Raw genomic sequence first — 144,179 nt, forward strand, 5'->3', positions numbered from 1 at the left:
TCTAAATAGCCGGAAGCTTCAAGCGACTGACTATTAAGGGTTTTTAACCTAGATACCGGGGAATCAGTATGGAATGTGCATGCTTATATTAGGACCCAATTTGTTGAATCAGTTGACCATCTGATGTTCGTGATGTTACAAACGATGGTGCAATGTGGCACACTGGTTAAGGTTAGTGCGAGTTGTCCCTGGTTTTAAAAAAATCAAGCCGTTCTCCTTGTGACTTATCTGGAAAAGGCGGTGCAGATTACCCATAATAAAAAGACCTCGTTACAGTCGGTTGAGATTAGCGTAATACGGCAACCCATTCACAAGGAAGGTCACTTTGGTCGATGTTTCGTAAACGGTATCTACCAGATTCCAGCTGTTAATGTTTAGATATGTTTGACATAAGAAAAGAAGTCCTTGACGTTAACGCTACAAATTAATAAGATGATCAAAATATTCCTATGATTAAGTTTGGGAAGCACGGTGGTCCAATGGTTAGGGCGCGAGCTTCATAATCGAAAGGTTGTGGGTTCGAGCCCCACCGCGGCCAGTGTGTTCCGTCCTTGGGCAAGACGGCTTAATTTCCAATTGCTTCATTCTACCCTGTTGGTGCAATGTTACATTAAGGTTACTGTTGGTCAATGTTACATTAAGGCTACTATTTGTCGAAATTTGAAATTTTGAGAACAAAATACAAAATATAATCAAGCATGCATCAGTTACGTAACCACTCTAATTATTTCGGATTATTCCCTTTTACTTGTATCATTATCATTTATTCTTATGCAAAGATTGGTGAATAAATATGTTTAAATGCATGCCGAACCATATTTTGTACTTTTTGTATTGATGATATGGCAACATCAACTTTGATGTATAGTATATTATTCGAAAAACGAAAAAATAAAATCTCAGATGACATTTTAAAGATATTTTATGTCATATGTCACACTGATGCGGCCAGACAAACTTAAAAGACAAACTATTTACGTCCGTCCTTCCTGGAAAAATATTTTTGTAAAATAGAGTATGTAGGCGGTTACAAATTGTTTGCCATTTGCACGCAATTTGACTAATGGTCAAGTTGTGAAAGAGTGGGAAAACGAAAATCAGCTGACATGCTAATAAATGGCGGGAAACCGAATTCATTTAAATTTACAAATAAATAATGAAGTTTGATGCATGAAGATACTTGTGTATGTTAAGTCTCCAGTTATTTTTTAAACATATTATCCACAAATTACACAATCCTCAACTGCTCAGGTTATACTTAAAAAAAGGCAACTAACTTGCAAGATGCTTTTTCCTCTAGTTGAGTAGTTCTGCTAATAGAGTCTAGAAGCTGTTGTAGATTCCTTGTAATTTGCACAATTGCTTGAAGTCAATTGTTTTATAGAACGAGTTGAAAAGTGCTAAAATTATTCCATCAAAGAGCGGGAAACCGAAGTCGCATAAAATTGGTGTTTTAACACCTTCACGCATGATTGGGTTTGACGATATATCCCCGTGTCAATTTTATTCATCAATTGAAGTCGGCATGATGCAGGCTGTTTCATCTCTACATCAGTTGATGACGCCCCGAATCATTCATCTCAGGCAATGAGATTTTTGACACGCACATCACGATTGAAGCGTTCTTGTTTTTGCCTGTAGCGATACAGACGATCCCGCTGGAATATGATGTTCAATGTGAATTGCTTATACAAATCAAATAGAGAACAAACTTATAATATATTCCAGTGTAATGATAAATAAAACTGAATCATAGTGGCTTGAATGGTATATAGTAATGTTTACTGTGGACTATTAATCCTGATTTTCATATCTGAACCAATAATGATTTAATAATCAATATAGATAGCCGGAAGTATAGAGCGACTAGCAATTTAAGGTTTTTAACCTACATACTTGCTAATCAGCGTGCACTAAATGCTCATAAATGCTTTATCATGCTCATGATTATATCATTAGGACCCAATTCGGTTGAAGCGGTTGGCCTTCTGATGCTCGTGATAATGCCAACGAGGGAGAGGTATCATTGATGTTACATTAATCATTCCTATCAGTGATTATACACAATTTAAAGGAAGTGTCCGGCAATCACAACATTAGGTCTTATATGTTAGAAAAATAATTATCAAGCACAAATCACATGGTTTTATTTCAATCAACCTCATATTAATTATAAAAACGAATAAAAACAGCCGCCTCTCAACACGCGATATTCAAAATTCCCGCGCCGAAATGTTCTAGAGCAGTGACGTCATGGTTATTTGTGCTCATTTGTCGACAGGCTTCATTGAACTATTGGGACGTCACTGCTCTACACAATTTCGGCGCAGGAATTTTGAATATCGCGTGTTGAGAGATGGCTGTTTTTATTCGTTTTTATGGTTAATATGAGTTTGTTTGAAATAAAACCATGTGATTAGTGCTTGATAATTATTTTTCTAACATATAAGGCTTAATGTTGTGATTACCGGACACTTCCTTTAATAAGATGATCAAAATATTCTTTTGATCAAGTGCGCGTTATTCTTCACTCTTTTCTCTTTCATTTGACACCAATTGCATAGTGCATCAAAAATGGTGAGTACCAAATTGGTTTAAAATTGTTTTTAAAAACAAACTGAGGGTGTGAGTTTTGGCTTGAAACAGTTTTTTTTTACTTTTTGCATGTTTATTAGTCCCATTCAACTTCTCGTGTTATATTTCAACTGAATTAATTTTGTCAATGAATAAATGTAGACGATATAACAACATCAGAGATTTAGTGCTTATTACTAAACAAATACTTCGAACGAACATGTAATCTAATATATTTCAAGTAAAAGCCATTTAGGGCGAGCGAGATGGTAGGAGCCGTTTAAACTTAACTTCAAATCACAGAGGAGAAAGAAAACAGAGAGCGTACCACCAGTCAAAGTCTCATCCGATAATGAGGGCCGATTGTTCCATGAAATGCGACAGGCGAGACTGCTACGCAATTAACGCGTATTTTCACGGTCTATTGCGTAATCGCGAAAGGACGCAACGCTCTATCGCGTATACGCGAAGGCACGCAGCGCTGGCGTGATTGTTAGACATGACACGATCGAACAATCGGCCTTCATGAATATGCGAAAACTTACATCATATAATACACGGGGACTTGACTGGTTGTACGCTCTCTGTTTTCTTTCTCATCTGTGCTTAAAATCTACAGTCTACCATTTAATGTGAATCCATTGATCTTATTTATATCCATTGAGCTTATATAGTAAATGATTCAAGGAAGCCACTAACCCTAAGCCACTAACCCTAATGCCCCCAGCATACCAATGACAAGCCTTGATTGTGTCCGTTTGTCTGCAATGCGCGGGCGCCACGCCGCTCAGCGGCAAGCGGCAGGGTAGTATGAAACCAGCTTAACCCTAACCACTAACCTGGAACCCTGTCCCTAACCCAACCCATATTTTTTGCTATCGGAAGAAAAAAAAACAGAATCGAAAAAGGAGGAAGATGAACAGAGAGGTCACTTGGTACCCCCGGGATTTGAACATCCGTCTCCTCTCTTACCCCTCAGCAGATCACCGATCTTATAGCTATGGGGATTTCGCTGGCCCGGTCAGTGATTCCCTGGGTATGACTTAGGCTGATTGCGTCATCGCATCACGTGGAATGCATGCATGCGCAGTGGTTTTCATAGTGAGCTTTAGTGAGTTTCAGTCGAGTAAGGGTTAAGAAAGCCTACATCTAGGAAAACATGTTAACTTATCGCATTTCTATTCTGTAAGTCTGGTCGTTCTTCAATAATACCAATAATATATAAAAACGAAAGTTTCGTGCGTTTCCCCTCGCTAAAACATAATGTACATGGGACGGAAATGTTTTCCCTTATATCAAGTCTTGTGATGCCCTTTATTATAAACCATGCCATTCCTCTTGTGTGTAAGCTTTATTTGTCTCAATATTTAAATGCAAAGACCGGTAAGGCGCAACATCTTTTTATCGTACCCTGAATATTTGTACAGTGCATTTGTTTTTTATTTAAATGAAAAACAATAACACTATGCAACTCATAATTATTATGCTTGATACAATTTATTATATCTCCAAGTAGCGATGTTAAGAGTCATCGGTACCTAACCGGGCACCGATAGTTCTATAGGACCAAATTGAACGTGATGCCTAAGTCTTCTCCCCTCCGACCCATCTTAAGATTATATAAACACTAGTCCTTGTCAGTTGTTCGACAGGGTCTCATCGATTTCTGGGTCTGTTGCAATAACACTTGTTTTTCCCGATTACGTTATATTTAACAAATTCAGTCTTATATTATTATTCATGTTATTCGTCTTCGTAAGAGCATAGAAGTGCCTTAGTTACATTCGCTGTTTTATTAACCCTAATCAATAGAAAACTAGTTTTTAGGCCTCACAACTGCTTTTGTGGACGGAGCATTGACTTCAAGAAGCCTTCGATTCTATCAAAAGAACAGTAATGTTCTCAATATTGCGTCATTACGGCATTCCAAGGAGTTTGGTAAGTTGCCATAAAGGTATTGTACAGTAATTCCAGAAGTGCAGTATGATTGACAGAGGCATCTCTGAACCCTTCGATGTAACAACAGTAGTCCTGCAAGGTGATGTTTTTCCTTTTGGGAAAGGCGTCTGGACCAGACTCTGGATTTGTGACCTGTCCTCGTAGATCAAGAAGATATCCGGCCAGATTGCTAAATGACCTGGACTTTGCTGATCATATCGCTCTCCTAGAGTCTTCCACCTCACGGGCCGCAGTAGACCTTGGACTTATTATCAGCGCACCAAAACAGAGTATATGATCATCAACTGTCAATAACAGCCTCCTTTCCAAGTGTACAGAAATCAAGTGACCGGCGGCTCCAAATGGGGTCCAGTGCTAGTGACCTGAAGAGACGGAAAGCTTTTGCTTGGACAGCCTTCTGGAAGTTAGAGCACATGTGGAAAAGTCCTAATATCCCACTTCCACCCAGGTTAAAGAGTTTCACACAACCTGCGTCACAGTTTTACTATACGGCTGTAAGCCGTATTTTATCTCTAAGGACATGGGAAATAAAATCAACTCATCTGAACATCAGAAGAGTAGACAGAGTACGGAATACTACCATCTCACGGTTGTCTGATGGGATCATTTATTAGATTTTCAAACAAAACATCATGTATAACCAAATTTTAGGCTTAAACAGCTAAAAGTGATATCGTGCTAATGTATACAGATGCTTCTGAGTCGTTCTCAACTTTAATTTCCCCTCTTTTACAAAATTCGTCACTTTTATAGTATTTTTTTAACGCTTTTTCGGATATAAAATGTATCTATTAATGCCAAAATTGGTGGCGCTATTTAGTTACTTGAAATTACTTTTTCAAGCTTTTAATACAAATAATTCCTTTTATTGTTTGATAAAATATGTATATTAAATTACCTTGTTGCTTGTTTTACCTATTCCAGCTGTTTTAATGGCGGTATTCATCACCTAACCCTTGCAAATAAAGAAATATGATTTAGGATAAATAGCGCCATCTATAGTTTGCATTTAGTTAATAATTAAGCCAATTCTATATACATCAAACAGCCGTGTATATCTACAATCTGACAGAGACATCACCACTTGTTGCATGCGAAAGCCAAAAAGTAGGTGCAGAGAAAGTCAGTATCTGAAAGTCTGCGTGGCATATCCCGTATAAAATTTTTCGAAGAGCCCCCGGGCATTCTTTGCACTTATATCAGCGAAAAAATAACCTTCTACCTTACATGAAGACCCACCTTACCTTAGGGCCGTAAGGGTGGCCCTCGGCCCAAGTTGGTGGCGGTGCAACCTCACCGTAATTTGTGCTGCTCTTGTGAAAATATTCTGTGCGGTTGATTTCAAATTTGGAATTTAGACTAGGGATTTTCTTCCATATTATTTTAGACAAAGATTTGGGGAAAATTGCAACTATTAGGAAAGCCACACTTCGTGTCTTTAAATTTATTTATTTACAAATAAGGCTTGATAAAGTCTGCTCAATTTATTATGAGAATGTCACACGCATTATAAACTCTGATAAAACTCAATCAGTGTTCTTCTAGTGATTAAAGAGCTCGTTTAAGCTTGAAGCTTTTAATGATTTATAACGCAATAAATGTATTGACAGTTGCGTGACAAAATGTGACAAATTGCAAAGCGACCGGTAAACGTACGGGCCAATCCTTAATCATGTTCTGCCGCATGAAGTACGAAGCCTAACGTGTGACGTACGCGTGATTACCAACTCATGATCTCACAATTGACCTTTTTGGTAAATCCCATAAGTCTTTGCGAGTACACCTGAGACGTCACGCCGACTTGCAATGCGCAGTAACGATGTTCGATAAACGATGTTCGCATCAGGTGTACCCGCAAAGGCTTATGGGATTTACCTGTTATTCCATTTCAAATGTTGCACAACCATTTTATAGCATGAATTAAAGTTTTAACTTCAACACTACACTATTTTTTCACTCACCTGGAACGTTTTCACTAGTCCGACTAGCGTCTTCAGCAGATGGTGATGCTTTGTTGATATGTTGTCTACAATCGGGATATCTCTCACTGATGACGTCGTATGATTGACAGTGAGAGATATCCCGATTGTAGACAAGATATCAACACAGCATCACCATCTGCTGAAGATGCTAGTCGGACTAGTGAAAACGTTCCAGGTGAGCGAAACAATAGTGTAGTGTTGAAGTTAAAACTTTAATTCATTTTATCTACCACTACGTATGAACAAAGTATTCTAGGTATGAATATCCACACGTACATTTTATAGCAGTTTATTTGATAGTAGCTAGAAGGTTTTAGAATGTCATACATTTGTAGGATCATGATCTTCATCACTGTTTTAACAAAATGACAATTTTCTTGTTTTTTCAGCCACTTTTTGACAATTTAGGCCGAATACCCCATCCTTACATTTCAAGACGGATTGACGCTAAAGGACCAACAAGTAAGTGAAAGCACTGGCCTGTTTTAGAACTAGTTCTAGTTCCTCGGGGGGGGCTGCGCGCGCGAAGCGGCCAACGAGGCGCCGAAGGACTGGTGGATTTTGTAATGTCAGAGAGGGGTTGTCATGGTCCCATACAGGCACTGAACAAGTGCTAGCCTGTTTCAGTTCAGTTTATAAGCGATAAAGATAACTGGAGTCACCTGGGGCGGATCGGAGGGGAGCAAGTTTGCACTCAAATATTGAGACAAATTAAGTTGACACACAAGAGGAATGATATGGTTCCTCTATAAAGGAAAACCCAAGGCCTGATAATTATAAGGGGTGTAATTTCTGCCCGATGTGCAAGATTCCAAAACTTTCGTTTTGATTATAATTATAATAATTGTCTTACCTCAAGAACTCAAATATTGACACAAATTAAGTTGACACACAAGAGGAATGATATGGTTCCTCTATAACGGAAAACCAAAGGCCTGATAAGTATAAGGGGTGTAATTTCTGCCCTATGTGCAAGATTCCAAAACTTTCGTTTTGATAATTATAATAATTGTCTTACCTCAAGAACTCAAATATTGACACAAATTAAGTTGACACACAAGAGGAATGATATGGTTTCTCAAACCCAAAGAATGATAATTATAAGGGGAGTAATTTCTGCCTGATGTGCAAGATTCCAAAACTTTCGTTTGGATAATTATTTTATTTGTCTTATCTCAAGAAATGCAAGATTTTGAAAATATATGTGCGATTATTGGCTTACTCGTTTGTCATACGATCAATGTATCAATATTATTAAGAATTACACTGCAATTTCATGGGTAAAATGGCTAAAACTGAAAAATATGGTTCCTGACATCCCACTCGCACTTTATTAGCAAATCGAAGCCCAAATTCAGACAAAACGGAAGAGGATTGTATAAATTGGCTTCATTATTAACTAAATGCAAACTATAGATGGCGCTATTTATCCTAAATCATATTTTCTTAATTTGCAAGGGGTAGGTGATCAATACTGCGTTTAAAACAGATGGAATAGGTGAAACAAGCAGCAAAGAAATTTTTATAAACATATTTCATCACAAAATAAAAAAAATTGGTTGTATTAAAAGCTTGAAAGAGTAATTTTCAGTAACTAAATAGCGCCACCAATTTGGTCATAAATAGATACATTTTATATCCGAAAAGCTTTAAAAAAATGCTGTAAAAGTGAATAATTTTTGTAAAAAGGAGAAATTTAAAGTTGAAAATGACTCAAAACCATCTGTATACATTAGCATGATATCGCTTTTAGCTGTTTAAGCCTAAAATTGGGTTGTACATGATGTTTTGTTTGAAAAACTAATAAATGATCACGTCAAACAGTCGCATAGACAATCCATAGGATGTCATTTCTACCATTTTGCACAATTCGGCACTTACAACATCTTCTTCACTCATAAGGTTAAACGTTTTCTATTATTAATATTTCTGCGCGCTATATAAAAGACTTTATTAAAAATTCCTTTTGCAAGGTCATTCACTAATAGACGAACGTTTTTTTTTCATCACCCTAAAAGGCTAGCATGATCATTCTTTACATGAAGTTCATAGAGCTTGCTAATGAAAAAGCCCGCTGTAAATTTGACACACAACATTCGGTCATGTACATGACAGTAACATATTGCTCTCATCTATAAGAGGAAATGCGTTATTTTGCAATGCCAATGTAAATGTATTTAGCTGTTAATGCACAAGCAGTCTCGACATGATTCTTATAACTACTGTGTTCAGCTCAAATGCTGCGTCGAATGATCAGATGAAAAATCCTTAAACACAACTTGGGTTGAGAGCCAGAAAGCCTTAACTCACAAAGGATTCGTTAAAGGCTGTCTGGTTCTCAACCCTCGACATGAAGGGTGGAAATATTAAGCTATTCCAGCATGTCCAGTTGAAATCCACACTCCCCCTGTGGAAGATTTTGGAAATATCTTCCACAGGGGGAGTAAGTTTGTCAAAGGTAAATGGTTACTCATTTTAAAACCCATACTCCCCGCTTTATATATGTATCAATATTATCAAGACTACGTATTTGAAGTTACACAGTTGTCTATCTACTCAAAACTTATACTCTCTCTGTGGAAGACTTTAGCTAAATCTTCCACAGGGCACAGTGTCATCGCCCCGATATCTTCATGGCAGAAATCGCCATGGTAGGTTAATTTTGTTCCGACCTTTGAGACGCATAATGAACCGAGGGACATCCGACTAAGGCTACTGATAATAGCCTGTTAATTGACCTCTCTGTGTGTGAGTGAGCATGTATACGCCATTACGAGGTCAATGGTCATATGCTTTTAGACTGCTTGCACGAGTGAGTGCAGCTAGCCTACGCTGCACTATAGTTCGGCACATATAAAATCAGAATATTTTGGTCAGACGCAATGGTTCTTTCTCAAGACCAAAGCTAACGACTGTCATATCATATCATATCATATCATATCATATCCGTTGAACACTTATATTCAAGTGCAAGGAACAAAATCTGGCTTCTGTAAACTAAATCAATTACGGGAGATATTCATCATTTTCTACCCCGGTATCCAAAGATTTATCGTCTGAATATCAAATCGTGCATAGCACATTCACGTGTACGATCCCGGGTATTCATTTCAGTGTCTCTGCTGTATAATGTAATTATTAACCGGGCGATGTCGGTGTGCAGGGTAGTGTGGATTTTAAATGGAATAGCCCATTACACATCGATTTCAAAATATAAACTATCAAACATAAAGCCACTGCTAAAATATTGCTACAAGTACAAACTTTGTTTGAAAAATTATAATTATTTGCAAGAATTTGTATCCTTTATGATGCTTTATGTCAACTTGTCAATTTAAAAAGCGTAAAATTGCAAGCAAATGGTTTCAAAATGTCTATTTAAATCATCAATCTGTGACCAAGTACTCTCAAACAGTTGTCATGAATAATCGTACACACGTAGTCTTCATAATATTGATGGAATAATTCATATGATCTCAATTATTTTGATACGTTGACATGGTTGTGTGTCACTGTCCAAAACAAATATATAATTAAAACACAAACTGAGACGATAGACTAAAAATAAATAGATTCCAAGCAATGACGACGATGATTATCCTCAATTGCTCTCTGTCATGATTTACCCATTAAAGATAACAGATTGGTGTCAGTGGCTCCTCTATTAACCTGTATAAAGGGCAAAATTAAAATCACGTGACCAGGGCTAATGAATAACATGATTTGAAAATCACTTTCTATGATCTATGATTACCCTGATCCCGTGTTGCAACTACTATACTGGAAGGCAGAGATAAAAAGACTAGTTTGCGTCTGACGTCATCTGTCAATCAAACACGAGCACGGTTTGTTTACAAATGTCGTGATGATATGAATTGCTGAACGCGGCGGTAAATCCGGGCGCCTTATTGACAATTTTGCACATTCAAACATACAAATCGTCTCAAAAGTTAGGTCTTTATAGTAGGAAACTTTCTTTCGCGAAGGCACCATGTAAACAATGCCTAGTAAAGTTACTTTTTGTCTTGTAAAAGTACCAAATTTTTCGCCATGTTCTGCTATTCCTTTTCTCCGATCGGCACCAGATAAATTGACCTTCCTTTTACGCGCTATTAACCAATCAAGGATCATAGGGAATTTTATTGATAGTAGGGCCTAACGTCAGACGCAAACTAGTCTTTTTATCTCTGTCTTCAATTATAAATGCAAGTAGTTGACAGTAATGTACATGGTGACCGCCACTCATGTGATAAATATAACCATGACAATGACCATGCAATGACAGAGTATGCTCGCGGACGGCACTCTATGCAGAATAAACGACCTTGTGTCTTAGAAGGGGATGCTGTACACCTGAGTACAGAACATGATTTAGTGTCTCTTTATTTGGCGGTGCCAAAACAAGTTCATGAGGTTGTAGATCTAGTAAACTTTCAGAAGTATTTGTAAGATAATTTATGATTCCATTGTGTTTATCGAACAATGTTATAATATTTTATTATAGGTACGGTAGACCTCTAAAGATTTAAGCCTCATCCTGTTAAAATCAACATTTGAGATTTCATGCTTTTAGTGCCTTATCATTGTGTATAGCTTGTATTTTGTTTTAATTAATAACTATTTAAAATAATAGAAGTCACGCATACTTTCAGATGCTGACTTTCTCTATATCTACTTTTACATGTTTTTGCCACACATCAGTATCCCAATTTTTCACATAAAACACACAAATAGCACCTAAATTTGCCCTAATTGGGCGCTTTTTAGGGGCACATTTGACCAAATGCGCATTGGTCTCCAATGAAATCCCACCCGTCGATATACCGGAATCGCTGAAAAGTTACCCGAAAACTGTGAAAGTTATCTGTTAAGATAAAAATTTATAAAGACATGTGTCTTAATGCTCTGCGTAGATCTTAAGATCTACTATACCAATACTAGGCTTGTTTGTACTCATTTTAATGCATTTGTCATGCTGATTCTAAATATGGTCATGAAAAGTTACATTTCTGAAATTTTTGAATTTTAAATTTTTTTTAAACATGTCGTCTGCAGTCGACACCCGCGTGAAGAGAGTTAACTGTCTTAAAGCCATTTCTGTAAAAATAGATTCGTATTTATTTTCCATAAAATGTTAGCTTTTACTGTCAGATATGCCCCCTTTTAATTTTGAGCCGAACAAGTGAGGTAAAGCATAGAAAATTGGAATTTACTACTAGCGCCAATGCGTGTTACTCCAGCGGTTGTAATACGGTACGATCCTCTGGGGTGTGTGTATGTGTATCACGCACGCCGTGTACGTACTGTGCATACGTGTTCGACAAATATTTCCATCGTAATAATAAAACGACGGTTCTGGCGTTTTATTCAAAATCTCTGGATTTTGACAAAACTACAGCACCTAAAGTCTTGATTTTTGCAGAATATCTTTATTGACTAAAGTACATTACAATCGTGTAAAAACTAGAATATAAAAAAAAGCAAATGTTATAATATGGCTTTAATCTGTATTCACTAATATACATTCTTAGGAGATTTTCAAAATGCACGTTTTTGTCTGTCATATCGGAATAGATAAAACCAACATAAACCTCTGCGGAGTTGCAAACAGTTCGTTTAGATATTCCCCAATGTTAATGATTTGTTTAAACATTACCCTGGCTACATTTTGCTTTCAATATATGTGCAAGTGCTGAGAACTGTTAACGTAATGAAAAATGAAATATGACGCATGGGTGTAACATGACTAGATGTTGGAAATGTCGACGATAAATATCACACGGCACCTGGCGGTTTTTATACTTGTATCTATATCAGTACATATAACAGTCAGGTGTCTTATATCATCAAATATTGCATTACGACTAATGACACAATTAAAATTCTTTTTTGTAATTTAGTTAATTTTTTGCTACAGCTATAACTATTCAACCCATCCCAAATCTGTATCTGTGATTAGCATTATATACAAAATGATGATTGAAAAGGATTTATGTAAAGTTTTGTTTGAAATATAATATTGGCCTTACAAACTACGGTAGATCAACTCCAAAGTGATGCTAATTCCGAGATATGGTGTTCTTTTGAAATGTTACTCTATAGAAAAATACGAATCATGAAATAAAATTCGTTCGTTTTGTCTGTCTGTTTGCTTCAGCACCACATGAGATTCTCTTTAAATGTACAAAAGCACACATTTCCCCAAACATGCTAAATGTCCTTTTCTTTAGGTAACTGTATTTCAACATTTATTCCACATTGACTGACTGGTACGATCATTGGAGTCAGTGCCGTCAGGCTGTTAATATAAATTAGTTTACATGCCTAGCCTGTTGTAGACGCAGTGGTGTAGCCCGGGGGGAGTTGCCCCCTGTGAAAAGTCTTGCCCCCTCTTGCCCCCCTGTGGGATGATGGCCGCCTTGATATGTAAGATTTTTGAGGGCACGGTGGCTCAGTGGTTACGGCCTTGGACTCATAATCTGAGAGCTTGCTCGACGTGCGTGGGTTCGATTCCCAGTCCCACCACTGTGCTGCGCCCCTGGGCAAGGCGCTTTGCCTCGCTTGCCTCACCCCACCCAGGTGCAATGGGAAGCTGTTAGGGGTAGTCACAGGCGTTGTACTGATGAACCTGCGCCACTTGTAGGCTGCAAACGTGGTACCGACATATTCTAATGACGGCGGAATAAATGTAAAGCGCTTTGAGGCTGTTTATGGCATAAAGCGCTATATAATTATCTACATTTTTTCATTTTTTAGTCATTTTTTGTACTTTTTGCCCCCCCCCTCCTTAAAAGTTGGCTTGCCTTTGCACACCCTCTGAAAAAGTGCTGACTACGCTACTGTGTAGACATTGGAATATAGGACTGTCAATCAACGGTTAATCACGATGACTATGTTTCCCCCTTCTTAGCAAGTTGTGTTATATATACATTCGATATCATATTTCCACTAATTGTTAAAGTCACCTGACATTAAAGGCTAATGTCAATTCACATGCTAAGTCTAGGCTAACGTCATCCAATAGTCATTTTCGTACCCTGGAATCCAGGGCCTGGATACGAATATACCCAGGTTCCACACCATTACATTATGTCATAATACTATTAGAAACAACCTTACATAGTTTAAGGGGTTGTGAAGTAATTATGAAGCCTGGGAGGGCAATGATTTTTTAGCAGCCCGAGAGGGGGAGGCAAGCCCGGGAGGCAAGCAGTTTTTTGCACCGTACGGGGCACCTTTTAAATAAGACGCTCTAAAAAAGCTTTAATAGGAAAATAGTACAGAAACTTCCAAATATGCAAAAATTCCTGCTCGCTACGCTCGCATCATATATCTATAGACCATTTAAGGTTTACAAATTGCGAACCCAAAATGTTCACATGTGCAGGGGAGGGGGGGGAAACAATTTTGCCAGGCCGAGGGGGGGGAGCAATTTTGGCATGCCATTTGGAAATAATTATTGCGCAGCCCCTAAGAAAGGCATAAATGGTTTTATTTGCTTCTAGTGACCTCCTAGCTTTGTTTTTTTTCTTTTTTAATTGATGTTTTATTATTATCTACTTATATTTCCAAAAACGTTGTTGCTGCATTCTATAGATTGAATATCATTAATTAAAGGAGGTACTACACCCGTGGCCAATTTTGTGCCTATTTTTGCATTTTTCTCAAAAATTAAAGCACATTGGTGACAAGTAAGATTGTTGTCTTTGCTGAAATAAAATTTCCAGTGCAGTAGTTGTAGTCCTTGCCCCTATAATATACATATCTTACTTGTCCCCAATGCGCAGTAATTTTTGAGAAAAATGCAAAAATAGGCACAAAATTGCGCCCAAGCAATACTATTCATACATGATATACCTTATCTAACCGTATGCCACTTTTCACGCAGTGACGTATTTTTGATCAAACTTCAAAAATACTTAGTTACGTAGAGCAAAAGCAAATTAATCTACTTGGTTGTTTAATTGGAATAACCTGTACCTACTTTCAGTAAGTTAATTCTCTTCACGCGGGTGTCGACTGCAGACGACATGTTTAAAAAAAAAATATCAAAATTCAAAAATGTCAGAAATGTAACTTTTCATTACCATATTTGGAATCAGCATGAAAAATACATTAAAATGAGTACAAACAAGCATAGTATTGGTTCAGTGGTTCTTTAGATAGCTCTTAATATTTTGAGAAAATATCTCAAAACTTTTGAAGGCTATGGTTAGCACGCATAGCTTTAAAGCAATTCCCTTTACATTTTCCTATTTTTCCAATCTGTTGCTTACCAATTACCACGTAGGTGCTTGAGTGTGCTTTGCATTTAGTAGGGCGATGCATTAACCTTAATACTGACATTTCCACATAATTTACCTGGAGGGAACATGGCATATTAATCAACAGTATATTGTCTTAATAAAATGGGAGTTGCGCCCTTTACATCATACTAGATTGTGCGTGAGGTGAAGACAGATTCATTAATAGATGTGTGTTAGCATCGGTTAATGTAACAACTGGGCATTTATATCAAACCAAAAAGAAATAAAGTAACAACTTGTTACTTTAAATTAATAAATCATCTTATTTATTGAAAAATATATACTATCTTTAAAAATGCTATCTTTAAGGGGCGGCACGTAAACGAATCTGATACGATATCCGTTTTCGGCAGTTTAAAATCTGCAGTCACTGCAGATATGAAGCTCCTGCACTGCAGATTTTGAAGACAATTTTGTTACTGCAATATCATAAAATCGGATAGCAAGTCACAATTACATTGTCTGTTTATTTATTTATTTTTTGTAAAATAAGAACCTTTAATTCAATGAGGCCGGTCGAGTGCAGATCCGTCGGCAACCCTAACCCTAACCCTAACCCTTGAAATAAATGCTAACCTCATCGCGACATCATCCAAGCAGCAAAGTTCATTTCCCATTGAAAAAGCGTTATCTGACGGATCTGCAGTCGACCATTCTGCAATAACATATTACAGAATTGTTTTATCTTGACGTGTTTTTACTGTTTACACTGCATTATACAATCGACAATTGGCGATACACTTATTAGAAGACTAATTGATGGGCGTTAGTTGATAAGTGTTTGTGGATGGCATAATTTGTAGTATCAGTGCAATATGTTGTTCGTTAAGTTGCTGCTATTTGTTTATTATTCTTGCTAATTGTTCAGCAATGATGAGGTTATTGTTTAGTATCTCTTACGTTTAGTGAAAACAGGTGCAAGTGTCTTAGTTGTAAATGGTTTTTTTTATTAATATACCTGGAGTCAGTCAAAAAAGAAAAGAAAAAGCGCAGTGATTTATAGTGCGCTACGCCCAGGCACAACGCCTAGACGTTGACCCACAAGCCTCAGCATACTTTACAGGTTGTCGCTGACCACTATGGCCCCACATCATTTCATAAACCATTAAACAACAATTCTGGGACTTTGCTGCTTCAAGAGCGCACACCCTAGACATTCCACAAATAACCATCGCAACTAGGATCAGCTCCCCGAGTTTCGTACGGGTTACAACGAGACAAATTAGCTTTGAGTTCCTTGTTCAGGGGAATTTCAAGCTAACTCAATTTTTCCACGAGAGCGTACTATACACCGCCAGGGTTCGAACCCGCAACCTCTCACACCATAGTCGAACGCCTTAACGATTGAGCTAACTACGACGTGATGATAAAATGGCTGTAAAATTGTTATTACTGAAAGCGTCTGCGAAGTAAAAACAAAAACAAAACAAAACAAACCCCACTCCCCCTAAAACAAAACAAAAAACAAACTTAAAAAAAAAAATGTTTTAGAGTAAACTATTCCCCCCCAAAATCCCCAATGTTCTTGTAATCCATGCATGTTTGACATTTCAGTTTACTATTTTCTCATACTTTTGAGATTATTGACTTAATTTCAAATATTAACCATTCAATACACTTTTCATATGAGTTCAGATGATTTCAGAGATCTTATTAATATTGATCATGTTTAATTCATAACTGAAAACTGATGTAAGCCAATTTAATATCACCATTTATCATATTTTGTAAGTTTGTTTTTCAATCGCACCTTACGTTGTGAAAATTCACAAAATATTTGCATATACAATACATGATATAGATGGAAAGAAGAAAAGAAGAAGATAGGGAAATGTTAATCGGTGGCATATCACGATTGTGGTAGTCTTGTTTTAGCATATAAAGCTCCAGACGATCCCGCTGGAATCACGGCACACCAAAATATGATGTAACCATGATGTAACCCCATGAGAACTACGTGCCGATTGGCCAAAAAGAAGTTTTCATTATCAATAGGCCCAATCAGCAACATTGTTAGAATAATTTCACCACGCAAAAAAAAATGGGGGTGAATTATTTGGAAAGCTCCATTCTGATTGGTGATTTAAGTGAAGATATCATGTAATTGACCAATCAGAGGTAATGTTAGATCGGCAGGTAGTGCTCAGGGGGATGCGAATTGCTTGTACGACTCAAATAGAGAACGAACCGAAAATATCGTCCACATGGTCCAGTGTAATGCTTTAAATATAGCAGAAAATAGTGAATTGATTGGTATTATACTGATTTTTGCTATGGACTATTAATCGTGATTTTCATATTTGGGCATAGATTTTAAATCTATGCTTTGGGTCAATGCATGAAGGTAGTCAATGGTGATTTAATAATCAGTCTAAATAGCCGGAAGCTGACTGTCTATTAAGGGTTTTTAATCTAGATATCCGGGCATCAGTTTAATATGCAGTGTGCTGCATTTGGACTCAATTTGTTGATTCACCTGACCTTCTGATATGATGCTGGTGATGTAATACAAACGAGATATGATAAAGGCATTGATATTCTTCAAAGCTTAAAAAGGCCTACAATGCAGTTTTAACAAAGTAAAGTTTTGTCATTTCTTGAGATTTCCTGTTGTTAAAAAGATTATGCGATGCATGATTCATGAATGAATGTTCTCTTATATAGAATTTAAAAACTTAAAAAACAATTACATAACATTTGCTGTAAGTGTTTGTTTCAAAGGCAAAAGAGAAGACATGTTGCAGTAGTCTAATCTCGAAGTGACAAATGGGTGTACAAGACGCCCAGTTGATTTACCATTAAGGTACTTGTAGATCCTACCAACGTTATAGATAGCTAAAGAGGCCGATCTTGTCAAAGCTTTCACCAGTTTGCTTCGACTATATTCATAAATACGTATTTATAAATACGCACGTGACAACCTCCGCACTGCCATAACTACTTGTAGACAGTAAGTCTCGAAGTGACCATAACGGGTGGTCCTCAAGTTCAAGTTCCTGTACATTTTAATGCAAAGGCGGTAACTAACGCGAGACTATGTAGCATAAATGCAAAATTGTCTAATTTGTAATTACAAACGTTTCCGGTGGCAAATACTTTCAAAAATGTTGTTTTTGATAACATATTAGAAATTCGGAATCCTCCCCCATGTGTAATAATTGTGCCATTCAATTAATATTTAAATTTGATGATATTTATCTAAAGTTCCCATCCTTTTCAATGGCATGAGGATTTGGTCACGCTTGCTGGTCTTGGTATGTAAATAGAGTCGAAGAACGGCTATGGTGTCATGCTCACATTTGGTTGAAAATAATAAAGAATGTGTAGATGGGTGAGAAAAACTCACCTGCCAATTTTTAATTTTTTCCAAAAGAGCGTTTTTGACTTTTTTGTGATTGAAAAACTCCACTTTGCACATGGTGTGTTTTTGGCATGTTGCCAAGTTAATCAAATCAGCTTAATTTATGAAAACAGATAATTTGTAAGAGCCCTTTAATATGGATACTTGCCAGTTGTTCACCAGAACTTATATTATTATATAGAGGTGTTTTGTATTTGCAAGTGTAAAGAAATGCCTTAGGGATGAATACAAAACTCGACCGGCGGTTAACGGGCAGTTACCGACGGTTGCTCCAACCGGACGGAACCGTCCAGAACCGCCGGTTGAGTTTTGATTTCATCCCTTACCTAACTATTTTCATTCACTGTGTTATTAATGCGGCAAGTCACAAGAATCGGTTTACATAGCAACTTTAATATTTCCACTATTAGTGAAGCCACACCTCGTGTTTTTAAATTGATTTATGTACAAATGGCTTGATAAATTCTGCTCAATTTATGATGAGAATACTTCACGCACTATGTACTTTGATCAATATTAAATTATCAATCAATGTTCTTCGACTGATTAAAGAGTTCGTCTAAGCTTGAAGCTTATAATGATTAACGCAATAAATGCATTGACAGTTGCGTGACAAACTGTGACATACTGCAATGTGATCGCTAAACGTACAGGCCAACCCTTAATCACGTTCTGCCATATGAAGTGCGAAACGTAATGTACCAAGTTCACTTAATCACCATCAAGCATCCATCTGTGTCGATTAAAGTAAGTTTATTTAGTAGTTACAGGCGCTGTTTTTTTAATCGAATTATGAGCTATTATTTTAGTTCATTTATAGTGAAAATGAATCACTCTAAATTATACGCTAGATGACAAATCACTTTTTTGTGTTTCTAAAATCTTTCGATGCAAGTCCATTACAATTGTTTTATCCGAGAAAACCATATTACATTATTGCCCAACACCAAACCTATGGGTAAGCAAAGCAGGCTCTCGAAATATTCGTATAGATAGTAGCGTATACCAAACGCGCCAAGAGAAGACCAAACTAACTATTTACCTGTAAAATCTTCGTAAGACATAAATTCGGGATTAACTGGGATATTTCCGATAAAGGATGCACAACCATTAATTTATGCATTTAGATCAGCTAGAGGGTTTCGGAATGCTATTTATTTTTCAAGGTCATCAACACTGAAAATCCAGGGTTTGAAAACTGATCATATGTACCAGTGGCGTGCCTATTTGGGCCCCCGCCCCCTAGTGCAAGGAAAAAAGAGGAAAAAGGAGGGAGAGAGAGGAAAAAAGAGAGAGAGAGAGGGAGAGGAGGGGCAGAGAGATGGGGAATCCATACGATATGCAATACCATATGATTATTATCAATAAGCCTGGCAAAATTGTCTATTTGGGCCCCCCCCCCCCCCTCCCCCAAGTGCAGGGAAATTTGGTGGATTTGGGCCCCCGCCCCATACAGGCTTGACCCCCTGGATAAAATCCCAGCTACGCCGCTGATATGTACCAAAAACCTGGATTTGACGTGATTTGGTAGAGAATTACATACTCTTTTTAAATATATTTTGATAGTATTTCCAAGCTTGCCAAAAGTACAAGTCTAAATGTTCGATCTGTTAGTCGAGTATTTTATCAGTTTCCTTTTTCACCGTGGTATTGGTAGTTTATTTTTGCCTCATTTACCTCAACGCTGACCTCAGCAGATTATCCTTTATTTCACTCGCATTGTCAGTTTGAGTAATAAAACTACGAGTATCTCAAATTCACATCATGGAAAATATCAAATATCCTGTGTAGCACCACTCTGATCAAGATTCTTTGAAGCATATTGTTTTCGGTTGTCGAAGCCAAAAGCACTATCTGTTTAATGCCATTTGATGCACAGCTACTGCGTGTACCTTGGGAACAAACCTATCCAAAACAATAAGTGTAATATCTTTGACCTCCCCAGACAATTTCAAAGTATCTGTTATGTTATTTACTTGTAGATACCGCATTTTATTATATTATTTTTGAACTAAGCTATCTCCACGCGGGTGTCGACACAAGTTTCAATTTAAAAAAAATCATAAAATTCAGAAAGGTAAATAGTTTTGACCATATTTTGAATCAGCAGGAAAAATGCATTAAAATGAGTACAAACAAGCCTAGTATTGGTTCAGAGGTTCTTAAGATAAATTTTAATATTTTGAGAAAATATTTCAAAACTTGGACTTTTTCTGTTGAAGCCTTAGGCTAGCTCACATGCATTATGATTTTGCTTGGGAGAATGGAGCCTTGACAATTTCAACATCAACAACAAATCCAAACACTGGCCCGTTTCAGTAATATACGAGTTAAATATTATTATTAAAGCCACTTTAACGTGAAGTGTTATCAAATCGATGTTCCACATCAGCCAAAACGGATTGAAGACATCCACGCGTTGTCATTTTGCATAATTTGGCACTTACATCATCTTCTTCAATCACAAGGTTAATATAGCAAACGTTTTCTATTATTGACATTTCTACACGTTATAGAAAATATTTTTTCAAAAAGTCCCTATGCAAGGTCATCAGACACACAACATTCGGTCATGGACAGTAAGTGGCTTGCATCTATATATAACAGGAAATGTGCTATTTTGCAACGACAATGTAAATGTATTTAGCTGTTAATGCACAGGCAGTCTCGACATGATTTATTGTTACAAAAACTACTGTGTTCAGCTCAGATGAACTACATGATTGAACTACATGATTGATGAAAATATTTACCTTACACGTCTACATCAAGAAAGTGTAAAATTATAATGAAAGATAGAGATAAAAAAAAAGACTAGTTCGCGTGTGAAATTCTGACAACTAGACAGAAAATGCCGTACTGCGCAGGTCGGCAACCAATCACGACGCGCCTTTGCCCTGACGTCAGACGCGATTTAGTCTTTTTATCTCTGTCTTTCATTATAAAAAAAGTACAGACAGGATTTGCAAGCAAAGAGTTTGAAAATGTCGACTTAAATCTTCAATCTGTCACAAGGTACTTTTAAACAGCTGTCCTGAATAATCGTAGCCATTATAGTCTTGATAATATTCGTATGGAATAATTCATATGTTCTTACTTCGTTTGTGTCAGCTAGTGTCTAACACAAAATACATTATTAAAGCACAAAACGATGTAAAGATTATTAGATTTCAGGCAATCACATTATTGATAAGTTGGCATTGGTAGTTTACTAATATTTTTGTCTCTTTTATCTTAATGCTGACCTCAGCCGATTATCCTATCCTCTATTTTCCTCGCATTGCCATTTTGAGATAAAATTAATACCGGTCGACTGCTCAGTGCCAAAAGTGGGTAAGTGCAATGCCCTGTGAACATTTATTACCTTAATGGCAAACCTATCCAATACAATAAAATATATCTGTCTCCTCCGACAATAACACAGTATTTGTTTTTAGGGGCACACCATAATTTTACATTCCGAGAGAGTAGCATGGAAAATTTTGAAAAACAATCGACCCACTGATATGTAAAAAAGAACATATTCCCCACCGACCCTATAAAGCTATAGTTAAAATTGTAAATAAATCAAAATCACCGCCTTCAGCGGCATCAGCATCTGCCCGACCCAAACATCAATGGCCCCTAAGGCCTTATATCCATAGGCTGTTCCCTTGTGGCGTGTGCCTTGTTCCGTGTTACTTTGCCATGTGACCTGCCACACAGACAACGAACCGTAGCGGCCACTAAGCAAAACAAAGGTTCGTTGTCTGTGTGGCAGGTCACATGGGAAAAAGTAAACACGGAACAAGGGCACACGACACAAGGGAACAGCCTATGGATACGAGGCCTAAAATACAATGGTGCAACTCAGCTATGCTGCGTTTACCTTGGGAGTAAACCCAAGACCTAAGACATTAAGCTAACATGTTATGGAATATAAATACTAATCTATTTTTACAGAAATTTTATTATATGGCTTTAATTAATAAAAAAAAAACGTCTACATTAAAAAAAATAAGAATTAAATATAAAGTCACTGCTAAAATATTGACAGGATTTGCAAGCAAAGAGTTTGAAAATGTCGACTTAAATCTTCAATCTGTCACAAGGTACTTTTAAACAGCTGTCCTGAATAATCGTGGCCACATAGTCTTCATAATATTCATACGGAATAATTCATATGTTCTTAATTCGTTTTGATTCGCTGTGAATATATAAGTTTTGTGTCAGCTAGTGTCTAACGCAAATACATTATTAAAGCACAAAAACGATGTGAAGATTATTAGATTTCAGGCAATCACATCATTGATAAGTTGGCATTTGTAGTTCACTAATATTTTTGTCTCTTTTATCTTAATGCTGACCTCAGCCGATTATTCTCTATTTTCCTCACATTGTCATTTTAAGATAAAACTACCGGTCGACTGCTCAGTGCCAAAAGTGGGTAAGTACAAAAGATGCCATGTGAACATTTATTACCTTCATGGCAAACCTATCCAATACAATAAAATATATCTGTCTCCCCGACAATAACACAGTATTTGTTTTTAGGGGCACATCATAATTTTACATTCCGAGAGAGGAGCATTGAAAATTTTGAAAAACAATCGGCCCACTGATAGGTAAAAAAGAACATATTCCCCAACCGACCATATAAAGCTATAGTTAAAATGGGAAATAAATCAAAATCACCGCCCGACCGAAATATCAATGGCCCCTAAGATACAATGGTGCAACTCAGCTATACGGCGTTTACCTTGGGAGTAACGTCTACATTAAAAAAACTAAGAATTAAATATAAAGTCACTGCTAAAATATTGACAGGATTTGCAAGCAAAGAGTTTGAAAATGTCGACTTAAATCTTCAATCTGTCACAAGGTACTTTTAAACAGCTGTCCTGAATAATCGTAGCCATATAGTCTTGATAATATTGATATGGAATAATTCATATGTTCTTAATTCCTTTTGAATATAATTATAAGTTTTGTGTCCGCGATGTAAAGATTATTAGATTTCAGGCAATCACATTATTGATAAGTTGATTATTTTTGTCTCATTTATCTTAATGCTGACCTCAGCCGATTATCCTCTATTTTCCTCGCATTGTCATTTTGAAATAAAACTACCGGTCGACTGCTCAGTGCCAAAAGTGGGTAAGTGCAATAGATGCCCTGTAAACATTTATTATAGTATAACCTCTATATAGTATAACTAGTTCACCCGTAGCTGTGAGAGCAACTGGTTCATGTTATATTGAGGATATTTTTAAACCATTTTTAAGCCCGATTGGGCATACTCTACCATTTGACCCCATATGACCTTTGACCTCAAGTGACCTCGATTTTATTTTATTCATGTTCCCGTCTAATCGGGCCAAGTTTAAAATGCGTTTGTTTACCTTGGGAACAAACCTAAAACCTAAGGCATTAAAAAATATCTGCATTTACTTTTTATTTTTATTTTACTTTTGAAACAGACTAGCTCAAGTAAAAAACAAACAATTGTCTTGAAAAGAGTATAGTCTTGAAACTGACGAATCAATAAATCCAGGCACTGGTATGTTACAGTACGTGTATAAGAGTTACAGATTACTAAAGCCACTTTAACCATGTTAACGCTCTCCACGCAGGTGTTGACTGCAGACGACAAGTTCCAAATTTTTAGAAATTCAAAAATTTCATAATTGTGAATTTTCATGACCATATTTGGAATCAGCATGTAAAATGCATTAAAATGAGTACAAACAAGCCTAGTATTGGTTCAGTAGTTCTTAAGATAGCCTTGATATTTTGAGAAAATATCTCAAACCTTGTGACTTTTTCTGTTGAAGCCTATTTGCTAGCACGTAAAACATTAATGTAAAATGTCATCTGATTGAAGTTTGGCATTACCCCAAACCGGAGAGGATTGACGACAATCTATTGGTTGTCATTTGTGTCATTTTGTACAACAAAATACGTGCAACATCTTCCTCAATCACAAGGTTAGCAAACGTTTTCTATTATTGATATTTCTACACATAGAAAATACTTTATTGGAAAATCCCTATGCAAGATCATTCACTAATAGAAGAACGATTTTTTCCATCATCCTCAATGTTTTAAATTATCATTCTTTACATGAGCTTCATAAAACTAGCTCGTTGTACATTGGACATATAACATTCAGTTAACATAAACATGACAGTAAAATATTACTCTCATCTATAACAGGAAAGACGTTATTTTGCAATGCCAATATAAATATGTTTAGCTGTAATGCAGACAGACGCGAGATGATTTTATCATAGAAACAGTGCTCCGTTCAGCTCAAACGTTGCGTCGATTGAGCAGATGAAACATCCTTAACCACATGAATAATGAAAATATGTAATACACATTGAGCTCAAAAAATTAACAATCAAACATAAAGTCGCTGCTAAAATATTGCTATAAGTATGTAAAAAATATCAATTAAAAATGTGTCATTTATGATGCTCAGTTCAATGTGAATTTCGGGAAAGGGGAAATTTAAAAAAAAAAGAGACACAATTGCAAACAAATGGTTTCATTATGTCTACTTGAATCTTCCATTTGTATCAAGGTACTCTCAAACAACTGCCCTGTGTATTAAATCTTAATTTGTTTTGATACACTGTGAATCTAGGTTTTGTGCCAAGATTCAACACAAATACAGAATTAAAACACAAAAATTAAGTAAAGAATTAGATTTCAAGCAATGGGCTATTCCAGATAAAATCCACACTACCCCTGTGGAAGATTTTGGAAATATCCTCCACAGGGGGAGTATGTTTTTCAAATGTAGTTGGTCAGGGTTAATCATTTTAAAGCCCATACTCCCCCTGTATTATGGCTTCTTTAACTGGATTGAGTATTTCAAATGGAAGTTACCCAATTTGTCTAATCTGATCGAAACTCATACTCCCTCTGGTGAAGGCTTCAGCTAAATGATCCACAGGGGTAGTGTGGATTTTAAATGGAATAGCCCAATAACGAACGTCAGCTGTTGTAAGGTGTGGTAGGATACCTTACGTGGAATGCTATTTTAAGGGAGGGTGAACTCATCCGATCAAATGAGATGCCATGCTTATTTAAAGTACCTGGTTATTGTGGATAATGTATGTTGTTCTGATTAAAGCATTTAAAATAAATAGAACTGAAAAAGTTTGATATGATAAAATTATAATAATGACCCACCTACTACTAATTTTTGTCTGTCATATTGAGAGAGACAAAACCAACATAAACCTCTGCGGAGTTGCAAACAGTTCGTTTAGATATTCCCCAATGTTAATGATTTGTTTAAACATTACCCTGGCTACAGTTTGCTTTTTGATATATGTGCAAGTGCTGAGAACTGTTAACGTAATGAAAAATGAAATATGACGCATGGGTGTAACATGACCAGATGTTGCAAATGTCGACGATAAATATCACACGGCACCTGGCGGTTTTGCTTGTATCTATATCAGTACATAACAGTCAGGCGCCTCATATTATCATCAGTTACGTTAAAGCCTAATGACACAATTAAAATTCTTTCTTATAATTTATGTAATTGCTTGCTTACTTGCTTATTTCGGGTGGTTTTCCCGAACCACGACAGCTTTCCATACCCTCCTGTCCCGCATCGCCGTTCCCATGGTTCCCAGGTCAGATGCTTCTAGTCCAGTGTCCTGCTTAAGTACACCTACATAATGTAAAGGGTGGTTTACCAGGGTTTCTTATTCCATTTGTGGGTGTCCAGGTTATGAGATTGGCGACAGGTTCGCACTTATGTAATTATAATTATTTAACCCACCCAAATCTGTATTTGAGATTAGCAGTGTTTATGATATAAAAGGATTTTTGAAAATTTAAAGTATTCAAGAGTTATGGTGTTCTTGATTGGTTTCATTGATTGATCGATTGATTGATTGATTGATTGATTGATTGATTGATTGATTGATTGATTGATTCTTTTAAAGTTAGCAACTATTTTAAACTATGGTGATTTGGTAGTTCACAGCATCTTGCGAATGGTAGTGCGCTTTGGCAAAAATTGCACTGATCATTATTTTCATAGCGAGTGTGTAGAAGAATTCAAATATCACATTATACTTTTGTAGGTCCTGTGGTTCTTGAGTTATGTTGAGGGCTGAAACGACAACACTTTTGTAAAACGTACATAACTCATTAACAACAATAAATCAAGCAACTTTTGCAAAACATCAAAGGGTTATTTTTCAATAATATAATACCTAGTCTACCCTTTAACTGTTACTCTATATAAGATTACTGACTGTTACTGTTTTACTTGCTTGCTTGTTTGTTTGTAATTATTTACATATTTTGTCTTTCGGCCCACCTCAGTCCCTAAATTTCCTTGTCTTTTGGTTGCTGCAGTTCATTAGTTACACCACATTGGCTTACTGGTACGTCTGTTGGCTCACCTATAATAACATGGAATTCGGAATTTAATAGACCAGGGAAAAGGGGGTTGTAAACTGTTTTCTATGAGAGTCAATGGTTAACCATTTGATTTGACCCCTTCTTAAACAGGTTGTGCTACACCTTAATTCAATATCATATTTCCACTGTTTGTTAATGTCAATTAATCACGTGTCAAGTATATCATCATCCAAGCCATAGTACCCTGGATACGCATATATACCCAGGTCGATAGTCAAATGCAGCAAACCTTTGACGAGCGCGACTACCGTAATGTTGCAAATTCGGAGCTAACAACGCGTACGGCGCACAGTTCATTCATAAGTTTCCACTCGGTAACAGCAGATTGCCTCGGCAGCCAATCAGAAACATGTGCGTCCAACGCAGTAAATACGCGATGTATACTTAAAATACGCGCTCGTCAAAGGGTTACTGCATTTTATTATAGTCCATTACAATATGCCAAAAAAAAAACGGATACATGTCATGATGTGGGGCAGTTTTAGCTGAAAATAAATTTCATTCATTCATTCATTCTTTCTTTCATTCATTCATTCTTTCATTCATTCATTCATTTTTCTTAAATAAAATGTTTTATCAAGTATATAGATATAACAAATAGGTTTGTTGCAATAATGGCGGTGAAGTGGGCCATCCCACGTGAAATGTGAAATGATGCAGGTTTTGCGGGAATTTTAAACTGTGTTCCATCACCCGTGTGACAAAATGATGCTAAAAGTAATACAATGCAATACAATATAAGATTGATTTTGAAGCAGCGCTTGTCCAACCAATTGGGCAGTTACAACACCAGTTTGGTGCGGATGGCCCGAGTAATGGCGGAATGAATTCTGACCATCACTTGACTCGTCGGATTAGTATATAGTGCAAAAAAGTAAAAATAATCGCACACCTATTTTGTTAATTGGAATAACACGTACCTACTACTAGTGTATTACATATTGAAAGTCGCCCTTTATATTTTCTTATTTGTCAATATTATGTTGCCTACGTATTACCAAGTAGGTGCCTGAGTGTGCTTTGTGTTTAGTAGGGCGATGCATTAACCTTAATACTGACATTTACACATAATTTACCTGGAGGCAGCTTGACATATTAATTAATGTAACATTGTCTTACCAGATGAGAGTTGCGCCCTTTACATCACAGCAAATTATGCGTGAGATAAAGAGAGACTTACGAACACTAGTAGATGATGTGTGTAAGCGTGAACTGGTCATTTATATTTTATATAATCAAACGAGAAAGAGAGAAAGAATGAAACAAAGAAAGAATTAAAGAAAGAGAGAATGAAGAAAGAAAGAAAGAAAGAAAGAAAGAAAGAAAGAAAGAAAGAAAGAAAGAAAGAAAGAAAGAAAGAAAGAAAGACAGAAAGACAGAATCACAAGTATCAACTTGTTTCTTGCCCTTTTATTTCGAGTCACTTTCCGTGGGTAAAGGAAATATTAATAATTCAATACACCAATATTAAATGCTATCTTTAATTCAATAGCATATTACACAATTGTGTATTTACCATAAATGATAATAAATTTAATCTGGAATTGTTTTTAAACTGTACACTATTACTTCATCTTTATACATGTAGTTGTTGTTACACTTTTGCTATTTGAAATGCTTGATCTACAGTACATATTAATTCACCTTGCAGTCACTTTTAAGTATCGTTCATAAAAGAAACACAATACTCTGCTATCCACGCCAGTAGATCTCCACAACCTTGCGTTACGATAGCACGAATACTATGAACACTCTCCATTTGCACACGAAGCCACGGGTTCAAATCCTTGTCGTGGGGAATCCAACCATCGTTAACTGATGAGTGTTAAGCATATTTAGTGATAAGTGACATATTCGCCAAGTAATAAGTGTTTTGACATAACTCGTCGCATCAATCGTTTTTTCGATAGCTGCTAATAATTAGTTCAACAAAATAATGAAGTCTTTGTTTAATAACTCTAACTTGAGCGAAAGCAGTTAGGAGAAAATAATATTTTAAGACAATGCATCTGGAAGTGAGATTCCTCTCGGAATTCACTATGTGATGATAGAATTGCTATTAAAAAAGCGTCTGCGAAGTAACAAAAAAAGTTTCTTGTTAGAATTATAACCCATGTTTTAGAGGGAACCTTTTCCTCAAATGTTACCTGCATTCTTTGACCTGTTACAGGTGCTTCTGACATATTGGTACCAGATTTCCTTTAGGTTCTTTTTATGCCTTGCAAGGATTAAATATCCACATCGAAACTCAGAAACACAAAGTAGGTTTTTTTTAATCAATAGTGTCCTTTATAAATCATCAAATTAATTTAGGTTGTTAGGATATACAGCGATTTTTCCACAATCCATAACTAACGTCGTGTATGAGGGATACCCATTAAGTTTCACTACCTGAAGAGAATTGATGAAAAATTGAATTCCCTCCTGAGGTTGGTATCTGTCAATTAGCTGACCACGTCACCAAGCTGTCATTATAGCTAGAAGCAGTATATGACACACATGGGTCAATGAGTTGCATAAAAATGATCTTGTGTGGTATTTGGTTCCCAGGATGTGAGTTTGCCTGAGGCAATTTGTGGTTAAATGTTAATCCCTCACTACAAGAGTTATTACCATCGATTTGATTGAAAAAGGAGGTGAGACATGGTCACATCTCTCCAGGTAACAAAACGTAATGCGATCTTTCAGAAAGACCTTGTAAGTTGTATGTCAGCATGTCGGTTTTCTATGTCTCGAACAGCTTACTACGCTGTTAAGTATTTTAATTCCTTGACACTATTTAAAAGATTAAAAGTTCAATGTACTTTCCATATGATTTCAGAGATTCATAATATAAACTATTTTTATATTTCATAGAGTTGCTTTAAAACCCCGGGGTTAAAAATAATTGTTGTTGACAAATTGACATGTTGAATTCATAACTGAAAATATCCAATATATATCATCGTGATCATTAATTAAAAGAGCATTTTGTGATCCACAGCATCATCCCCTACTTTTCTCCAAAAAGTTGAGATTTTCTATACTACTCGAAACCTCTGGCTACATAATGTGTATGTACAAAAAAAATTCTTGCAGATTAATTCGTTTAACAAAAATATTGTGAAAAAAAACCAACACACTGTCTATGCAGCAGTGTAATATTCGCAAAACTCGCAAACGCAAAATAAGAATCAACTGAAATTTTGGGAATAAGATTTTTGTGTGGATATCTACTGAAAATTTACATAAAAAGATTATGCTAGGATCACGAAATACTCCTTTAACACATTTAAAATCAACCTTTTATACTTGTAGGTAGAGGTTGTTTTTGGATTGCATCTTAACTCGTAAAAAAATCAAAAAAATTGAAAGGAAGAATGTAAGACATTGTAATCTGGTAGCACATCGTGCTCATCGACTTAGTGCCTCGTATTCTGTTCTGTGCCTCATCCTCATCATATTTGATATTCGATATGTCCACAAGGTATACAATGCGATGCAGCTTTTTAAGCTCTCCATGCAGGTGTAGACTGCAGGCGACAAGTTTCAAATACTTTTTAGAAATTCAAAAATTTTAGAATTGTAAATTGGCATGACCATTATCATGATTATTTGGAATCAGCATGAAAAATGCATTAAAATGAGTACAAACAAGCCTAGTATTGGTTCAGTGGTTCTTAAGGTAGCTCTTGATATTTTGAGAAAAGATCTCAAAACTTGGACTTTATATGCTTAAGTCTATGGCTAGCACGCAGAGCATTAAATGTATTTACCATTTTCAACATGAACTCTAATAACAGCACAAAATATTGCATATGGAGAATCGAAATGTTTGAGTTCGTAATTCAAAATTGTATGTCTTTAAAATATGCAAGTACGTTTACTAGCAAATAATTTAGTTTTATCATGTTCAAGAGACAATAATTATTACCAGCAAAACTGCTTACAGATATTTTCGTATAATTATGTTGTCTATGAATTCCGTCCGTTTTTATTAAAACAAAGTGTCGTCCAATCTGTGTGACATGCAACCATGGCGTTTATACAAACATGTCTACAGCAAAACCATCGTCAATGGATATAGATAGTCCTTAAGTTAAGTGACCCATAGAAGGTATAATGTCAATTGTAAGTACTGATGGCTTTGAAAACCGACATTGATGGATCAGTTGGTGTAAGTGATACCACAATCGCCGGTAATTTCGACCGATTCATTTCCGTTGTCCTCGTTTCACTAATAAATTGAAGAAATTGGCGGGAAACGTGAAACGACGACGTATTTTTTTTGTATGTGTAGCATTTCCACAATAACTTAGACAGACTGCCATGCAAATTTGAGAGTAAAACGATTTAAGGGTAAAAATGAAAAAATTAATGTACTTATTAACCAGGCCTTTAAAATGGCAAATATAACCAACCCATTTTTAGCAGAATAAAAAACAATCAATTCGAGAAAGCTTCACTTGTTGATGGTTTATGAAAAACGAAAGCATTTATGTATGTAAATTGAAAAATATTGCATATTTTTAGCTGAAAATGAATAAAATAAGGATTTATGACCTACTTTGCGTTTCGCCGGAAGGCATTATAACAAACATATGTTTTACCCATATTCTATATATTCACGATATTTATGCCATAATTTATGAAGCGACAAGTTGTTAAAATACAAAAAATGCGATAAAACGAGCGATAGTTATAAAAATAGATGCAGCAAATAGCCAGATCCAGACATCAGATACTCTTTGGCATTTATGATGTTGACCAGATTGAAAATATATCAGACAGAATAAAGAAAATATCGACAAAAGACAATTCTGATATTTTTTACAAACCTTTAAAAATCTTTGACATCGCTTAACCTTTAACAAACGTTTGGCGAATTAGCTGTGTAATCCCATATAAATGATTTTCTCCTAAATTGGTCGTTTGGATATACAATAGCCATACACTTAATGTTAATTTGCGAGAATGGTTATTTAAACTAAAATATAATTAAAAAGCAATGATTACACTAATTCATGAAATGATATACAGATGTATCGTACCAAACATTATACATAACATTTTAGTCAAAATCTTATCCAATTTTTTAAAATTGAAGTATTTAGATTGTAAAGAAAAAATGGCGATTTCTTCGACATTTTATTTACAGAGTTGAATGTTTTAGTTTTATACTTCGTTATGGTTTCTTGCGTAAACAAAAGAACATTAAAAAGATCCCTCATCAGTGGTTACCAGTACTACCAGCTACGGTTTTGGAATTTGCCTGCCACACAGCGGCCTACACTTAACTGTCCTGTAAGTCGGTGATAATATATAGCTGTATTATGACGTAATATACACGCCATATTAGCCAATTTAGTCACTAGAGATCTTTTTTGGAGATCAAATATACCGTGATAAGCAAGATAGCAAATTAACGTGACTTAAATATCAGTAAACAAATAAATAAATTAATGGACAATACCTAGAGACACTTATTTACTGCTTTAGCGTGGCCCGTATGACATGTAGCGTTAAAGTTTTATTACTTGCTCGAATTGTGTGTTACTGAATACTAAAAAGTCAGGGTTTATTCAAAGTTTAAATATCAAAATGTTGATAAAATGATTAAATAGTGTACTTAACAATATATACTGCGCCAATAAAGTATCCTTACAGTTGGAAAAATAATCACAATTTTAAAACTGAACAATATCGGGGTAAATTTGTTTTTTTAATAGATGTACTATCTAATCCTGCACATTATGACACCACATTGAATCCAATGTGACCTCAAGAAGTAAAGTTACAAGCATTTGAATAGATGAAGGTCCAGTTTTAAAAGTGACAAACTGGCCTATACAAGGCGCAAAAAGATTCCAACAAGAGAAACAAAGAGACAACACACTTTCTCCAATGAAGCAGTTTTTATTTCAGTTTTTACTTCTCTGTACTTTTCAAAGCTTTTCATTTTATTTGTCAGTTCTTTTGTCTCATTTTTCTTTTGTTCCTTTTGTTTTAAATTAAAGCCAAACGCATAAATTAGCCATTCACCGCTCTCAAACCAGATGTCTATGTCTAGTCTGTGGAGTTTTGAATAGGCTAGTTTGTCACTTTAAAAACTGGATCTTCGTCAAATCAAATGCTAGTAACTTTGCTTTTTGAAGTCACATTGGATTCAATGTGGTGTCATAATGTGCAGGATTAGCTAGTGCATCTATTTAAAAAACAAATTTCCCCAAATATTGTTCAGTTCGGAAATTGTGATTAATTTTCCAACTGTAAGGATACTTTATTGGCGCAGTATATATAGCATACTGTACTTGACTGAATACAGAGAAGAACAGGTTAAGAGAATTTATTTATTTAATTGTTTACAAATTTTCAAGATACATACATACATATATATATACATACATATACGATTTTTTTATTCAATAATGAGCAAATACATTTGGGCCACCAAAGCGGCATTATAAATCATTACATGAATAAATTACAAACAACATGAAAATGAACAAGAAGAATTAATTGACTTTGGTGAGCCTGTTTCGCAGTCTCCAGATGATGTTGGTTCCAATCATGGAACTGACAGAAGCATACTTGGCAACAGCCTTAGCAACACGTTTGGGAAAGCCAAGTTTCTTCAACCCACTTCGGACATCGGTGATGAACATGGCCGAGTGACCCAATCACGAAGACAAGGATTTAGCAATCAAATCCGCATAATGTGAGCAAGTCACAAAGAGGAGTATACTTTTGGAACTTTGTGTTATAACTTTCCTCAATGAAAGCATCAAAAGGACAAGTTACTTCCAAGATGAAACACTTCATGTTTTCGTGATCAATGAGAAATAAGTCTGGTTTTCTTGCTTGAATGTCCTGAAAGATGTTTGCGAATTCAATTTCATCATCGTCATTCGTGATCAGGGCACTCGAGATGATCTTTTCACGGTAGATATCACACCTGTTGTATTTTTTAATTTCCTTTTCAAGGATATTGATGATCTGGTTGTGTCATTGTAACGAAATGCAGCCGTTTACTACATGTGAAATTGTATCATATGGATTTCAGGGCACGACTTGCTGACATGAGGAAACATTACATGGAGCAATGAATTTGATTCAGCGTGTTGGAAAGCAAAAGAAGAACATGAAGAAAAAATAAATGAGAACTGCCTGTGAAAGGCTACAAAATCTATGAGACAAATATGACTTTAGAACCCTCTTGAAAATACCCACTGATTGTGATTCCCTGATTATTCCAAGTGCGAGGCGCAACATAGGAGAAGGTGCTGCGTTCAGCTGACATAAGGATCTTGATGTGCTCAGTCAGCATGGTCAGGAGGGTGGTATCAGCAGCAGAATGAAGGCCAGCACGTGCAGGGCAGTGCAGGGAACACAATCAGACCGGTACTCAGGAACACTCTTGGTGAGGCATTTAAACACAGTGACTAAAACTTTGAAATTAATACGCTCTTCAACAGGGAGCCAGTGCAATTGCTTTAAATGCGGCGTGGCATGATCATATTTGAGGGCTTTACATATCAGCTTCGCAGCCCAATTCTGGATCCATTGTAGTCTTTGAATATCTGAGGCAGCCCATTGCCATAATCGATATTGGAAAGGACAAGGGCTCTTATGACCAGATGACAAGTGTCATAATCCAAGTACCGACGTATCCGGGAAGATATTTATGCGCTAGTTTGTAATGTTTGAATGTTTCCATGTTCCAGTGTTTCCTTGTTCATTTATTTTACTTATCACGGTTTATTTAATGTCTCTGGTGATTAAATTGACTAATATGACGTGTAAATGACGTCATATACAGTTATTATATTATCAACGACTTACAGGACAGGAGATTTTTTGATGGCGGCCGCAAACCCTCCTTATTTGAGCAAGATTATGCTGCAGAGGTTGAAATCTATAAAAATTAAATGCTCGTTCAAATATACAGCTTTATGGTAAAAACACGCTGTGTGCAAATGTCTAAGGTTCGCTATGTTGAAAATAAGTTCGTTATGTCGAATATGAAATAAGGTTATAATCCTAACCCTAAACCTAGCCATAACCCTGAACTTTGCTAACTTTATATCATATTCGACATAACGTACCTTTGATGTAGCGAATCTTCAACGTAGCGTGCAGACACCGTTCAATATGGCAGCCGAAAAGAACTAACTACTACACAAATGCTATATAGTTCACATATTGTAGATATGGTTGATAATGTTAACATTCAATCCATTTTCGTCAGCTGTTCACATCATGTATTATTTACCATTCACTTAGAAATTTATCATCGCAAAAAGCTGAGTTAGTTGCAAAAATCTGGGTCAAGTATGGATTTATTTCTAAAAACATCTCATATTTTCTGAACTTCACCCTGAATATTAATTGATTTTGATGAAGAAAGAAAAAAAAAGTGCGCTACGTGCAGTCATAACCCCTGTTTAACGAATAATATTATTTTGGATAACAACTCTTTGAACATACAATAAAAAAATAACAGACTGGTCATTTTTCATATCGCTATTGTTTAATTCACGCAACAAGTAATAATTAGACGTACACAGAAAACAAAATGAACGGAATGTACTAAATCTGTGTGCGATTACTTAAGTATATTTTAGTGACTGTGTTTGTTTTTTCATTATTATTATTATTATTATTATTATTATTATCATTATCATTATTATTATTATTATTATTATCATTATCATTATTATTATTATTATTATTATCATTATTATTATTATTATTATTATTATTATTATTATTATTATTATTATTATTATTATTATTATTATTATTATTATTATTATTATTATTATTTTGCTTGTGTACTTTATAAAGATACTTTTATCAGCTTGATGAAAACGTAGTAAATAAGGTAATATGCTTTTGTGTATAGGTCACTATAGACTAGCGCTCTTATATAATCTTATTAAACCACGTACGTTACTTGTAGCTTGCTCACCCTTGTCTTATTGGCAGGCGGCCATTTTGAGTGATAGAGTTCTTTTTTTAGTGTTTCGATATAGCGATTTGTGTATTTACTCAAAGTTACGGGGGCAGGCATGGTGGCTTAGCCGATATACATCTTGCAAAATGTTTAGTGTGAAATATCAGTTCGGAACTGAAGCGGTTAAGTTCAGACATCAGTCCGTAGATAGCAATAAGGAATAATACAAGCGGTCTCGTAAATCGAGGTCATTCCGTGTTCCCGTCATAAGTCAACAAACATTCTCATGTTACTTCGAATGTATTGTAATGCCCCCGTCATACTTTCCTGCCGCTTGCCGCTGCGGCAAGCGGCGTGGCGTATCAGCCAATGACAAACCTTAATTGTGTTCGTTTGTCTGCAATGCGCGTGCGCCACGCCGGTCAGCGGCATGGTAGTATGAAACCAGCATAAGTATAAGCAAAAAGCGACATTCGCATAGAATGTGCCGCGAATATTGCATGTGATAAAAGTAAAATACAAAATGAAATCAAGCTTGTTGATCACATTCGTGTGCAGGGTGGCTCAAACATCACGCTCATTTGTATTGAAAGAGTGCTTTGAATTGAGCAGTAAAACTTTTAGCAGAATCTAAGGCAATACCATATACTTGTCGCCGTCAGAATCATATACATTGTACGCTGGCATGCAGGAATATTGAGGGGAACCAAACTCGAACTTACTGCTTTTAATCCATTCGGATATGTAACCTGTTCAACGGCTGTGTTGAAAAGCTATAGCATACAGAACTTGAGAGATCAAAGCTAAAAATGTTAGGCTGCAAGTGATTTGCCACTTTGCACAAATTACAACGGATTATTTTGAAATATATATAAACCACTATGTTTACTTGTTTACTAAATTTGTTTTTGCTGTGTCATAAATGCAATGAATTTGAGATAAGTATAACAGAGAAAACAGGGGCGCTACAATCATGTACAGTCGGCCAGCAGGGAGTATTTAGCTTTCTGGCATCCTTTTATCCGGTTGGTCAGTGTAAAGATACATAAACATCAGTAGAAACTACAATTTATATATTTGTGGGACGTATGTGTGTGCACATATTTTTGTTTTGCGAGGCGATCCTGTGCATGACAAATGCACAGTACCATCATGTTTGTACAATGACAATGAATAACGGGGTTTGTGAATACCACACGGTACTCTACCTATCCATCAAAGAAAAGGCCAGACTAAATTAGACTGGCAATTTATTTAATGGTCACAATGGTGTCTTGACATTCACGTTCTTTTTCATTCTCATAGTGTCTCGAGCATGCTTCCTTTCTTTATAAGCTACCGGCACATTCTCTGACCATCGTCTGTCAACCAAATCATATTGTCCTGCTTCAACCTGTTTAAAATTGCTTTTCTTTGTCAATTTTGACAATATCTGCATTCAATTTAATGCAAATATATATTAGTAGTTTATTGTAAAAGTAGTTATTCGGTTAACCCTGCACTACGATTGAGTGCAAATAATTAGAGAAAGGTTTTGTCTCTGGGAAGTGTCTTTAGGGACCTGCTACCAAAAGGCTACAACTAAATCCTATTTTGTTCTTGTTATACGTGCGGGGGATATAATCCTGGTGGATTGACTGTCAATCGTGTACAGACATCGTTGGCGGTAGGAGATGAACCTTTACTAAGCTGCCTTGTAGTAAAGTAAGTCACGGACATCACCTGTGACGTAATGTGGAACGTGTTGGTTTTCATGTCCTTCCTATTGTCTGTCCAATTAACTTAGACACCCAGTTTTTGTTACTTATTTGAAAAAATATCCACTTTTAAAGAAAGTCATAAAAGAAAAGTGTTAACATTCGCTGAGACCTAACGGGATTTTTGTGTTTCCAAAGCATTGAGTGAGAGTTTACCAGAAATTCTATTGAAATTGGAAGGTTTTTCTCAACACTTTAAAAATAATCCGGTAGAAGTTGGGTACCATTATTTTGGAAGGTCTCATTATACAGATTTGTAGGTATGGTGATTTTGGATAGTGAATGGATGAATAGTAAATTAATTATACTCAATTATGTTCAAACACCCCTTACTGTAAATAGATTATTCCATCAAAAGTTTCAAGTCATTAGGAATATTCGGCTGGACCCAGATATCTTGCTGTTAATCGGTCAAAATTGAATAAAAGTAGACAAGGAAGAATATTTTTTCATCGCTTTACTAATAATTTCTGTTAGGTCTGACCGTGTTTAGCAACTTTTCTTTCATGACTTTTTGCCAAAGTGAACACTTTTCGAAATATATCCTAAAAACCGGGTGTCTAAGTTATTTGGACAGACAATAATTGAAATTAAGTTCCTTAATTTGTTACATACGAACAAGTTCACAGCAAAGGTCAATTATAGAATGTAAACGAAAGTTACAACTTGTCTGTTTGTCTCAGGTCAGTAACGTCATATTAAGTCGACCATTTAAGCCATTCACATAGCTACAGTTATCAATGACCTTCTGAAGACGATGCAATCTTCTTCTCATTATTTTGACGCCAGAATGCATCAAACGGTTCCACCGAGCGTCGAAAGACGACAAATGGCACTAATTGATGCATCTAACTCCAAAGTTAGATTTTTGACTGCAATGCTAATGTTATCTTTTAACTCAAATGAAGAGGATTAATTGATTTTGCCAATATTAAAAATGCCATTAAAAGTCAGAGTCAATGGCATCAAGTAGCGTCCATGACAACGACATGGCGACAAATATGCCAATGGATGCCTGTGACGTTCTCTAACATCATTTGAAGTATTCTGATATCAAAGGTAGGAACACGACGCCAATTTTATTTCAGTTTTTCTGCAATAGATTGCGTCTTTTATGCAAACATTGATACCAAGCAAGCCTTCTTGAAATTTGACGCCGGAATGTGCTTATAATTTTTTCTCAAACAAAGAAAAGCATGAGTGTGAATCCAAATTTTGATGAGACGAAAAATAATCATAATCAGCTCCGACAATGATAACGCCGATAATATTGCTTACTGATTTACCCTTTACTGACGTTATGGACGTGGAGTAGTGTAAATGAACTCATTCCCTCATCACTTTAATATTATTGACCCGAAGAGATAAAGGACCTTTCAAGATATTTAATAGGCATTATTTCAAAGCCGATATATATCAAACTGTGATTCGAAAGTAGTATAATCGTAGAAAATCTACCACCATTTATTAATCTTACATATTAAAAGGGTATTTGAGGATCATTTTAAAGATATCACCAATTTTATTTATACATTGTAAGTTAATATGTAGCAGCTATTACAGCTATAATAAAAGACAGCGATAAAAAGACTAGTTCACGTCTGACGTCATGGCAAAGGCGCGGCGTGATTGGTTGCCGGCCTGCGCAGTACGGCATTTTCTGTCTAGTTGTCAGTATTTCTGACGCAAACTAGTCTTTTTATCTCTGTCTTTAATTATAGAGATTGGTTAGCCATTCTACAGACAAACGTCTTGAGTAATTATTGACGTGTCATCCATCAGCGGCTGTCATTCTGGCAACTTGCCTCACTGGTAAATGTCGGACTAAACATAATAATACAAGGAAGGTTAGGGCATGATTATGACAAATGTTGTTGATAGTTAAAGTAATAATGTGTGATTTGCATAAAGAATAGATTCTTATTTAAATGTTTGTCTTCACTGATCACATTATCCCCATTTAATTTCGAGCCAAACAAATGAGGTATAACGAAGAAAATTAGTGATTTCATCCAACGCCTACAATGCGTGTACTACGCTCGCCGATTGTATTACAGCTGACATCGACGGTACATGTTAGTAAGCACTCGATCGTTGAACTCTGAATAAAACCGGGTCGACCCGGTTTTAATACAAAATGTTAAATTTTACTGTTATTAAAGCATTTCAGGCTTAGTCTTTTACGAGGTATTTTACTATACCACTGGGCATTATAATTATGCCAAAAAAGTAGAAATCCGAGTAAAATTTAGGGCGTCGCTGTGAAGCAAATCACACATTATGGCTTTAAGATGGCGTTTGAAACAAAATGCTAAAATTTTTATCTCAATGTCAAATTTTAAAGTCTCAATTAGTAAATTTAATATGTCAGATAGTGTCACAATTTCTACGTGAAATTCTGGTACCAATATTGTGATTTAGACACTTTTAGACAAATAGCTTTTCAGACCAATGTGGCATGTTCAACATGTTCATATCTCTGCAATAAAATAGTGCAACATATGTTTGTGAATATTAAAGCTCTCTGTAACCATAGAAACTAACCACACGTGACAAAACAGCAAATATGGTATGGAATAACACTACCAAGCTTGTATAGCTTTGAGGCTTAAATTTTCAGCACAATAACTAAATCAAAGACGGGTTGTTTTGGCCACCCTGTTTCATATTGTACGACCATTGTTATAAAACATTGCTTCAACGTAATAAGAAAGTCAATGAAAAAACACTTCTGAATGTCAAATTGATGTACATGGTCATTTATTACGTCATTCAAGCATATGAATATAAACTTGTTCATAATTCAGTCGCTTAAAATAGACGAATCCTTGCCGGTCAATGTACTGGATTATTTCACTCACGCTTTGGTCTTGACGAGACTGTTCATTTGAATGTTAACCTTGACAACTGCTCTTCAACATGCTTCTGTCTGGAACACTTAGGTTGTCACAACATTGTATATGTCACTGTTAATGGAATAATGATGACAAATATTAACATTGCCAATGTGTCTTTTGGCTACCAATAACCTACCATGTATAAAAGATATTGCATTTGCAAGACATAAATATGAGCAGGAAATGAGCCCGTCGTATTGCAAAGTATACCAAACACTAATCGAAAATTGATGAAGTTCACAATCGAATACCATATGTGAGTCTACATTATGGGTTGCGATATCCGGAAATTTACATTGAATTTAAAATATACATCAATCTACATTGGACTGGCTTCTCCGTGCCTAGACATGTCAAGTGTAAGAGCGAGTATCACATCATAGAGGAGAGTGCGAAATCGTAGGAAACACTTTTTTCAATGGGATATGAACCTTGTCGCTAACGCTTGGATAGTGTTACAATGAGCTCAAGGTGTATTCGGTGTAAATATATTCTGAAGTTCAGGGTATTAAAAATAGACAAGACTGTCAAAAAAGAAATACATGTCTCGTTGGATATTTATAATGCTTGAATTTACATCGGGATTTACATTTGTTTTTGCAGAACCTTGCAGTATATCATTAATGATATATTCTCCTGTAACCTTGAATGTAATTGACACTTGTTATATAGTCATATTGTCAATGATATTACGTATTACGTATTTAAGTAAAATGTTAAAAATATTATAAACACACAATGACACAGTACTGAGCACAAAATAATTTACAAGTGATGATGACAAATGCACACATGATCCGACATAATCCTTTCATCATGTTCTCTAGTTTATCATGGATATGAAAGTATGAATCCAATTAATAGATAATATTCTTTCTCTCAATACTTTCTTACTGGTTATCGGCACGGTGCTTCTAAATCAATCTGCGTGTTTCTATTGGGGAACGGTTGGCGGGTAATGCGGTTTAGTTTAGAGTGTTACCGGTTAATGTGCTCAGTGGAAACAGATCGGTTCAGAGTGATGTGGTGTGGACACTCGGCAACCGTGATCCACCTCATGAGGTAGATCATGTGGTGTGACACCCGGTATTTCTGCCAGTGGAAACACAACGGTTAATGGTTGCTGGGTGTTGAACTTCTTTTACGTACATTTTATGTATCACATCGTGACCTTAAAAGCAGCTTGGAGGTCAGGAAAACAGTTTCAGTACTTCCGGTACACACCACCACATACCTTATTTTAAGCATCAGTAGAAACGTGCTGGTTGTTGCCTGAATCGGATTGTGTGTTACCAGGTAATACCGGGTAAAAATACAGAGTGCTCAGTATAAACACGCAGAATGTCATGATTGTGGAATCTGAGAATGAATATGGTAAAACATTCCTGTATTGTAAATAACCATGATAACTTTTAGATTTATAAAGCTTCATCAGTAATCAATAAAATCACGAAAATGTAAAGAAAAACGTTGTATCCTTTGAAAGTAACATACTAGCAATAAATCACTATTTGGTTCCCGAATCCAAGTTGCATTTCTATTGATTGTTCTCAAATTTGGGTCAAAGGTCATTATTTGTTATTTTAAACTATAGTAACAAACAAACAAACAAACAAACAAACAAACAAACAAACAAGAATGTTATAAGTCGAACGCCTTTTACTACTAGCTATGGCCAAATAGGTCAATAAGAGCAACAAAGGAAAGACAGAAAGGGAGGCAGAGTTTGAGAAGAGCAGATAGATAGATTAAAGCCTTAACCATAAATACACGCAATTTGTGAATGTTTTGGCATTTCTGTAAATGGTTTGAGAAAGAAACGGGCTATTCCAGTGGAAGATTTAGGAAATATGTTCCACACAGAGAGTATGTGTTTCAATTGTATTTGATCAGGGTAAATCATTTTGAAACTCACACTCCTTCTGTGTTATAGCTTTACCTTTATTTTCCACAAGTGGAGTGAGTATTTCAAATGGAAGGTACACAATTGTCTATTCTATTTGAAACGCACACTCCCTCCGTGAAAAACTTTAGCTAAATCTTCCACAGGAGTAGCGTGGAGTTTAAATGGAATGGCCCAAATATATGTACGAATTGGCCATATATCACAAGGACATACTTTCCAGATTGAGGTATACAAGTCGGTGTAGGATTTATAAAGTGAAGTGGTGTGACTTCGACACCAAAACCGGGTACCATGATGTCAAACTAAGGACGACATCGCACATTATTCTACTCACTACTGTAGAAGGCTGATATATTGGATGTTTAGAGAAGTCGTATTACCATTATTATGTAATAATGTGATTTTGTGAGAAGTGCGGGCGACTTTATAAAATCCACAAGCCAATGTGCAGGTCTACCTCATATATTAAATTATGTAAGCATTGTTATCTCACATCTCTAGCGCTCAGTAATTCAAATTTCAATACTTTCCAACAAATCTCCGGTTTTGATCTAGTGGTCTGAAATTATTCCGCTTGGAAAATCATTTTAATCAAAGAATAGTTTGCCATATCTCACATGTTTCGTTGCCTGAACCAGAAAGTCCTATTGACCTATTTTGAGATGTTAAACAGGTAACAAAATACCTGAGATATGGCAAACTATTCTTTGTTTAAAATGTTGTTCCCAAGCAGTACTATTTCAGACCAATATTTATCCAAATCGGAGCACTATAGATTTTTGTGGACAATGATGGAGACCAAAATGACATTTGACCTATATGCCTATAACTCAAAAACTGTTGATCGGAGATAGGTGAAACTATACCTTTTTCTCAAATTTGAGCCCAGCATAAGCAGCAAGTTAGCATTTTCCCTATTCCCTTTTTTGTACTTGTTTGATATGTTGTTGAGGATGTCTTTTAGAGATATTTACAACAAAAAGTATTTCAGTGAAGAGGATCTTTTATTTTTTTCATTATTGGTATATTTGTGTACTATAGCCTAGCACACTATACAGATATCTATTTTTTGAGATGATGCAAACGTGGTAATAACAGTTATGGGATTTTTTGTAGGTCACAATGTAGCACTCTTATATTATCTCAAACCATAAACGTTACTTGTAGGTTGCTCGCCACTCGTCTGTTGCTAGGCGGCCATTTAGAGTATTGAATTCTTTTTTTAGTGTTTCGATATAGCGATTTGTGTATTTACTCAAAGTAACGTGGGCATGCATGGTGGCTTAAGGGGGTACTACACCCATTGCATTTATTTTTGCATTTTTGTGCATTTTGTGAAGAAATGAGAAAAAGAAATTGGACAAAGTGGTATGCAAAATGAAGGGGCAAATCTTCTCGTTCAATTGGTGGCATCAGTATCAATGACGCGTACATGCTTCTAATGGTATAAGCCAAAAAGTGGTACATCACTGATGTTTTAAATTCACTTCATTTTGGAAAGCTTACTATCAACGGATTTCGTTAAAATTTTGGATAAGTGTTGCTAACACATTAGGGAAATAATGTTGATATGTAAAATGGGAATAAGTGGTCCCTGATTTCTTTTATGACTTCATGAACTTGGTGCTCCACAACTATCAAGAAACGAACCGGTTAAAATGCTTCTATTTTCAATGTTGAGCTATATTTTGTATTTTGAACTTGCGACACTATGTCACTGAAACTTAATTAAGCCATAGGTAACAGGTTACCACAACCACACTACAGCAATGTTGAAAAAGATTGTATTTTTTGTCACCTATACCACCATATTAGGTAGTTTTCCGTAAGCTTCATTTTTGTGATTTTGGTAACTATTTTATATTTATTTGCCCAATCCATCTCAACTAGGCAATCTAAATTGTACTCACCATTTACATCCCAAGGTATTTTAGTATATCCACCTCACACATTTCCATTATATATCCAGTAACAGACAAAATATCAAAATTGATGCCTCATTATGACATGTACGATATCACAGACTATCACATGTATTCAAAATTGATGCCTGAATTTGACCTGAACCAATTGACCTATAACCTGACCTTTGATGACCTTATAGCCTTTTTTTAATCTCTTTTCCTAACAACACATTATAGAAGATACATACATGGTGTAGTATTAAATTGTCTATGTGGAAGAGATTAGGCCTATTTAATTTATTCAGTGTTATAATCAGTGAGTACATTTCTATAGATAGTATAACAAAGGATTTAATGTATTCTATTCATGTATTCTACTTGGACATGTTCAATAGAATAAATTATGGTTTGTTATGAAACACACATCTCAGTTACCAGGATACAGTAAACAAAAAAATATATAGGGCTAAAATGATTTTCTAAAATGGTTTAAAACCACTTTTTATGTAGAGATATTTTATAAGTTCAGGACATGAGCTGATGAACATATTTATATACTTTATAAATTTGCAACAAAAAAAAGATGGGTACTGATGAAAATCAGGGTATTATATCGCCTTAACCGATACGCATCTTGCAAAATGTTTAGTGTGAAATATCAGTTCGGAACTGAAGTGGTTAAGTTCAGGCATCAGTCCGTATACATGTATTAGATAGCATTGAGGAAGAATACAGGCGATCTCGTAAAACGAGGTCATTCCGTGTTCCCGTCGTGTAAGTCAACAAACATGCTCATGTTACTTCGAATGCATTTAACAAAAAGCGTCATTCGCATAGAATGTGTTGCGCATATTGCATGAGATAAAAGTAAAATACAAAATAAAGCTAAGCTTGTTGATCACATTCGTGTGCAGGGTGGCTCAAACATTGTATTCATCTGTATAAAAAGTGTGCCTCGAATCGATCAGTAAAATCTTAAAGCAGAATCTAGGGCAATATTGTGGCAGTCAGAATTATATATATACATTGCAAACCCACATGCACTTAAGGAATATGAGCGGGATCGGGAGTAAAGTTGAATTGTTTTTAATCAGTGCGGATGGCGAAAGATGTAACCTGTTTAATGGTTGTTTTGAACCGCTGTAGCATACAAATCTCAGGAGGTCGTTATGAAAGCTAAAATCCATATTTTTATTTGGTTGTTTGGTTTTGTATTTTATTTCTAGGCTGCAAGTTATTTGTCACTTGGCTGAAATTTCGAACAGATTATTTTGAAAGATATATCATCCCTTTTTTTCACGTGTTTGCTAAATTAGTGTTTGTTTTGTCACAAATGGAATACAAATATTTATCATGAATAATTGTTGAGCCAATAACGTCATGAAATTAAGCTTGTAATACACTTTATATGAATAAAATATATTTAAGATTAGGCCATAGTCTAAAAACAGATAAAGCAAAGGAGCTATAATCATGCACAGTCGGCTCACGGGGATTATTTAGCTTTCTGACTTCCTGTTATCAGCATGGTCAATGTAAAGATACATAAACATAAACATGAATAAGCGAAACTACAGTAGCATTTTGTATATTTGTGGGACGTATGTGTGGGCATATATTTTTGTTTTGCGAGGCGACCCTGTGCATGACAAATGCACAGTACCATCATGTTTGTACAATAACAATGGATAACGGGGTTTGTGAATACCACACGGTACTCTACCTATCCATCAAAGAAAGACTAAAATTCTCGTTATTCGCAATAAGGGCGCCGCCAGCATGGATTTGCGATGTAATCGTGATGTATCATGTCAAAAAAAGGTCGACACGCAAGTCCGATACGCAATAATATTACCATGCTATTACATAGGACACGTGACAATATTTTTTTTAGTTTGTCAAAATAAAGGTGTTACGCGTTATATCGATACTCAATAATATTGTCAATGTGATTTGAAATAGCATGCACATATTAATTTTGCGCGGACTCTGTCGACCTTTGCGTGATAATCACGATTATATCGCTAAAAATCCAGCTGGCGGCGCCCTTATTGCGAATAGCGAGAATTGACTGCAACAATTTATTTAATGGTCACAATGGTGTCTTGACATTCACGTTCTTTCTCGTAGTGACTCGAGCATGCTTCCTTTCATTATAAGCTACCGGTATATTCCCTGAACATTGCATTTATAGTAACCACGCTAGCGACAAAATAAGGGCACGTTCTATTTATCGGTTACTCTGGTCATGTGACCTTTGTCCGTCAGCCATTGAACTACAATAAACCATGCATCGTATTGCAATAATTACAGAACGTCAGCTTCACAAAATTACTCTTCTTTCTACATTTTGACGATAACTGTATTCAAATCAAACGTTAGTAGTTCATTGTCAAAGAATCCTGTACTATATATTAAGGGTAAATAAAAAGATTTGTGAAACGTTTTGTCTCTGAGAGGTGGCTTTAGGGACTGCTACCAAACGGCTACAACTTAATTCTAATAATTTTGTTCTTGTTACACGTGCTAGCGTTAATTTGCTGGGGATATAATCCGGGTGGATTGCCTGTCAAGCTAAGAACAGACATCGTAGGCGGTAGGAGATAAACATTTATTAAGCTGCCTTGTAGTACACTAAGTCACGAACATCACCTGTGACGTAATATGCAACGTTGTTGGTTTTCTTCTTCAGGTTGAAATTACGCTTTCTACCTGCAATAAAATCCCTTATTTTGTTACATAAATACATGTTCACAGCAACAGCAACTTCACCATTTGAATTATTTTGATGCCAAAGTAGGACTAACAAGACGCCATTTTTAATATTTCCAGATCTCAATTTTCCTACTGCAGATTGCGTCTCTTATGCAAACCTTGATACCAAAGAAGCCTTCTTGAAATTTATGCAATAATTATTCTTAAACAAAGAAGGGCATGAATGTCCATCCATATTTCTGATGAGACGAACAATAATTAGATTTTGAGTCGACGTTATAATAATACGGCTCTGAATGTAATAATAGCGTCGACAGTATTACATAATAATTTACCCTTTCACTATGAAGTCGTACAATAGTGTAAATGAACTCATTCCCTCATCACTTAAATGTCATTGACTCGAGGAGATAGAATACCTTTCAAGATATTTAATAGGCATTATTATTATTATTACTGTGACTCGAAAGTTGCAAAATTAGTGTCGTAGACAAGTTACTACAATTGATCAATCTCACATTATCGTAAAACCTCGTCTACACGCATATATAGTGTTTTTGAAGAAAGCTAAATTAATACGATACATTCGTAAATATGCCAATAAAATAGATTGGTCTTACAATAATACTTGTTTGTATATGCTTGGATCTGTAATTTATTTGCTCAAACTCCATAATGGTGCCTGGATTAATTTAGCTTTTATCAGAAGCACTCTATATGCTTGTAGATGAGGTTTTACGGTATTGAAAGTGTATTTTAAGATCATTTGAAAGATGTTACCCATTTTAATTCTTTATGTGGCAGCTATTGCCCCTAGCATGCCTAGCGATTGGCTAGCTATTCTACAGACGAACGTCTTCTTTAATTATGGATGTGCTATCAATCAGAGGCTGTCATCCTGGAAACTTGCCCTGTAAATGTCGAGCTAAAACGCAAACAAGGTTGGGCCATGGATAGTATTGTCGATTGTTATACATGTAATGGCGCGGAGTTTTACACAAAGTGTTCAACTTCCATGGCGTCACAATTGCGAAGTGAAATGATGGTATTTGTTATAATTCATACAGTCACGTACTCTTTACCAGCTGAGTACTTTCGGAATAGCTTTTCAGACCAATTGTGCCATGATCATCATGTTCGCATCTCTGCAATGCATAGAAACAGTACAACATAAGTTTGTGGCGCTCTCTGTGACTAACCGCACGTGACAAATTAGCAAATATAGTATGGAATTAAAGCTTTTATAGTTTTGAGACTTAAATTTGTAACTCAACAACCAAATCAAAGAGAGGTTCTTTTAAGGGGGTACTACACCCATTGATTTTTTTTTTGCATTTTTTTGCATTTTGTGAAGAAATTACAAAAAAAAATTGGACAAAACCTGACCTTTGATGACCTTATAGCCTTTTTTAATCTCTTCTCCTAACAACATATTATAGAAGATACATACATGGTGTAGTAAAAATTGTCTATGTGGAAGAGATTATTTAGGCCTATTTAATTTATTCAGTGTTATAATCAGTGAGTATATTTCTATAGATACTATAACATATAATTTCACTCACGCTTTGCTCTTGAATAGAATGTTTATTTCAATGTTAACCTTGAAAACTGCGCCTCAGCATGCTGCTGTCTGTCTGTAGCACTGAAAAAATTTGTCACAACATATTAAAATTTATTATTTTGTACTAGTATTTGCCACTATGAAGGCAAAAAAAAACCATGTTTGTTTCCTGTAGCAGGTCCAAAAAGTCAAATGCGAAATGCGGTTCTTTTTTAATCCATGTCTTGAAATGGAAAAAAATACCCTTTTCGCTGCAAATTGGAATGGGAATTTACAGTGGGTTTCTCCAACAAACACAAAAAAAGTCATATTTCTTCATATTCAAGAATATTTATGACCCCTTTTCAACCTGCAGTAGTTTTTCACTATGCTCGTTTGTTATGTAATGTGTAAATGTTTTTTTTTTTTCTTTCTTTTTCTTTGTAAGTGAAAAAAATTCAAATGCGCACAATAAGCCGTCAAAAACGAAATGCCCGCGCTATTATAGGAAACAAACTTGGTTTTTATAAGTGGTCCCTGATTTCTTTTATGACTTCATGAACTTGGTGCTCCACAACTATCAAAAAACGAACCGGTTAAAATGCTTCTATTTTCAATGTCGAGCTATATTTTGTATTTTGAACTTGCAACACTATGTCACTGAAACTTAATTAAGCCATAGGTAACAGGTTACCACAACCACACTACAGCAATGTTGAAAAAGATTGTATTTTTGTCACCTATACCACCATATTAGGTAGTTTTCCGTAAGCTTCATTTTTGTGATTTTGGTAACTATTTTATATTTATTTGCCCAATCCAACTCAACTAGGCAATCTAAATTGTACTCACCATTTACATCCCAAGGTATTTTAGTATATCCACCTCACACATTTCCATTATATATCCAGTAACAGACAAAATATCAAAATTGATGCCTCATTATGACATGTATGATATCACAGACTATCACATGTATTCAAAATTGATGCCTGAATTTGACCTGAACCAATTGACCTATAACCTGACCTTTGATGAGCTTATAGCCTTTTTTAATCTCTTTTCCTAACAACATATTATAGAAGATACATACATGGTGTAGTATTAAATTGTCTATGTGGAAGAGATTATTTAGGCCTATTTAATTTATTCAGTGTTATAATCAGTGAGTATATTTCTATAGATAGTATAACAAAGGATTTAATGTATTCTATTCATGTATTCTACTTGGACATGTTCAATAGAATAAATTATGGTTTGTTATGAAACACACATCTCAGTTACCAGGATACAGTAAACAAAAAAAATATATAGGGCTAAAATGATTTTCTAAAATGGTTTAAAACCACTTTTTATGTAGAGATATTTTAAAAGTTCAGGACATGAGATGATGAACATATTTATATACTTTATAAATTTGCAACAAAAAAAAGAAGATGGGTACTGATGAAAATCAGGGTATTAAATCGCCTTAACAACCCTGATTCATATTGCACGACCATTGTTATAAAGCATTTTTTCATCATATTAAATAACAAAGGCAATGATAAAACACTTGGGAATGTCAAATTGATGCACATGGTCATTTATTTCGTCATTCAAGCATATTAATCTATTGTTCATAATTCAGTCGCTTAAAATAGGCGATCGCTTACGGGTCAATGCAGTGGATAATTTCACTCACGCTTTGCTCTTGAATAGAATGTTTATTTCAATGTTAACCTTGAAAACTGCGCCTCAGCATGCTGCTGTCTGTCTGTAACACTGAAAAAATTTGTCACAACATATTAAAATTTATTATTTTGTACTAGTATTTGCAAATTGCCACTATGAAGGCCAAAAAAAAACCACGTTTGTTTCCTGTAGCAGGTCCAAAAAGTCAAATGCGAAGTGCGGTCCATGTCTTGAAATGGAAAAAAAATACCCTTTTCGCTGCAAATTGGAATGGGAATTTACAGTGGGTTTCTCCAACACACACAAAAAAAGTCATATTTCTTCATATTCAAGAATATTTATGACCCCTTTCAACCTGCAGTAGTTTTTCACTATGCTCGTTTGTTATGTAATGTGTAAATGTTTTTTTTTCTTTCTTTCTTTTTCTTTGTAAGTGAAAAAAATTCAAATGCGCACAATAAGCCGTCAAAAACGAAATGCGCGCGCTATTATAGGAAACAAACTTGGTTTTTTTGGCCTAATAATAACAAAAAATTAACATTACGAATGTGTTTTCTGACTACCAATGTGCCATGTGTAAAAGGCATAAATGACAACAGGCAACGTAGACGTCGTATTGCAAAATATACCAAAACACTAATCGAAAATTAATGACGTTCATAATCGAAAATGTGATTTTGAATTATGTTTTGCGATATATCTTACAATAAAGATCCGGAAATTTACATTGAATTGTAAATATTATCATCTATTTACATTGGACTTGCTTCTTCGTGTCAAGGCATGTCCAATGTGCGAGCGAATAGCACATCATAGATAAAAGTGCGAAATCGCAGGGAACATCTTTTTCAATGGGATATGTACCTTGTCGCTTGGATGGTGTTGCAATGAGCTCAGGGTGTATTTTGTATATTCTTAAGTTCAGCGTATTAAAATAGACAAATCTCTCAAAAAGAATATTTTGTCTCGCAAGAAAATTATAATGCTTGAATTTTCATTTGTTTTTGCAGAACCTTGCATTGAAGCCATAATGTTTGATTTCCTTCAAATTTTAAATTTGTTATTCTATACTCAAAATGCTGAAATATTACTAGTAATGTCTGAAAGGGTCTGTCCATTTTGAGGGGAAATAACAAGGTAAAGTGAAAGAAATCTTATATGCATGATATACACACAAAATAACAAAAATGTAATGTTTGCCGGGAAGTAAAAGATCATTACCAATGATGGCCAAAGCACTTCTTATGGAAAGGGTGAAGTGACATCATGACATGTCATGGAACAATAAGTTCGAAGATCGATCACTCAAGGGGCACGAGGAAATTTTTTTATGAATTTTTAGAAAATGGTTCTCATTGGCAAATACTTTCTGGAAATAAATTTGCAAGTGTAGGAGATATGTTAAAAAACAACCAGAGGTCTTCCAAAGTCAAAGGTCATCAAGAGGTCAAATTATAAATGGCTTCTATTTGTCGGACTGACACCTGTTGGAACTTAGTCTGTGTTACAGACCGTGTACCTATATTATCCATAGGGAGAGAAACTACTGGGAACCACACACTCTCGGAAACCATAGTGGGCAACTCGCGAAGCGGCTCGTACTCGCCGCTTCGCCGCTCACCCCCCTTGATCGCGAGTCCAACGCTATCGCGAGTCAGTCTTTGACAAAGACTAGTTGGAAATGAACATAAAGATGATAAGTCAGTGACTGGCAATGTATAGGTTAACTTACAACAACTAGCACAATACAAAGTCATATTTTGCGCAAGCACGTTGCAACATGGATAAGCGCAACATACAGACCAGAGATAATCTAGATAAAGGGCAGCTCAAATGACTTGTTCAGAGCAAATTCACGCGAGCCTACAGCACCATAGGTACCCTTGTGAAGCAAATGTTTAAAACATTTACCTAAGTCGAACGCCTTTTACAACAAACCATGACATGACAATATGCTAACAGATTCAGCAAGAGAGAACGGGAGGTACGCAGACTCGCAGAGACAGTTAGAGAAGAGCAGATAGATAGACAGATAAACAACAGATAGAAAAGAGTGAAAGCGAAACAGTAATTTTTAACAAACAGCTAAAATGCCTTCATGATGGCGCACGTTGTAGAGTGTCTTCTGATGCATATTAGATCAGCATCAGTGGACGTCGCTTTTGATTTTAAAATTGTGTTTTTTCCAAGTTAAAGCCATATTTGATAATGAAAAACTAGTTGTGGCTGACACTCACTGTAAAAATAATACTGTATTGGTTAAACCTTGTAACATAACTACATTGTGTGGATGTTTTAATATATCTGTAAACGGCTTGAGAACTGGACCAAATACATATTGCCCATTACATCTTAAAGTCATAATGTACGATCTTTTTTCAGAATTACCTTTATTTTTTTCAAAACCGATTTTTTGGCATATTTGTAATACTTACACATGTTCTAACTTAAATCTATGAGCAAACTGTCAAATTCGTCCTATTTGTAGTAAAACGGGAAGATTTTCTGTTGGTCCGACATAAAGTCATATTATGACTTTTATGTCGGCCACGATCGCAAACCGTAGTCTCGTACAACACTAGCTTGGTTACGCTCCTTGCACATGTGGAGGGAGCGTAACCAAACTGGCCGCGTAGGAGACTAACTCTGAGGCCGCACTCGCTGTCCTAATTCCAAATAGTGCGAGATGTTTCGAGTGATAGAGGTGAAGTTTATGATGTTGTTTCTTTGCAAATTCCCAATGTTTTTCGCGTCCAAATGTATTGGGAACTTTCATAATGATTGCATATTATCATTTTAGAAGAAAAAAAGAAAAATCTAAAAATTTAAAAAGATCGTACATTAAGGCTTTAAGGACGTGAAGAATAATATATATGCCCCAGTATGATGTATCAAGTCGGATTTAAACGATGAATTGGTGTGACTTCGACACCATGATGTCAAACCAAGGATGACATCGCACATTATTCCACCCGCTACTGTGGAAGGCCGAAACACGGGTGCAAGTGCATTAGCATTCAGCTATGCATTGCCACCTATTTGAATGAGGAGATAGGTTATGATACGAATGCTCAGTGATACAATTTTTTAATACATTTCTACCAATACTGAAAAATGTTATATCCTGATCAGAATGATTGACTTAATGTAGGTTTGATGCATTAAAGAATCGTGGTGGCTCAAAACTTTTTTGTCAGACAGGTGGACAATATTTTAATTTGTTAAATGCATGCTTCTATTGTTTCAGATTATCACCAACTTAACTACATCAGCGTAGAGAGAGATGGTCTCGAAGCACTAACTTCAGGTAAGTTGTGGACGACATTTTGCATGGATCATGAATTGCATAGCAATATTATAGTAAGACTAGTATTAATATGCTTGAACGAGGATAGGAATATGAACGAGGTTAGCTAATCATGTAGATCATAGTAAATATTCTTCTGAAAATCAGCCATATTTAGTTGATTTTTTAGACCCCATTTCATTATGTAGAGATCATGATTTGCTATTAATTTTTATCCGATGGGCATTATTCGCAATAGGAGAAAAATACAAAACTGGACATTTAGAATTACAAACGAATAGTAATTTGAAGAGTGGAACGGAAATAGGTTTAGCAATTCGGCCGGAGATTTTTCACGTAATTAGTCAATCAATATGATCAATTGGCAATGTAGAAATCTACTTCTATTTTGGTCGACAGAGCTTTTTACAACCATTTTCAAAATGTCTGCCCACGAGTCATACAAAGGTGTTTATCATATCGTTGACTGCCGAATATTGATTCGTCTATTTGTTAAATTCATGTTGCGCAGCACCACGCGGCACCGCAACGTTAATTAACCCCTGTATACCACCGTGGTGCAGTGCCACGTGCGTGGACGATGGAAATGTTTCTATACAAAAACGAGTCTCTTATAAACCATCTAGTTTCCACCTCGATACACCTTAGCACACATTTTCGTCCAAGAGCTTCCAAGCAGAGAACAGCAAGCAGCAGTGAATTGTCTCCACCACAGTCTTTGATTACACTACACGGTTGAGTGCATAGCATCGTATGAGCTGTGGAGCTTCTAGCTGGAAAATGGGCCTCTGTAATTGGTTTTTATCGAAACCTCAAGTGTTCTTTTCATCCAATCAGATTTTTTTTTATATCAAACGCAATTCAATGTTGGTAAATCTGTTGAAAACTACCTATCCAAGCACACTTTTCAACTCAAGTGTTCCTTACAATATTTGTCAAATTTTATGTCATTGAATGAAAAAGCACACTTATATTGTCCATGCACTAGCGTCACTAGAATGAGCAATGGCCAATTCTCTTTAAATTGCAAATCTTGTGCAAAAAATTACTATTTTCGCCTGTTTTGTCATACGGTTGTAAATTCAATGAACTATGACTTAATTGCTAAAGAGCGCTTACAAATTGATATGCCCTGTTCGCCAATTCAAGAGAATTTATTCATAACATGAATTTAACAAGAGACTTATCGATATCCGGCAGTCTGCCAAACTCATAACCATAAGCTTGTCTTTTGGTCAGGACATCTCTACTCCAAACCTTTTTTTTGATATTCTATTGTCCCTGGTTTTACATAAACATTTTCATGTTTCGTACAGGCCTGTACCTTCTGCACATGACAAAATACCCATGATAACACTGACAACACGCCAAAGGCACTAATGTGCAATGTGTTACTTTATTTGGGCTATGCATAAAATAGATTTGCAAGCATATCTTCTTATTGTTAGCGGCTGATGTTGACACTTAGTCCAGAAATATAGAGTGTAAGCGTATTGTATAACAATTTATTTGAAAAGAGGATGACTTTCAATGGCTGCCTTTTTACCTACTTTGAGATGTTGAACACTGGCAAAATTAAGAATCAAAACCATATTTGGTAGAATTGTTTTCTGAGGTAGTCTCTTCTTCCTCCTCTTTCTCCTCCTCCTCCCCCTCTTCGTCTTCGTCTTCTTCTCCTTCCTCCTCCTTCGTCTTCTTCTTCTTCGTCTTTGTTTTGTTTACGTCTTCTTCTACTCCTCCTCCTTCTCCTTCTTTTCAGCTTTCTTTTTCTTCTTCTTCTTCTTCTTCTTCTGCTTCTTCTTCTTCTTCTTCTTCTTCACCATCATCATCATTCTTCTTTAATTTCTTCTTCTTCTTCTTCTTCCTTTTCAATATTTCTTCTTCTTCAAATTCTTTTTCAAATTCTTCTTCAAATTCATCTTCAAAATTCATCAGATTCTCTGCGTCTTTGTCTTCGTCTTCAAATTCTGCTCTTTTCTGCTTCTTCATATTCTTTAACAAACATTATTGAACATGTTGAAATCGTAAAAGGCAGCCGTCTTACTTGTCTATTAGTTTCTATTTTAGATTATCAAGTAAAAGCAGCGTTGATAATGGATTTAGGATTTATATTACTCTCACAAATATCAAGACTACTCCCTGAAGGTTTAAAATGTGGTTCAATATGGACCTCAATATTGTTATATTGCTAATTGATACAGATTCATTTTCTTTTGAATAAATTACATTAACAGTGAGTGCTTCTATAGGAGCACACTTTTAATTTGTAATTTGATGTTACATCGTCAAAATATAAAATTCAAGTCAATCTCATAAAAATGATTAAAAACGTGAGCACGTGAGAGGTGAGAAGTAATAGTAGGAGAGTGGGTGAGAGAGTGGGAGCGACAGAGATAAAATGCGTGTGTGACAGGAAGACAAATGGAAGACGAGAAGACAGACAGATTACAGACACAGTAGCTTGACGACTGTGACGTGATATGACAATAAGAGAAAACAGACGGACAGATTGATAACAAAACATGACAGAAAACCGGTAAAATACAGCGCAACAGAAGGGCGGTAAGACCGACAGAAATAGAATATCAAGTCATCACTATGGACCACAATGGCCTCATCCCAATGGCATAGTTCGATAACATCAATTAAACAATCATAGTGCAAAATTTGACCTCAAGTTTCAGAGTATCAGTTTTTGTACCCAAATTTGCAAAGGTCATTCAATGAATGTGCAACTGTATTGGGGTTAAAGAACTGTGCCTTGCTAGATGCGCATGTTGTGGATCCTAGTGCATGGTGATTTGAACTCGTAGTATTTATGTAAAAAGTGATGTTTTTCATACATTGATTTAGTCTCAAAATTTGTGTATGCAGAAAACCCTGCTAGCGAGCAGAACCAGACAAAACAACACAAACAACACATGGGGATACATAGACTAATAATCGTGACACAAATTTGCAAAAGTAAAGATGCCTAAAGTAACAATATATTGTAAGCACGTCCTAAATCCTTCTTATATCAAGGAATATCAATGTTTACATTTAACCTATCGATTTGTAGAGAAGAGAGAGAGAGAAAGAGATAATTTTAGCCGAACTCTCTATGAGGAGGAGGATCGTTGGCAAAATGTCTCCAGGTCAATATTACTTCGATGATATTTACCATGTAATACTAAACGGAGAACGCGACAATGAGCGATGAAAATAAAGTAAGATAATATTTTCTGAGGTGTTGGGCTATGTTTGTAGCACACTACGTCATAGTGTATTATAGAGTGAGTTTGGCAATCATTTGATATGATATGATGATTCAGGTGATTCACTCTACTTTTGATAGATGCAGTGGTTTGATAACTATACGTCTTATCATTCTGCATTCGTCAATATTTAGACGGGCGTACGATCGCGGCGTATGGGAATCGCAACCTAACGATCAGAACAGAACTTATTGACTTATGACTTATAATTGGAGACCGAATTAAAAAGACTAGTTTGCTTCTGACTTCTTGTCAACCAAACCAAAAATGCCGTACTGCGCAGGTCAGCAACCAATCACAATGCGCCGTTGTCCTGACGTCAGACGCAAACTAGTCTTTTAATACGGTCTTCAATTATAGGCACCGCGTCTTATTTGGTCCTGTAGCGCTATCGGTGCCACGATTGGTACCGATGACTCTTTCTATCGTACCCTGAACATTTGCATAGTGCTTTCGGGTTTTTTTAAAATGAAATATGATAACACTGTGCATATGTTGAATATTATGCTTGATACAATTTATTACATCACTAGGGTAAGACAAAAGGAGTCATCGGTACCTAACTGGACACCGATAGTGCTATAGGACCAAATATGACGTGGTGCCTTCCCAGCAAACACAAAACGTTTTCGACATCATTCGCAAAAGGTTATAAAAGGTTGTCAGAAAACGTTTAAATGTCGGGTTATATAAAGGGTATATTAAGAGTATAAAACGTTTTCATAACCTTAAAAACATCTTCTGATAATCTACTGCTCAGCAAACAAAAATGTTTTACAGAAAACGTTTAAATGTCGGGTTATATAAAGGGTATAAAAACGTTTTAATAACATTCCAAAAACATTCTTGAAAACTTAATACAAAACATTCTAAACAGAATGTTATTTTGGGGTTGAACAAATATTTTGCGAAAAATGTTTGCGAAAAATGTTTTCAATAACGTTTTAAAAACGTTTTCATGACCTTTATATAACCCGACATTTAAATGTTATTAAAAGGTTTTGAAAAAACAACATTTTAAGAACATTTCTGTGTTTGCTGGGTTCAAATATTTAAACATAATGTTATTTTTTGACACAATATTTGGCAAAAATGTTTGCAAAAATAGTTTACAATAACATTTTTTGAAAACATTTAAAAATATTGTTGTAGTGTGTTTTTCATACAAAACGTTTTAAAACGTTATCATGACCTTTATATAACCCGACATTTTAATGTTATTAAAACGTTTTTACCTAAACCAAAAGCCAAAATATAACTTATTTAAAACGTTTTTAAAGCGTTTTTGTGTTTGCTGGGTTATGATCAGTACCCTGCCTAGCAATTACAACTATACAAGACGTCAACAACCGTACTTTTGTTTCTTGATAGTACAAATCGATGGGACGAACAACACATAAACCTAAACACAAACCTAAAACGTCATGTACTGTACAGTGTAAAGAATTATTGGAAAACGCTCTCAAAAACAGTAAGGGCATGGAGTTTAATGGAGATCAGAAGCGATATTTGTTAAATGTCACTATTACGTAGGAAAAGGCACTCCATCCATTGAGTTAACATTTCTCAAACTTTCAGTATAAATATGGCCACTTTAAAGGTAAAGTATTACACTTCAAATGGTGAATAATTCAAAATAGAGGGCGTTGTTTTAATAATGAACCATAATTATGATCCCAAGTATTTGAATATTTGATCAACCCGTGGCAATGGGGGAGCCAATAGTTATTACCATGTTACGACGTGGGTAGTGTCTTTTGAATTTGCCTGGCGTTTATCAATTTCAAATACTGCCCTTTTCTTGGGGATGATATTTAAATACAAACGGCTCTGAACTGTACCCATAAATACCCAAACTGAAATAAATACCCAATCATTTATACTGTTTATTACTATTGTTTTTGTTTGTATATAGGAAGGTTAATGACTTAAGGGACAGCTTTAAAATTGCAGTGGTTGGGTCTGGCTTCTATTGTGCATAACAATATAACGTGATTACACCACGCGTTCTGCCAGTGCGCCGGCAGTCAACCGGCGGCTAGGCTTTGAAAGCATCCCTTATTAAATTGTGTTGTTTATATATGGCTCTGAGTTTCAAGTTCTAACAGTTCCGCTAACAATCATATCATCATGGCGAATAACACTCCCCAATTCTCTCTTAGGTACAGGTTTTCATTTCATATTGGATTTGTTAGATATAGGTTACTCTATATGGCATTTCTAGATCAACTGTGACTAAGTGTAACAGCGTGTTATTCTCCCAAGCTTTATCGATCCAATTCGGCAATCTTCAAGGGAGGACAACTTTGATGTGAAAAGCTGCCTCCACATATCACGTGTTATTGAGTAGACGTCATTTGGCTATGAATGAAACAGTCACTTTGTTAGAATGTTCTAGATCATGGCTAACCAGTGTAAGCCGGTTTCATTTTGATATAAACAGACATGGAACTGCGTATTTGCATATGCATCAACATGATCAAGAAAATAGCAGCCCTCATTTATAATAATGTTCTAAAGAGATGCAGGAAAACGGACAAAAGGCAATCTAAGGACAATAAGAGATTTTCGCTATTAAGTCTTTTATAACTATTCCCACCAATTTACAGTGTTGTAACAGGTTATACCTTGTGACTTGAGGTAAAATGAGACAATTGACTTGACTTGAATAGAGCTTAAATAAGGCCAAATGACTTGACTCGACCTGTATTTATCGTGGTTTGTTACAATCCTGCCACCGACCTGGTTTCATAACTAAACTACCGTATATCGTCAATTTACATATGGCTCTAAACTGACTATAATAGTGCAGTTTATGATGACTATATTGACGCCCTCTGTTGGTCAAAATTACATTACGTTTACTCTTACTTCCTTGCCCTGCGGGGCCATTATATATTGGAACCACATTAGTTGCAAGTTCTCACTATGGGAGTGTCCGGCATCAGCCCTGCTGGGCTTGCGACCTTGATGTTTTTTAAGCCCTGACGGGCTGGGGCTCAGTATTTACAAAAATCATCAAGGGCGCAAGTCTGGCAGGGCTGAGACCAGAACCTTTTATAGTGAGGACTTGCAACTAATGGAGTTCCAATATATAATGGCCCGTAAGGTAATTAAAGCAAGATGAATGCATAATATTCTTACTCATTATTTTCCCTCGTTCTTCAGGCCATGTCCTTTATCGGGGGATAAATTATAGTATAAGCTTAATCGCTTGTTTGAGCGCTATTTTTACAAAGTTACATGCATATGCAATCCAAGTGCAAATGCGGCGATCAGAAATATATCAATATATTTGTGAGAGCGTTATAAATGACGCTGTTTAGGTGCTTTTCTTAAAATATTTTCTTTTCAACAAAATTTTATAAGCTTCTTTCCACTCAACCTGGTTGCAAAGTTGGTAACTTTTATATATATCACACTGAAGATGATATTTTATCGAAAGCTTTGTGTACAACTTTATTTAAAACCTGTGGTCTGTTAATTAGGTTGGAACTCGTATATATCTGTATATAACCACAGATATTGCGCTCACGAGATCCAGGCCCTTTCTCCGGCTTGTTGCTGTTGGTACTGTACCTTTTGTTTGTCTTTTATATGTCCATTTTCTTACATTTTCATAGTTTTTTACAACTTATTTTTGCTCATATCTCAATTTCCTTATTGCGGACTTTGATTGGATTGAATTTGGAACAGATCGTGTTAGGATACATTATTTCTGTGTAATTTACCTGAGTTTTGTTCAAAAGCGATTTGATCATTTTGATTGATTTAAGGAGACATGAATTCTTAAGAGGTACGGATCAGGAAATCGTGACATTTTATGGTCTGCGTCAAAAGATGAAATATATTACATCACAAAAATGCACATCATGTAAAAGTGTATTAAAAATTCCGACGTGTGAGTTATAAATGACAACTGACATCATGCATATTTTATCACACATTCTATTTTAAGCAAGTCAGCATAGAATTTTGAAGACAATTTGGTTTATTCATCATATGCTAATACCTTTCATACGGTCAAACCATTTCCATCATAATTATGCTAATACCTTGTGTTCTTCTGCATGTATAATTCATGATGATGTGTTTGATTTATGAATCAATGTTGTATTCAAGTCTATAACTGAATTAGTTCCGCTGCATGGTCTCGTGTTGCATTTTGAAATTACTTGTAAAAGTTACAAAAGTGACAAAAATGCGAGTTTTATAGTAACTTAATAGCGATGTTAGGTAACTATTTCAGCAACGAAAAAGTATTGCAACATCACTGAAAAGAGAAGACTTTGGCATTCTGTAAGTGGAACATTGTTCCAATATCCTGTCGAATTCTCATAACGTACTAGATATAGAATTTACTTGATATAGAATTTGTTTAAACTGCCAGTACCGCCAGGGAGCCGTCAGTCGACCGGCGGTTGGGCCTTGAAACCATCGCTTATTAAATTCTGCGTTTCAAATTTTAACGGTCACATCATGTCAAATAACATACCCAATTTCTCTTCTTAGGTGCATGTTTTCATTTCATATAGTAATTTAGATATAGGTATCATGGCATTTCTAGATCAACTGTGACTAAGTGTAACAGCGTGTTATTCTCCCAAGCTTTATCCAAAGAGGTTTTAAATAGAAATAGAGTCGCAATAGATTATATAATCTTTTGTTCGTTTGATGCCGATTAGAAGTTGCGACAGGCTATTCATAAAAGTGGTACCATTGTTTCGAATAAAGGGGTTCCGCCATTAAATTGGTCACTGACCCGACATCATATTAACGCTCTACACAACAGGCGAGTATCAATAAGTGACCACACTACAGTCATGTGTAAGGGCAGTCATGTGTAAAGTGGTACCATTGTACTCAATGTATCCCAAATGTGTGCTTGTGTGGGTCTGAAGACTATAAGGAGGCTTTAGCTGTCGATGCAATCATCTTTACCACCCACCTGACGATGGGTGTTTCATTTAAATAAATTGAATGCTCTTGGTGATCGATTACACATTAGAATGTATGAAGGCTGCCATTTCCAGTCCATATATCTATATTACACTATAATGGTAATCGCTATACGTATAGGGCCTACATGTAAGTATAAGTATAGGCCTATAAAGGTTGTTTTTAAGAAATTTCCATTTAATTTTATTTTAAGAAGGAGATTGGTATAGAAATAGTGGCGTACCCAAAGAGGGGAGGGGGTTGGGGAGGGACAGATTCACCTCTGTGAGAAGTCTTGGGAGGGGGGAGGGAGGAAGAGGGGAGGAGTGGATATGAAGAATGAGAATGAGGGCTGGAGGAAGGGATAATAAAGACAAGTAGATAAATAGAAATATAAGGAAAATTATGGGAATGAGAGAGGGAGGGTGAGAGGGGACAATGAGAGCGAGGGAGTGATAAAATGTAGGCCTAGGAAAGAATAAGTACAGAACAGAAAAGGGAAAAGAAAGGAATGATAAATACATTTAATAATAATTATTAGGCCTATATAATAACTAAACACATAACAGCACTGGGTAGCCATTCGACGATGTCAATGCCTTTATTCGTTACGTAATTACAACGCCCAGTCACATGTATTTCACACCTACCAAACACAACTCACCCAATTTCGCAAACTGGACGTTGAATGTACACTCTCATGAATATTGATTGGCAACATTTTCCAATATGTCAGCGCTCTAATCGGAAACAATAGAACAATAGACCCTGCAGAGCGTTGGCTTTATCGATCCAATTCGGCAATCTCCAGGGAGGACAACTTTGATGAGAAAACTTGCTTTATGTGTCACGTGTTATTGAGAATACGTCATTTGGTTATGAAAGAAACAATCGTTTTGCTAGACGTTCTAGATCATGGCCAACCAGAATAGCTGGTTTCATTGTGATATAAGAGGAGATATAAAAGGACATATATCGACAAGCACACCACTCCACGCCATACATAAATTCTCCCAGTCACATTTCCCCAATATGAAATTAAAAAAAGGTAAATTTTAATATTACTTCTATTAAAGTTTGGCAGAGGCGGGGTTCGAACTCACGGCGGACCACGCCGCTCTGGATATGCTCTATGAGCCTAGCGCCTTAGACCACTCGGCTACTTGTCTTGATGGAATCCATTTGAAACGTATTTGAAGATATAATCGCAACTTCAATATAGGCCTACCACGTGACAAGCAAAAGCAGAAAACGTACCATATTTTGGAATTTTATTTGCCTAAAAACATTAATGTGTATTAATAGCGCTCAATTGTTGTTAATCCGACAATAATAAATGATAAATGCGCGTCTATATGGACAATACATTATATCGATTTTGACATGTGCTTGCACGGTGTCAGTACATTAGCATGGTCAGTAAAATACTATAGAGGAACCTACCATTTTTCTTGTATACACGTTCGATGTTTTTATCAATTACATAAAAAATCCATTTTAGACCCCAAATGTTTCTTCGGGAAATAAAAGATTAGAATACCATAAAAACGAAACAGTAATCTTTTGCCGGGTCTAATGTTATTTATACATAGAATTTTTAACGTTTTTTCTATCCTTATTCTTGCTCAATTAAAAAAATATTTTGGCGTATATAAAATTGAAATAAAATTCTCTGCCTCATAAACGACCTCAAATATGCCACAATTGGGTATCACGAATAGTTATATATGATGTGCAGTTAATATTCATATTTTCTTTTATACAGAGGATGCTTCAGTTTTGACAGGAAAAATATTTTCTTGAAAACCCTCTCACTCGGTTATTTCAAAACAGTAACCACGCTTCCCTAGAATGTGCAATAATTTAGCATTAAAATTTTTCTTATTCTAACAGCAAGCGTTTCTAGAATGAATTATGGCGAAATGTGGTGTAATCGACAAGTCAGTGCCAAAAGTGGGTAGTGCAGTAGCTGCCATGTGTATAACTGCCATGTAGATAAGTACAATACACTGTGTGTGATTTGCCAAATGTTTACAAGGTTGCACTTACCACCCACTTCTGGCATGGGCAGTCGATATGTTCAGATCCAGCAAATATAGATAAAATATGGGAATACATATTTTGTCATTCACTTTCTTATATTGTAATTTACATTGTTTGTATACTAATGGTCGCGCTAGTTCAAGATGTGGCGAAAGTGAAAAGAAAAAGAAACACGTGAACTCACCAAATGTTCATTTACCTTTAGAAGTACTATGGCGGTGGTAGAAAGATTGAAAGATGGAAAAAAAAAACATTGTTCGTGCTAGGTACTCAAGAATCCATTTGCAAACTGCCATGGACAGGCAAATACATTCAAATATTTGTATTCAGCGTTACAAATGAACGATCCGGTGCTTTACTTAAAAATAGTTGTTTTTTTCAACAAAACTTTTCTTAAAAAAAAAAATTCTTTCCACTTAACCGGGCCACTAAATACGATGCAAAATTGTAATATTAAGAAGCATTGGACGATTTTATTTTTGTTTTGTTGTAACGTAAACAGGGGACTTGCCTTTAAAGTATGCTAGTGTAAGGCAAAAGAAGGATTTTCTAATTTGTTCTTCTGACTCGTACATCAGCTTTTTCTTTGCTCTTTAATATGCTTTTAATTAGGGGTAATTATGTATAATTAAGTAATCTAATATAGGTTATCATACTTGGATAATCATGTAAGCGTGCATGTATACATCATTTATACCGCGCACATAAAATCAGGCAATTTATTTTGGCGTACAAAATTTGTATTCATATTATACAGTGTGTATCAGGTTCAATTTCTAGGTACCTTGACGATAACGTCGTTCAAGTCCTTGTCAACATGGTCAAGTACATCGGCTGTTCAAACTAACAAGCCCGGTTCATGATGAGTTCAGATGCTTGAACATAGAACGTCGGATCATATTCACCCTCGAAGTTAAAGCGATAAAGCTGATTGCATGGGCAAAATTTAAATCATTTTAACATGTACATTATGTCATCTCCTAAATAATATTATTCTACAATTTTAATATTAGATATCGGATTAATTAATATTCAGATCACATACATTAAATATTAACCTTTTGCATAAATAATATACATGACATGATCTGATCAACTATAAGAAGAAAGTTGGACATTTGTAAAATTTGTTGCAAAGTTGTTACTTTTTATATGTCATTTATTTTAAAAGGTTTACCATTGTTTTTGCTCCTAATTTTTACCCATATCTCAATTTTATTATTGCCGACTTTGATCTTAATGGGTTTGGATCAGATCGTGTAATTTACAATACATTATTTCTGTGTACTTTCTCTGTGTTTTGTTCAAAAGCCATTTGATAATTTTGATTGATTTAAGGACACATGAATTTTTAAGAGGTAGGGATCAGGATATCGTGAAATTTTATGGCCTGCGTGGAATTATGAAATATATTACATCACAAAAATGCACATCATGTAAAAGTGTATTTAAATTCCGACGTGTAAGTTATAAAATGACAACTGACATCATGCATATTTCACCACACCATCTATTTTAAGCAAGTCAGCATAGAATTTTGAAGACAATTTGGTTTATTCATCATATGCTAATACCTTTCATACGTTCAAACCATTTCCATCATAATTATGCTAATACCTTGTGTTCTTCTTCATGTATAATTCATGATGATGTGTTTGATTTATGAATCAATGTTGTATTCAAGTCTATGACTGAATTAGTTCCGCTGCATGCTCCCGTGTTGCATTTTGTAAGCACTTACAATTTGGTAAAAATTTCAAAAGTGACAAAAATGCGAGTTTTATAGTAACTTAATAGCGATGTTAGGTAACTATTTCAGCAACGAAAAAGTATTGCAACATCACTGAAACGAGAAGACTTTGGCATTCTGTAAGTGGAACATTCATCCAATATCCTGTCGAATTCTCATAACGTACTAGCTATAGAATTTACTTGATATAGAATTTGTTTAAACTGCCAGTACCGCCAGGGAGCCGTCAGTCGACCGGCGGTTGGGCCTATGAAACCATCGCTTATTAAATTCAGCCTTTCAAATTTTAACGGTCACATCATGTCAAATAACATACCCAGTTTCTCTTCTTAGGTGCATGTTGTCATGATATAGTAATTTAGATATCATTTTAAATTTTTAAAAGGTTACTTTATATCATGGCATTTCTAGATCAACTGTGACTAAGTGTAACAGTGTGTTATTCTCCCAAGCTTTATCGATCCAATTCGGCAATCTTCAGGGAGGACAACTTTGATGAGAAAACTTGCTTGTTATTGAGAACACGTCATTTGGTTATGAAAGAAACAATCATTTTGCTAGACGTTCTAGATCATGGCCAACCAGAATAGCTGGTTTCATTGTGATATAAGAGGAGATATAAAAGGACATATATCGACATGTCAGTGCCAGAAGTGGGTAGTGCAGTAGCTGCCATGTGTAGCTGTCATGTAGATGAGTACAACACACTGTGTGTGAATTGCCAAATGTTTACAAGGTTGCACTTACCCACTTCTGGCAAGGGCAGTCGATATGTTCAGATCCAGCAAATATAGATAAAATATGGGAATACATATTTTGTCATTCACTTTCTTATATTGTAATTTACATTGTTTGTATACTAATGGTCGCGCTAGTTCAAGATGTGGCGAAAGTGAAAAGAAAAAGAAACACGTGAACTCACCAAATGTTCATTTACCTTTAGAAGTACTATGACGGTGGTAGAAAGATTGAAAGATGGGTAAAAAACATTGTCCGTGCTAGGTACTCAAGAATCCATTTGCAAACTGCCATGGACAGGCAAATACATTCAAATATTTGTATTCAGCGTTACAAATTAACGATCCGGTGCTTTACTTAAAAATATTTTTTCTTTTCAACAAAACTTTTCTTTAAAAAAAAAGCTTCTTTCCACTTAACCGGGCCACTAAATACGATGCAAAATTGTAATATTAAGAAGCATTGGACGATTTTGTTTTTGTTTTGGTGTAACGTAAACAGGGGACTTGCCTTTAAAGTATGCTAGTGTAAGGCAAAAGAAGGATTTTCTAATTTGTTCTTCTGACTCGCACATCAGCTTTTTCTTTGCTCTTTAATATGCTTCATCCAATATCCTGTCGAATTCTCATAACGTACTAGCTATAGAATTTACTTGATATAGAATTTGTTTAAACTGCCAGTACCGCCAGGGAGCCGTCAGTCGACAGGCGGTTGGGCCTTGAAACCATCGCTTATTAAATTCTGCGTTTCAAATTTTAACGGTCACATCATGTCAAATAACATACCCAGTTTCTCTTCTTAGGTGCATGTTGTCATGATATAGTAATTTAGATATAGGTTACTTTATATCATGGCATTTCTAGATCAACTGTGACTAAGTGTAACAGTGTGTTATTCTCCCAAGCTTTATCGATCCAATTCGGCAATCTTCAGGGAGGACAACTTTGATGAGAAAACTTGCTTGTTATTGAGAACACGTCATTTGGTTATGAAAGAAACAATCATTTTGCTAGACGTTCTAGATCATGGCCAACCAGAATAGCTGGTTTCATTGTGATATAAGAGGAGATATAAAAGGACATATATCGACAAGTCAGTGCCAAAAGTGGGTAGTGCAGTAGCTGCCATGTGTAGCTGTCATGTAGATGAGTACAACACACTGTGTGTGAATTGCCAAATGTTTACAAGGTTGCACTTACCCACTTCTGGCAAGGGCAGTCGATATGTTCAGATCCAGCAAATATAGATCAAATATGGGAATACATATTTTGCCATTCACTTTCTTATATTGTAATTTACATTGTTTGTATACTAATGGTCGTGCTAATTCAAGATGTGGCGAAGGTGAAAAGAAAAAGAAACACGTGAACTCACCAAATGTTCATTTACCTTTAAAGTACTATGGCGGTGGTAGAAAGATGGAAGATGAAAAAAAAACCCATTGTCCGTGCTAGGTACTCAAGAATCCATTTGCAAACTGACATGGACAGGCAAATACATTCAAATATTTGTATTCAGCGTTACAAATTAACGATCCGGTGCTTTACTTAAAAATATTTTTTCTTTTCAACAAAACTTTTCTTTAAAAAAAAAGCTTCTTTCCACTTAACCGGGCCACTAAATACGATGCAAAATTGTAATATTAAGAAGCATTGGACGATTTTGTTTTTGTTTTGGTGTAACGTAAACAGGGGACTTGCCTTTAAAGTATGCTAGTGTAAGGCAAAAGAAAGATTTTCTAATTTGTTCTTCTGACTCGTACATCAGCTTTTTCTTTGCTCTTTAATATGCTTTTAATTAGGGGTAATTATGTATAATTAAGTAATCTAATATAGGCTATCATACTTGGATAATCATGTAAGCGTGCATGTATACATCATTTATACCGCGCACATAAAATCAGGCAATAAAATATTTTGGCGTACAAAATTTGTATTCATATTATACAGTGTGTATCAGGTTCAATTTCTAGGTACCTTGACGATAACGTCGTTCAAGTCCTTGTCAACATGGTCAAGTACATCGGCTGTTCAAACTAACAAGCCCGGTTCATGATGAGTTCAGATGCTTGAACATAGAACGTCGGATCATATTCACCCTCGAAGTTAAAGCGATAAAGATGATTGCATGGGCAAAATTTAAATCATTTTAACATGTACATTATGTCATCTCCTAAATAATATTATTCTACAATTTTAATATTAGATATCGGATTAATTAATATTCAGATCACATACATTAAATATTAACCTTTTGCATAAATAATATACATGACATGATCTGATATCAACTAAGAAGAAAGTTGGACATTTGTAAAATTGGTATAATTTGTTGCAAAGTTGTTACTTTTTATATGTCATTTCTTTTAAAAGGTTTACCATTGTTTTTTGCTCCTAATTTTTACCCATATCTCAATTTTATTATTGCCGACTTTGATCTGAATAAGTTTGGATCAGATCTGTTTATTTACGATACATTATTTCTGTGTAATTTCCCTTTTTAATTCATTTGATCATTTTGATTGAGTTAAGGAGACATGAATTCTTAAGAGGTACGGATCAGGATATCGTGACATTTTATGGTCTGCGTCAAAAGATGAAATATATTACATCACAAAAATGCAAATTCCGACGTGTGAGTTATAAAACGACAACTGACATCATACATATTTCATCATACCATCAATTTAAAGCAATTCTCGCTATTCGCAATAAGGGCGCCGCCAGGGGTGTGCGATGTAATCGTGATGTATCATGGGAAAAGTTCGACATCAAGTCCGCGCAATACGAATATTACCATGCTATTACATAGGAACACGTGACAATATTTTTTAGTTTGTCAAAATAAAGGTGTTACACGCGAATCGATACTCAATAATACTTAATAATGTGATTTGAAATGTGCACAATTAATTTTTCTCTATCGATTTGCGTGTAATACCGTTATATTGACAAACTAAAAAATATTGTCACGTGTTCCTATGTAATAGCATGGTAATATTTGTATTGCGCGGACTTGGATGTCGACCTTTTCCCATGATACATCACGATTTTCCCATGATACATCACGATTACATCGCAAACCGCTGGCGGCGCCCTTATTGCGAATAGCGAGAATTCAGTATGGAATATTGAAGACAATTTGCATTTCGTATAAATCATCAATATAGGATTTTCATGTTCTTTTGCATGTATAATTCATGATGTGTGTGATTTATGAATTAATATATATGTTGTTTATAGTACTACACCCTGGTTTTGTGTTTATTTTTGCATTTTCTCAAAATTATAGCGCATTGGTGACAAGTAAGATATGTATATTATAGGGGCAAGGTCTACAACTCCTGCACTGGAAATTTTATTTCAGCACAGACAACAGTTATGGAGTTACAGTCAAAAATGAGGGAAAACCAATATTTGATCAATAAATCAATAACTACTTGCCTTGAGTTGCTGAATTTTCAGTGCGGTAGTTGTAGTCCTTGCCCCTATAATATACACATCTTACTTGTCATCAATGTGCTATAATATTTGAGAAAAATGCAAAAATAGGCACACAATTGATCAGGGGTGTAGTACCCCCTTAAGTCTATGACTGAATTAATTCTGCTGCATGCTCCCGTGTTGCATTTTGTAAATTGGGCTAATCCAGAAAATAGATGCACACCCCCTATAGAGGAGTTTGGATTTCCGAACTTTTTGTCCAGTCTTGATTGTTGGAAATCCAGATTTTTAAAGTGTCCAAAGGTGAACAAATCCAGCAGAAAAATAGTTCCAAATCAGTATTCCGCAATTTGAGGGATCGTTTTGGACAATTCCGTGATATTTCATTCATTTAATTGCATTTCCAAGCTTTTTCAAGTAACATTGGCAACTGGAATTCCAGTCGTTGTTAGAAAGCAAACTTGGAAATCCAGACATTTCTTTGATTGAAAAGTTACACCTCTATAGGGGGTGTGCACTTATTTTCTGGAATAGCCCAATCACTTACATGGGCTTTGAAACCATCTCTTATTAAATTGTGTTGCTTAATATGCTCTAGCTGCTAAGTTGTAACGGTCACATCATGGCAAATAACTTACCCAATTCTCTACAGGTCAGTCAGAGCCGTCAGATGACGGATGGTTGGGCTTTTAAATTCTGCGTTACATATTCTAACGGTCACTTCATGGCAAATAACATACCCACTTCTCTCTTAGGTATAGGTTTTCAGTTTCATATAGTAATTTAGATACTAGTATAGGTTGTTATTCTTCCAAGCTTTATCGATCCAGTTAATAACTTTTAAACAACTTTGATGCGAAAACCTGCTTTTATGTGTCACATGTTATTGAGAACAAGTCACTTGGTTATGAAAGAAACAAATCATTTTGGTGACTTTCTAGATCATGGCCAACCACTCATTGTGATATATAAGAGCTTATAAGGACATAGAAATGCGCAGGCCCGTACGCAGGATTTCATTTGGGGGGGGTGCTGATTTTGAAAAAGTGGACCTTTTTCCAGGGGGGGGCAATTTTGTGAAAAGTGGACCAAATTTGGACCTTTTTTGTCCAAAAAAGCGTAAAAACACCCATTTTTTTGCTCGCTACGCTCGCAAATTCTGAAATTTTGGGACTTTTTGTAAATTTTTCCAGATTTGGGGAGGGGGGTGCTCCGCACCCCCCCCCCTGCGTACGGGCCTGGAAATGCGTAATTATCCATACCAATATCAGCCATATAGAATTATAAATATGTAAGATCCAGCAATATGGGAATACATATTTTGCAATTCTCGTTGTTTGTACACTAATGGTCGCACAAGTTCAAGATGTGGCGAAGAATTGGTGAAAGTGAAAGGAAAAGAAAGAATGAAGTAAACTCACCAAATGTTCATTTGCCTTTAGAAATACTACGGCGGTGAAAAAAATACTGTCGGTGGGAACTATTTTTAGCATTTCTATAGGTAAAAACACTTCCGATTTATGACGTACGACCGACTAAGAATATAATCGTATTGATTCGGCCCTTATGTCTATATTTAATGTACTCAAGAACCTGTATACAAACTAACATGGATAGGCAAATAAAGTGACAGAAAATACATCCAAATATTTGTATAAAAGCGTTGTAAATGAAGCGGTCTCTTAAAAATATTGCTCGTTTGAACAATATTTTCTTTCAAAAGAGCTTCTTTGCAATGAACCGGGTCACTGAATACTTTACGATACAAAATTGTAATATTAAGAAGCTTTTTCGGATTTAGATGATTTGTAAAACAAAGAGCATCGAGCAATATTGAAATATTATGCCGTTTTTTATTGTATAAGCTGTCTAGAGATGTTTTGGGTGAAACGTAAGAGAAATGGGTCGATTGAAGTGAACCATGATTGAAGGGAAATTAAAAGAGAATTGTGAAACGCGGATCGGATTCCAAATGAAACCATCTACAATCTGACCAACACCATTTCACTGGTTGCCAGAGTCAAGATTCATCAACTCAAATTTCTCGGTCATATACTGCGTCTTGAACTTGAAGACGACGAGCCTGTGAAAGAATATCATAGTCCTTTATATTCCACCACATGGGAAGAGCCGCGCACACCGTACTTACAGTATGTCCAGATATTGGAAGGAATGCTGCAGCCAAACAAAATTGTTTCGCTTGCCCAAGATCGCAATAGTTGGAGAAAGCTTCCCAGTAAACACAAAACGTTTGCGACATCATTCGCAAAAGGTTATAAAAGGTTGTCAGAAAACGTTTAAATGTCGGGTTATATAAAGGGGATATTAAGAGTATAAAACGTTTTCATAACCTTTAAAAACATTTTTGGATAATCTACTGCTCAGCAAACAAAAATGTTTTACAGAAAACGTTTAAATGTCGGGTTATATAAAGGGTATAAAAACGTTTTAATAACATTCCAAAAACATTCTTGAAAATTTGATACAAAACATTCTAAACAGAATGTTATTTTGAGGTTGAAAAAATATTTTGCGAAAAATGTTTGCCCAAAATATTTTCAATAACGTTTTAAAAACGTTTTCATGACCTTTATATAACCCGACATTTAAATGTTATTAACAGGTTTAGAAAAAAACATTTTAAAAACATTTCTGTGTTTGCTGGGTTCAAATATTTTAACATAATGTTATTTAAGTATTGACACAATATTTGGCAAAATGTTTGCAAAAATAGTTTACAATAACATTTTTGAAAACATTAAAAATATTGTTGTAGTGTGCTTTCATACAAAACGTTTTAAAACGTTATCATGACCTTTATATAACCCGACATTTTAATGTTATCAAAACGTTTTTACCTAAACCAAAAGCCAAAATATAACTTATTTAAAACGTTTTTAAACGTTTTTGTGTTTGCTGGGTTGTAGTCGCCTGTTCCATAACCGACTGGTGATGATGATGTGAAACACGGGAGTTGTCTTTGAAGTACGCTAGTGTCAGGCAAAATAAGAACTTTAAAATTTGTTCTTCTTATTCGTATAATCGCCTTTGTCTTTTTCTTTTTAATATACTTTTAATTTGGGGTAATTTAATATAAAAATATTTCGCTATAGGTTATCATAGATATTTATGTAAGCGTGTATACATCATTTACCACGCACAAAAAAATCAGGCAATTTATTTTGGCGTACAAAATTAGTATTCATATTATACAGTGTGTATCAGGTTCAATTTCTAGGTGCCTTGACGATAACGTCGTTCAAGTCCTTGTCAACATGGTCAAGTACATCGGCTGTTCAAACTAACAAGCCCGGTTCATGATGAGTTCAAATGCTTGAACATAGAACGTCGGATCATATTCACCCTCGAAGTTAAAGCGATAAAGATGATTGCCTGGGCAGGCAAAATTTGAATCGTTAGTTTTACATAATAAAATGTACATCATGTCATCTTCAAATTAATAGTCCTCTAATCTAATATTTCAATATAATATGATTAATAAATATAAGGAGAAAGTCGGACATTTTTAAAATTAGCATAACTTGGTTGCAAAGTTGTTAACTTTTATTATGTAATTTTCAAAGGTTTTCCATTTTTAAGTGTGTTTGTTCTTTATTTTTACCCATATCTGAATTTCATAATTGCCGACTTTGATCTCATTGGATTTGGGTCAGATCGAGTTATTTACAATGCATTCATATTTTTATTCAAAAGCCATTTGATCATTTTGATTGATTTAAAACGACGTGAATTCTTAAGGAGGTACAAACCAGGAAATAGTGACTTTTTATAGTCTGGGTTGACAAATGAATATTACACCAAAAAAATGCACATCATGCAAAAGTGTATTTAAATTTTCAATTGGCATCATGCATATTTCATCACAACATCTATTTTAAGCAATTCAGCATGGAATCTTGAAGACAATTTGGTTCAGGGTATATAATCCAAGCGATCAACGGATATTCATCATTAATATGTCTTTCATAATCATTAATGCTCCTCATGATCATTAATGCTCTTGTGCATGTATAATTCATGACGTTTTTGATTTATGAGTTAATGTTTTATTCAAGTCTATGACTGAATTAATACTCTGCATGCTACATGTATCCATAGGCTTCAACATAAAAAATCCAAGATTTGAGATATTTTCTGAAAATATCAAGAGCTATCTTAAGAACCACTGAACCAATACTAGGCTTGCTTGTACTCATTTTAATGCATTTGTCAAGGTGATTCCAAATATGGTCATGAAAATTTACAATTCTGAAATTTTTGAAGTTTTAAATTTTATTTTGAAACTTGTCGTCTGCAGTCGACACCCGCGTGGAAAGAATTAATGCTCTCGTTTTGCATTTGGAAATCACTTAATACATAAGTGACAGGAAATAGATTTTTATAGTCGGGTCTAACTTAAAGGTGGGTAACCTGATTGACAATCTCATCCCCACTTTACCTCATCAAAAATGCTGATTTTGGTATCAGATGAAAGCTCACATTTTTCTCATAAACATATTGAAATTTGGCGTTCCAAATCGATATATTTCCGAAGAAATCATCAAAAAACTGTCGAATTAGTCTCAAATATGGTATACCACATTTGAGACTAATTAGATTTTTATATCACTGGAAACCTCTGGCTACATAATATTTATGTACCAAAAATTTCTTGCAGATTAATTCGTTTAACAAAAATATCTTCAAATTTTAATTTCGTTCTGGTATACCAGAACGAAATTACAAGAGTGGCCTATGGAGCAGTGTAATAATACATAATTATCCATAACTTGCAAAAGCAAAATCGGAAACAACAGACATTTTAGGAATAAGTTTTTTTTGTGGTTATTTACTGAAAAATGTCATAAAAAGAGGCTGCTAGGATCACGAAATCCTCCTTTTAGGCGGGTCGCAGGATAGTATAACCTGACGGTATTTCCACTCAAATACTGAGACAAACAAAGCTGACACACAAGAGGAATGATATGGGTTCTATAAAGAAAATCCCCAGGCTTGATATTATAGGGATGTCATTTCCATTCCATGTGTAAGAATTTTCTTGAGTGGGGAAACGCTTTAAATATTTGTTTTGATATTATAATTTAAGAACTGTAAGACCTATTGAAATATATAAAATGCGTTTAGATTAATGAACTGCAGATGTTTATTTAAATGGCTAAAAATGGAAAAATATGGCCCTTGCCATCCTACTCGCCTCAGACACACATTTCTGCTGAACATGCTGACCATAATATGTTATACATCTATTTAAATTTAAATAAAGGTATTACCAGAGGATGATATAAGTACTACCCACCACACCACTGGGTTTACTGTGCAGCAGGCGAGCAGTGTGAGTAACATGACACCACTGCTTTGCTATCTGCATAGAAGTACATGGTTAAATTTGAATTTGTACAGTTATATTTAGATAAAAAACCGCTGTGAAGACGCTGGTCGATTTCACATTTTATGTTATCTACAGAAGGTGTGAATTATCCTTTAAACACACATCACTTTTGTTCTGAAATCGACCAAGTAATAATGACACATGCACAATTCTACAATTCTAAAACAACATCTTTTGCACAGAGTTCAATGGGATTTGAAAAGTAAAGTGGCAGTTGAAACTCTAGTGATAACACTTTCGCAGTGCATGATGGGGCTTCCTTAAATCATCCTCTGAGGTATTACAGTATTACTATATTTAAAAATAGATCGCGAGCTTCATATTTGAAACAGAAAATCCACGGTAATTAAAACTAATGAAAGATCTTATTATGCAATGATCAATCTGTTCATCAACCTGTTGATTTAAACATAAACCAGTTATTGCATACTTCACTCACTCGTTAATTACATCATGAAAATGTCAGAGTGTTTCTATTTTAATTTAATACAGGAAATGTGACATTTTCTCACTCTAAAGGGTAGTATTACAAAATACGGTGTTACTAGAGATAAAATCAATAGATTCATTGAATTTAAATGACTACTTAGCGTAGGATTGGTTACTCTTTAATACGTTCTTTGGAGATAGAATCTTTTAATATATTCCTACTCATACACGTCGGCTGATGCCTTGTTGCTTTATATATCAAGTGTCACGTTCTGATTTTATTGCGGCTCTAATGGTAAAGGGTGTATGTTTACTTCACTGACATCACTAGGATCCACAACATGCTCATCTATCAGGGACACAGTTCTTTAACCCCAATACATTTATTGTCTTTGAAAATTTGGGTACGAAAACTCGTACTCTGCAACCTGAGGTCAAATTGCGCACTATGATTGTTTATTTGAGGTTAAAGAACTATGCCATTGTGATGAGGCTATGCTACTTCCTTTTGTCATAGCTTTGGTTAACCTTTTGTTCAATGACCATTGGTAAAACGCTGTAGATGCAATAAGAAGAAGATTCTGTGGCATACAATTAAGAAACCCAATGTAAAAACCAACACTGTTTTAATCCGTGCATGTTAAAACTATTTCCACTATGGATCAAATAGAGAAGTAAACGTCAATGGCAATTCAGCAATCATAGCTGTCAATCCATCTTTGAGACTGGCAATTCGCGGTAGAAGTAGTGATGTAACAGGATTAATTACCATAGCACCGGGGTTTACATTTATTTTTGAATGCACTGCCCTGTACTATTCGCCGTAGAAGTGATGGTGTATAACAGCATTAACTACCATAGCAACAGGTTAAAACAATTTTTGAATATATATTGTACTGCACTGCACTATCGCGTTCACGCGGTACCTTTGCATTTAACCATAGGTGTTTTTTTTTTTATTTGTTCGGGTTTTTGACAACCCTGGATAACCCAAGAAAGCCTCTATTGAAGCTTATTTCCATTGGGGTCCATTTGAACACCGGGACGGGTTGGGAACAGTCAGGGGTTAACACCCTACTCTTTTCGAAACTGGCTGCGAGATACATGTACAGGTATGGCTCTCTGTACACGGGACCGACGGCTTAACGTCCCCTCCGAAGGACGGAGTACTTTCATGATTCATTTACCCAATTCTAAATTAACCATGAGGAGAGCGGAAGTCTGAATTTAATCTACAGAAGTTGCCAATTAATTTCAGACTTTTTTTTTTCCAAGTCAATACCCAGCAAATCGCCACCGCCGGGAATCGAACCCGGGACCTCATGCACTAAAGGCAAGTACTCTAACCATTGCGCCACGCTCTCCCTGTCAAAGAACAGGGATAAGGACCTGGATCGTAATTCTATAGATGAGTTGACCTCAATGTTTATCAGCAAAGGCAAGGGACTGGTATATCTTTATGCTTGAGTGAACCCCATGCAACCAACACACTGTTCAATAGTATTATTGTAATATGCCGGGAGTTTTAAAAACACGAGCCCTGAACAAAATATGCTGCGCGCGCATACTGCCAGGCAAAAAACAATAGAAATTGTGATGATGCGTGCGCATACTGTCAGGCATTGCCGTCAGAAGTCAACTCATCTATAGAATATTTATATCGTGTTGATCACCCTCACCTTTAAAATTACTGTCTTTGAAAAGACCGGTTTTGTATTCAATCTATGATTGTAGACGTTCACCGGTGATGAGTGCAACCTGCTTGCAGTGCAGGACGATTATTCAAAAATTGTTTTAACCAATTGCTATGGTATGTAGCTGTAGTTAATCTTGTACATATTATAGTTTTGTCTCTGCTTTTCATTCTAAAATGTTGCTAAGACAAGATATTTCCTCACATAATCGCCAAATAAAAGAAAAGAAATATCAGAAAAGTTTCAAGGCAACCATCGGCATTGAATCAAATTTGCTCTGAGTATGCAAATACCTATGCAGCAATCACAGGCACCTCAATTAACTTCTCAATATAAATCATGTAGTCTCGCGATCTGTGCAGTGGCATTGTTTGAACGGTTGCTATGAATTCTTATGAGAAAGCGTCAAGACATTACAGAAATATGTGAATGTAAATTGACATAGATGTAATGGATTATGTGCAAATACAGAAGAGAACAGTCATCTCACGCAAATGATAAAATACTTTTTGGATGCAAAGTTTGATGTCACGTGTATTTCTGTCCATACCTTCAAGTCTCTGTCGTTCATGTTTTCTGTCTTTCTTTTTTCTTCGGACTATCTGCCACTGTTCATCTCTAATTTCCTTACGATTCCTCGTAGTTCCGAATGTCATTTTCCCATTATTATATCGCATCTTTCAATTTCCATTGTAACTCCCCATCTTTACATTGAGTTCAAAATTAGTATTAAAGCATGGTAAGGGATGAAATCAAAACTCGACGGGCGGTAGACCGCCGGTTTCGTCCGGGATCTATTGTTCTAAACAATGGAAACCGGATGGAACCGGCGCTCAACCGCTGGTCGTTTTTGTATTCATCCCTAATGACTAAAGTATGCTTGTAAATATTTTACTTTCTATATCGAGTGAGAGATAGCTGTGATTCGATCGAATATGTTAGTTGTTTATTAAATAACAAGAAATTGTCAACTTACAAAATTGACCAATTTTGGTCTAATAATAATGATACAAATGAATTTGATCGAATGAAGTAGTTTAAGGTTATTAATTATTTTAAACTGTTGTGATTTGGTAGTTCACAGCATCTTACGAATGGTAGTGAGCTTTGGCAAAAACTGCATTGCTCAATTCATAGCGAGCATGTAGAAGAATTAAAATATAACAGATATACTTTTATAGGTGCTGCGGCTCTTGAGTTACGTTGTAAAGAGGGCTGAAACAACAACACTTTTGTAAAACGTACATAACTCATTAACAACAATAAATTAAGCAAGTTTGCAAAGTACACGATTTGTAGAATGAACTTTTGCAAAACATCAAGGTGTTAATTTTCAATAATATATTGATCTAGATAATGCCAATCGATTTTTAGGTTGCTTCGACCAACAATACCTTGTCTACCCTTAAGGTAATATTTTTTCCGTGCAGCATTGCATGCTGCTGCTTTAATGTTATCAGTAGTTGAAGAAGATATGAATGTCCTTGAACCATGTATGCAGGATATAAATCCTAACTGGTTTATATTGTTGATCAATTCGTAGATAGCTTAAAGTCTTTGCCACACAGCTGCATTAATTTAGTTTACTTTAATAGGATTTGTTTCTGGTTTATGTAAATGACTCACATGAATAATACACATTCAGGAAATCCACTCATACAGAATTAGAAGCATGAAGAGCTCTTGAAAAACACAGACATGATGAGTATGCAAAACAGTTTGAAATCTAAAACCCTAACCCTCCATGCACAGCCCACCAAACCCCAAACAACCCGGAATATCATCTCAGTGTGACAGGGGCAGGTGACAAAAGGACACCTCCGCATCTTCATCCAAACCAGTGGCGGCACCAGGAATTTTTTTCGGGGGGCATTGGGGGGGCATTGGGGGGCAAAGTGAATTTGGGGGGAAATCGACAAATTTTCCGCAAAATTACCGCAAAAGCGGAAATTGACGTAATTTGAGGGGGGGGGGTTGCCTCAATATGGGGGGGGGGCAAACTTCGTGGGGTTATTGGACTTTTTCGCAGCTTTTGATGCCATTGATGGTACTTTCTAAACGGTTTAAAGGACCAGTGGAGTTGAGTTCAACCATTTTAATTGGACAGTGTCATACTTGTCATGCTTGTGTGTTAGCGTTATCAAGCTGCATCTGGAGCTATCTGGTGGTAAAGCCATTTGAGCATCCGTAACAATATGGAGTGCCACAGGGTCGAGACTTGGACCATAGGATTTTACTTTGTATCAGGATTTATAACCATCCTTTTCTTACAACATCGTTGGCATGGCATTGGTTTCGATGATACACAACTTTATGCGAATGATACACAACTTTATGTCACATGTGATTTCATACACTGCATGATCCGAATGCTTTTATTATGCTTAATGACACCATCAATGGTATCAAAGCTGAGGACAAATCCGAGGTCATTCACATGTATCTATAGAGCACCTTCAGCAACATCATCCCGAGTGAATATCATTCCTCTTGTGTGCCTGCTTTATTTGTTTTAATATCAGTGCAAACATCGCTGTCATGCTACCCTTGGACACAACACGGTTGATTATCTGAGCAACTGGATGCCAGAGGTCATTATTAGCGACGTTAGTAATAGGCAGTCACTCGTTGTTGGTAAATTGTGATACCGAGTGGCGATAGAAGTATGAACTCAGCTTGAGGGATCGATGTTTTCTCCTGCAGAGATTTACCAGATAGGATATATTATAGGGCATTATGTAAATTAAGAGTTCCAATAATCAATTTCTATGATAGGACATGCCGTTATATAATTCATTAATTCTGTCTATTCAAATCAATGAGAAGTTCAAGGACATTAACAACACACAGGCTTTTCAGGTCAGGCGACATTTATTTCACCTGATTCAGTATCGGGAAAATAAACAAACCGGAAGCGATAATCAATAATGTGTAGGTTAAAAACGTTAAAAAATCAAATGATTATCGAACCGATGTTTAGTCCCTTAAATTCCCTTAAAAATTAGCATAGTAAAAGGTAATGTAATAATTACAAAAGCTTAATGTTGTCCGTATATAACATTTTCCAAATTTTGATTTCTGTAACAAAATTATTCTTTAGTATTCATTTATCTAAATATGCATTCATTATAATTATTGTAATAGCATTGCCACACGTTCTCTTAATGGTGATTTGACCCTATTGACAATGAAAACAACTGTTGGCATGGATTTATTTAATTAACAAGTTCATCCGTTGGTACGGATTTGTTTAATTAACAAGTTCATCCAAACATATACTATATATCAGTATAGTATAGTACATTTATCATGATATTTAATAACAAATTAAGTACAAACATTCCCCACATAATATCGTTATGACGTCATGAGCGTAAATTGGGAAATTCTGGCTATGTACAAAAATATAGGCAAAATTGATTTTCGGCTAAATATTCTATGAACATGTGACTTTCATCCAATGTTGTCCTAAATATAAAAGGAAAAGCTATTTCAAACTAACTAACAAGTTAAAAATCAGTATCTCTTGAATATGGAAATCATGGATGGTAGGCCTCATCAACCCAAAATCTATGGTAATTTTTATGGTCCTACCCCGGCAAGGTGTTGGTGTTATCACTAAAATGAGCGCAAAGGATGGATCTACGATTGGCTTAAGTCGTTTGGGCGTTAAGACGCGCATTTTTTAATGACGGATGGAAATGTTCTAGTATTAATACTCATTATTAACATTTGATTTGACCGCTGATGACGACCTTTATTTGTGATAATATATGCTAGACATTATAATGATATAGAGTAATAACAAATGTTCCGAATATTATTGACAATTGAGAATAATAAAAGGAATGAGTTGTGTACTTGTAAGTTCTTACGGGAGTCACTTACAAGGAATAACCTTTCCACGTTTCAGTCTGGTAATCCTATTGATGTGATTTGATCCGATTTACAATGTAAATTATACAGCTTTCTTGTTTTACTACAGAGATTATCAATATCATCACTAAGGTCAGTTACGTATGCTCAATGTATGCTATTATAGACCAAGAGACTTTTGATGTAACTAAATTGGAAATACATCCGTCTAACTTGAATATTCAAGTATTAATATTCTTTATTTTCCAATTATTTCATCCATTTTGAGTATCTACATTTTAATTATTGATTAAATATTGTCTGAAAAAATGTCTAAAATTTTAACATTTTCTTTTTACATTTTTGAGGTATAAGTGCTTGACGAATAATGTAAGATATTTTTACTTATGATCGGAGCTTAAAACTATGCGCCAGGCATTGATTGTATATAAATCTGAAAAACAAAGAAATATATAAATTAAGAATTATCATGTCTAGCTTCACTTCTTTTAATGGAAAAAGATGCGACATGAACTACTGCAATAAATAATAATTATGGATTCCAGATACAAATGAGTAAAAAATTACTCAATGTTGAGTAATTTTTTTACTCAACAGTTGAGTTGTGACCTATTATGAGCTCAATGTTGAGTAATTTTTTACTCAACTGTTGAGCTGTGACCTTTTTACTCAGTGTTGAGTAAAATATTTCTACAGTGTATATCATAGATTAGATAGACTCTATTATACTATATTGATAAATAAAAACATGTCAACAAAAGTGCGCGTGCTCTGCTTAATAGCTTCAACTTTCAAAGATAACTTCCCATCGTTTACGCCTTAAAACATGAAACAAACAGTTAACAACGAGAAATGTTGATGTTTTCCTGTCGATATTCCTTAATTTCACAAGCAGTATAGTCTGTGGTAACGTAGGTAATTGTATAAAATAGCACTTCCGACAACCAACATACACAATGTACAACAGATGGAAGTACTCCTGTGAATTCTCAATAAGCATGCAATTATGACAGTTTATATTCCACGAAAAACCGTGACGTACTAAATTAATAAATTAATGGCTTTTCAATTGTTTTTCATTTGTTCTTTGCAGATTTGACGAGACGTATATGCTTCTGATGCTCGCAGCAACATTGTTTAGAATTCCTTGAAGTAGGTAGGTAACCGTGATATTGCTCGCACTCTGTCTTTTTTGTTGATAATGAAGTACTGTAAAAACTCGATAGTTAGCATATGTGCTTAAAACACGCAAACATGAAGTGCCCCATCCACAAAAGTGTAAAGGTTTTGAGCAAAATCATCGATACACATAGTTATAATACGAACAAGTAAACCTGCAAATTTGTGTCTCAAACCCATTCGCCCAGTTGGTAAAGCGCCAGACTTTGGTACAATTTCATGTTTTCAAAAGCACTCAATAGTAAGCACATATGCTAACAATCGAGTTTTGACGGTATTAGTAAGAACACTGGTTTCTGATGAAATTTGCCAATTGTTTACGAACGTATAAACTGAGTTAGCACTTGACAGATATTCAGCTACCCAATGAACTATTATTCTTGTCAATATTTAGCGAATAAAGGTATTGTTTATAGACGCTGTCGTGCATCTATCGTTGGGTGATATCATTATTAAACAACGAGGCGAAGCCGAGTTGTTTTACGCCAAAAATAATGATGTCGCTTGTTATGAGACGATATATGCGGCCAAGCAGCGGCTAAAACAATACTTTTATTCGCATTCTTAAACAGTTCAATTCAAACAAATATATTAATCAAGTATACCAAATTTTAATCAAATGTTAATCAAATTAAATCGTACACTTTACAAGGAATTACCTAGGGCTTAGAATCGACCAGTCCCGTTGTTGCTATGCACCTTTGATTGGTTCAAATAGCGCATACGAGTATCGTGTGGATACGAACTCGTTATCGTGTCATACCACACGACTAAGAACCAGTAAGATTGCAGGATATTTCTTAAAGGATGACTTCGGCAATCACAACATTATACCTTATATGTTAGAAAAACAATTATCAAGTACGAATCACGTGGTTTTATTTGAAACAAACTCATGTTGACCATAAAAACGAATAAAAACAGCCGGCTCTCAACACGCGATATTCAAAATTCCCGCGCCGAAATTATCTAGTGCAATTACGTCATGGTTACATGTGCTCAATTGTTGTCAGCCTTCATTGTATTACTAGGACGTCATTGCACTGGACAATTTCAGCGCCCGGGAATTTTGAATATCGCGTGTTATGAGAGACGGCTGTATTAGTTCGTTTTTATGGTCAATATGAGGGCTTTTTTTTCAAATCAAACCATGTGATTCGTGCTATAGATAATTAATTTTCTATCATAATGAAACAGTGTTGTGATTGCCGGAGACATCCTTTAAATGTTTAAGAAAGGAGGTTAATTGACGGCTACTGTCCCATACTTGAATATCCGCGGTTTCTCAGTCTCCTTTTATAAATAAAACAAAGTTATTCCTGTATATTTGAAAAGGATCACATTGCAACATACAGTTATGCTAACCTCTTACACATGTTAAAGTTTGTTTTTGCGCTGGTTGCCCATCGGCGACAAAACATTATGTTAGCATGGTTGGACATCCGGGTATACATCAGGCCATAATATCCTCGAGGATATAATGTGGACAGTTTCAGTAAAAGATATTCATGAGTTTCTTCTGTAAATATGCACCTTTAATGCCCAGTTGCATTATGTTCAATGCGATAAAACCTACTATAGACGAATCCAATTTCACGCATTCCTGCTCCTCAATGGCAGCCATTAGCCGCGACGGGTACCCAAATATACCACCTAAAAATGTGGGATGATGCGGCCTTGAAGGGTATTATAAACTGCATTCTATCACCCGTGTTACACGTAGACAAAAGAATGATGACAGTTTACAACACAAAAGAATCTAGCATCGAATTTTAAGCGGGTTTAATCCACCCAATTGGGTACTCACAACACCTGTTTGGTGCAAGCGGGTACCCAAATATGGCCGACCAAATCCTGACCATGACTTGGCTCGTTGGATTCGTCTATATGTAAAATGGAGAGCGGAAGTTCCCGATGACCAGTCTTACTGGTCATGTTGATAAGAAAGACGTGATGTGTTCATACCACAACATTATAGCCTATAGCCTTTTCGAGATATGGCGGACACAATATGATGGCGCTGCACAAAATGGGTAAAGTCTTTTGAATTTGCCGGGTTTTACCCAGATTGAAGACTGCCCTACTTTTGTGTACGCCATACTTCGAAAAGGCTAATATAATGGACTTGCACTTGTGAATTTCAGGTAGGAACTGTCATTCGACATATTGATTTTCTTATCAACCCTAGTGCCCAGGCCTTTTTTGGCGAGGGGGAAGGAAAGAAGGAAGGAAGAAAGAAAGAAGAAGAACATAAACTCAAGTTTTTCTCGGGTGCGGTTTGAACCAGGGACCCCTCGGGTGCCAGACACGCGCACAGCCATACCTTGCAAGCCACAGGGTCGACCTTGGCCGGCCAAATTTGCCGTGCCCACTACCCATATGACTGTTCGCATAATGACGCAATGGCATCACGTGGGATACCCGCGCTTGCAGCTGCTTTGTGATGTTAGGTTCTTTGATGTTCGGTTCGGTTAGGGTTAAACCCATAAGAGTTGTATGTGCCAAGTAAACGTACACTGTTTGAGCATTCCAAGGACTTGATACTTGGAAGCGAGTAAGTTATGTAGCACGTGGAGAAGATTATTAGTTACGATTTGACGATTGACCTTTGACCTTTGACCTTCGAGACCTTCGAAACTTCCCCTCTCCCAAAGCCATAAGAGGGATGTGATTTTAATTCCAGTTCATTGTAGGCGACATGAGCAAAATGATTTGAATTATAAGAAATTGGTATGCCATATGAAATAGAAAAATAAATACACGTCTGACAACATTGTTTTATATGATGTCACCGAACAGTTTGTCTTTAACCCCATGAGAGCTACCTGCCGATTGGCCAGAAAGAAGTTGTCATTATCAATTGGCCCAATCAGCAACATTTTTAGAATAATTTCACCACGCAAAAAAATGGAGTGAGTTATTTGCAAAGCTCCATTCTGATTGGTAATGGATTATGTGCAAATACAGAAGAGAACAGTCATCTCACGCAAATGATAAAATACTTTTTGGATGCAAAGTTTGATGTCACATATACACTCAGTATCTCATGGTGTGTCTCGGGGGGGGTTCACTCCCATTGTGGCCTGTACACCATCCGCGATAATAAAAATGCGGAAAAAGGGTAGTTTTTAGGGTGTCAAAAACATGAAAAAGGGTAGCAAAATTGCAATTGCTAATACGCGGAAATGAAATTTAGGGTATGAAATCTGATGCAAGGAATAAAATCCATGTTTAGGGTGTGAAAACAGGCGCATGTTACCTGTTTAGGGTATCGTTTTAGCCAAGGGATAAATCCTTGTTTAGGGTACTTTTCAAAATTTGATTATCGCGGATGGTGTACAAGCCACAATGGGAGTGACCCCCCGGGCTCTGTCCATACCTTCCAGTCTCTGTCATCCTTGTTTTCTGTCTTTCTTTTTTCTTCGGACTCTCTGCCACTGTTCATTTCTAGTAAATTTATTAATTTCCTTACGTTTCGATCGAATATGTTAGTTGTTTAATATTAAATAACAGGAAATTGTCAATAAAAGTTACCAATTTTGGTCTGATAATTGATACAAACGAACATCGAAAGAAGTATTATGGTATAATGTAATATGTTTTTCCGTGCAGCATTACATGCTGCTGCTTTAATTTTATCAGTATAGTTAAAGAAGATATGAATGTCCTTGAACCATGCATGCAGGATATAAAATCCTAACTGGTTTATATTTTTGATCAATTCGTAGATAGCTTAAAGTCTTTGCCACACAGCTGCATTAATTTAGTTTACTTTAATAGGATTTGTTTCTGGTTTATGTAAATGACTCACATGAATAATACACATTCAGGAAATCCACTCATACAGAATTAGAAGCATGAAGAGCTCTTGAAATACACAGACATGATGAGTATGCAAAACAGTTTGAAATCTAAAACCCTAACCCTCCATGCACAGCCCATCAAACCACCCCAAACAATCCGGAATACCATCTCAGTGTGACAGGGGCAGGTGACAAAAGGACACCTCCGCATCTTCATCCAAACCAGTGGCGGCACCAGGAATTTTTTCGGGGGAGGGGGCGCATTGGGGGGGGGGACAAATATTTGGTGGGGGAATGCCCCCCCCGTAGCGCCGCCACTGATCCAAACCAACCCGTGGGAAATAGGGCGTTCTAACTTTGGTGTACAGAATGACTTATTGCGTACAATTGATTATAAGAAAGAGGTGGTCTTCGTGGTGTTATTGGACTTTTTCGCAGCTTTTGATACCATTGATGGTACTTTCTAAACGGTTTAAAGGACCAGTGGAGTTGAGTTCAACCATTTTAATTGGACAGTGTCATACTTGTCATGCTTGTGTGTTAGCGTTATCAAGCTGCATCTGGAACTATCTGGTGGTAAAGCCATTTGAGCATCCGTAACAATATGGAGTGCCACAGGGGTCGAGACTTGGACCATAGGATTTTACTTTGTATCAGGATTTATAACCATCCTTTTCTTACAACATCGTTGGCATGGCATTGGTTTCGATGATACACAACTTTATGCGAATGATACACAACTTTATGTCACATTTGTGTAAGTTGATTTCATACACTGCATGATCCGAATGCTTTTATTATGCTTAATGACACCATCAATGGTATCAAAGCTGAGGACAAATCCGAGGTCATTCACATGTAAAGGACACCTTCAGCAACATCATCCCGAGTGAATATCATTCCTCTTGTGTGCCTGCTTTATTTGTTTTAATATCAGAGTGCAAAAATCGCTATGTCATGCTACCCTTGGACACAACACGGTTGATTATCTGAGCAACTGTATGCCAGAGGTCATTATTAGCGACGTTAGTAATAGGCAGTCACTCGTTGTTGGTAAATTGTGATACCGAGTGGCGATAGAAGTATGAACTCAGCTTGAGGGATCGATGTTTTCTCCTGCAGAGATTTACCAGATAGGATATATTATAGGGCATTATGTAAATTAAGAGTTCCAATAATCAATTTCTATGATAGGACATGCCTTTATATAATTCAATAATTCTGTCTATTCAAATCAATGAGAAGTTCAAGGACATTAACAACACACAGGCTTTTCAGATCAGGCGACATTTATTTCACCTGATTCAGTATCGGGAAAATAAACAAACCGGAAGCGATAATCAATAATATCTAGGTTAAAAACGTTAAAAAATCAAATGATTATCGAACCGATGTTTAGTCCGTTAAATTTCATTCAAAAGTTAGCATAGTAAAATATAATGTAATAATTACAAAAACTTAATGTTGTCCGTATATAACATTGTCCAAATTTTGATTTCTGTAACAAAATTATTCTTTAGTATTCATTTATCTAAATATGCATTCATTATAATTATTGTAATAGCATTGCCACACGTTCTCTTAATGGTGATTTGACCCTATTGACAATGAAAACAACCGTTGGCATGGATTTATTTAATTAACAAGTTCATCCGTTGGTACGGATTTGTTTAATTAACAAGTTCATCCAAACATATACTATATATCAGTATAGTATAGTACATTTATCATGATATATAATAACAAATTAAGTACAAACATTCCCCACATAATATCGTTATGACGTCATAATATGAGCGTAAATTGGGAAATTCTGGCTATGTACAAAAATATAGGCAAAATTGATTTTCGGCTAAATATTCTATGAACATGTGACTTTCATCCAATGTTGTCCTAAATATAAAAGGAAAAGCTATTTCAAACTAACTAACAAGTTAAAAATCAGTATCTCTTGGAATACAAGAGCGAAATGGAAATCATGGATGGTAGGCCTCATCAACCCAAAATCTATGGTAATTTTTTATGGTCCTACCCCCGGCAAGGTGTTGGTGTAATCACTAAAATGAGCGCAAAGGATGGATCTACGATTGGCTTAAGTCGTTAGGGCGTTAAGACGCGCATTTTTTAATGACGGATGGAAATGTTCTAGTATTAATACTCATTATTAACATTTGATTTGACCGCTGATGACGACCTTTATTTGTGATAATATATGCTAGACATTATAATGATATAGAGTAATAACAAATGTTCCGAATATTATTGACAATTGAGAATAATAAAAGGAATGAGTTGTGTACTTGTAAGTTCTTACGGGAGTCACTTACAAGGAATAACCTTTCCACGTTTCAGTCTGGTAATCCTATTGATGTGATTTGATCCGATTTACAATGTAAATTATACAGCTTTCTTGTTTTACTACAGAGATTATCAATATCATCACTAAGGTCAGTTACGTATGCTCAATGTATGCTATTATAGACCAAGAGACTTTTGATGTAACTAAATTGGAAATACATCCGTCTAACTTGAATATTCAAGTATTAATATTCTTTATTTTCCAATTATTTCATCCATTTTGAGTATCTACATTTTAATTATTGTTTAAATATTGTCTGAAAAAATGTCTAAAATGTTAACATTTTCTTTTTACATTTTTGAGGGATAAGTGCATGAGGAATAATGTAAGATACTCATGATCGGAGCTTAAAACTATGCGCCAGGCATTGATTGTATATAAATCTGAAAAACAAAGGAATATATAAATTAAGAATTATCATGTCTAGTTTCACTTCTTTTAATGGAAAAAGATGTGACATGAACTACTGCAATAAATAATAATTATGGATTCCAGATACACTGTAAAAAATATTTTACTCAACACTGAGTAAAAAGGTCACAACTCAACAGTTGAGTAAAAAATTACTCAACATTGAGGTCAGAACTCAACAAATGAGTAAACAATTACTCAATGTTGAGTAATTTTTTACTCAACAGTTGAGTTATGACCTATTATGAGCTCAATGTTGAGTAATGTTTTACTCAACTGTTGAGCTGTGACATTTTTATTCAGTGTTGAGTAAAATATTTTTACAGTGTATATCATAGATTAGATAGACTCTATTATACTATATTTATAAATAAAAACATGTCAACATATATAACAAATTCTTTACTTAAATTATTTAAAAAGATTGCTGCAACAAATATAATTCCAAAAGAATGGAATATAGGTGTTATCATCCCTATTTTCAAAAAAGGAGACCACAAAGATCTCAATAATTATAGGGGTATAACGTTAACGTCCTGCATTTCCAAAATCTTCAATAGAATTATTGCAAATGAAATTTCTCTCTTTCTGGATAAAGGTAATATACTTTCGGAAGTCCAGGGAGGTTTTAGAAAGGATTACAGGTGTGAAGACCATATATTTACCATTCAGAGTATTGCAGCTACAAGACTTGCTGAGGCTAAACCTACCTATATGGCCTTCCTGGACTTTCGTAAGGCATTTGATACAGTGTGGAGGGATGGACTCCTTTATTCCGCATGGAATATTGGCATTAGAGGAAATGTTTGGAAGCTCATTGATGCTTTGTACAGAAATGTTCAATCAATGGTAAAATTTGGCAATATTCATACCGATTTTTTCGAGATCGAAGAAGGCGTTAAACAAGGATGTGTACTTTCTCCAATTTTATTCTGTATTTATATAAATGAATTCACAAAGTTACTCGATCATCATAAATTAGGGGTAAATATTTGTAATGTCCGAACTGGTAGCCTCTTTTGGGCTGACGATATTGTACTTATTGCAAATAGCGATCATGAACTACAAAGGATGTTAGATCTTGCGGCTGACTTTGCTAACGCGTGGAGACTAAGCTTTATAGTAAATCCAATGTATTGATTGTTGGCAAACGATAGAATCCCAATAGATTATGGAATTTGGGAGAGAGTGTTATTAACGAAGTTGACAGGTATAAGTACCTAGGTGTCACTCTCAGTAGAAATATGACAAGTCATTACCATATCGAAGAAATTATTAAAAAGGAATCGTATGATTGGTTATATAAAATCGATTATAGATGGCCAGGATGATTTTAAACGTGTGTATTACGGAGATCTTTTATGGAAAAATTTGGGTATCTCGAGTATTAATTATGCTGCCGCTATATGGGTACCTAATAGCCTAGGTGATGCTAAAAAACTTGAGCGTCTCCAAAATCAAATGGCTCGTTCAATTTTAAAAGCGCCCCGGAATACACCGATTGAATGTTTACTGGGTGATCTTGGTTGGCAACCAATCTCTGTTCTCCAAGACAAAGTACGTGTGAAATACTTTGATAGATTAAGATGTATGTCCTTGCATCGTTGGCCTAAATTGATGTTTAATGTCACAAGCTCACTTTATAATTCAACAAAGCCAAAACAACTTCGCTGGTTATCTTACTTACAAAATGTGTTTATTGAATGTGGTATGGATCATGTATTTAACAATGTTTCAGTGAGCAATGACTGGGTTAATAATTTGACTAACATTCTTTTGGATAATTCACTTCATAATTGGTTGAAAATGTTGCCTCTAAATCGTCCCTGATTGATTACAAATTGATTAAACCCACGCCTAGTCTTGAAGAATATCTTTTATGTAACTTTGACTTTTATGCTGCATCTCTTAAGTTCAAAGCACGTTCAAATACGTTACCGCTCAACGGTAGAACTCGTTTATGGAACAATGGAGCGGACAGTACTTGTCCTTTATGTAATAATGGAACTGAAGATATAAGACATTTCATGTTTGTATGTAAAGCACTCCAAAATATCAGAACTGCCGAATACTATAATCTTGAGTATCAACTTATTGTAAATAGCTTAGATTTTATATGGCATTTTTTTATATGCAGTGATCTAAATGTAAAAACATGTCTCATGCTTGGGACTTCAAGTGAACTTTTGTTTGATGTTAATAGTATTGATGTTGATTGTATGCTAAATATTTTGATTTAACTTGTAAATCATTCCTTAAACGAGCTTGGTCTTATCGTAGTGAATGCCTCAAGTAGAGTAGATACACTTTTGTTCTCATTTAAATAATCATGATAATCACTTGGTTGTTCAATAACACGCCTTTATCTTTGAATTCCAATGACCCGCGAGCATCTTTTCCACCAATTTCATCCGTCCTCAATTCGATGGAATCTTTGCATTGAGTGGAGAGAGGGCGTCGTTAATGAAACAGCCGAGTGATTTGATTTTATTCTGGGCTCATTTTGATGTTGTTTAAATTTGTTTGTTTCCTTGTATATTAATGTAAGAACGCACCGTCGGGTAGATGTGTGCCGCTGTTATAAAAGCGTTGTTCTAATAAAATTATTATTATTATTATTATTATAAAGTGCGCGTCTAATAAAGCTTGATAAACAATACTTTATCTAGAAACGCTTCAACTTTCAAAGATAACTTCCATGCATCGTTGACGCCTTAAAACATGAAACCAACAGTTAACTTGCAACGAGAAATGTGTATGTTTTCCTGTCGGTATTCCTTAATTTCACAAGCAGTATAGTCTGTGGTAACGTAATATCGTAAAAAAAAGCACTTCCGACAACCAACATACACAATGTACAACAGATGGAAGTCCGGGGGGCACTCAACTTTGGAAGTGACGGTATGTGCCTGTCAATAGGCCCCTCTTTTGAAGTCGACTATACCCGATGACCCCTTTTTTAAAAGTCATACCCGATGACCCCCCAATTTTTTAGTTGCGGCTACCCAATGACCCCCTTTTTTTGGTTGCGGCTACCCAATGACCCCCTTTTTTTCTAGATTTTCTAGAAGAGCATCATCAAAATGCAACAAAATAATGCCAAAACGTTCAAATTTTGCTCAATTTTTTCAAAATTATGCCGAAACTTTCAAAATTTTGCTCCATTTTTTCAAAATTTTCTACCCGATGACCCATTTTTTGAAATCTTATACCCAATGACCCCCTTTTTTTATTTTGTTTGTACCCAATGACCCCCTTTTTTAAAATAACGCTTTGTTACCGATAGGCCCCTACTTCGCAACACCGGTAGGCACATACCCGTCACTTCTAAAGTTGAGTGCCCCCCCGGGATGGAAGTACTTCTGTGAATTCTCAATAAGCATGCAATTATGACAATTCCACGAAAAACCGTGACGTATTTAATCAATAAATTAATGGCATTTTGTTTGTTTGTTTTTCATTTCTTCTTTGCAGATTTGACGAGATATATGCTTCTGATGCTCGCAGCAACGTTGTTTAGAATTCCTTGAAGTAGGTAGGTAACCGTGATCACTCTGTCTTTTTTTGATAATGAAGTACCGTAAAAACTCGATAGTTAGCATATGTGCTTTTATTAAACACGCAAACATGAAGTGCCCCATCCACAAAAGTGTAAAGTCATCGATAGGCTACACATAGTTATATACGAACAAGTAAACCTGCAAATTTATGTCTCAACTCCATTTGCTCAGTTGGTAAAGCGCCGGTACAATTTCATGTTTTCAAAAGCGTCCGATAGTAAGCACATATATGCTAACAATCGAGTTTTTATGGTATTTGTAAGAACACTTTGTGTACGAACGTAGATACTGAGTTAGCACTTGACAGATATTCAGCTAACCAATGAACTATTATTCCTGTCAATATTTAGAATAAAGGTATTGTTTATAGACGCTGTCGTGCATATATCGTCGGGCGACATCATTATTTTAAGTAAAATGGCAACGAGGCGAAGCCGAGTTGTATTACGCCAAAAATAATGATGTCGCGTGTTATATGAGACGATAGATGCGGCCCGGCAGCGGCTAAAACAATACCTTTATTCTCATTCTTCAGCTGATTCTTAAACAGTTCAATTTAAACAAATATATTAATCATGTTAATCAGTATACCAAATTTGAATCAAATTTGAAATAAATTAAATCGTACATAATGTATTTTTACCTATAGGGCTTAGAATCGATCAATCCCGTTGTTGCTATGCACCTCTGATTGGTTCAAATAGCGCGTACGAGTATTGTGTGGACACGCACCCGCTAAAGTGTGTGATATCGTGTCATATCACACGACTAAGAACCAATAAGATTGCAGGAACTTTCTTAAGTGTTTTTAAAAGAAAGGGGTTAATTGACGGCTACTGTCCCATACTGATAACCAAAAACCTGTGATGACCATCTTGAATACCCACGGTTTCTCAGTCTCCTTTTATAAATAAAACAAAGTTATTCCTATATATTTGAAAAGGATCACATTGCAACATACAGTTATGCTAACCTCTTACACATGTTACAGTTTGTTTTTGCGCTGGTTGCCCATCGGCGACAAAACATTATGTTAGCATGGTTGGACATCCAGGTATACATCAGGCCATAATATCCTCGAGGATATAATGTGGACAGTTTCAATAAAAGATATTCATGCGGAGAGTTTCTTCTGTAAATATGCACCTTTAATGCCCAGTTGCATTATGTTCCAGAACGGTCAACTGCATATCCGTCAATACACGCTTTTTAATGGGAAATGAACTTTGCTGCTTGGATGATGTCACGATGAGGTTAGCATTTATTCCGTATTGAAAAGCGTGTACTGACGGATATGCAGTCGACCGGCCTCGTTCTATGCGATCAAACCTACTATACGTACAATGGAGCGGAAGTTCCCGATGACCAGTCTTACTGGTCATGTTGATAAGAAAGACGTGATGTGTTCATACCACATCATTATAGCCTATATAGCCTTTTCGAGATATGGCGGATGGCGCTGCACGAAATGGGCAAAGTCTTTTGAATTTGCAGGGTTTTACCCAGATTGAAGACTGCCCTACATTTGTGTACGCCATACTTCGAAAAGGCTAATATAATGGACTTGTACTTGTGAATTTCAGATAGGAACTGCCATTCGAGATATTGATTTTCTTATCAACCCTAACGCCCAGGCCTATTTTGGCGAGGGGGAAGGAAGGAAGGAAGGAAGAAAGAAGAAGAACATAAACTCAAGTTTTTCTCGGGTGCGGTTTGAACCAGGGACCCCTCGGGTGCTAGACACGCGCACAGCCATACCTTGCAAGCCACAGGGTCAACCTTGGCCGGCCAAATTTTCCGTGCCCACTGCCCATGTCTGTTCGCATAATGACGCAATGGCATCACGTGGGATACCCGCGCTTGCAGCTGCTTTGTGAATTAAAGTTCTTTGATGTTCGGTTCGGTTAGGGTTAATATTAACCCATAAGCGTTGTATGTGCCAAGTAAACAGAAAACGTACACTGACTGCTTGAGCATTCCAAGGACTTGATACTTGGAAGCGAATAATTTATCCAGCATGTGGAGAAGATTATTAGGCCTAGTTACTATTTATCGATTGACCTTCGAGATAACTTTCCCTCTCCCAAAGCCATGAGGGGGATGTAATGTTAATTCCAGTTCATTGTAGGCGACATGAGCAAAATGATTTGAATTATAACAAATTGGTATGCCATATGTAATAGAAAAATAAATACACGTCTGACAACATTGTTTTATATGATGTCACCGAACAGTTTGTCTTTAACCCCATGAGAGCTACCTGCCGATTGGCCAGAAAGAAGTTGTCATTATCAATTGGCCCAATCAGCAACATTTTTAGAATAATTTCACCACGCAAAAAAATGGAGTGAGTTATTTGCAAAGCTCCATTCTGATTGGTGATTAAAGTGAAGATATCATGTAATTGACCAATCAGAGGCAATGTTAGATCGACAGGTAGTGCTCAGGAGGTTAAAGTAACGACAGTGGCAGTAGGGAAGCAGTCGATGCTGTCATGGTAAATTTTACCTTGAAAATATATAAATGAAATTTGTTTCAAAATGTAATTAGCTAGATTGCTAACAAAGCAATGCCATCGTTGTGTAACTAATTATCTCGACCTTTTAAAATTAATGGATTCACCATTATCATCTGACAATTTTAATTACAAGATGTCTTTTACTTATATTTGTTGTGCTATGCAATTAAAAATATAATCAGGAAAAAGTATTATAAGTCTCAAAATGACACCATATTGATGGAATTCAGTGTTGATTATTTATTTTGTTTATTTACTGATTGATTTTACTTATTTATTTATTTATTTATTTATTTATTTATTTATTCACAAAATTCAAGGTATAGACCTCTGGAAAGGCAACCGTTACTCTGAGTTTTACGGCATACCCTCACTTTCGATCATTGGGTACATTTATTTATTTATTTATTTATTTATTTATTTATTTATTTATTTATTTATTTATTTATTTATTTGTTTATTTACATATTTACATATTTACATATTTACAAATTTATTTATTTATATATTTATTTATTTATTTATTTATTTATTTATATTTGTTATATTTATTTTAAAGTAAATATTCTTTATAAACAAATATTGTTGTATATACATTTATTGCAATGTCAGGTGATATGAATAGAGAGATAATCAAGCATTTCAATGTTTTACCATTTTAAAGGAGGAAGCCGGTCCTATATATCTATTTATTTTTTAATACTTTCGCATTTGCTTTGGATGTAACATTTGCTTTGCATGGCATACACGCACTTAACATAATCCGCAATCAATGTAGTCGGAGTCAATAATGAGAAGCTAGTGATCTCAATTTTCAATTGTCACAATATTATTCGAAGCCACTCTGTCATCGACATGACGGAAATGATGGTAAATGTGGGTCACATCATACACATGTATACATTATTATAAAATAAACTGCGCCAATAAAGTATCCTTATACTTGGAAAAATAATCACAACTTCAAAACTGAACAATATTGGGGTAAATTTGTTTTTTAATAGATGCACTATCTAATCCTGCACATTATGACACCGCATTGAATCCAATGTGACCTCAAGAAGTAAAGTTACAAGCAATTGAATAGACGAAGGTCCAGTTTTAAAAGTGTCAAACTGGTCTATACAAGGCGCAAAAAGATTCCAACAAGCGCAACATAGAGACAACACAGTTTCTTCAATGAAGCGTTATTTAAAGCAGTTTTTATTTCAGTTTTTACTTCTCTGTACTTTATATAACTTTCATTTTATTTGTCAGTTCTTTTGTTTCAGTTTTCTTTTGTTCCTTTTGTCTTAAATTAAAGCCAAACGCATAAATTAGCCATTCACCACTCTCAAACCAGATGTCTAGTCTGTGGAGTTTTAAATAGGCCAGTTTGCCACTTTTAAAACTGGACCTTCGTCTAATCAAATGCTTGTAACTTTGCTTCTTGAAGTCACATTGGATTCAATGTGGTACCATAATGTGCAGGATTAGATAGTGCATCTATTAAGAAAACAAATTTACCTCAATATTGTTCAGTTTGGAAATTGTGATTATTTTGCCAAGTGTAAGGATACTTTATTGGCGCAGTATAGCTACTTGACATGAGTAACTAAGCAAACATTTTAAAAATCCCGACTTTATTTTAGAGTATTATACTTTAAAGTTCCTTGACCCGATCTACAGCCTCATGCCCAATTTTCCTTCATCAAAACTGAGATTTTGGTATCAGAACAAAGCTTAATATATTGTTCTCATTATCACTAAAAAATTTAACACCGGAGATATTTGGCGTTTAAGGGGCATTTCGTGATCCACAGCCTCATATCCCCACCTTTCCCAAAATAAGTTGAGATTTTTACCCCACTCGATACCTCTGGCTACATAATGTTTATGTACCAAATATTTCTTGCAGATTAATTTGTTTAGCAAAAATATCGCCAATTTGAATTTCGTTCTGGTGCACCAGAACGAAATTACAACACATTGTCTATGGAGCAGTGTAATACACATAATCATGCATAACTCGCAAACGCAAAATCGGAATCAACTGAAATCCTGGAAATAAGCTTTTTTTCGTGGATATCTACTGAAAAATGTCATAAAAAGAGGATGCTAGGATCACAAAATACTCCTTTAAATGTTCTGAACAAAAACGTGGTAAATTGTGGTAAACACACAAGAAGTGTTGGTACTATCATAGGGTAATGATATACACTATGGACCACAATGGCCTCATCCTAATGCAATAGTTCAATAACCTCAATTTAGCAATCATAGTGTAAAATTTGACCTCAAGTTGCAGAGTATGAGATTTAGTACCCAGATTTTCAAAGGCAATTCAATGAATGTGCAAATGTATTGGGATAAATAACTGTGCCCCTGATAGATGAGCATGTTGTGGATCCTAGTGATACACGTTATTGCTTGTCATATCAAAACCGCTGTAGCAACACAGCTCAACTGATCATACTTTTCCTACATTCGACCTTGCATGATTTTTGAGTTGACACAGTCATGAAAATAACTATAGATACTTGACAGACCATTAGTAGCCCAGTTCTGAACCTTTTCATTGATCATTCATAACAATAGGTATCTGATGGATCAGTGAAGATAAGAAGGGATTATAATATATCCGTAACCTTGATATTATAGTACATCTCGAGGAAAAAGTGCAATGGACATGTTTTCATTTTATGTTTCAAATATCCCGCGCATGAAAATTGAGTATTTAACCCAAAATGGAAAATGGAACAATTTATTGGAAATCTGTTTTAACAGATTTTTTTGACATCTTTTTCTGCACTGTATTATACCTAAATTAAGAAATTTGATAAATATTCAAAGAAAATATAGGTCATCCAAAAAATTTAGATTTTTACACATTTTGGGGCAAAAAAGGAAAAATAAGCAAAAAATATCAAAACCTGTTTAACAGCTTCATTCATCAAGTCATAACAAACGGCCTACATGCTTAATTTCTAATAAAATATTGAAATTGTGAAAAATATAGGTATTTATTGATTTAAAGGTGTAGTAACAATTTTGGCATGGACTGTCTGGTTAGGAAAAGTACGGTAAGTTGAGCTGTACAACTCAATGTAAGATAGATAACAGGACATGAAAATCGGACCCCACCTGTCTTTAACTATTAGAGATGAGTAAGCGTTACCATACAGGTCTGGTATGTATAGGTCACTTTTGTGGGTGCATCGAAGCTCTTTGTGCCTCTATTGTTTTTCGGATGTCTCTTTTCTAAATTGTGGTCTTCCTCAACTCTACATCAGGCGGAGGCGCCGTATTTAGCGTTAGCTTTGGATATTTATATATTTTCTTTATTTTTTGTCTGGGTAAGTTACCATTTTGCGCTTGTCACCACTAGGATCCAGAACATTCACATCCATCAGGACACAGTTCTTTAACACCAATACATTTGTACATTCATTGAATGACCTTTGACAATTTGGGTACAAAAACTCATACTCTGCATCTTAAGTTCAAATTTTGCACTATGATTGTTTGATTGAGGTTATTAAACTATGCATTGGGATGAGGCCATTGTAGTCCATAGTACATGCTCTTGATCTCGATCACATCCATGTAAGCAAAAGCGACGAATCCATTAAACTCAACAATCAGCGCAATAAATAGTTAGTTGTGATACCGTGTCTTTATTATTTATAGACAGATGTCTGTTTGCCTGCGAGAAGACTTATGATCCAACCGAGATATTTATACGTATATTTGGAATTATAACTGATCCTTTGAGCCACGTTTCATACGAAAGCAATAATTGTTATTGTATCGAATAACAAGACCAGTATAGGTTGTGATATTTAGCAGTGGCAGATATATGACTGTATGATTTTATATTGCAAAAAATAATATGAATATACTTTTGCACTTTTGTTATTATATAATTATGCTACATGGGATTTTTTTGGGTAAGGGCGGCACGTAAACGAATCTGATACGATATCCGTTTTCGGCAGTTTAAAATCTGCAGTCACTGCAGATATGAAGCTCCTGCACTGCAGATTTTGAAGACAATTTTGTTACTGCAATATCATAAAATCGGATAGCAAGTTGCAGATTTGATTTCAAAACGGCAATTGATCGAGTTGTCACTCCTTTCAAATCAAGTATCGACTTATCGGAATACTTCGAGTACCACTTACAAAACAACAATAGGCAGTCCTAAGTGCCCGACTCACTGCAGATTTGACACACTGCAGATATCTGACGCTTGCAGACTGTTAGCAGTGGCAGATATATGGCTGTATGATTAAGGATTGATGGCAATAGATTTCAAATCATCTTCATTTACAAATGATGGATTAGTCGACCGCAGATAAACATGATCAAGACAATCATCAAACCTTGAAGCGTTTTCCCTGTATGTTATGTTCAAGTTGAGTTGTTTTTACGTGATATTCGCTTATTTGTTCCTTTACTGGGAATTCAAAGACGATACAGAGATGTAAGACGTTTACAACTTAAGTAATGACGTAAGACAGTTTGTGTCTGATATCTATATATCTAACACGTGACTAACGCGGGGACTAACGATATTTGTAATGCCTCTAACTGTCTAAACTGGCCATACATCGCAGCCCTACACCACGGGCGAGTGCCGAAATGTGTAACGTGTAAACCAATGGAAACTTAGGGTCAGGTTAGGGTTAGGGTTAGTGTATCGAATAGAGTTAGGGTTTAGGTTACACAATTCGATAAGCGACCACTTCGTACGTGGATTTTCAATTACCGGTACATCATTCTAAATTTACGAGAGGAAATAACTCTTGTACCTATTTCTGAGATTTCATTATCTTAATTGGAATAAACATAGCATAGTCGATTGTAACATTTGCCTTATGACGGGCAATTTTCACGCTAAAAATACCGTGACTCAATAGAGAGAGCTTCCTTTGACATTTGCAGTTAAACTCTAGCGGGCGATATGACTGATATTTCAGAGATAACCTATAAGAGGCGCAGACGATGTGGTAGTTGAGTTGACACTTCTGTGGTAAATGATACAATAAGACAGCAAGCCCGCTGTCGCAACATCTAATTTGGCGGCAATATAAAAAGATATCTTTTACCTTTTAATGAGCTAGTACCATGTTCACACTAGCCACTATACCGTAGAAACCCGTCTATAAGGAATAGAAGCGACTGTGATGATAGCATATTTCACGCTAGCGCCCTCCACAATATTATATCATTATGGAATTTGAGCAAATCATTTACCGACACAAGCAGGTATACAATGTATTATTTTATCTTTATTTCGCATCTCACGAGCATAGCTCACTTGGCAAGGCATAAGACTTTGGTTCTTTAGATCGGAAGATGGTGAGTTCGAGCCTCATCACGGTCACACAAACTTTTATAAACAAAATATTGTTCAAACTTTTCATTTATATTTTCTTGCATTTTCTAAAGACTCCTTTCGTGATCATTTTGTTTTCATATTTAGTTTAATTTATTCTATTGTTTTTCTTTTATTGTTTCTTTTCTTTGTCTTTTTTTCTTGTTTAATTTTATTTTTCTTTATTTTTCTTTGATTCATATAATATTGGCAGGATAAGGAGAGGAGGAACTAAAGACCCATTCAGTGATTTGCTCATCCGGACGATCGTAAAAATCATCAAAATTCACCTTTGTCATGTGGTAACATAGCCTGCTAGTGGTTCAGCAGAAAACCGTGTGACACATAATATACATTTGGCTACATTTTATTATACGATAAATACGAATTTATTAAACATGGTAACAAATATTCTCTAGCAGATCGGTTATACGATGGAACTGGTAGGCATAGGCCTATTATAAATTCGGGATATTAAATAGGCCTATCTTCCTGACGAGACAGATCTGCGCATGTGGTCAAAGACGATTCCTTACTAGCCACAGACCGTCCGCTGGAATTAGTTGAATCGCTATGGCTGTTGGTCGGACCTCTCATCTCTCCACATCGATTGTGACCTATCCCCGACATTGCCCTTATGAACTCACATCCTCCTGTTTTATTTCAATACGCTGGCGAAGTTACGTAATAATCGGATTAACTACCATAGCAATAGGTGAAAACAATTTTGAATATACCGCGTTATACACTGATACGTTCAGGCGGTACCTCTTCATTGAACCATATCATGCTGCACCTGTAAGATCTTTGAAAAGACCAGTATTGTATTCAATCTATGATTGCAGACATACACAGTACAGGTGATGAGTGTAACCTGCTTGTAGCGCAGCGCGATATGTTCAAAATTGTTTTCACCTATTGCTATGGTAATTAATCCGATTAATTACGCAACTTCACCAGCGTATAATGGCCGAATAAATTCTGACCATCACTTGGCTTGTTGGATTCGTCTATACTACAATTCGCTGTCGAAGTGACGTAATAATCGCAATAACTACCATCAAGCAGATTGCACTAATCACCCGCGTATGTCACCAAACATAGATTGAATACCACTCTTTTCATAAATACTAATCTTACATGGCGAGTGATTAGCATTTCTTTGACAACTATGGTTTAATGCATAGGTGCCACGTGAACGATGAAGTGCAGGGCTATATATTCGAAATTGTATTCATCAATTGCTATGGTAGTTAATCCGATTAATTACGTCACATCGACAGCGAATAGCCTATAGTATGGGTTCAAGTGGAACAAAAAATAGTGTATGTCCATTGCTAGCTATGGTAATTAATCATGTTAGTGTTTACATCACTACTTCGGTGAAGACAAGAGAAGTGTGCCTTCTCTACCAACGCCTGTGATATAACAGGTGCAAGCGAAACAAAATTGAATGACCAGAATAGTTTCCTTTGTCAGATGAATTGATTGAAGTTTTTGAAGACACTCTATTCTTGATGGGACAATAGATTCAAATATGGAATAATTATTATTCCTCATCTATTTTTTGTATTGAAAAACTGCAATTGTGGCAACAGAACAATATTTATTTTGATTTCATTTCAAGTAGAAACAAAATCGTGCTTAAGCCAAAAACGCACCCTACCTCAAGAATTGGGATGGCACAAAGGTGCAACATAGGAAATTATTGCAAAGACGAGGACAGACAAGTAGTTACAACACATCTGTCTAACCGTGGGTTTCGCTATTATTTAGAATAAATGCTTTTACTAGTTTCTATAAAACCACAAAATTACTAAAAAACTATAAAAAAAACTATAAAAAAAACAAAAAACGCACCTAAAATTAAAAGTAGAAAGGTAGATTTGAAGAAAGATAAAAAGAACATGTCAAAAGGTTAAAATTAAACGAGAATGAAAAAACGGAACCGGTGCCCGGACCATGCTCTCTTCAGCATGTCTTCAGTTCCAAAGTCTGACGCTCTATCAATTGAGCTATACGATCCTGATATACGAAACAGTCGTTATTATGTCAATACAATTGATTGGTGTTACAACATACTTAGATGGAATGCATAGCCACCCAGTGCCAGTATATATTTGCTCAAACTCCAAATACAACAAGCAACCAATTTTATTGAGGGCGTTTCTTAGGTATATCCTTGTAGACGGGGTTTTACGGTATGAGAGCACACCACTCTCTTTATATATTTAAATTTTCCAGCTACCATCATATTGCATTACACTAGTCAAGATCACTATTAAAAAGTATAGCCACTGATTCCATCCGTCACTTTTGTGATATTTGCCATGTCTTTGTTCCTAGGAAGATGGGCAGTAATAATAAATATCCCAGTAAAACCTGGACAAATCATACTCGTCACCCCTAAATTTTAATACATCCGCCGCCACTGATCTTCCGCCGCCACTGGTATTATCCTAAACCATATTGAAAGATATGCATTAAAGACCATAATAATCCTTGTCGAACACACTGAATATCGAACAAACCAAGCGGAGGAATGGGAATAGAAGTGAAGTTTATGTGTATTATTTCCTTGTTTTATTTGGTTCAATCTGTTCAAATAGAAGAGAGTATGAAAAACTCGTGGTACAAAATTACCAAGTCGAACACACTGAATATCGAACAAACCAAGCGGAGGAATGGGAATAGAAGTGAAGTTTATGTGTATATTTCCTTGTTTTATTTGGTTCAATCTGTTCAAATAGAAGAGAGTATGAAAAACTCGTGGTACAAAATTACCAAGTCGAACACACTGAATATCGAACAAACCAAGCGGAGGAATGGGAATAGAAGTGAAGTTTATGTGTATATTTCCTTGTTTTACTTGGTTCAATCTGTTCAAATAGAAGAGAGTATGAAAAACTCGTGGTACAAAATGACCAATGCCTTCTCTTGTATTGTATTTCTTACTTTATCATTACCGTTGACGACCAATCGTCCATATCCATGCTTTTATTTTGGTCTTGTTCCTTCCTCTTTTGTGTCTACTCTATTAATAATTGAATACATGAATACAAAAGCCACCCAAGTCCATACTGTGGCCAAATTGAGTTAAGCATGGGAATTTGTTGCTGTGCATAGGCCTGTCATATGTATGAAAAAACAACTCAAATCCATCCAATGTGTCTATTGAGCATGTGAAAAATAGCATGTATGAAAGAATAAGCCTAAGTCCATCATTTGAGTCTTGTAGCACATTGATTGAAATCCAGTATGTATAAAAGTCCGCTTGTAACACATTCATTGCTGAAGAGTGACTTTTGAAAAAAAAATGGGTTTAATAAAGGAAAGTGTGTGGTTTATATTACATGGCAGAATGCTTACCAACATTATACATACCTGTGTGCTTTATTTTGTATTATCTTACTAGTGGTAATCTCATTCAAACATTGTTGTCTTTGTATATGATTCAAAAACCACCCAAGTCCAAAATTTAAAATGAACCCCACGAAGTCCCTGAAATGCTAATCGTCATACTTAATACAGTTTAACCCACTCATTTGCACGTAAAACTTACTATATTGACCAGGTAAATATAACTGAAGGAATTAAAATGATACACAGGTTTTTCTCTCAAAATCACTTCCCAAGGACTTGGGTGGGTTTTGTATTCATGTATTCAATTGTTAGTTGTGATTTTATACGACTAGTCCAATAAAATAAAATATCCACTTACTTGCAGACGTTTCGGAAACTGTCAGTTTCTTTTTTCGATGCTATTGTTGTAATGATGATGATGATCTGCTGCTTAGCAACCGAGTTGCCAGTTTATTTTCTGTCAGTTATCAGATCGTCAAAAACGTGACTTAAGTTGTACTGCCCCTCATCTCTCTTCATGGTGTTGTCCCCATTCCTGATGGTGATGGCTTCTTTGATCCATCTATTATATCTATTGCTCTCTTTGCCCACGATCTGACACGAAAAGGAAACTGACAGTTTCCGAAACGCCTGCAAGTAAGTGGATATTTTATGGGACTAGTCGTATGAAATCACAACTAACAATTTTCTTCTATGAACAGTCCTGATGAATTTGTTCAAGTATTCTATCAATATTATGTACAGGAGTGCGTGTTACGCCCACATGTTATACGTAACTAAGTCTTATCTACTTTACATTTCAGATATATAGAAACATCTGACTACGAAATCATCTCCGATGTTTACAGCAAGATCAACATGGACATGGACGCCTCTGACCATTGCAAGGATCCATTACACAATCTCCAAACACCATCCGGGGAAAACACTCATCTACCAAACGGTGGACACGAGGAAACTCATCATATCAGTATCCAAGACGATAATCCTCCATACCAGCAACTTCGGTTCTGTTCCACTTCTTGCATGTGTATGATAATTGGGGTGATTATAACCGCTGGCAGTATAGCCATGACTGCTTGTTCTTATTTTGCTGATGTTCTTGCCAGAGAGACTATTATAGCTGGTAATGTCACTGAAATCATATTAGATGAGCATCTACGTACAAGAATCACCAGATACAGAACCATTGGTCCTGTGTTAATTGGCCTTGGTATCTTTTTTCATTTTATGTGCGTGTGTGTTAATATGTGAAGCCAGAGATAGACTTATGAAACCATCAGAAGAATCTGAGAAAATATTACCTAAGGATTATCATGATGTTGATTCGTATAGGACTGCGGCTTCTATAAAAGCTGAATCGTTAGCAATAACTCCTGATATTGAGTTCCCATTAGCGTCTTCAAGTTCATCAGAGAGTCAATATCCTGTGGAGGATGGACATGTATGTAAGATCCATGGATACGACCCATCTGACTTGCATGAAAGACAAGGATCTCCTGTTGTGCTTGTTCATGGAATTAAATCAATTGATGATAGCTTTAGTAGATCCTCTCAGGAGCTTTCAATTAGAACAGATTCTTTGAAAAGACCTAAAGATCCTGATAAATCCACTAATAACAACTCATCAAGTGACTCATCACCGACCCGGGTTATCCATCTACAGGATAGCCCGATACGAAAACTTCCTAAATTGCAGCTTCCACCGCCTTCGCCGCCTAAAACCCCAAGACTACTCGAACTGAGCCCCAGCAAACTTCCTGTAAGCAATAGTGTCTTTCCTAAACCAGTGTTGGTAAAACCTATAAAACTTGCGCCAATGCATCCTACCGGTAACGGCCCGCTTGCCCGGCCTTCAACTAGTAATCAGTTACTACAAACAGATTTTCCAAGTCCTGATCCTTCGCCTGTTCGTGTTCCACGAGTTCACAAGAAGAAAGTTCCAGAAAAGTACCCGACAGATACATTTTTATTAAAAAATTTGTCACCTGAAAGCGTAGATTTATTGTCATCATGTGATTCAATAGAAACGACTGGGAAAGACAACAAATCGTTTCAATATCCAGGGAATGACTTATTAAACCGTGAACAAGGAAATCCACATGAGAGTTCGAATCCTGCTGATCATGAAGAAGGTTACATGGAGACAAGTTTAGATAATATGGATAACATGAACACACCACGTGATCAACAAGTAACAGCTTTATGCAATGTTTCTGCTGCAACTGATCAACAAAACCAAAATGGCGGCCACAATGGTGCTGGTAGTTTGCCCGATTCTGACATGTCGCTACGAGATACTAATTCTAACGTTACTGGATCTACTGCATCCGTCCATAGTCGTAACTCACACCAAAGCCCAAGTAGAGCTAGGACTGTTCCTAATAATAAAAGAGAGGTAGTTTTGGTATAACATTATTATATTATTATACAAAGATAGAATACTTATTGCTGTATATAATCATTTTATATTGCAATATTAGTTAAAATATGAATATACTTTTGCACAATTATTATTATATAATTATGCTACATGGAATTTTATTGGCTAATAAGAATGGAAATATAATATTGAACTTGTATCAGATTAGTTAGGCGAGATTCCCGTTTATATAGTTACAAAAGCAAAAAGCCAAATCGCCATTGAAAGTTTGCAATGCATTGTGGGACAGTTTTTGCAGTTTTGGGACACCTTGCCCTCTGACCTATTGGGAAAATTCAGAAAAATAGGTTTTTGTGCGTACAAAATATAATCTAAAATGTTTTACAAGAATGAAAACAAACCCCCCAATACACGCACAACACAAAACAGCAATGTTATCTTACCACAATACACGCACAACACAAAACAGTAATGTTGTCTTATCACAATACACGCACAACACAACAACAGTAATGTTGTCTTACCACAATACACGCACAACACAACAGTAATGTTATCTTACCACAATACACGCACAACACAAAACAGTAATGCTGTCGTACCACAATACACGCACAACCCAACAACAGCAATCTTTTCTTACCACAACACGTTTACAACCAAACAACAGCAATGCTGTCATACCAAAATAAACAGCAATGTCGTTAATAGCAAGACCAACAACAGCAATCGTCATGTTACTCTTCAAGATCGATAAAATCAGTTTGAAAAAGAAAAGTTTGAAAAGTGGACATTGTTGTTGTGAGATTAGTCAATATAAACAGCAATGCTGTTTTACCACAACACCACACAACAGCAATGTTGTTGTACCGCAATACACGCACAACAAAACACAGTTGCAATTTACGAACGACACAACAACATCAGTGTTGTTTAACCTGACTTGTCAAAATACAAGCACAACAAAAGCAATGTTGGCTATTACCACAAAACACGAACAGCACAACAACAACATTGCTGTCTTACCACAATACACGCGCAGCACAACAACCGCAAAGTTGTCTTACCACAATATCCGCACAACACAACAACAACAATAACAACAACAACAATGGTGTCGTACCACGCAGAACATAACAAAACGATGTTATCTTTCCACAATACCCGCACAACAACAGCAATGTTGTTTTACCACAGTACACGTACAACAACACAAAAACAACAGGCGTCTTGTCAAAAATAAGCACAACGCAACAACAGCAATGTTTTCTTACCACAACACACGCATAACACAACAACAACTAGGTTGTTTACTAGTATTGTTACAATACAATCACAACACAACACAACAACTGCAATGCTGTAATACTAAAATGCACGCACAGGACAACACTTACAGAAGACAACGCTACAACAACAGCAATACTGTCCTACCACAAAACACTCGCAGCACAACAACAGCAATGTTGTCGAACTACAATACACGCACAAACAACAACAGCAATGTTGTTTTACCACAATACACACACAAACAACAACAGCAATGTTGTTTTACCACAATACACGCACAAACAACAACAGCAATGCTGTCTTACCATAATACACGCACAACACAACAACAGAAATGTTGTCTTACCACAATACACGCACAAACAACAACAATGGTGTCTTATCACAATTAAATATACGGACAACATAAAAACAGCAATGTTGTCTTACCACAATACATGCACAAACAACAACAACAATGTTGTCTTATCACAATTAAATATACGGACAACATAACAACCGAACACAATAAACGCACAAGCAACAACAGCAATGTTGTATTATCACAATACACGGACAACATAACAACAGCAATGTTGTGTAACTTGTTTGGCCACACTTCAAGTACAATGCAACAACATCAATGTTGTATTACCACAATACACGCACTGACGCACAACACAATAAAAGCCATGTTGTCTTACCATGATACACGCACAACATAATAACATCAATGTTGTCTTACCTCAATACAAGCGCAGCGCAACAACAGCAATGCTGTCTTACCACAATACACGCACAAACAACAACAGCAATGTTGTCTTACCACAATACACGCACAAACAACAACAGCAATGTTGTCTTACCACAATACACGCACAAACAACAACAGCAATGTTGTCTTACCACAATACACGCACAAAACAACAACAGCAATGTTATCTTATACAAACGCAGCGCAACAACAGCAATGTTGTCTTACCACAATACACGCACAAACAACAACAGCAATGTTCTCTTACCACAATACACGCACAAACAAATGTTATCTTACCACAATACATGCACAACACAACAACAGTGTTAACTTACCAGAATACACACACAAAAAACAACAGCAATCTTGTGGTCTTGTCACAACACACACACAAAAATGTTATCTCACTACAATACACGTGCAACACAACAACATGAATGTTGTCTTACCACAATACACGCACACACAACAACAGCAATGCTGTCTTACCACAATACACGCACAAACAACAACATCAATCTTATCTTATCATAACACACGCACAAAACAACAGCAATGTTGTCTTACCACAATACATGCACAGCACAAAAACACCGATACACGCAACCACAGCAATGTTGTCTTACCACAATACACACACAACACAGCAACAGCAATGTTGTCTTACCACAATACACGCACAACACAATAACAGCAATATTATTTTACCACAATACACGCACAACACAAGAACAACAATATTGTCTTATCTTATACAAACGCAGCGCAACAACAGCAATGTTGTCTTACCACAATACACGCACAAACAACAACAGCAATCCCAGCAAAGACAAAACGTTTTCGACATCATTCGCAAAAGGTTATAAAAGGTTGTCAGAAAACGTTTAAATGTCGGGTTATATAAAGGGTATAAAAACGTTTTAATAACATTCCAAAAACATTCTTGAAAACTTGATACAAAACATTCTAAACAGAATGTTATTTTGGGGTTGAAAAAATATTTGCGAAAAAATGTTTGCCCAAAATATTTTCAATAACGTTTTAAAAACGTTTTCATGACCTTTATATAACCCGACATTTAAATGTTATTAAAAGGTTTTGAAAAAACATTTTAAGAACATTTCTGTGTTTGCTGGGTTCAAACATTTTAACATAATGTTATTTAAGTATTGACACAATATTTGGCAAAATGTTTGTAAAAATAGTTTACAATAACATTTTTTGAAAACATTTAAAAATATTGTTGTAGTGTGTTTTCATACAAAACGTTTTCATGACCTTTATATAACCCGACATTTTAATGTTATTAAAACGTTTTTACCTAAACCAAAAGCCAAAATATAACTTACTTAAAACGTTTTTGTGTTTGCTGGGATGTTATTGTCAATGTATTGTCTCAAGAGGTTATATTCTGGGTCTTGGTTTTTGGTTAAAAACGTTTTAATAACATAAAATGTCGGGTTTTGTATAGGTCATGATAATGTTTCAAAACGTTTTGTTTATGAAAACACTCTACAACAATAAAATGTAAATGTTTTCAAAATGTTATTGTAAATTGTTTTGGCAAACATTTTTTGCCGAATATTTTGTTGACACTTAAAAAACATCACGTTAGAATATTTGCAGTAAGTTTATATCAAAAAATGTTTTTGAATGTTATGAGAACGTTTCATACCCTTTATATACCCTTTATATAACCCGACGTTTTCTTCTGGCAACCTTTTCTAATCTTTAGCGAACGATGTCGAAAACGTTTTGTGTTTACTGGGTTACCACAATACACGCATGACACAACAACAACGACGTTCTCTTACCATAACACACGCACAACACCACAACAGCAATGTTGTCATACCACAATACACACACAACACAGCAACAGCAATGTTGTCTTACCACAATACACGCAAAACACAATAACAGCAGTATTATTTTACCACAATATACGCACAACACAAGAACAACACTATTGTCTTACAACAATGCACACATAACAGAACAACAGCAATGTTGTCATACCACAAAACACACACAACACAGCAACAGCAATGTTGTCATACCACAATACACACACTACACCACAACAGCAATGTTGTCATACCACAATACACACACAACACAGCAACAGCAATGTTGTCATACCACAATACACACACAACACAACAACAATGTTGTCTTACCACATGCACAATATATGCACAACACAACAACAGCAATGTTGTCTTAACCACACTACACGCAAAGCACAACAACAACAACAACAATGCTGTCTTACCACACTTCACGCACAACACAGCAACAGCAATGTTATTTTACAACAATAAACGCACAACACAACAACAGCAATGCTGTTATACCACAATACACGCACAAACAACAACAGCAATGTTGTCGTACCACAATACACACACACCCCAACAACAGCAATGATATCTTGCGACAAAACACACACAAACAACAACAGCGATGCTGTTTCACCACAAAACACGCACAAACAACAACAGCGATGCTGTCTCACCACAACACACGCACAATACAACAACAACAACAACAACAATGCTGTCTTACCACAATACACACACAACACAGCAACAGCAATATGTTGTCTTACCACACTGCATGTACAACACAACAACAGCAATTTATCTTACCGGAATATACGCACAAAAATGTTATCTCACCACAATACACGCGCATTGCAACAACAGCCAGAACGCAACAACATCAATGTTGTTTTAATACAATACACGCCGCACAACAAAACAGCAGCAATGCTGTCTTACCACACTACACACACACACCCCAACAACAGCAATGTTGTCTTGCCACACTACACGCTCATTATGTTTCGAGAACGCGTGTCTGGGTCCACGAGGTTCTCGGTGTATTTAGTTAATTCCTTGGAAGTAATGTGAGGCAAACGCACCCCCACACATCGACTTGTTCACATTCTAACGAAAAAATTACAACACTTCCTGTGATACCATTCAACAAAATAATATAAGCAGAAACGCGTACACACCCCTGCCTATCCCCATTCCTTCGTACACGTAACACACTCCAACACACATTTTAAAGAACTAATGGTTTGCACCATCTTTGATTATACCGTTGTTACTTCTTTCGACACATCAAAATATACAAACAGAAAGGCACACCCACAGCTATCCGCCCACCCTCATCACAAACACACCCCGATCTCACATCCATCCACTACCTATATACACCCAGCAAACATTCCGACACACCCTCCAATTTCGATACATCCTTGTAAACATCCCGACACACCCCCACGGGATAAAGCCAATTTCAGCCATTCAAAACTAAAGACAAGGTACGTCTGAACAGGATAATAGAGATTGCGATTTCTAAACGTACGTATCGAACGTACGTGGAATCTATTCAAAATCACTCTCCCGTGAGGGGTTTTGAATAGATTCCCGTTCGATGCTACGTTTGAAAATCGCAATCTCTCTAATAGAGATTGCGATTTCCAAACGTACGTATCGAACGTAGGCCTACGTGGAATCTATTCAAAATCACTCTCCCGTGACAGGATTTTGAATAGATTCCACGTACGTTCGATGCTACGTTTGGAAATCGCAATCTCTCTAATATTTTCTTTATATTAACAAAATGGTGTTAGGTTGTTTATGCCGCTATGAGTTTGGCAGACGACCAAATCCGGATTTGTCTTTTTGTTTAATTCATGTTACGCATAAATTAGTTTGGATTAGAGAACAGGGGACCAGTGCGTTAGCTCCAGACTGCAGTATATCAATTGTTAACGGTGCTCAGCGTCGACCGTGCTGCTCAAACTCAAACGGAGCTGTAACGAAATGATACGTAAAAAGGGTATGATACGTAAAAAGGGTATGATGGTATAATTATTGAACTTGTTACCACACAGCAGGCAATGTTAACATTATACATAAGTAGGCCTAAAGCATGTTATACAAAACGCCAAAGTTCAGCCTTATATTGAACTATAAATTTTAAGCTGCTAAATTAAGGATAGGCCCTACTGGGAACTATGACTTTAATTTGTCTGCAATATTTTGTATCAATAATAATTCTAAAATGTGACATGATCTGGTCCATGGGGCCAAAGGCGGCAAATTTGAAATTGATATAGGGCCTAAAGGCAAAAACATGGAGCAAAAAACAATAAAATACATAAGAAAATACACATCACAAAACTTCATAACTTCAGCACCAAGTAAGCTAGACCTTTGATGTTTTCAATATATGATAGCTTAATGTTTGTATAACGAAATAACCATTGTATGGCCCCATGGAGCAGATCGTGTCACAAATATTTGAACTGGTATCCACACAGAAGAACTGACTTAAGGTCTGGACTGAAATGGAATGGGCCTAGTGCCTTTAATTTCTCTACTTTGTAGCATCATCGAACAAGTATTGATTGAGCTATGACATGTATAGAGGCCCTGCATGAAATTATCGATTGGCTCCAAACAAAGGATTTGTACCGGACGGGTGTCCTTCACCGTAGTTATGGCGGAGTGCAGTCCATTCAATCAAATGTTGTCATCAACCTATTTGATCGTAGTGCAGGGTTATGTGTGTGGGATGAACTGTCACGGTAGATTGCAATCATGCTTTTGTTGAATGCATTTGAGTAGTCCGCCATGTTTACGGGATGATACGTCATATGCAAGGCCTCTATTACTAGAAACCAGAGACAACCATATTGTCCCAGCAAGGAATAGATTCATTTTTTCATCTTTAAAATTGATAAAAGGTAAAGAACATCCCATTTTTATAGTTGGACTAAAATCACATAATAATTATAAAGTAAGTCCAGAACTTAAGTATAGGCTATTTATGCAGAGCTTGGTTCCAAACCATGTTAAGTCCACAAACACATGTTTCTGATTTACTTGTGCGATATTGCAATGGGTTGTGACGCTATAGGTATAGTGATTTCAGTTGGATGCACCATTAAAAGCAAACAGTGGTGGATGCACAGTAGGCCTATAACAATAATGTGTGAGGCGTTTGGTTCCCAAATCAGAACAATAGTCTGCATATTGTTAAGCACTGAGCATTGTTGTGGTAAATAATGGCTTGTTGATGGTACAACTCATTGTTGCTATAAGCAGATTCAACCCATCGTGGGACGTTTTTATAAACCCAGGCTACCGGGCGATCATGCATGTCACGCTAAAGACGAGGTACAAATGACTGACCGGCAGTCTGGATTTGTTGGAAAAACGTCCCACGATGGGTTGAATCTGCTATAATGTCAAACTTGTCAAAGTAATTGTGATTGTATCACACAATTAAATGAGAAACATGTGGTTGTGGACTTTTAGGTTTGAAAACAAGCTTTTCATATCTGTTGTGAATACCGATCTTAATTTTAAGTTACATATGCATAAAATAGATAATATACCAGAAAAATGGTGGTCACACGTTTCAAAGTTTGTCATTCTTTTACCGGGTTCTCCCGCCCAGAAACATAAATGAAGTATCATTGTAAAATTTCTTATAAACAAATCCAATTGATTATTAAAATAATGTAAAACATACCTACAATGACGTTTTGCGCTACACAGTATAGCACTTTCTACGTCACAGCACGAAACTTCATTGTAGGTATAATCAACTGGATTTCTTTACAAGAAACTTTACAAATGATATCTATTGACAATCCTGATTAACTTATTTAAGGAAAAATGAAGAAAATATGCAATATTCTAGCAGCCGAAACAGTGGATTGTAGTTCAAAATCTAGCAGGACTATACATTAAATGAGGCTGAGAAACTTTTAACTTAAAACGACGCTTTATATATATTATATTTGCCAGGAAAGCCTCAAAACGTCCTCTTGGTCGTCTTAAGTTCACATAAACATTAGGGATGGAGCCTGTTTCTATTGTTCTAAACAATGGAACGCGGTTTAACCGTCGATAACCGCCGGTCAACCGCCAGTAGAGTTTTGACTTCATCCCTTAGTACTCTGACTGGAGGTCGTAGGTCTATATTTGAATAATATCGCTTTATAATTATGTAAAACAAGGCTTATTTATTTCTTGTTCAAATTCAAAATTATCGCACCAATTTTTCAATCAGATAATGTATTAATTACCACCACAATCTATACTAAAATATGTTAAGAGAAGTGAACAATTTAAACCCACATGTTAACATCTTTTTATCTTCTTTACTCGGAATAATAATTTGACAGCATAATGATGCTACTGTCAGTGCTCTTCTGCTTTTTATACGATTCGATTTTGTCTTTGTTTTCTTACTTGTAATAATACATGAACTTTATATGTTGTGTACAACCACATGTATTTGATTTTAATTTTTAATTACTGGCGCCTTTTGATTGTAATCATAAACCTTTATTGTGATTAAAGATACTATACTTTGAAAAATACATGCGCGTATTTGTCTTTAATGACATCTATTTGTTTTTAAGAATAGCTAGTCAAGTTCAAAGACCATCAAGCTCGGGTCAAATATTATGAAGAAACAAGAACTGTCTTTAAAAAAGACAACGCCATGGATGAAGATCATTTGCATGGTAACTGAAAGCACCCACTATTTTGGTTATGCTTTTTTTTTTTATCTCAAAAATTCCTCCACAAACTGGTCAATTTTGGGCCATACGACCTTACCTTCAATAGACACCCCCAGGCATCTAAGTTATAAGACATATGCCTAATTATACACACTAAAAACTACGGGGTTATATTTTCCGTGGTCATTTTGAATTGACCACGTTTGGGGTTGTTTTGACCCTTCAAGGGGGTTGTACTGTTTTAATTTGACCACTTTCACGAGGTCATTTTAGCCACGACGAACGTGGTCAAAAACTTAGTGGTCATTTTGCCGATACCGTCGCGCATTGATATCAGTTTCAATCTTCCGCTTTGAAAATCTCAATTCATAAATGAGTTTAAACATGAGCTGCAATTAATGTTTGTTGATTAATAAATAAAACTAATTTTTTGACCGAAGTTACCCAATTTGTCAACTTTATAATGACTTGCATTTCGGAACTATTTGCACACACGGTGTGCATCGGCTCACGTGGTCACATCAGCGCCATATTTGTTCTGATTGTGCAGCTCAGCGGATTGTCGTGTGTGCTTGTCTGCATGATGGAATATGAAAAGTTAGTTGAAAAGTGAGACTGCAAGGATGCATAGACCCTTGTCTATGCATGCAGATCATCATTCCAATTTCATGCTGTCGTGGCCGGTGTCTTGGCTGCAGTTGTTATAAGCTTATATCATGTAAGCTTATAATACGTGAACTGTCATAGGCGATGACTGACTGTGTGTAAGTGTGATACACGGATGCATTTTGCATTTTGCTGTTTATGTAATGCTTTCTCTGTGCAGAAACACACTTATGTCCTGGTGGGACCAGCATGACCATAGGCCTACTAAAAAAATCCAAACAACCCCTAAATGTGGTTATTGAGTAACCCTATAAAACAACCCTTTCAAATGGGTCATTTCATCTCAACCCCGAAATGAGGTCATTAAGTAACCCAATAAGGCAACCCTTTTGAAGGGGTCATTTCATTTGACCCCGAAATGTGGTAATATTTTGACCCCAATGGGGTTACTATTTGACCCAAATACGTAGTCATTGCAATGACCCCGACCAATGGGGTCAAAATGACCCCGTTAGTGGTATGGTGTTTAGTTGATAACTATATGCTGGGGTCAAAAATGACCCCGTTTGGGTCATTTTTTGACCCCGTAGTTTTAAGTGTGTAGGACCTACAGTGTTTTGGCCTACTCTATATCAGTTGTGCTATAAGGAAAGTGCATTTGAAAAGTGCAGATGTTTTATTAACCTTTACGTTTTAATTCTAATCCTATTACATTTTCATCCGAAAATCACATAGAATTTGTTGAATTGTGATCTTTTAGCGAATGCCTGGTTTACAGAGACATATTAAAGTAACCGACACATTAGCTCCTGAAACATGTGTATTATTTTGAATCCTGAATATCTCTCTAATCAATGTATTATATGCTAGAATACTTTGCTCTAATGTTGGTTCATACTTTCCTGCCGCTTGCCGAATTAGCTTCACTGCACAGTCGCACCAGAAACGATATATCGATCACTCCAAAGCCCAAAGCGGCAGATCGCTCTGAGCTTAATTCAAATCATAATATGAGAACAGCAAACGATTTTTGGCGGTACTGAGCGACAACATTGGCTTTCATTATAGTCATGCCGCTGCCGCTCATTTCAGCGTCGTGCCGCTCCGCTTGCAGAAATGTGCAAGCGATATTATCAGAATGGTCGACAGCCATCTATGAAGCGTCACGCCGCTCAGCGGCAAGCGGCAGAAAGTATGAAACCAGCATAATCGATTTTAACTACGTTTCCTTACCACACGTTTAAAACAAGTTGGTTGGTTTACAACACGTGATATTCTACAATGTTTATTTTGTATTAATGCAATTGAGATAATTATTGTAATAAAACGATATTAAAACCAGCGCTGTGTCTTTGTTTTGTTTTCCTACAGAAACTGCGTTTACAACTTTAATGTGGGAAATATACCGTAAATCGGCAAATATGTTGACAGTGTAGAACACTAGTCTTCTTTTCAAACTAAAATATCAAAGAGAGGTAATAATAAAAATTCCTTTAAAAAAGGAATGGGCGCCCAACTGTTTGGATACTTTTTTTTTTTCTCTTTAAAACAATAATGTAATATTAGCATAGAAAGAAGTCCATTAATTTTGTATTTTAAACAAAGAATATACGCACAACATTTTATCCCGAACATATCAGAAAACAATAATAAAATAAAATCCAAGCAAATTGTGGTTTTATTTCTAAGCTGGGCATACTTTTAAGCAAAACAGTTGCGAAGTAAATCTAGCAAGACCGAAATTAGACGCTCTTCGCAAAGTCAAGCCAAACAAGAGAAATGTGTCTGATTGGGGAAGGTGTTCTGACAATCCAAATATAAACTTAGTTCACCTCAAATGACCTGTAACAATTTGTGATTGACATTACTTAATTCACCTCGGATGACTTTGATCTGACATTCAACTTTTTCGTTCTTACACCAATCATATCCATAACAATTTAACTCTTACAACTTCCTGTCAACTCTCTAATTTAAAACTCTAAATTTCTGTCTGTTTGCCTTTTCTGTCTACAGTTTGTTACAATTATTATGATAAGCAAACATTGCTGGGTAGATAACAGGATTTAGTTATTTACTTAATCCAATCATGGAGGTAGTATAGCTACAACCTTGGCGAAAAATGTTGCCACACCTGAGCGTTAATTAAATAGAAACTGTGTCAATACTGGACGTCTGAAAGTCTATCAGGAGACAACCTTTTCAGGCCCTAAAATTTCATTAGGGATGGAATCAAAACTCGACCGGCGGTTGACAGCCGGTTCCGCCCGTTGTCAACAATTCACAACTGCCGTCGGCAAAAAAAAATTTCGTCGGTACATTTACATGTTGTGCCCCGAAATCCCCCCCGGGCCACTGAGCTCAATTAGGATCAAAATATTTATCATGAGTAAGCAGTTGGACAAGAACACCTTGAAAACATTTTTATGGACATTATCCAAAGCTACAGTATGATGCTTACTAAACTTTTAGCTTCAGTTTTCAACCGTTTCCGATGTGCCAAACCTGTATTCGCCTTAACCAACATATCTTTTAGAACCAAAAGTCACATTTTCATCAAATAACTTTTTGTAGCCTAAATTTTGTAGCCTAGATTTAAGAATACAACCATGGGTAATTTCAATTATATGTGATGCGATCAAGCAAAATTAATCTGATGTCGATCAAAATCTAAATTCAGTTTTCAATTTTATTGCATTAGCCATTCTTAGAGCTTTATTTTGCTGTGATGATGGAGGTAGAACTTTTTGAATGGCCCTCGTATATTTATTTATTGCCCATAGAATATCATACTTCTGAAAATCAAAACATATTCCGACAAACGATTTTATTTAATTACCCGATTCTTTTATTCTCGCTGAATTTGGGCCCAGCATGAATATCAACCAACAAAGCATGCTCAAATCTACAAAACAAAAAACACATACACATTAACAAAGTACATACAAGATCAAATATTTTTAATTATTTCAATTTAACATTTTGCACAACTAGAAAAGAAGATATTTCATACAAAAGGATTCAAATTTCAAAACTGCTCAGATTTTGTCAAAAATTATATATACAGGAAACTGTGTCCCTTTTACTGTTAGACTACTCTGTAGTCCGCTTGCCCATTGTACATACTCTGGATATTGTATTTAAGCTTAAAACTCTGATTTAATTAATGTGTGCACAATTGATAGATTTTCACAACTGATCTTTTCAGTCACCGTACTCCCTCTGTTTGTTAACTCGGGACTTTCGCGATTAATACTGGTAGATTCTAAAATCAGAATTGTTCAGTATTGAAGTGCCAATATAGGCCTAATTATGACATTATGATATGTTGTATTCAATAATATAAGCCTACGTATACTTTACTTTTACTGTCACTAATATAATTATATAAACATTTTCATAACAATTTATAGGCCTAGTATTTTGATGTAATAAATATCAGTATAATTTCGAGTTCAACTGAATGCTTTCATCATGATTAATAACATGCTTTTATTGATCAAAAATCGACTATGGCATAGTCTATTTTACTGTGTATGCTCATACGTGTTGGTATAACCAAGCAAAGTAGATTTAAACTGACATTCACCACAAACATAAGCTAACATAATTGATATATTTACCCAGAGAAGATGAGAAAAGAGGAGATCGCTCGAACATATAATCCGATTACCCACAGTTAACCTCCATTCACTTTTCTTTGTTTTGGGTACTTAAAATACCACTTGAAACTTCCTTTGTGGTAATCTGTTCATCCGACACACGCTCGACTGATTCGGTAGTTCTCTTAGTGGAGAAAATATTCCACACACGAAAGTACATCATTAAATTCCCAATTTCGCAGTCAAATCATGTTTTTTTTCTTTAAAGAAAAATAATACTAACCAGGGTGACCATGATTTTTAAACGAGTGAAAAAGCATGATATATATCGCAACTCCCATTAAAAAAATCGAAAGTTTTGTTAAGTTATGGAAATTCAAGCATAATTAATTTTCCAGTAAAATTAATATAAGGTCAAAGGAAAAGAAATTAAAATGATAAGTATTTGAATATTTGCGGCAGTTTACGGAAACTTAAAACTAGTGTAATCAGTAATTCAAACTCGTGTCAGTTTCTCCATATACTCCCGTTTTATGTCCAAACGTGTCCAAAAATGCTATTTGGATCCAAAATGAGGGTCTATTTCACAGGGATCTCAGGTCAACCTTAGCAGCCGGTCATGCCAAACAATACAGAAATTATATTTCGCGGTCAACTGACGTAACAAATTGATATCCGGGCATGCGCCGTTTAGAGCTAGACAGTCGTGACTCGCAAAGCCACTTATCGTATTAGTTGATCAATCGGATTAGATCATTATTTTCATCAATAGGCGGATGCACACATTATTTATTTGATGTGGGCAGCGAGCGACCTCCTCTTTTATCATCTTCTCAGATTTACCTCAATATTTCGATGTGTACAACCAGATGAACAAACACAAAGGAGGGTAGTCTCCTCCGTGACCAGCTTGATTTCGATGGAGCGGAACCAAATTGGCTGCGGAGGAGACGGGTCATTTGGATATGCAAATGAGGTAGTGTCGCTGCCCTGGTCCTGCTCTCGACCTTTTGATGTCCGTGATCAAGGACTTGAGCTCCCTTTATTATATAATGCCCTAATGCGATCAATAGAAAGGGCATCAAATGTCGAGAGCAGAACATTCAACTGCTTAGTCCGGCAAGGCCCGCAGAGCTGGCAAAGTATTTGCTAGCGGGCAACTCAACCCAAACCTCCACGTGGTGTCGGATGGATAACGCAAACTTGGGCTCTGGGGAACAGGCTTGGATGCCAGGAAGTCAAGCTAGCGGAGGATCATGCAACGTATTTTGACCACGTTTTAGCCCTTCCTCGGCTGACTCAGCCTGGTGTGGCTCTGAAGAGACACCGTTTGGTTTTTAACACGTCGACAAAGAAACAAATTTGTTTTTTGTTTTTGGTTGATTTGCATGGCGCTTTCAACTACTGAGGTTATTTGCGCCAGTACTCACTCCTTTGTCAAGTTGCACCTGTATATCTCCATTCAGTCACAATACGTAATTTTCTGCTTCACTGCATCTTAGTTATTTCTATCTTCTTCATGCCTAGCTCGTTGTATATCTCTTGCTGTATATGCTCGTACGATGAATCCAAATTTGTTTCTCTGTCGACGTGGTAAAAACCAAACGGTGTCTCTTCATAGCCACACCAGGCCGAGGAAGGGCTAAAACGTGGTCAAAATACTTCGCATGATCCTCCGATCCGCTAGCTTGACTTCCTCGCATCCAAGCCTGTTCGCCAGAGCCCAAGTTTGCGTTATCCATCCGACACCACGTGGAGGTTTGGGTTGGGTTGCCCGCGAGCAAATACTATGCCAGCTCTGCGGGCCTTGCCGGACAACAAATTTGGTTACAAAAATCGTTATTCAGTATCGAGTTCCCGGGCGCCGCTCAAAAATCACAATAGGGTCATGATTTGTGAAAATGCACCCTGTCACCACTACTGGCTTATTGAGGTTCGTTCATACCGAGACGAATATACCTCGTCTCAGGTTCATTACTAGTACGTACGCCGCAATTGCTTTGCGGTGCGGTGAGTTGGCGATATATCGATTACGTTTTGCCGCAACTTAAACGCAACTTGTGAAAATTGCAACTTGTTGCATTTCCAAGTTAAAATGTATTTAACTTTATTGCGATATCGCAATGCAGTAGTTTGCAGTACGATGCAGTGCGGCAACACACCGCGCGGCAAAGCAATATTGCGGCATAGTATGAACGGACTTTATGCATGTTAAGGCTTAAAATCTTATAAATATTAATCGTGTAAAATGTATGTTTAATCTTCTGTCAATCTTTACCAGATTACATTATATACACGCTCTGTGTACTATGCCTATTATTTTTCTATGTGGAGCGTTAAGGTCCGTTCATACTACCACCGCATTTGCAATGCGTTGCTTTGCGATGCGGTGCGTTGCCGCACTGCTTCGGACTGCAAACTACTGCATTGCGATATCGCAATAAAGTTAAATACATTTTAACTTGGAATGCGACGAGTTGCGGTAAAAAGTAATCGATATATCGGGCATCGCAAAGCAACGCATCGCAAATGCGGTGGTAGTATGAACGGACCTTAAAAATGAAGAATGGAGTATTAAGGGTAGTCTGCGCCCTTAATTCATCAATTACACCAGAATTTTTTAATACAGTTCAAAATCCGATTATTTCGATTATTTAGAGAATAGAGGTATTGTTTTTAGCCGCTGTCGTACATCTATCGTCTCATATAACACGGGCGACATCATTATTTTAAATAAAACAATGCTCAGGCCAACGACAGCGGCTAAAAACAACAAGCCTACCTTTATTCTCAAACTTCACTTCAAATAAAAATATTAATCATAAATATACTATAATTTCAATCAAATTAAATCATTTTACAAGGAATTACCTCTGGCTTAGAATCGACCAGTCCCGTTATTGTTATGCGCCTTCGATTGTTTCAAATAACGAGTATACGTGTATAACGTCGACTCGCACTCGCTGAGCCGTGTTACCGGTATATCGTGTCATATCACCAATAAGATTGCAGGAAGTTTCTCAAGTGTTTAAGAATGCCCTATAATATAATATATTATTAATTCAAGTAAATATTTATACCATGAACCTTGACCACGGTAATTATTTCAGTTAAATCATCAACAGAATCTGATCCAAATTAATGGAAACGCTACATGTCCAAAGTCGGCACAGTTCCGTTTACTTATCTTCGTCAACATGGTCAAGTCAAGGGTCGCCCTGACCTTCTCCTCGACAGCCCTTCAGTGTTGTCGACTCCTCGACACCCCTTCATTGTTGTCGACTCCTCGACACCCTTTCATTGTTGTCGACTTCTCGATAGCCCTTCATTGTTGTCGACTCCTCTCAACACCCTTTCATTGTTGTCGACTCCTCGACACCCTTTCATTGTTGTCGAATCCTCGACAGCCTTTCATTATCGTCGACTTCTCGACATCCCTTCAGAGTTGTCGACTCCTCGACACCCTTACATTTTGTCGACTCCTCGACACTCGCTCGACAGCCTTTCATTATTGTCGACTTCTCGACATCCCTTCAGAGTTGTCGACTCCTCGACACCCTTTCATTGTTGTCAACTCCTCGACACTCTCTCGACAGCCCTTCAGTGTTGTCGACTCCTCGACAGACCTTCACTGTTGTAGAGAAACTTATTCCATTACGCTTTTTTAATTCAAAGTATACTACTTGCAATTTGTGGCATTGTCTGGGGCTCTAACTGTTCATATTCGTTCGCATTAGAACACGGAGGAATGGGTGAATATGGCGACAATGCTGATGATGGTAAAAATGTCTGCAAGCGGATGTGAGTAAAACCCTGGCGTGTTGTAGCATCATCATATGTCGGTGGGGCGCTATACATTCAGTGTAGCTTGGCGGGCCCGATGCATGAGCAGGTAATATGTGTGCCTAGTTTTAATAGCGATTATGCCCCCTTTGCTAACCAATCATTCAAAAAGCGAAGTACATTGAATATAGCACATGTTAATAATAAGAGCCCCGCAGACAAAAATAACACAGAAGTCCATGGGGTGAGCAGAATACCTGCAAAGACATGAAAAGAATATCGATATTATTAGACTTAGCAAAGCAAGAAATATGCCATGCAGTTTGTGATTAAGGTCCAGAATCAGCTTTAATATCATATCATAAATTGACCTCAAAGAATATCAAAAACTTTGGTGGCGACAATACACCTTCCTCAGAAAACGCGGAGTCAAGATTATACAAGGGTCAAATTTCAAAATTAATCAGATCAAATCTTGCTATAATAGTATAAACGACACCAAAGAATTGCTCTAATCATAACGTTTCTGAAAAGGATAGTTTGACCGATGCATATAGTTCTTGAGTTATAAGCAAAAAGGTCGAAGTTCGCAATGTGGGCTCCGTTCCACAGGGGTCAAACCTTAATGTCTCTAATTGTGTTAATTCAAATAATTATTAAGAAAACTGTTCTCTATTCGCAGGGGTTACATTTTTCAAAGCGGAGCGTTTATAATCGTTTAGTTAAGCTTAAAAATCACGCCGAAATTATGACGAACTTTAGGATCATTGACCATGTTGACTTCCAGTTCACTTCCGGTTTTGCGATGTCATTTTCGGCAATAACCGATTGTGTGTGGACAGGACACTGGCATAAGCTATATCTACCAAAAAACGTTGACAACGCAAAGAAATCAGCAAGTTTAAAAAAACCCACCTCGGCTCACTTTTTGAAACTTGGTCCCATTTGTAAAAGATACTGATTTAAACTTTATCATATTTATATAAATTAAAAACATTTCCAGAAGTGTTATGTATCTTTAATGTGCAATGTGCGATATTAATTTGTAAGCTTTCTGAAACGACCTGAAAGGTTATTATCTTGTTCTTGCATGGTAAACCAATATCCTATTGTGTTTTGTTTTATAATAATCATGATTAATGATTGAATTAAACGAATAACAAGTAGGCTTGTAATCTTGTTGGAAACGCTGTATTTCTGTTGAAATAAAATAAAAACAGTGATTTGGTGTTGGTGTTCAAAATGGGACCAAGTTTCAAAAAGTGAGCCGAGGTGGGTTTTTTAAACTTGCTGATTTCTTTACGTTGTCAACGTTTTTTTGGTAGATTTCTTTTCTTTTTATGAATGTAACCAATCAGCTCCAAGCTTGGAAAGTCATCAGGTTACGAAGTGCTCCATAAAACGAATAAAACGAAAAATAGATGTTTGAGATTGCTATTCTTGATTCATGACAATAAAAAATAAATTAAACAAAACTTTATCAGTCATTTATTTTTAAAACTTGCTCGTCACGCGTGACTGTAATGTTAATATACATTTTAATACACGTAAATATGTAAAGAAAATGTAAATATGAACGACACACACCCAATGTTGACAATGCCAGAGAGACACAGAGAGTAAGTCCGATTTAGCCCTACTTCAAGTCGGAACTGGTTAATGCGCATATATTTAAGCCTATACTACGGAAGCGTCTAAATGCCCCGACTAGGCAAGATAATCGTGTTTTAATGTTTGTGGTTCTTTGTAGCCCTGCGGGGCAATTTACTTGGCTATCCGAATTTCGCGGTTTGTGGTTCTTTGTATAGACCTTCAGGGCAACCTAGTTGGATATTCCTATTAAGCGGCGGTTGTCGGCGATCTTTCGTGGTTTGTTGTTTTCAGCAAGCCCTGCCTTCTATCGGGAGCTAATTTATAGTTTAAGCTTGTTGGATATCCAAATTTCGCGGTTTGTGGTTCTTTGTAGCCCTGCGGGGTAATCTAGTTGCATATCCAACTTTCGCGATTTGTGGTTCTTTATAGCCCTGCGGGCAATCTAGTTGGATATCAATATTGAGCGGCAGTTGTTGTTGATCTTTCGCGGTTTGTGGTCTTAATTTGTTGGATATCCATATTTCACGGCTTGTGGTTCTTTATAATCGATAGGCCTAGCCTGCGTGCAATCTAGTTGGATATCCAAATTTCGCGGTTTGTGGTTCTTTGTAGCCCTGCGGGGCAATCTAGTTGGATATCCCTATTAAGCGGCTGTTATCGGCGATCTTTTGTGGTTTGTGGTTATAATTTACCTCATCAAGCCCTGCCCTCTATCGGGAGCTAATTTATAGTTTAAGCTTGTTGGATATCCATATTTCGTGGTTTGTGGTTCTTTGAAGCCCTGTGGGGCAATAGTTGCATATCCACATTTCGCGGTTTGTGGTTCTTTATAGCCCTACGGGCCAATCTAGTTGGATATCAATATTGAGCGGCAGTTATTGGCGATCTTTCGCGGTTTGTGGTCTTAATTTGTTGGATATCCATATTTCGCGGTTTGTGATTCTTTATAATCGATAGGCCTACGGGCAATCTGGATGGATATCCAAATTTCGCAGTTTGTGGTTCTTTATAGCCCTGCGGGGCTATCTAGTTGGATATCAATATTGAGCGACAGTTGTTGGCGATCTTTCGCGGTTTGTGGTCTTAATTTGTTGGATATCCATATTTCGCGGTTTGTGGTTCTTTATAATCGATAGGCCTACGGGCAATCTGGATGGATATCCAAATTTCGCGGTTTGTGGTTATTTGTAGCCCTGCGGGGCAATCTAGTTGGATATCCCTATTAAAAAGGCGGTTGTCGGCGATCTTTCGCGGTTTGTGATTTGAATTTCCCTCATCAAGCCCTGGCCTCTATCGGGAGCTAATTTATAATGTAAGCTTGTTGGATATATCCATATTTCGTGGTGTGTGATTCTTTGTAGCCCTGCGGGGCAATGTAGTTGGATATCCACATTTCGCGGTTTGTGGTTCTTTATAGCTCTGTGGGGAAATCTAGTTGGATATCAATATTTAGCGGCAGTTGTTGGCGATCTTTTGCGGTTTGTGATTTTAATTTGTGACAATTTATAATATTTATTCCAAATATAATTTCAGTCTGAGCTGTGAACAGAGCCACTGATAAATTGTTTGTTTGAAAAAAAAAAAAAATATCACCATAACAATGGGTGTTCAAAATGGTGCTATTCTTGATTTATGACAATAAATTGGTTAATAAAACATTGAAAAAAAAGGTGGTGGGAAGTTTCGAACTTGAGCAAAAAGTCATAAATGGATTAGAAGTCCATGGCCTTAACCGCTTCACCACGATATAACGACGTGTAAAAGTGGAGTATTTATTAATATGAATGTATGCTGTGGCCCGGAAAGAATAAAAGAATTGTGAAAAACTTTTGGCGAATGGGATCCAAAATTTGTATGGAGGGTATCCAGGAAAATGCTAGGGTATATTTGGAAGTGAATCTCAAAAGGTAGTGCGACAGTGACAGCCATGTATGGCTGTAGCAGTGTCGAAAGATTCTGGATATCAGTATGATTAGCTATGATTTGCCACTAATTTTGGCTATAAAATACCGCGTGAAATGAAGCAAGAATGTTTGTTTATTATCAAACAATCGGATTGACTGTAAGATTGGTGTAACATTTTGAATTAATGAGTTATTAAAATATTACACTTTGGACAGTAAATAAGATTTAGCATGGTTTTAGATATATTTTGTACCCAGCGAAAAATATCATAGAACAATAGCGTTTTGTTTCGTGTAAATATAGTCCCGCGGTGCATCTGTTTATTCTTCTTTATCAGTCGTTTTTTTAAAACTTGCTGGTCATGCTACCGCATGACTCTAATATACTTACAGTGACGATTACGATATCATTAAAATTGCAGCATTTTTTAACATTTTGGTTGAAAAAATGCTAGGGGCGTTAATTTAGATGGATGAGGTTGGGTGGCGATTAAATTAATGGAGGCATAAGATCAGATCATAAAAGCCATAATTTCAATTTGAACTTTTGACCTCTCCTACTACCCTAGTTGCAATTGGCTATTAAACTGCTGAAATAAGGGCACCATGCGGTTATCCAGAGCGGTTATCGCCGGAGCCATGGGGCTTCGGCAGTATTGTGGTACTGATATATACCACTGATGTCACACCACACGTTTCGCACTTTTTCTCCTTCATTGACACCACCCGGGTCACACTTTTGTTTTCGAGATATTTAATGTAGAAAAACACAAAATATGAATATTGATCTGAGTCTTTTCAAGGAAATTATTGACCCGATTTTTATGCCCGGGGGGGGGGGAGGGGCACTCAACTTTGGAAGCGACGGTATGTGCCTGTCAATAGGCCCCTCTTTTGAAGTCGACTATACCCGATGACCCCCTGTTTTTAAAAGCCATACCCGATGACCCCCCCTTTTTTTTAGTTGCGGCTACCCAATGACCCCCCCTTTTTTTGGTTGCGGCTAACCAATGACCCCCTATTTTTCTAGATTTTCTAGAATAGCAACATCAAAATGCAACAAAAAAATGCCGAAATTTTCAAATTTTGCTCCAGTTTTTCAAAATTATGCCGAAATTTTCAAAATTTTGCTCCATTTTTTCAAAATTTTCTACCCGATGACCCTCTTTTTGAAATCTTATACTCAATGACCCCCTTTTTTCAAAATCTTATACCCAATGACCCCCTTTTTTATTTTGTTTGTACCCAATGACCCCCTTTTTTTAAATAACGCTTTGTACCCGATATAGGCTCCTACTTCGCGACTCCGGTAGGCACATACCCGTCACTTCTAAAGTTGAGTGCCCCCCGGGGTTTTATGAGGCCTCAGAGTGTCACCCTGGTGGAGTAACTTTTTCTCTTTCATTTGACACCAATCGGGTGTCATACCTTCTTGGCATTTTAAGGTATGAAAAGGACCCAAAATAGAATATCGAGGAGTGTCACCCCCGATTTGACACCACTTAACCACTTAAGGGGGCCATACCTTCTTGGCATTTGGAGATATGAAAAGGACCCATATGAATATTGACCCGGGTCTTAAAATGAGTGTCATCTCCTGGTGGGGAAATATTGTTATTATATCCTTCACGTTTTACTCTTTCATTTGGCACCACTCGGGGCATTTCGAGATATGAAAAGAACCCAAAATAAGAATATTGACCCGGGTCTTAGTGGTGAGTATGACGTGCCGAGTGGTGTCACATTAAAGAGCAAAACTTTTTCTGTTTAATGTGACACCACCCGGGGACACCACTCGTGAGGTCATACCTTCTTGGCATTTCAGACCAAAAAGTTGCTGAGTAAAGTAAGGAAGTAAGTTAGACTAATATAGGCTGAGACCATTTCATGGTTCAGCAAAACTCTATGCACCAAAGCGATAATACTAACAAAATCCGCATATAGGAAGAAGAATATTTTACAAAATTATGCTTGGATAGTTGTGCCTCAATTTGGCAAGCCACCAACTCGTATATCACATTATGCATTCCTGTACATACGAGCTATGAATTATAGTTTAGAGAACATGGGTATGTAATAAAAGAACTAAAAACTTATTCATAATGGGGACATTAGTGCATACGGTTCAAAAGGAACTTCAGAATCAGGGACAACTTTTTGTTGAAAATTGACACTGGTTCACAGTGTTCACGTTATAGACCTGGGGCAATTCACATCAACATGGGCGAATGAAGAGCAAACATAAAATATTAATGCTTTTCGGAAGATAGTTGTTAGGGACCGTTCAATATATTTACGCCAGGAGGAGTGGGAGGTTTAAGGGGGGGGTATCATTTTCTTCGGAAGGGGGTCCCAAATATACTGGAGGGGGGGGGGGGCATACATTTTTGGAAAGAAAAATAGGGGGGGGGGAGTCATACATTGTTTGATGACCAAAATGTAGGGAGTCACAAGATGACCACAGATATAGTGTGTTTATTTTATTTACAAAAAGACTTGTTTCAATACAATTTTAGCCTGTTTAGGGGGTAAGATGTATCGGTGGTAGGTGGGGGGGTCATAAAATTGTTGTTGCTGAAATAGGGGGTCGCAATTTCATTGACACCGACCTTTTGTAAATTTGGGACCCCTCTGAAGAAAATGATAGCCCCTAAAGGGTAATCCAAATTTTGTTGGGGATCTTGAGAGGAAATCTGAATTTATTACTTATCCATGATTAGGGGAATGTTTAGGGACAGTTTTATAAGGAGAAAAGGGGAAAAGCAAAGGTGGGGCGGGGGGAATCCGAAACTTTTGATCGGACGCGAGAGGGGAAAGCGAAATATTTTGTCAATTTGTCATAATTTTGAAAAGAAATTATTAAAAATGTATGGTAAAAATGATAGGATCGCAAATGCGATAGTGTGTAAGAGAAGATTTCTAGCTATATAAAACCCTAACCCTAAAGCTAACCCTAACCCTGACCCTAACCCTCAATATAGGCAAAAATAGGACCCAGGTCCCTTGAATGAGTTTCGTGTCTCTCATATACCTGTGGGCTCCTTGCAATTTTTGCATGGTCATCAAGTTTTGGGTAGAGCCTCGAACTGGCAACAATCAGTTATACAACAGTTATGTTACTTACAGGAAAGTTACATAATCCTTCCTATCATGTCTGTTGTCAGTTTGAGGCTCTACCCAACATGGCAGAACCATGTAAGGGGTGAATAAGGGTGATAAGGGGCTTATGTATTCGGAATCCCATCTGCTAGCTGCACATCTCTGGAGTAAAATAGTAAAATCAATACCCCTCCGTGCCGTAATGTTCAACAACAAAAAGAACGTTATCCCTGACGACAAGCAGGGGTTATTTACAGGTTAAGGGGTGAACTTGCCCCTGGCCCCAGCTTTTCGTCGGGATTGTGTACCGATGTACTTACCAGTCCTCCTCGTAAGTCCGTCAGGTTGGAAATCATTACGTTGCGTTGTCCCATTCGTGACCGTGCTGTTTCCCTCTATAAAGAAATGTCAAAAACAAGAAGAGTCCTTTAAAAAAAGGACAACGTTCCGCTAATGGCCTACTGGTATTGAAAATAAATAAATCTTCTCTTTCTTGACGCATGGCAGTAAATTTCAATCATTTTGTAATATAATTTACATTACTCCAGTCCATCCAGTACTATACAAGAACACGTTGATGCAAAGCATCAGTGGAGGGCGCTAACTAAGGGGCTGTGCAATAATTATGACCCCGGGGGGAGGTAAAATTTCCAAACGGCTCACCAAAAATCACTTGCCCCCCCTCTCGGCCCGCCAAAAATTCTTTGCCCCCCCCTCTCTCGGCCCGCCAAAAATTCTTTGCCCCCCCCTTGAACATGCCAAATTTTTGGGATTCCAAATTGCAAACCTTAAATGGTCTAGATGTATGTTGCGAGCGCAGCGAGCAGGAAAATTTGCATATTTAAGCGTTTCCGTATACTGTTTTCTTAAGCCTTTTTAGAGCGTTTTATTAAAAAGGCGCCCCATGAATTTCTTGCCCCCCCAATTTTACCCTCCCCCAAGGCTCATAAGTATTGCACAGCCCCTAACTATATATATTATATATACAGGTAGTAGTATTTCTAATAGATAGCAATAATTGGATAAAGCTTGTAGTCGCCTGCTCCGCAGCCGACTGATGATGATGATGAGTATTTTCAAAATCACATGAAATATTTTGTTTCATTTGCTGCTAGTGTGTGCAGCATTAGTTGTGGAGAGTTACTGATTTTTATTCCGAGAAATGAAACTATTGGAACCAGTGATTGGCTCAGTTTTCTAAGCAGTTTAAAAATTGTTGGTTTCTTTTTACATTTGCTCATGTAAAACTATGCACACATGGTATAACACGCATTTTGCACTCACAATTGAGCCCAGTTTTTAACTTGCTCTCCTATTAAATTGACAAAAGACAGGTGAACAGATTCTCACCTTTCAGGTTTGCAAATGTATTTAAATGTATGCTATCTATGTCAACAATAGCCCAACAACTTCCCAACAAATGGTCTATGAGTGCAATATCTATAATAGCCATAGTGATAGAAAGGCATCTATCTAATCATGTGCAAAATGTTCACATTTTAATTGCAACTATCACATTGTCCTTATGCAAGTTATGTTATAAATATGATATCATTATTTTGTACAAGATATTAGATCTTCAGTCAGTATTGCATTTTGTAAATAATACATTAAAATTAATAAACAGCAAAATTATTTCACTTGGTACCTATCTAGCTATGGGTAAATATATAGGTCATGAGAACTACTGGAGAGCTTTATGGGTGTTTTTAACTTGAGTATGTTCAATGTATTACTGCCTTCACTTCAAAATAACTTGACACATACAGCAAGTTTTATCACTAGCTGATAGACACAAGTTTGTTATACATTGTACTAGTAAGTTACAATTATTACGCCCAGTGCATCGCCGGCAAAGACGGTTTACTCCTGCAGTATTATGTTTCAACACCTGAAGTAGTTCGATAAAATCAGCCAAATTATACCCATTTTAATCGTTTCACACAAGCAGAAATGATTCATTGTGTACTTATGTAGTGTTTTTCAATGCATTAATACATTTATTCAACAACATTTCAAAGAAACCAGCAGTTTTAAACAAGTTAGAAAACTGAGCCAATCACTGGCTCCAATAGTTTCATTTCTTGGATGCAAGGTCAGCAACTCTTCACAACTAACACTGCACACACACAGTACACTTTTTCAAATAGCTAATAACATATACATCTCTGTGCAAGAAACTGAGTAATATTTTAGATAGACTCTTCACTGATCTAGGGTGTTATGATTCCTAACTTTTCAAATGCTAGAAATATTTTAAGGTACTGTTCAGGAGGGTAGGGTGTAAGTGAACCAACAGTTCCTGCGGAACAATAAACGAATGGTTTATGAATTCGACAGAAACAACAAACAAAATGGCGCCAACACAATTTTTACCAAACAAGAATACAAAATGGGCTATTCCAGAAAATAAGTACACATCCCCTTTAGAGGAGTGTACTTTAAAATAAAAGAAATGTCTGCATGGATTTCCAAGTTTGCTTTCTGAAAACGACCGGAATTCCAGTTGCCAATATTACTGGAAAAAGCTTGGAAATGCAATTAAATCAATGATAAATCACGGAATTTATTCCCCCAGAGTGGCCCACCAAATGTTTTTCAATTTTCAGCCCCCCAATGCTAAATTTCCAAACAATGTGACATCATCCTCTGTTATGTCTGCAGCACGACCCCGACATATATAATTATGAATTATGGTAAAACGCCATAAATGTCGCAACACTGAAATTCATTATTTGTGGGACCGTTAGGAATATTAGAATGTATAATGGTTGGTATACATTCATATAATTTATACTTCTACATTCTGTTTTCCCCTTCACATAAAAAATGACACGCAACATAGCACGGAGATGGCAGAAGGAAGTGCAATGAAAATGTTAGAAAAATGTAGGTATAAATGCAATATTGCATATTGTAGGTACAATGTAGGTTTGTATGTATAAATAATCTTGAAGTCCGTGGAAATCTATGTTCTACTTTATTTATGTTTATATTTATATTTACCATGTTTACATATACATGTAATTTGTTGGCTTGAAGATTCACCGCATCTAAAAACTCATTGGGTCAAGATTCGCCTTATGATTTTGTCCAGTAAAGTATATAGTCGCATTTTCACCAACGAAATGATGATCTCTTGAGGAGGGTAGGGTCAAGATTCCCTTTGACTCCTGCATAACGTTTCGTCCATTTTACTCCCCCTTCCTGCCAAAAGATGTAACTGACTCGTGTATGGGGGAAGTTAAGTCCTTTTTATAGGGTGTATCAAAATAAAGTATACAGTTCGAAAAATGCCACTAGATTAAAAAGTATGAGGGATTTGGTCAAAATAATTTGGTTGATAGCTGAATCAAACTCTTCGTAAAAAGTAAAAAATATTATTTTCCCCATCGGGGTGACACTACTACTATTTCATAAGACCTGGGTCAATATTCATATTTGATGACCCCCGAGTAGTGTCAAATTAAAGAGAACAAAGTAAAGAATATAAAAAATAATAATTTCCCCACCAGGGGTAACACTCCTCATAAAACCTGGGTCAATATTCATATTTTAAGTCGTCTTCATATCTCGAAATGCCAAGAAGGTATGACCCCCGAGTGGTGTTAAATTAGCTAGAACAAAGTAAAGCATATTTATATAAAAAAATTTCCCCACCAGGGGTAACACCTCATAAGACCTGGGTCAATATTCATATTTTGGTCCTTTTCATATCTCGAAATGCCAAGAAGATATGACCCCCGAGTGGTATCAAATGACAGAGAAACAGTATTATAATAAAAATAATTTCCCCACCGGGAGTGACAATCCTCATGGTCAATATTCCTATTTTGGGTGTATATCTCGAAATCCCAAGAAGGTATGACATCCCGGTATAGCATTCATATCTACATACTAACAAAGTATGATGTTTTGCATAACTTTTATTTTGCATACAGAAACACCGCGCGATGTGTGTTGTAAGGGTGCATACCACCAAATTAATGTCCCTCATCATTTATTAGACATTAGGATAATCATCCCTGAAAACAGAAACATGTATCAGTCATGCAGCGTACACTTTAATAAGTGTGAAACATGTGTTTAAACCTGAGGTATACTACTCTCAGGTTTGATCAAGAACACTAATTTATGCAGGATACACCCCATGCAGCCTACGCCTATACGGTAGGTCTGACCAAACACGGAGAAGCTGAAGGTCACTCTGCTCACTCTGTTATTTATCTTCTATCTGACCAGCATGCAAATCCCTCAGAATTTAGACAACCGCAGGTCAAGGCCGTGTAGGCCCTATGTGTTGTTCGGTATCGGTCGCTTTAGGGGCAGAATGGATCCATACGGTCACTGTTCTAATATTCTCTACTTTCAAAGAATAATTTATATTATATGTAGCCTAATACTCATAGGATTGTGGAGACAGATACAGATATTGCTAATTCATTTGTTACATACACAGTCCGCTATATTTTGCCTTTTAAAATATAAGTTACCAATCATTGTGATATGCGCCCTTATTCACAAACAGGAACTGCACGGGGTTTCCCAGCAAAACTTGTATTTTTTCATAGTGACCGTAAAGTATGATATTTTGCATATGCAAAACTACATATTTTGCCGAAGTATGTAGTTTTGCATATGCAAAACTACATACTTTTGGAAAGTATGTAATTTTGCATATGCAAAACTACATACTTTTGGAAAGTATGTAATTTTGCATATGCAAAATATCATATTTTGCAAAGGTATGTGGTTTTGCACGCAGTGACAGTGACAATATGCTGAAGTCCCATGGTTCAGCTATGGTGCGGTAATCGCTCTAGTTAATATTTATTCATAATATTTATTTGAGCAAACACCTTTTGCTGTTATTCTGATGATACCGTGTTTAACTATTAAAGTTCTAAATAAGGGACGCACCATTAGACTTCAAGGGGGGGGGTCACTGAAATGTCAGTGTAGTAACTGGGTTCCTTGCCCCTATAATATACATAACTTTTGTTACCAGTGTGTTATTAGTTTTTGAGAAAAGTGCAAAAATAGTCACAAATTTATCGAAGGGTGTAGTACCCCCTTAATATAAACTAGCCAGGGGTGGGCATTGGATGCATTTTCAATTAGCAAATGCTTTGAGCATGTTTTAAACAGATAAATTGAGTAGGGTAAAGTACACTGATCAATATGCTTTTTGTTTGAAGCAAATCGGACATAATGTATACGGTTTCCATAATATATCAAATTATATTTTCTTTGTATCTTATTGTTTTTATCAATAATCAATATAGTTAATGAGCTGAAAGGACTGTAAAGGCTCATTAATATGTAATTTTTGCCAGTGTTTTGCTAAAAATCAATCCATACATGTTCATGGTACTTTTATTTTGCATACTTTTGCCCTGAAACTTGGTCAAAGTGTTTCTAATATGTTCTAATGTATTATATAGTGAAGCCGCCCCTTATTTGCATATTTACATATGAATGAGCTAATTTGCATAAATGCTAATTAATTATGCAAATTAGGGCGGCTAGCTCATTAATTATGCATACATTATCTGGAAGTCATTATAGGAACACTTTGTCCAAGTTTGAAATCAATATTCTATATATTAAATAAAAATGTTATGAACATTTATGCATTGAATTTTAGCAACATATTGGCAAAAATTACATATTAATGAACACTTTCAAGTCATATTAGCTCATTAACTGTATTGATTATCGATAAAAACAATACAATACAAAGAAATTTAAAATATATGTATTATGAAAACCGTAAGTCCGATAAAGCTTCAAACAAAAGGCATACTGATCAGTGTTCTCTGCCCTACTCATTAAAATATGTTTAAAACATGAATAGAGGACTTCCAAAATGCCTCCAATACCACCCTAACACAAAATAATAACCATACGGGTAAGCTCCCCCGGATATACGGCTGTTTGAATCCCACTTCTGCCAAATTTCCTTTGCTCTCATCTTCATTTTAGGTCGTGCGTCATGAATTGGGGTATAGGAAAAGGTGGCGGTGTTACATTTTTACATTTTTTTTCAGGACATTCTATACCAGATCTCAAGAATGGAGAGGGGTACTGAACTAGTTTTGGTCTCATTTTGTTTCTAATTTATCTAGCTAACATTTTGGAAAGTAACAACTTCACACTACATTTCCTTCTTGAGATATTGCAATTCAAACGAAGTAGTGTCAGGGGTGGCGGCGAATACGGTTGAGGCGAATACGGTTGAGGCATGTGTTAAAGTATAGGGAATATTGATTTGTAGTGCCTCTCGAATTTATTTTTTACTCTAACTTCGTAACCCAGCAAGGTATTGGGATGGATTATGTACTATTGTTTTGGTATTTATGTCTAGTAGGTAATGTGACCAATTTTACTCAAAGCTAGTTTAATTTGTTGTAAATGTGCTGCATTCTGTGTCATGGGTTCTAGGCTTTTCCTATACGTTACTGTACTAAGCATGCATTTATGCTCCGAAATGTTCTGAATGTCATATTTCTTGAATAAGTTACCCTACTTCTGTAAAAGTTATCGTTTCTTAGAAGGAAATTTGATGAGGAATTCAAATATGCCATTGGTTTTTGTGTAGGGCATGAAGGAAAAAGTTTTGATTGATAATATAATAAAAATCATAAAAATTTTTGTACGACTTTTGAACACCCTGTATCTCAGTTAGGCAACGTAACTCATCATTACAAGTTTGTTTGTTTTTGAAAGTCTACAATGTTATTAGCACATCTAAAAAGGTTTTAACAGACCAGGTGTTTATGTTAGTAAATAAGAGAGGAACAAAATTGTATACTTTTTGAACCAACATTTAACTTTTCCACCCTATATGACATTTGTGGCACCCTGTATATTGACCAAATGTTTGCATGTGTGTATTCCTGGTACTCTAAGCTTTACAGTGATTATATAATTTTATAGGGTTTTGATGAACAGAATATGAATTAGATCAGTTTAAGTACAAAAACATGTAATTAGTATGTAACGCATATTTTGTTGGCCCCCAATTCATAGCGCACGACCTTTATTACCTCTTGGTATTTGTTGTTTATAAATACACAAATAATTTATATAAAAAATTAAAAAGATAAGCTGGTTTTTTTGGCCAAAATGTATTGATTTTGAATGAAAATTCAGAACATTTTTCAAAATATGTTTGCAAAAAAAATCAATTTTTGCCAGATATTAGGGTCATTATTTAGCCTCCAGGAAAAAAAATCCCAACCGACCCTACTCTGTCCGCCCGTAAAACATTTTTTTTCGTCACCTCAACTACAATGAATCAACAACCAAGAAGTGACAAGTATTCTGCAATCGTTCCGGGTGACAACACACAATTATACAGTTTGTGTAAGTTTTTTTAGTTTTGTAATCAAAATAAGGCCTGTTGCATGTACTTTTTATCGGGGATAAAATATTGGATGCAGCATGTGTTCGTAATTTAATTCCCATTCATTTTCAGTCATGTTCAACTTCTAACGAATGTTGATAACGCAAAATTGATCATTTCCACCAGACATCGACATCACATATAATTGATTTTCCATCAATATTTGTTAAAAATGAATTGAACAAATATTCTACATGTCGTCGTATATTTGGAGTATACATGGCCCTTTAGTTTGAGTTTTGATGGACTTGGTCAAATAGTTACCAAAGACCTTAAGCCCGCTGTATACTTATTCGATGTAGAACATGTCTTCGTTTATATAATTCTGATCATTGATTATAAAATTTCCAGTCATGTTTAAATGTAAATTTTGTCTTTCAGTCAAGACGAATTCGTTAGAAAATATTTCAGATACAAATGAATTGCAATAGATTGAATAATAAATAGTTGAACGAATAATATACGTTGAATCACATCACACTGTGACGTTGAATATTTGGAGTGTATAGGTCTATGACCCTTCGTGACTCCAGACATTCGACAAAAACTGATTTTCCATCTATTTGTTAGATGATAAAAATGAATTGAACAAATATTCTACATGTCGTCGTATATTTGGAGTATACATGGCCCTTTAGTTTGAGTTTATAGTTACCAAAGACCTTAGCTTAGGCCCGCTGTATACTTATTCGATGTAGAACATATCTTCGTCATATAATTCCGATCATTGATTGATTATCTAGACTAAATTTCCAGTCATGGTTTACTTACAACGAATGTTTGATGACGTAAAATCAAATATATATAGTCCTTCCGTCAACAAACATTCGTAATAAGATACTTCAATTGGAATAGATTGTATACTTTATTGTTGAACGAATAATATACGTTGAATATTTGGAGTATGTATGGTCCTTCGTGTTATTCAATCAATTATACAATTTTTTTATTTGACGTTACATTATAATTTATCTCAACATGGTACAAATATTATGACATTGAGTTGTGTGTCTGTTTTTTTTGTTATATAAATGATTATTTAAAGGGGCATGATCAGATTTTTTATGTTTTTGTTATACCTCACGTCTGATTCCAATCATTGGCAGCTTTGAGCTGAGCTCAGCAAAAACGTGTTTCATAATCATGATAATGCCTCCCCCCAAAAAAAAAACCCCGATATAATTTTTAATAGTCCATGCTGTATCAAAATAATTGGTATACCCATCATTTTGATGTTTATTGAATACCGGTATCCCGTCTCTTCCAAATGCATCACTGGATCATAGACCCTGGAAATTTCCAGGGTCTATGATTGGATACTCTTGAAATTGCCAGAATCATAGGCTTAGGAACCGGGGGGCTTGAGGGGCTCAGCCCCCTCAATAATTTTGGTGCGGGGCTGGAATACCTTTCAGCCCCCCCCCCCAATAATCCTAGGTGAACTTAAAAAATTGTGATAAAATAGAGGGAAAAAGGGTCTTTGTGACCTATATTTTGAAACCCCCCTCGCGCACCACCCAGTCTCGCCCCACACAAATGTTTTCAAGTTTCAGCCCCCCCCCCCCATGTTGAAAATCTTCCTACGCCTATGAGAATGTATATAGTTTATAGCCAATTAATCTAATATTTTGGAACTTATGTTGAATTTTAATGTGTCAGGGTCAGTTAACAATCATATTGATACAGCTTGTATACACGAGGGCGGATGTGGCGGGGGAGGGAGGCTGCTGGAGGGGGCATGAACTTTTTTCGTTCATACGGAACATAATTTTATTTCACACCTAATATTATTTGGGGGATGAGGCTGTCGATCTAGTCACACACCTAAATGCATAACCACAGTGGTTACTTAAGGTGGCACTACACCCCTTAATAAATTTGACTATTTTTGCACCTTTCTCAAATAATAATAACACACTGGTAACAAGAAGTTATGTATATTTAGGGGCAAGGAATCCAGTTACTACACTGGAATTTCAGTGACTCAAGACAAGCGGTACGTTTAATATTTATGATAAGAAAAGAGGTATCCGCTAGCACTTGTCTTGACACTGAAATTCCAGTGAAGTAAATGGATTCCTTGCCCCTATAACTTTTGTTTTGTAATTACCAGTGTGTAATTATTTTTTGAGAAAAATGCAAAATTAGTCACAAATTTATTAGGGGGTGTAGTACCACATTAACTAGCCCTATTCAAACTGTATATGTATAAGCATGTCTATGGTATAACTTAAGGGGGTGCTACACCCCTGCCCAATTTTGTGCCTATTTTTGTATTTTGCTCAAAAATTATAGCGCATTGGTGACAAGTGAGATATTATATAGGGGCAAGGACTACAACTTCTGCACTGGAAATTAATTTACAACAGTTGAGGGAAAACCAATATTTGATCAACAAATCAATAACTACTTATACCTTGAGTTGCTGAATTTTCAGTGCAGTAGACTAGTTGTAGTCCTTGCCCCTATAATATTACCATATTACATATCTTACTTGTCACAAAATGCGCTATAATTTTTGAGAAAAATGCAAATAGGCGCAAAATTGGCCAGGGGTGTAGTACCCACTTAAGCCTACTATTAAATCTAAATGTGTCGCCGGATGTTATAAGTACTTATGATGACTCGTGCATTCAGTAATTTAGATCCTCACCACAAAGGAAACAAACATGAATACGTATAATTAATCATGCGATCGGCCTGTAGCCAAACTTACATTACTTTATCGTGTGTATATTATACAGCATATTAAAAACAACATTTCTTTAAAAAAAAATATGGAAACAAATCTTTGATTTTGCTATAGCGTCAATCCCGGAGGGACAGAGGGACGTGTCCCCCTCCTTTTTCAGCCACTTGACAATCTCGGCCAATTAATTGCCCCCACCACATTTCAAACCGGATTGGTGCTAAGGGGGCCTATAGCTGTTTTCGCCAGCCCATTCGGGGCTGGTACCTGTTTCAGGTTTGGGGTCAGTTTACTCAAGAGATTATATTTTAGTGGTATTGGAATGATTTTTTTTTTACTTTTTGTGGTTAAATTTTTTTTTAAATATTTTAATTCGATTTGTTAGGAAAAGTAAGTATGTTTTGCCGTTTCAACGAACGAAAACGAGTGAGTATTACCAAAGTTATGTTTGAACTTATTAATTATGACTTTAAAAGTTTAAAGGCCTAAATGTAACAATAATAGTTAATATATATAGCATCATATGGTCAGCAGAAGAAAATCTGACATCACCTATGATGTCATATCAGTGTCCTTGACCGGGGGTCCTTACTCCTTGACCACTGAACAGCGTGATATCATGTTGATAACAGATCTATAGAATCAAAATCTTCATCATATCCCCGGATCATATCACAGATTCTCAACATTCTGTGATCACATGGACCATATTGATGTGAAAGTAGTTATCTATCATATCCTGTGTCGTTTTATGGATAAAAATGACTCAAAATGTTATTGATGAAATGGTTGCTATCATAAACATCAGTTTTGTCTTTTCAACGGGAAAAATCCGATGCAAAATAAAGTTTTTAGGGCCTAGCTATAATATGGGCATAATTTATGCATATAGTATTGAACAATGTACCCCATTTGACATGCACTTATAGATAAATAAATTGTCTTACTTTATTAATTTAATAACTTCTTTATTATAAATAAAATGACACATAACTATTTGATTCATAAAATTACATTCAACAAAATGATTGAAGAGAAAACACACAAGGCACTAGGCAGACTGTTATAGAATGGAGTATGTAAGATGCCATGTCCATAGCTTCGCAGGAGTTTCCGACTAGCAATCAACATGATCAGCACATTCAGAAAACACAGTTTAAGAGTGAAGATTGTAGTGAGTAACCAGTCCTTTATACATGTGCTGGCCACTATCTATTATAATATAGTAGGCTTAAACTATACATTGCGAATTAATTAAGTTATTTTAAAATAAAATGTACATGTAAGTTAACTCAAACCGGCAGTGTATATATCGAAAGCAGTGAAATCGGACATTCCTAAGCGAAGATATTGAGTTCGTAAGTTCTGGTATTACAAAATTGGAAATTGAGATATCGTGGGTAAAAAGCTGAAAAGACAAAAAAACCAACGACAACAACAACAACAACAACAACAAAACAAACAGACCAGAACAATTTGGAGTACATGTAATGAATTAAAAGAGTTGACATGAGATTAGGAATTAATGTTTTCTGCTGTTTCAGTGTGCATGTTCTCATCGTTGATGGTTTGGTGGACTGTCATGTAGATGTAAGCGTGATCCTAAAAATGCCTTTCACATTGACCAAAACTAATTACAAGACCTCTTCTACATTGAGGCTGGCTTTCCCTTTTAAAGGGAATTTTTATTTAGCTGAAATTCTCACTTGTGAAGGACGTCATGAAAATCATAATCACAATTGCTTTCCCCCTTTTTTTCCCTCCGGGACAAATAGGCATATATACTTATTGCACAGCCCCTTCAAAACTTTGTTGAACATGTTATTCTTTGGAGTATCATGTTGTGATGAAGTTTTGAAAGGGTCAGCAGGTCTGGACCCAGGGTATGGACCTTTAAACTGAATGTTGGTGTTATCCTAGTCGCTTCAACTGTTTGCACTGTAGCTGCATGCTGTTGATACAATAAACAAGTGTAATGTTTGCTTGAAATTAAGGGGGTACTACACCCCCACCCCTGCCTAATTATTGCACATTGGTGACAAGTAAAATATGTATATTATATAGGGCAAGGACTACAACTACTGTACTGAAAATTCAGCAACTCAAAGCAAGTAGTTATTGATTTATTGATCAAATATTGGTTTTCCCTCATTTTTGACTGTAACTCCACAACTGTTGTCTGTGCTGAAACAAAATTTCCAGTGTAGTAGTTGTAGTTCTTGCCCCTATAATATACATATCTTACTTGTCCCCAATGCGCTATATTTTTTGAGAAAAATGCCAAAATGGGCACAAAATTGGGCAGGGGTGTAGTACCCCCTTAAGTTTCCTATAGTAATAGCTAGTAATAACATGTCTTGTATTTGTGTGTGTTTATACTTATGTCTTGCGTGCCACCATCAACATGGGGCACTGATCTAGACTTGTATATTTTTGTTTTCCTTTTTAATGAATAAAAGTGATGTAAGATTAGCAAATACTATTAATATGCTGCAGGTTAGAGCAAAAAGTACATAAGCATGATTGATATGTTCATGCAAACATGTATAATATAATATTAGCCCAGCGATATTAGCCTAGATATGTGAAGCTGAAGGAATGCAACCATGCATGCATTAACTAGTAAATTCCATGGTCTGTATAGATTCACCCAGCAGTTCAAAATATTATTTTGTAAATTGAATGGACTAAATCCTGGAACGTAGCAAAGTACTTTGCAACTTTTTATAGTTCCAGGATTAGATTTAGATTTACAAAATATTAATGTTTGTTCAATTTCGTTTTTAGATAATTTTCAGATAAATTGTTGTTAATATACTTACCATCATTGGCTTCCGTTCCTGTTACAAAAAGTAAATAAATGTGTAGAAAAATATGGATATGTGCACACCAAATTGTCACTGAGAATGATAACTGCGTATTCCAAACCATGGTTGTAACTAAATGTAGAAATAGTTAAATGTATGTTCTGACTTCAGAGCAGTCTGACTGTGTGGTGACTGCATCATCTCCAGCTTATTCAGAAATCAGTGACACACGGCATCAGCGAAAGTAAACGGTAAACAGCGAAACTAGATCCGTTGGGTCAATGGAACTCATGCATGGAACTAGAACAGGTGCCTATAAAACTGACTGAGCTGGGGGTTTATGTGGTTATGGTGGTATACACCTATGGTTTAGTGTTCCACATGGAGTCTGATTGGTCTACAAAACTTTTGTGCTGCAGCCTGTAGTGTCTTGCCTCTGAAATTAAATGCCTCTGCCACCGGAGCTCCATCATCGACTCTCCAACTGGATCAAATCAACTCTACTCACAATTATACCATTGACCTGGTTTGTGACCACTAGACAAAGTTCGGTACTTGGTCAAGGCAAACATCCTGGAAAATTGATATACACGCGAGTTCTAATCAGTTCACGTCTTTACCATGGTCACACAAAATGCCGGGACAAAATGTCAACACATATCAATGCGGGGGGGGGGGCGAAACCCCAAAATAACAGCAAACCAGGAACCAACAGTAGGCTAAACTTTATACCGTGCACTCGTGCAGTAAACTAGTTTCCCTGAAAGTGTAGGCCTACTTCTGCACAAAGCAGCACTGCGTATAATTGTGTGAATGACTTGTTGTATAAATAATATGATAATATGCCTTGAGAATTTCATGGCCTGTTTCTTGTATAGGGTTGGAGTTGATGACCTCATCAGTGACCTTACTCGCGTTGTTTAAGGTTATATACGGCATTGTTTACTACGGCGTATACATTCCCACTATAAATTCCCGGCAGGTTCGTTTTGCATATCGGCATACTGCATATTTGTAGAGTTTCTTAGTGGCGAGTTTTAAGCATCAAATTTGGCAGAGTTACACAGCTGACGGTAGAGTAATGTTTGCTTGTGTAGTTCGAGTGGAATGTATCTTGTTGATGAGGGAGTGTTTATGGGTGTGGTGTGGGATGGGGTGGGTGTGCATGCATATGCATCGATGCATGGATGATGGTTGTGATGTGTGGATGTTTACATCGTGACGAGGTAATCGTCATGTTTTTGGGCGAAAAATGCAAAGCATTTTTGGGCGAAAAATGCAAAGCATTTTTCGTCCTTATTGCGATGGGTTTTGGCATACTTATTTCCTCACAGCGTTGCAGAATAAAAATAAAATAATCGTGCTGTCTATGTAATCAGGAAACTACAGAGGCGATAGTGTACATTTAAATTTGTCATTACTACTTCATGTTGATATTCAAACAGTGCTATAAAGTTGTCTTACCAAGGAATGTGTTTGTATTAAAAGAAATAATTGTTTTACAACTTGGATGAACTAGAATTACTTTTATGCAAATCCGAAAATTGCAACAGATATTTTTCATTGCTTTAAGATTTAGGGTATTGCCAGATTGTACGTACAGTTGGGCTACATTAATAGCCTCATTATAGTTTTATTGATACTGGCAAAATACTTGCCTGTATGTGCTTGTTGTTCTGCTTTTAATACTTTAAGCACACAGTCAATTAATTTATGTCAACATGACCTTTTCATGAGCCTGTGTTTATATAACTGAATTCATTTATACAAACACAACCTTGAGTAAATTAAAGAGAGTACTTAAGGGATTTGGAATGGGCGTTTCGATAGTATTTTTTGTGGGACATGAGAGCACATCAGACATTATGGAATTGCATTCCTAATACGAAGAATGTCTTTCTGATATCAAATAATTTTCATTTTTTGAAAATCACAATGTAATAGGCCTACAAATGTTATGACAAATTTGATATTTTTCATATTTTTGATATATAACAGTCTTCGAAGTAAATTTTATAAATCTAATGACATATTCTTAAAGTGTATGTAGCTGCGAGGAAAAGCCGATCAATTGAAACATTTTGACCTTTCATATTGAAAATATGGATTTTTTTCCCAAAATTACCTAATTTTTTTTGTGTATTGGGAAAAGATCCATATCTTCAATACGAAAGGTCAAAATTTTCAATTGATCGTCGCTTTTTTTCATCCCACCTACATACACTTTAAGTAAAAATCATCATTTGCGAATTTCAAAAAATCAAAATTATTTTATATCAAAAGGAAATTCTTCGTATTCAGAATGCAATTCAACATGTCTGATGTGCTCTAATTTCCCAC

General features: G+C 36.1%; 1 protein-coding gene and 1 long non-coding RNA gene across 2 annotated transcripts; one reads left to right on the forward strand and one right to left on the reverse strand.

Annotated features, from left to right (window-relative positions):
* The first annotated feature begins 53,190 nt into the window (after positions 1 to 53,190).
* Positions 53,191 to 106,168, forward strand: LOC140165847 (uncharacterized). The gene is given in 4 exon segments (XM_072189177.1): positions 53,191 to 53,253; positions 81,925 to 81,987; positions 104,187 to 104,598; positions 104,600 to 106,168. Coding segments are annotated over 2 exon segments (1,554 nt in total). The 5' UTR covers positions 53,191 to 53,253; positions 81,925 to 81,987; positions 104,187 to 104,241; the 3' UTR covers positions 105,797 to 106,168.
* A 14,993-nt stretch (positions 106,169 to 121,161) lies between these two features.
* LOC140165848 (uncharacterized) lies at positions 121,162 to 142,649 on the reverse strand. Its single transcript, XR_011860775.1, has 3 exons — positions 141,855 to 142,649; positions 129,256 to 129,330; positions 121,162 to 122,596 (listed from the first exon to the last, which is right to left on the reverse strand). It is a non-coding gene; the product is annotated as an uncharacterized lncRNA (long non-coding RNA).
* Positions 142,650 to 144,179: the final 1,530 nt, after the last annotated feature.

Source organism: Amphiura filiformis, chromosome 12, assembly GCF_039555335.1.
Source record: "Amphiura filiformis chromosome 12, Afil_fr2py, whole genome shotgun sequence".
Lineage (NCBI taxonomy): Eukaryota > Metazoa > Echinodermata > Ophiuroidea > Amphilepidida > Amphiuridae > Amphiura > Amphiura filiformis.